Source organism: Scophthalmus maximus, chromosome 17, assembly GCF_022379125.1.
Source record: "Scophthalmus maximus strain ysfricsl-2021 chromosome 17, ASM2237912v1, whole genome shotgun sequence".
Taxonomy (NCBI): domain Eukaryota; kingdom Metazoa; phylum Chordata; class Actinopteri; order Pleuronectiformes; family Scophthalmidae; genus Scophthalmus; species Scophthalmus maximus.
In genome coordinates, this window is record NC_061531.1 from 6792820 (window position 1) to 6914715 (window position 121896).

The window sequence follows — 121896 nt, forward strand, 5'->3', positions numbered from 1 at the left end:
ATATGGATACAGGAGGGAATCGCATCTCCCTTCCAATAAAAAATTTAAGACAGGCCTCCACCGCCATCTCCTGTCCGAACTGTGCAACTGCTGTAAGTTCAAAGTTGGGTTTATGATATCAGACACTCTTGGAGTCGAGCTGTGACTACAAGTCAGAGCAAAGATCAAGAACACTGAAACATGGGTCAGTTATAGAAAGTGGAGATGCATGACCATAAAAAAAAGTCTTTGTGGTCGTCTCCAGCTAATAGACATCCTGTGATCTCATGATCCTGCAAAACAAGAGCATGATCACGAATCTCATGTCATGACAAGACGCCAGAGGATAGCAATCAAAGACTTTCTCAACATTGTGGCACAATTCAGGAGAAACACGATGACGCCGTTGTGACCAAGCATCGAAAAACCACTCAGTTTGTGTATCTGCTGCCTGAATTGGAAATCTATTGATTCCCGATACAGTACCTGTACTTTATAAAATATTATGTAATTTGTCCATGTGTAAATTTACAGCTACATTTCTGACTGCCTCCCAGGTGGGAAGCACACTTCGAGTCATGACACAGCAATTTTTTTTCAGCTAAACTGGAGTTTGTCATGCAGTTTGACTGTAAAAGTGTAATATTAAGTGCTATGAAGTGCTGCAGGGGTTGGCTGTCTTGTTTATGAAACACCCAAATTACTGCCTGGAAGAGTCTCTATACTAGATAACTTTTTACAAGTCAACTTGTGATTAATTTCTCAGTCAAAATGATGCAACTGTTTAGCACTCCATAACTGCAGTGGCCTGTGAAATTCACATCTTTCACGGTGACGAGGTTGACCACAGGTTTGTTAGGAGCGAAAAATAAATGACTGTCCCTTGGGAGTAGTGCACCAAAATGCAGACGTTAGCACAGCATCTTACTTTACACTGAGAGCAAAAATATTATAAACACTTGAGTATGTTAAGGTTTTGTCAGGTATGTGGGTCACTCAAGTTTTCTACAAGGCAAGTTACAGAAAATGGTTAATCTTAAATGTAGATTTAAAACATGAGATCTTGACCAGGAACCAGTCAACTTATAACTCTTCCTGCTGCGCAACCGATTCTCTCGAACACTAAAGAATCTCAACAAAATGAAGCCATTTCCCCATTTTAACCACATCCTTTCATGCTCAACTGTTATTTGAGTCAGAGCGTCACTGATTTCAGGAGCCTAAACATTATTTCAAAAAGATAAGACAAGAGTCAAACTTCATGTCGGAACACATGTGCACTTTATTGGGATTGTTTCGTCAGTGTACAGGTTGGCCCCACCGGTCTGGCACCCCATGTTACCCCATCACTTTGAGACCCCTTGCCCCACCACCCCGGGGATGAAACCTCCAACAGGGGGAAGAAGAGGTCACGATTGGGTTTTTGCATAACAAAAAACAAGAAAATTAACAGGACCAAGATATTTTTAAGGCTGAAAGTACAAAAAACCCCAGACATAATTTACATACAAGCGATACTACAACCATGTTTAAGTATGCGCCAACCACTGGGCAGCCTTCACAGAGGCGAATACGTGTCTGAACAATGCAGTTAACATTTGGAACCATGTGTCTGAACAATGCAGTTAACAAACATTTGGAATGACTTGAAAAAAAACAAAAGAAAAACAAATGTACATTTTTTTAAGTCCCCAGATGCAACTGCAGAACCCTGGGGTGTTTTTCTTTTTTAAACCTAGCCAAACATTACTGTCTCCATCGTTCCAGTTTTAAAATCCTGAGTCAAGCGCCAAAAATAACTGAAGCCATGCCAATGAGTTGGTCATCTAGGCTCTGCGCCTGAGTGTGTATGAGAAATGTGTGGTGTGGTTGTTTTGCACAGAGCTAAAGTTGTTGGGCGTTTGGTTGGGGAGGGGAGGAGGAACAGTCTGTTTAGAAGCATTTGCGGTGGACGATGGAGGGGCCGGACTCATCGTACTCCTGCTTGCTGATCCACATCTGCTGGAAGGTGGACAGGGAAGCCAGGATGGAGCCTCCGATCCAGACAGAGTATTTACGCTCTGGTGGGGCAATGATCTGCAAAGAGACAAAACCATTAGGTTACCAAAGCTCGTTCAAATGTGCATTTACTTAAGCAAGCGGCAACATGCTAATCTGCAACAAGTCAGCTCACCTTGATCTTCATGGTGGATGGGGCCAGGGCTGTGATCTCCTTCTGCATCCTGTCGGCGATGCCGGGGTACATGGTGGTACCTCCAGACAGCACGGTGTTGGCGTACAGGTCCTTACGGATGTCGACGTCACACTTCATGATGCTGTTGTAGGTGGTCTCGTGGATTCCGCAGGACTCCATACCTTAAGGCAGATTAGAAAAATTAACAAATGGAAGAGCAGAATAAAGGCAAAAAGTTTTTCTTAATCATGTAATGCATGTTCGGCTTAAGTTGGGAAACCTACCGAGGAAGGAAGGCTGGAAGAGGGCCTCTGGGCAACGGAACCTCTCATTGCCAATGGTGATGACCTGTCCGTCGGGCAGCTCATAGCTCTTCTCCAGGGAGGAGGAGGAGGCAGCGGTGCCCATCTCCTGCTCGAAGTCCAGGGCGACGTAGCACAGCTTCTCCTTGATGTCACGCACGATTTCCCTCTCAGCAGTGGTGGTGAAGGAGTAGCCACGCTCTGTCAGGATCTTCATGAGGTAGTCTGTGAGGTCGCGGCCAGCCAAGTCCAGACGCAGGATGGCATGGGGCAGGGCGTAACCCTCATAGATGGGCACTGTGTGGGTCACACCATCACCGGAGTCCATGACGATACCAGTGGTACGACCAGAGGCATACAGGGACAGCACAGCTTGGATGGCAACGTACATGGCGGGGGTGTTGAAGGTCTCAAACATGATCTGTAAGGGGAGGAGAACATCATCATTATTATTATTATTATCCAATCACAGAAATGTTATTTATCTTTTGTGGCCACTGCACCCACTACATGCAATAGTGTGAGGCTCAGACTGAAGTTAGTAGAAAACGTGGAGAAAGTCAACATTCCTTCACACTTGTGCATGTCAGATGCCTATTCGATCTACTGGCTCAGATGTACATTAGACAAAAGTGCAGATAAGGCACACAGTCAAGAGAGACCTGTTGATGATAGATCATCTTATAGAGGAAAGGTCCTGGAGGAGAGGGGGAGGAAGGAGCAAGTGAGAATGGAAGAGGAAACAGGAGGAAAAGGCAACTAGGGTTTGAATTCTCATTATGTACTAAACTAAAAATGCTATGTGTGCAAAAGTGTGGGTGTGTACCTGGGTCATCTTCTCCCTGTTGGCTTTGGGGTTCAGGGGGGCCTCTGTGAGCAGGACTGGATGCTCCTCGGGGGCAACTCTCAGCTCATTGTAGAAGGTATGATGCCAGATCTTCTCCATGTCATCCCAGTTGGTCACAATACCGTGCTCGATGGGGTACTTCAGGGTCAGGATACCCCTCTTGCTCTGGGCTTCATCACCTACGTAGCTGTCCTTCTGGCCCATACCCACCATCACTCCCTGGAGGAGAAAACATGAAAAAAAAAAAGTTTAAAAGGGTCTAATTCACAAATACTAGCAAACAACACTACCATTGATGACGCTATAACATTAGACTAATTTACTCAAGTCTTAAGGAAATTTGCATTTGAGTAAATACATTTTAAAATAATTTTAAGTCGCAGATAATTAAATCTATGTGTTATTTGAATCAGGAGTTCGTCTTCATGCTGTGGGCTCACTCACCTGATGCCTGGGGCGACCGACGATAGAAGGGAAGACAGCACGAGGGGCGTCGTCTCCGGCGAATCCGGCTTTGCACATACCGGATCCGTTGTCAACAACCAGTGCGGCGATTTCATCTTCCATGGCTGAACTACAGAGGGAATAAACAACAACAACAACAAAAACGTTAACACTCTTTATATAAAGTCCCGAGTCCACCTCGCGGCAGCGCCGACGACGCCCGACTCTCACTTCCTGTTTGCAACTCGCCGATCTTGCAGTTCACCAGATCGACCGTTGGGTGGCGCCCGCGCGCCACATTCCGACCGCGCCAGACAAAAGGAAGTGGCGCTGCATTCTGTTATTACCATATAAGGACATGGTTCGGTTTTGAGCAGCTTGCGGCTACCGGCGCCATGGCGCGCGGCCAGAGCGGCAGAGCACGGCGAGAATAACGGAACGTTCGAGACGAGACCCGGCGCCGCGCGACCACTCCCTCCGGTTCACTAATGCCCCCACCCCCTCCTTTTTATCCCATCGAAGCTGTTGCTCAATCATAAAGGTTTTGGCGGCCGTCAGAAGCCTTTTGCTTCAGACTCACTGCGTCATCGCCATCCTCCGCCACTCCATTAATCAGACACTGGCCACCTGACACGACTGCAGGCGCCATTACCAACAATCGAATAGTTTTAGCAACTTGTAAAAGCCAAAAGATAATAAAGGGGGGGACACTGACTGTTGAAAGAAATCCAGTTGCGTAATGTACTCGTGTTCATTAATGAATGGATCACAAGCCCTTGACTGATGCTCCACTTCCTGAAAGCCACGCCTTTACTGAAAGGAGGTGATTAGTCATTCGCAATTTCCTCGTGTTTCAATTGGCAATACGGGATTCATGCCAAGACCATTTCACCAGACAGTTATTTCAATTAAAACGTTTTGCAGGCCGTCCTGTTCTTGATTATGTACTATTAGGGGGAAAAAAAAGTATTCTAATGTTTCAGATAATGTACAATTAAACAGGCACAGGAAGTGTACACAAGTGCCGACGAAAAACTATACATATATATATATCTTGATTAAAACCGCCCACTGTTGCAAGTGTGAAGGGCGGTGTTAGCCTGGTGTGGCTAGGCTAGTGTGCTAAAGTAGGTCACACCCCGCCGCATCGGGCGCACAAAGGGAGCAGCCGGGGTCTAGACCACCGACAGTCAAACGTCTCCTTCGAGCTGTCCCGTCGGGGGGAAGAGGGACGAACCGGAACTGGAACGGTGCAAAAAATGTTACACGACTACAGCTGAAAAAGCCCAGTTAGGACCGCGAGGCACAATGAACCATAAGCCGGCTACATCCAAAAGCACCTGTGAGCCGCAGTACAAGAATAACGGTGTCCCGAGTCATCGCTGCCTCATAGGACAAAAAACGACATGAAAATTACACTGGTGTCTTATGATTAACTTTTTCAAATGTCGAAGAGTTAATTAGCGATTCAGTTGGCGTGTGGCAGGACAAAGAGCCTCGTGGTCATCTTCCATCTTTTCAATTTAAAAAACTAAAACACATTTCACATTCAAACGCCACACAGAAACAAAGTCACTCTCCGCCCACTCGGCGAATGTTGTTCTAAAACTACAAACGTTTCGGTCGGATTCGGTCTCCTTACCTTTTGGGTGGGGGGGCTTTTCGCTTTAAGGGAATCGGTTCCAGGCAAATGATATCCCGCACAAGCTGTGTGTGTGACGGCGCTCAGAGTGAATGTGCTGCTTGTGGGCGCGCGCTTTTATACTGCGTCAGCTGCCCGGCTCGAGCCATAAAAGGTAAACTTTCGGAATGGCGCCCTCTGATTGGCCCGGCGTCACACACTGGGGCACGTCGCGTGCACACACACACTGTGGTGCACTGGGCGCTCGCGATGCGAGGGGAGCGAGCGAGCGAGGGGAGAGGGGAGGCGATAATAGCAAAGGATCGGAGAGAATAAAAGGCGAGGGGATTGATGTTGTGAGGCCTAGAAAGCCTAATCTCTTCATATAGTGTTTTATATGCAGGTTGAATTACGTCGAAACTTTCAATAAACGTGAAAGTATCTCCCCTGCACCTGCTCTTAACGGTGGGATAGCACATAATCATATAACTGCAGGAGCTCAGCACCAAGGACTCCTCCCTGTGAAAGCTGCAAAGGCCCTAGACTTCTTTTTTTTTATTATCTCAAGGCTGCCCTCATCCCTCGCTCAGATTCATGACACTATTAGATATGCCAGACAATACAGAGTGCAGGGCGACGCTGATATTGCTGTCCACTGTGAAAAGCAGCTGTATGCTCGGTGGGAGTCGCTGACCTGCATCGGCGGCCAGGTCAAACACATGACACACAACATAACACAGCACAACACGCAGCCGCCCGGCCACAGACTGGGGACCGGCCATCTATTGTATGTGGGACACTTCTTGTCCATACTGCAAATGCTTGCCGTTAATGTTCATGCATCGATCAAGTATCTGTGGTCTTTTGGCCACATGGTCTTGGGCTCCACCCCAAGTCTCCCCTTCTCTCTGTCTCTACCTGAGACAAGAATTTTCCGAAGGTGTGCTGCGCCCACAGGGGAAGTGGCGCGTCAATACGTTCAGAGTTAAATGGTGCTTACATACCACTTAAACCATGCACCTTGTGGAAATTACCCCCGAAATATCATCAAAAATACATGATGAGTGGTGGTTTTATGTCGCTGTTTCCTTCCATTCATGTGGGCTCCACTTCCATTGTACATTTTGATCACTATGAAGCAGGAGGTGCCAGTTTTTACCACTCTTATTGACCTTTATCAGTTACAACGCAGACGCACATGACACTGTTATGGGTGTAAAGGCCAACATTTCTCTGCTGCCTCATTCATATCCTAACGGACGAGGCCCATCTGACACATCCTCAGACTGAAATCTCAGGGCCTTTAATCCTTGCGCCTGCGTCATAGTTTAAATTTTTCCATTCCTGATTCAACAATATTTACACCGGATGCTCCATTTTCTCCTTTCACCTGTGAATTTAATTCTCATTTCCCCCTTCTTTACCTCCACTCTCTCCCCTACCCGCCACATTCCTCTCATCTACTTAATATATAACCCCAGGCATACACTTTTATTCATTTTGTGCTCCTAAACCACAAGTGTGTGTGTTAGCATAACGGCTGGACGGCCTTTGTACCACTCAAAGCTGTAACTGTGGCCGCTGAGACATGCAGCAACTTCTTCTCTTCCTCCTTTACCACTTCCCCTTTCCTCTCTTACTTGTATCAAATCCTTTTTTTGAGACTTTGTTTTCTCTTCCTTGTCCTCATTCATGCTGTTAAATTGGCTTTAAAAAGGACATTATCGTCCTCTCCACATGCCTCATATGACCCTTGTAATAGCTACAACTCTCCAGTGTGAAACAGGGGCCTTTCACTGGTTCTGGGTCTAGGGGCACATTTTTACTTCAAACACATTTTTCTGAGGTCTAGGCCAAAACTAAAACTGTTATTCAGAGGAAAAACATTTAACAAAAGGGAACAATCTGATCTGGACCTGTCGATTCGTCAATGTTGAGTCAGAGTCTCAGTTCTTGTGAAAGACTCACACGGGCGCTGTCAGAGGGTTTACCGATGGAAGTAGGAGCGCTCCAGATGATCAAAGGTCTACACAGTGCACTTATTGATTTACAGGCCTTAAATCCCGTTGTTAATGGTCAGATCTCACACCCAGTTGGCTTTCTGACCCATGTCAGCTGGAAACCAGTGCGTTCAGACACATTTGTTTTGTTGGGGATCATGATGGATTCATGTGATGTGGGTTTGAAGTGAAGGTGGGTCCAGGTGAGGCTGTTATATTTGAACAGAAACTAGCTGAGAGGAGGGTTTCGCCGGGTTAACGCTGTAATGGCACAAAAAGGGATTGGGCTGGGGAATGTTTAATCCAGCCTCAAGGCAGTGTGTGTGCGAAAATGTGTGTGAAAATTTGTTTTCGTATCATTGCGTTAAAATCAGTTGTCAGTCAGAGAGGACTCTGGTTAAGTGGTGTGTTGTCAACACTCATCAGTGGGAATTTCTACTGGCCAAGTGCTTGGAATACTGTCCTGGAAAGACTCCTCTCATGTACCATAACAGCGTGTGTTTGTGTTTATTTATGTCCTGGGTGCCAACAAATAACAGACTTTCTTGAGCTGGCCCTTGCTGCCAAGTTCCTTAGTGCCATAAAGCTACCAAATGATTTTTTGTCTGGATTTCTCCTCCAGACAAGTCTATACACATGCATTTGAGATGTTGTATAAATTGATTATGAGTTGTCTAAATAGACAACTTGTCAAGCTGAGTGGCACTTTGACGACAACAACAACAACAAGAGCTAGCTCTGAGCTTAAATCTGCTCTTTAGATGCAGGGAGTTAGGGAGCGACAGAAAATAACTGTAAAGTATTCTGCGCCTGGCGAAGCTTGGATTCATATCGTATGAGCAGCCTAGATGACAGGATCACATTAATGTTTTGCCTTCATCCTGCTGCAAGTCAGGAATCACCATGGCCATGTGATGAGTCGATATGTAACCCAGTGAACACTGTAACACGTGTGTGTGTGTGTGTGTGTGTGATTCAAAGGTCAAAGAACCTTAAATGACAGCAGCGAATCATAACCAACCGATATGATGACAGAGGAGGTATGTGTGTACGAGTAGGTCAGAGCTCAGTGAGTGCACACACGTGTCTGAGTGTGTGTGTGAGGGTCAGACAACACACTTGACACTTTGCTGACATATCACCACCCAGTGTACTCAGCTGTAAGAAACAGTGTCCCATTTTAATGGCCGAGACACACACACACACACACACACACACACACACAAAAAACACACACACACACACAGACGCGCACGCGCACACACACATACACACACACACATACACACACACAGCCAGCCATACAAAGAATTCACATGTGTGTGCCTCCGAGCATGCATGTGTGCCTGTGTAGTCTCAATGTTTACTGGTGAATTGAAGCGGTTGTGACGCCCTCGTGCTACGTCACCCGCTCAGGGTTTTTCTCTTCAAATAAGGCAACCGGCCAGCCAGCCAGGGGCAGGGCCACAGAAGCAACAGTCTGTTCCGCAGCGTCGCCCCTCCCTGCGTTACTACACCCATCCCTCCATGGCTTCCTGTTCCTCTAATGAGAAAAGATGCCGCAAGTTTCTCTTTTTTCGCTCTCGACCTTAGAAGGCCATCATTGACAAATTCACTCCGCCACCGCCTCTTCCCCTGGCCTCCGTCTACTTTTCTAGTGCCTCCTCTTCTTGCTCTTTTCTTCCACTCTTATCATAAAGAGAATTCTGTGTTTTGTGTACATATGAGCAGCGGTGGATAAAAATCAAGTTCATTTTGGTGTATGTGGCCATAATTTGGGCAGGGGAAGGAAGAGGAACCATGAAACGGCTGTTGCCACTGTGTGAAACCGACCACAGAGGGTGGACATGAATACTGTATCGATTATAACAACACACACAAACAAACATGTTGTCATAGTGGACATTTTTTGGGACATAACTTAGACTTGCATTCATTTCCTGGAGACTTACCCGCAATCTGTACTTACCACACACACATACACACACACACACACACACACTGCGAGACACCAAGACTACAGTTCAATACAAGAAACATTAGTTGCAATTAGCCTTAAGTGAGGTTGAAAGCTAAGGCCTGGAAATGTGGACATCAAAGTGGGCTGGAAAACAATAAGGGTGAGATGAAAATAGGGAGATGAGAGAAGAGGAAGAAGACGAGATATGTCATCTCGGCGAGGCATCACAGTTGTCATCCTCAAGAAGTTTTAAGTATTGCTTCACTGCAATGTGTAACAGCACGTGCGAACAAGCCAGGTCGAACTGAATGCAGCAACGTTGGGGTTTTTCTCTTCTGGCCTAACATCTACGATGCTTAAAGGAATAGTTAAGACACTTGTACTTATTCTGTTTCTTGCGGATGGCCGATGAGAAGATTGATACCGCGTTCATGTAAAACAGTACAAAAGCTGAGGTACCGTAGAGTCAGCAGATGGTTAGCTGATCACAAAGACTGAAAACAAGGGCAACCACCAAGCCGGACCCTGTCCAAAGAACAAACAAAAACTGCCCACTGAGCATTCTATATGCGCCAGCCACTCCAAGCACTTTATATCATAACTTACATTCACCAATATAGTTTCACATGTACCACACAGACAAAGGAGTGGTATTATTCTTAACATTTATCAGCTCATCTAATTGCACAAAGCGAACAAGTGTACTTAAATGTCAAACTTTTGCTTCCAATGCAGTAACTCAAAGTTTTGTCAGTCAGCAGCTTTCTTTCTTTCTCCATTCATCCATCCCCCCATCTTGCTAAGGAGCCATTTCCATCCCTTCTTTCACCCTCGTCTTTGCAGCCCGTTGAAAAGTGACCGGCTAACCAATTGTTTAGCCATCTGTGAGTGGTCATCGTTTCAGAAAGGGAAGCCCAATTCACCCACTCGTCCCTCACCCCCTCCCTCCCTCCCTCCTTCCTCTTCCCCCCCCACCTGATACAGCCAATAGATTGGTTGTCTGCAGCGTCATTGATCCATAGGTCACCGTGGTGATAAGTCTGACTCCAAGGCAGGGCCAGTTACCAGCTGTGTGTGTGTCTTGTCTGCCAGCTGGCCTGTTTGTGCTCCGATTGGATTAGCTTCCCATTTACGGCCCAAATGGATCCTTCGTTTTAACCTCCCCCCACCCCCCACACACACTTCTTACCCCCCCACACACACAGTCTAGTGGCCACGCCCCACCATGGTATCATGAGCATCATATATAATTTTTTGAACTTACAAATATATAAAACTCCTGTGTTAAGCGTTTTTGTGTGCATGGCGCGTTGATCCATGATTCAGATTACAAAGCACTTACTTGTGAGCTTGTGTTTTACAGGCATACTTTTTTTCTTTTCTCTTTTTACAGGCACTTCCTCTTGTGAAATCTGTGTCGCATGATGGTTTCTCTCCAGCTACTTGCGCGGAGCTCTGAATACAAGTGTGAATTGTCAGCGAAGGCCACAAACAAATGTGAAAGGTCTTCAGCTAATAATCGAGCAAAGTCCAAATGCTGCCCTGGAGAACATGCACTTTGGAAATTGTGATTGTCTGATCAAGGGCTTGAAGTGTTTAACCCAGTTTCCAGACTCTTTTTGCTAGACAAAGGGAGCTTCTCTGTAATGACTGGACTGATGTAATAACCACATGCGGTGCTCGAGGCTGAGGGGCTTCTCAGAATTTTTTTTCTTCTTCTGTTCCTCATGAACACACACCCACTGTCCTAACTTCTTCTCGCTCTTCTCCTTCCTGTGCACCAACCTCATTGCTCTCTGTTGTTCTGGCCTCCTATTGGTCCAAGCTGGAGACCGAGGAGCCTTTTAAGGCTGTGAGGTGTAATGCAGGTGTCTCCTCTGTACATTAATGGACAGGTCAGAACATGTGTTCACGATGTATACGACCTGTGCCTGTAAAGACACGCATGCATTCATGGTTCCATGAGTAAAAGGGAACTTAGCCTTACTTTACTTTACTTTTAACAATACATCTTTTTGCATGGAGTTATGCAAAGTGCAATTAACATGTGAAGTTAATCTCTACCTTTACTGCTTAGTCAGGGTAAAAAGCACTGTCTATCACTGTATCTAATTAAACACACATGCAGAAACGCACATGCGAACATGCACACACACATGCACACTCCTTATTCAACCCCTGCATGGTGGACAACCTAGGGAGGCTTATCTATCCTCTGCCATCTGTCTCTGTCCGGTGGGAGGGCTCCTCCTCTCTGATTGGCTCACTTGTCATGCAGCCAGCTTTTCGTTTGGCTCGTCTGGGAACGGCGAGCCCGTCGACTGGCTGCCCTTACTTCCTGATTATCCTTATTCCTCTGCTGCCCCCTCGACGGTGCAGCGAGGGAGGTCAGCCACCTACACACGCCCATGTACTTTGGTCTGCAGTCCTCATGGCAATCGGCTCTGTTTGTGCATTCCTTACATAACCTTAAAGCCTGTCTCTCCTATTTGCTCATTCTTTTTAATCTGTTATTTTTTATCCTTTTTTCTTCATGTTTTCTTTATTCAACTATGAAGTCAGGAGTCAAAACATTAGAGATAAGCACATAAACAGGATTTTCAGCAGGGTGCCGAGTCATACCTCGGTCCAAATCCTCCTCTCAGCTCTAGAAATCTATCTCCTCTCCTCTTCTCTCCTCTCCTCTCCTCTCCTCTGCATAGTAACCAAGCCCACCCTATCTGTTTGCCACCAAAGAACAACTTTATTAATGTGCTGTTGCAGAATGCACCCAGTGCCCCTGAACTGCTGAGTGAAGTTTGCATGCGTTGCTTTGCTTTGTTGTATTGTAACCTCTTTTTTTGTTTCAAGCCAGTAGGCAGATTGTGTGCGTGTGTGTGTGTGTGTGTGTGTGCTACTGGGCTATATTGTTTTGTATGGTGCGGTGCTGTTCATTGCTGTTTGCAGTTCCCACCCTTCTCTTCTCATACACTCGCCGTTTGAATGAGCTGCCTGGCCCACTCTGATTGGCTGCCGACGGCTGCCATATAAGGGCATAGGCAGCAGCAGAGGCAGGAAATGGGGCAAAGAGGAAGTAGCGAGCCGGCTATAGGAGACCGGCAGCAGAGACTTCATAAAAAAACAAAAAAAACTGCCACACCTTTCCTTCAATGCTTCTCCATCGTTTCCTTTCCATTTTTAACACGCTGTCCCTGCACATTTGACACAATCCTCTGCTCTCCTTTTGCTCTACACAAGTCTCATTCATCCTCCACTCTTTTCCTCTCCTCTCCTCATTGTTTTCCTCCTCTCTCTCTCCCCCCCCGACTCTGCATCCTTCCCCCATTAGCACACTAGCACACACAGAAACGTGTGTGGACTCATTGGTAATGCCCGCTGTGGGTAAAAAGTGTGACTGGAAGCCTCTTAATCGCTCATGGCAGCGATCTTTTCGGCTTAGTGCAGCAGAGTAGCTTTACTTCACAGCCAAGGGTCGGGGACAAAGTCCTCCGGGCGCTCTGCAGCAGCAGTACATGGTGTTATCGTGCTGCAGATACAGTACAGAATGATGTAATGTGTCAGCGTGAGACATTCCTGGGAGAGCTCTCTGTCCATCTGCGAGCCCTCAGACTTGCTTTAACTTGCGGGGGATTTTCTGAGAAATTGCTCAAAATCCGCAGATGGATGAACGTGGAAGAAGTAGCCACAAAGTGGCTCATACAGACGGGGAAGGCTCCTGCAGTGGCTGCAGCCTCTTACTTCCTTAATGCATCAGTATGACAAAGGCAAATTAAAAAGCCTATAATTACCATGCATGGCCATAATTACCACTGCAGACAAGGTGAAAATCAAATATCTGCTTACGGTGGAGCTCTTATGAGCAGATTTCAATTTTTTGTACACTCAAGTGTGTATAATTTGTATGCCCTTGGGTCATTAAATAAAGGTTTCTTGCCTTCCCGCCCTAAACTTTTGTTAGTTGATTAAGACGTTTCCCTGTGGAGGAGTTCCACGCACACCCAGCACCAAGGATGGGGGGGGGGGGGGGGGGGGGGGGGGGGGGGGGGTGAGAACCAGAACTCATCTGGCATGGGAACAACTCGGGAGGAAGGATGAGCTAACCTGTCTCCTGCCACCACGAACTCCAAGGGAGAGTTGGGTGTTGCTTTCAGAGAACTAATGACCTCCAGATATTTCATTTCACAGTGGAACCTGGTTCTAATCATAAACCAATAAACTGTGCAAATAACCTTAACAAAGGCAGAGACCTGACAGGAACATTGTCAAATGAATCACTGTTATGAAACATTGTGGTGCCATAACTGGAACAGAGTGTGTCCATCTGTGACATTCATGCTCTCAGCATATTAACATATATTAACATATAGCTTCATAACCGCAGGGACAGCAGAGTTGTATCAATGGCGTTAGTTTAAAAGTGAAACTCTTTCGGCTGTTACAACAGTTGGTCCGACACTCGCAGGCTGTCGGAGCCAAGTGTACCTGTCAGGCGACTTATGGGAGGATGACATCGCCGCCACTCTCATTTTCACAACTCCTTCACCGTTTTAATCTTTCTCTGTGAATTTGTTTGTGTTTGAGTTGCCAGCAGGGTGTGAGGTGTTTTAGTGTGTATTTATGTGCATTCTTCCTTTGTGTGTGTCTGTTTGTTGACTTGGGTGTGTATTAGCGAGGCCACATCCTCCTGTTAACACTGACATCCATAAAAGGAGATCTTTAAGTTTGTCACATGACAACAATCCGAGGAATGCAAGACGGGTCACATGGGATGCCGTCTCAAGGAAATCAGCTTCACCCCCAAAGGACTGTGAAATAATGTGTGTGTGTGTGTGTCTGTCTTTGTGTGTGTGGGTGTGGGCTTGTATCGGCAAGCACCTTCCAATTATGTTTCTTGTATGTGTCTTTTTGAGTCTTTTTGAAGTGTGCATGTGCCTTCCTGTGTGTGTGTGTGTGTGTGTGTGTGTGTGTGTGTGTGTGTGTGTGTGTGTGTGTGTGTGTGCGCGCGCGCACGCATTTGTTTGTGACTATATAGGGGAATTCACAGCTTGAGAGATTTCACTTCTCTTCCAATGATGTTTCAAAAATTGGAAACTGCAGGAGGATGTGAGTGTGCCTTTGTGTGTGTGTGTGTGTGTGTGTGTGTGTGTGTGTGTGTTAGTCAGTCACGCAGGTGTGAAATCAGAGGTGTGTCTTTGAACTATTAAATTACAGGAATTTCACCAAAATCAATGAGTCTAATTTGCGTTGTACTATTTGATAGCCCTGTCCGGTGGTGAAGCGTGAAACATTGCCGAGTAGTTGTGTGTGTGTAGAAATGACAATCATCACCTCAACCACTTCCTAAAGCCGAAGCGGCTGTGTGGGCCGCAGCCTGTGCTGCTCTGTGCTGCCTCCTACAGCTGCCAAACGTCTACTGAAACCACAAGGTTGTCACTTTTTTTTTGTTGTCGCTGCACGCAGAACGGCACTTCCTCTATGTTCACTGTGTCGACCATATAAGGTTAACAACTGACAGGTACAGACGCGGACACCACCGCGACACCAGCTCAGTCCCTGGCATCGGCAGGGGAAGCCATATCTGGGCAAACTGAAACTGTATGAACCGTCTTTCCTTCTATCTGTTGCACTGTCAGTGTGTGCGTGTTAGTCATCGGGACATTTGGGGCAGTTCAGCTGTCATCAGCATACCATTTCTGTTTTTTCTTTTCTTTCCAGACTGGACCAACAGCATGACGACTTCCCCTTTCAGTGTAATTTTAGAATTTCCTGAGTTGAGAATTTTGTTCAGAGCTGCATCATTTTTTGGTTTTAGCTAAGCCATCAGCACGACTCTACCACTTTGATGAACAATCAACTACATGGGTTGATTCTGCAGACATCCATGGTGCCCAGAGGATGAGGCCTACAGACTCTGGTGGTGCCCTGACCACTCCTTCAGAGAGTGAAATGTCTCAACAACTATGAATTAAGGCTCTGTCGCGTCTGACTCCGCCCGCGCGTAGATATCTCGCACGGCCGTAGACTCTTGTTGACTCAGCATTAACCCTCAGAAACATCCAGGATCCTTCTGACTCAGGCCTGCCCTTTCCCATCATCACCCACCATCCTGCTCCTCCTCCCTCACCATGCCAGAGCCTTTAGTACCCGACCACACAGCCGACACACACATCCCAGAGCAAACAGCGGGAGATGAAGAGTAGATTCGATTTCTCCACTTTACTCCCCTTTTTACTCATTTTCTATCGGATGCTCTGCCTTCCATCCATTCATCTACTCTGACTTTGGGATGTTTGGCAGTTAACTGCGCCATCTCTGCCTATTCTCCTTCTGCATTTTTTACTCTGACCATTTGCAAAAAAAGCCGTGGCCTAGTTTCACTCCCGTTTCCCCTCCTCACTGTGTGCACATATTCACTTCCTGTCATGGGGTTTTAAGTGGATGCAGCTGTTTTTAAAGAACGGGCTCGAGGTATCTCTTGTAGGAAGAGGAGACGAGCAGGGACGAAGTTAGAAGAGAAGGAAGCGCAAGCAATAGGGAGAGTGCATTTTTGTGCGTTTGTGTAAATGCGTGACGGCCAATCATGTGGGATTCCCTAAGCGGTAGGACGCAGTCAGACTCTGAAATGTAGGTCAAGAGGCACAGTATTTTCCTTGCACCGTTGCATAACCTGTGCACACACTCACACAAACGCATGGACCGGCGCACTGTTGTGTAGTTAGGCTCCGCACAACCAAAATACACAATGGTAGCTGTCTCTGTCTCGCTGATGTGCAGGGAAGACACCCAGTGTAAGCAACTGTAAAAGTTCCTCTATCAGAAGACTAGAATCCCTATATTGTCATTGTACATTTCGTTGTCATGAAACCTTAAGTTGCAGCTATTGCCCTCCGTCCCTGCACAAAGACCTCTGATATAAAAGTGCTCAGTGTGTGTTGCAGCCCTAGGGTGAGGCTGGTTGGAATTTTGCAGGTAGATAACTCGCTGCACAGTCATTGGTTGAGGGCTGCAGGTAATCACCTGGACTGCATTGCCTTTTAAGGAGACTTCTAAGAGGGGTCACAAACCTGCCATAAATCCCTCATTCAGTCGCTCTGTACGTACTTCGCCTCTCTCTTTCTCCGTCTCGCAAAACAGTCGAATTCACTCTCTTGCCTTCCTTTACGTACAAAAGGCTGATGGTACAATAGAAAGATAATAAAGAAGAAAAAATTGGGAGAAGAAGAAAGCGAGATGGGGGGATAGTGAGAGGGGGAGTTCCGCCTCTTTTGGCTCATCTGATTGTAAGCTGATAACCTGGAACCTACTACCCAGCTGTTACATAAGGGATAGGAGACACTCTGAGACACAGTTTGTGTGTGTGTGTGTGTGTGTGTGTGTGTGTGTGTGTGTGTGTGTGTGTGTGTGTGTGTGTGACACAGTACAAAGAAAGCAACAGTCCCAGTCTTGTTTCTTTGGTAACACATGGAAAACTAGGTTAGTCATGATGAAATATCTTTTTTTTTCCATGTAGAAGAATTTGCTTGTATCTGTGGTTCATTTGTATCTGTGTGTGTGTGTGTGTGTGTGTGTGTGTGAAAAGACCACATTGTTGTAGAGAGGAAGAGGAACATGTTGATTATGTGTCCTGGCTTTAATTCCATCTACATAGACTGACCTAATTTCACAACATATCACCATGTACAAGGTGGTGACTTGCTGACATATATTATATACCATTATGTGACATTCTGGCGTGTGGTAAGAAATCCTAAAAAGCACATTTATTTAATTTTAGAAGAGGGGTAGTTTGCTGGGGATTTCTGCCGTTTGCAGAAATTATTAAAACCAAAACTTGGCAGTGGGAAAATTCCCTGGCCACTATCCTCCCCCTCAGTGTATCACTATGTGTAAGGGGAACGTATATATACACAATAGTTCTTCCATGTCACTGCTATATATGAGTCTGCACTAATGACTCACAATATAGGACTTTTTATTCATTTCTTTGGTGACCTGATTGGAAACTTAGCTTAGCACAAAGACTGGAAACAGAGGGGAACAGTTAGCCATGCTCTGTCCAAAGGAAACACAATCCACCTCACTGATTCACTTGCGACAGTGATATCTTCTTTGTTTAAAATGTTTTAAGAAAAAATGTGTAAATCTAAATAATTTCATGGCCAGGATGTGTTGCCAGGCAACCAGTAAAAAAACTGTACATAAAAAAAACAAAAACGCCCTGTCTCATGTTTACACTTAGAGGTTTTGTATGAAGGGTGGTTGCAGGCTTCATCTAACACCAAGTCAAGGAAGTGTGTGTTGGTAACCAAATAATGTTTGAATTAGATGACTTTTTAATAAAAAATCCCCACATCTGCAGTGAAGACATATCACTTCCTCACTGCCGTGAATAAGGAAGTTGCTCGTAATCGAAGGTACATGATCCGATCAGACCCAAACTTCTCAGCCTCGCCCTCAACACATACATGTCATTATTGACCGAGCGTCACAGCGCCACCTGCTGGGAACAGGAAGTGACGTGTTCTATACCTGCCTTGCAGGTTGACTACAGATCCACCTCAACATTGGCCCCATTTCTCCTTCCATTTTTCAACCTAGAAAACTTCATTCAAAAGTAAGACGATCAACTCAGTTAGGACATTGTATTCAACTTGTATTCATAACTGGGTTTTGCTCCGTTGAAATGAATGGAGGGACTGTTTGAAATTGACAAATTCCCACATGCATTTTCAATTCTTATCTACTCATCCATACTTTCAGCTACAAACTCCATTTAAAATGTTGCCCATCTTTCAGACGTTCAAGGTTTCATTCAACCTTCAAATTCCATTCAGTCTTTTCAAAATATTCAACTGTGTGTGAAGTGAATGCTTTCAGCCCTTCTCACGTAAACATGGGTGTGTGTGTGTGTGTGTGTGTGTGTGGCGGAACGTTCACAGCTCATATTCTCTTATGAGAGTGAGCACAGATCACAGGAGTGTGTGAGAGGATTCACTACCTGTTATATGCGACAAGATCACAGGAGTGTGTGCCTTTGATCCTTTGATCATTGCATCGACGGGGATGATATCACAACTGCATCATAATGCATTTTTAGATTTGATTTTAGTTTTTATCATTTCAGACTTGTGACAAACTTCATCCGATTTACATGAAATTTACGTGGTGCACTCTGCCCCATGACGTAGAATTACTGGGTGCTCTCCAGCGCCACATAGTGGACACAGGAAGTGAAATCCGCGGCACACCCGACGTGCGCATATGTGCAAGGGCCCGATCATTGCTGCTTGCAGCTTTAAATATAATTTTTTCGGACAGTTTTTTCGCCCTCTTCTCCTTCCACATTTTTAACTTAGTAACATCAAAGTGTTCAGCTCAATAAAGACATTCTGGGTTGTATTCAACCATTTCATAACTGTCATACTTATATTCAACTTTTCCTGCAATTTTCACTCCATTGAAATGATTGGACAGAATGTTCAAAATTGACACATTTTCACACTTCATGCATTTTCAATTCTTATCTACTCATTCGTACTTTCAGCTATAAACTCCATTCCTCAAAATGTTGCACATCTTTCAGACATTCAAGGCCTCATTCAACTTTCAAATCCCAGATGAGCTCATTCTAATGGTGTTGCTGGCCTCAGACATACCTCAGAAATAGTGCTCGTCTTCACAGGTGTTGGTCTCGGTCTGGGTTTGTATTTTCAAATGGGGTCAAGTAACTCAGTGTCTCGCCTCTGCTATAATTCAAATAGGATTCTGAGAGGATTCTCTACCTGTTATATGCGACAAGATCACAGGAGTGTGTGCGCCTTTGATCCTTTGATCATTGCATCGAAAGGGATGACGTCACATTTGCATAATTTTGATATAATTTTGACTTGTATTCAACTTTTTCAATACAGTCATGCTTTTTCGAAATATTCAACATTTCCCTTGGTTTTTGCTCCATTGAAATGAATGGAGGGAATAATAAAAAATGACCACATTTCCACACTTTGCATGCATTGTTTTCGATTCTTATTCTTATCTACTCATTCATACTTTCAGCTACAAACTCCATTCAACCCTTAAAATGTTGCACATCTTTCAGACATTCAAGGCATCATTCAACTTTCAAATCCCAGACGAGCTCATTCTAATCGTGTTGTCGGCCTCAAACATACCTCAGGAGCTTGTGCTTGTCTTTCCGGGTGGTGGTCTTGTTCTCAGCGTCTGGCCTCTGTGTCTGCTGTAATTCAAATGGGATTCTGAGAGGACTCACTACCTGTACGCGACCAGATCACAGGAGTGTGTGCGCCGTTGATCCTTTGATCATTGCATCTACGGGGATGACATCACATTTGCATCATGATGAAATTTGCACTAAAGTCTGGAAACAGAACTCGTAAATTTCTCCTCAACTCGCTCTCATCCCCACAATTTTCACTCTTCATACATCATTTTTAACGTGGGGATTTCTGACCATGAAAGCAAACACACAGACACTTTTGGCACTAAAGGTCCTCCACGTGCCAACCAACTATTGCATAATGCCAACATTTTAAGCAGGTAGTCAGAGAAAAGGAATGTTGCTATCACCATGGCGACCTTTCACTGCAGCTTGACACAAACACACTCCAACACAGAAGTTGGACATTTTCATACATCTCCCAAGCAGTTTTCATGTCTTATCATTCATATTTTCACCCTAATACTTCATTGAAACCTTAAAATGGTCCCAGCCTTCATTCGTGGAGTTTTGTTCAACTTTTGAATTCCATTCATACTTATTAGACCCACCCATTTCCCCTCTTATCCAACTCTTCATACTCCTTCAGCTTCTTCATCCAAATTCAGTCCAGTTTAGCGTCAGCCTTTCAGCAGCCAGCATTCACACCACAATGTCTTCCGAAATTTGCCCTTTCCTACTTATTGTTCAGCCTGCTGTTTTGGGCCGTCTTCTTCTTCCACATTTTTTCAACCTAGAAACTTCATTCAAACGTGAAAAACGTTCAACTCATTTCCGAAACATTCAACCTTTTCCCGCGGTTTTGGCTCCATCAAAACGAATGGAGGGAATGTTCAAATTCAAGCCAGCGAGTCAGTTCAGCGTCAGCCTTTCAGCAGCCAGCATTCACACCGCAATCTTTTCAAATCGTGTTGTCGGTAACGTGTCGTCGGCCTCAAACATACCTCAGAAATTGTGCTTGTCTCTCCGGGTGGTGGTCTTGGTCCGGTTTTGTATTGTCTCGCCTCTGTGTCTTCTATAATTCAAATGGGAGAGGATTCACTACCTGTTAGATCACAGGCGTGTGTGTGCCTCTGATGTTTTGTCAGCCCCCCCCCGACACACACACACACACATGGTATTACACCAGGCCAACTGTCTTTGTATATCTGGGATTTTGCCTTTTGTGATTTCTTTTTTTGTTGCCTCGTCACTGATCCAATATCTCTGTGTTTAGGATCCACCAACCTGACCTCAGGTTACCTGGAATCCAGCCTCAGTTTGTCACAGTCACCACGCAAGCTCAGGAACCTGCCTCGGCCCTGCGCACCAGCCACCAGCTCTCGTTGCCTGACAAAAACCTTAACAGCGTAAAACACAGAAGACCAAGGAGGCCGGAGGTTAATTCAGTCCTTCACAACACATGCACTTCTGCACCTCAGCAGGAAGGGGCAGAACGGAGAGCAATCTACTTTAAATTAAAAAAGAGTTGGAAACTTACTCAACCTTTGTGTTAAGTTAGGTCACATTTGGGTTTATTTGGAGCTGTATAGTGGGAAATGAAAGTTGCTCTGGTATCATGAGAAAATGCATATCAGCAAAGTTTTGTTTTGCATCACATGGGTGGTAGACAACACACTGCCCATTTAATATAGGAAAGGTAAATTAATCAGAAGTTCTGCATAATCAAGTAGTGAAGCTTTTTGATCCAGTAGATGATCTCCTAACAGTGAAGTCATATTTATACAACACTTTTCACAGTCACAACTTGCCTTACAGGACCAAAGAAAGTGAAAAACAGAGTTCCATCCATCCATCGTCTGCCGCTTTATCCATTTAAGGGTCACGGGCGAGAGGTATTGGGCGAGAGGTGGGGCTCACCCTGGACAGGTTGGAAGCCTATCGCAGGGCCACATACAGAGACAAACAACCATTCACTCTCACATTCACATCTACGGTCAATTGAGAGTCTCCAATGAACCTAACCCCATTCTGCATGTCTCTGGACTGTGGGAGGAAGCTGGAGAACCGAAGAGAACCCACGCATACACGGGGAGAACATGCAAACTCCATGAAGAATGAACCGGGATTCGAACCCAGGACCTTCTTGCTGTGAGGTGAAAGTGCTAACCAATACGCAGCCCTAAAAACAGAGTTACATAATACAAAAAAACAAACAAAACCCCCCCCAAAAAACAGAATACACACACGCACATGCGCTGAAAAACAAAACAGAGTCCAGTAAAGTGTATAAAAAGACAGACCTGGTATGCATACACCTTAATGCCTGTTTAAACAGGTATGTCTTAAAGGGTATATTTATAAAAATGATTCCACAGATTCAGCATTAACGGTGTAGGTAGGGCGTTCCACAATGTTGGTGTCATTGGCTCAAAAACTCGATCACAAGGTCACAGATTTGAATCGTTGGATCTGAGAGAGTGAGAGTGGAGGAGATCGGTTAGATGTGTAGAGGCTTGATTTGAAGAAACAATGAGTAAATTGCTGCAGCAGCCAAAATCTTTATTGATACTGTATGTATGCCAGTCGTGTGTCCGTACATGAGGCCGGACAGTGTACCCCCCTGGTGTGGCCCACAAAGGTGGCTGGTGTTTAAATGGCCATCTGTGCCAGATGTTAATGATCCCCCCGTGTGTGTGATAGCTTGGTGCGTGCATGTGTGTGTCAGCAGATGGTGTGTGTCTGTCACACACGGTCTCCTCCATTATCACTTCCCAGTCATCAATTATTCACACTGAGAGATTGAAACCAGTGAGGAAAAAAACAAGAACATTATTACAGTGAAATCTGTAAAAATCTGTTACATTTGACTCAAAAAAACATCAAAAAATATGTTTTTTGAGCCGATCAAACTCGGACAGGTTATGCTTGCCTATTTAAAGAAGTGTGTCTGTGTGTGAGTGTGTGCACTTTATGCATGTAAGAGTGTGTGCAAAATGAAAAGAACCAGAGCAACTAAATCTTTTAGGTGATCCTGTGTAATAAGAGGCCAAGGAGAACAGCTGGTGTTTGTGCTTTACGGCATGTGTGTGTGTGCGGGTGCGTGTGTGTGCGTGTGTGTGTGTGTGTGTGTGTGTGTGCGTGTGTGTGTGTCCAAAGGGGCTCTGTAAGGGGGCCTCTGACCCTTTGTTGCAAGAGGGTATGTCATTAGCATCCCAAACTCCTCATTGCCCATGAAGAGAGAGGAAGGGACATGAAAAGCTGCGAGCAGAGGAAACAAGTGAGTGAGACGCGGAGAAGGAGGGAGAGAGAAAGAGAGAAAGAAAGAAAGGGATGGGAGAAGGGAGGGAGAGGAAGAAAGGGACCCAGGGGACACGACAGGAAAGTGGCAGCAATGACCAGCAACACCTGCCAGTTCACCCACACATGAGCCCCCTTTGTGTGTGTGTGTGCGTGTGTGTGTGTGTGTGTGTGTGTGTGTGTGTGTGTGTCCTTTCCTTGTGGATACACATGTGTAAGTCCAAGCACAGATTTGTGGGTGTGTGACCATGAAATGGATTCATACGTGGGCGGAGGCTCTGGACTGGTGTTGTTTGCCGCTTTCCCCAGTAAGTGGCGCAGCAGAGCTCCCTTGGACTCGAGAGTGATGAGGCGGAGGGTAAGTCATTCTGCACAACAGACATACTGTCCATACATGCTCATGTCCTCACACGCTAAGAGGGAAGAAAACAGAAAAAGAACTCGCAGATTATTAAAATGACTAAGAGAGAGAAATTGTATATTTAAAAAAAAGAAGCTAGATTCAGTATGTACACTTAACTAGACTATGCATTATATTATGCCAACGTTTATAGCATTGGATATAATATATATGCAGTATATGTGATACACAAACACTATAAAAATACAATGGAATGGAGAACTATCATGATATTTCCTTTAACATCACGTAAACAGCACATAACAATGACAATATTGTATTATGGCTGACAGTAATGTTGCATGAAATTAGCATGGGTTTTGTACTTAAACTTGACTACTGTACTATTATTTGTGTGTATGCACAGTATGCAGTGTTTATAATAATAATAATAATAATAATAATAATAATAATAATAATACTACATTTCATTAATTGATAAATTGGATGATAAAATAATCATTGGAACATTGGAATGATGGGGTGTGGTATCATGTGTTTCGGGGGGGGTGCACACATGCACTTAAGTTTGCACATTTTCCTTAAATTTGCTGGTGGAGCTGTATGTGAGAACACAAACATCCGCATATGGTGTGAATGCATCTGATTTGGACAAGCTCCTTTATCCATTTGTCATATGTGAAAGACAAATTCTGCACTCGATTTTTGGCACAACATTTCGTGAAAACAGCTCAGGTAACTGTTCACCAACATGTTAGATATACCAGCTTTGTAAGGTGATAATATATCAATATTGTGCTTATGGCTAGCTTAGCTGCCACCATGTCAAAAATCTATGGTCAGTGTACCTTTGAGATATACGAAAATAAGCTGAGAATAATCTGTAGGTGGGCCAGTTTCCTACAAACTGTGATTTTTAGATCGAGAGAAGTTAAGGTAAATACCCTGCAGCTGGTCACTGCCTCTGCGATCAAAGACGTGGCACACGGTGCTAAGAAAAGGACGGAAATTAGCCAGGAAGGCGAGATATTCAGCCTACTGACCGCAGTGTTCATTCATGGGGACAGGATGTGACGTCACGGGCCCCTGCTGAGAGGCAGGAAGGGGTATTTTTAGTGGCGTCCTGATCAAGTTTCCCTGTAGTCAGAGCTGGAGGCGCCAAACAGGCCCCATAATCAATTCACACACACACACACACACACACACACACACACACACAAACACCTTGACCTTGAGAGCGAAATCAGCATCTTATTCCATCCCTGCATGTGTCAGCTGTGGGGGGTGGGGAGGTGAAAATGAGATGATATGACAGTTGCAAAGCTGACTGCCATGCTCTCTCTCTCTCTCTCTCTATCTCTCTCTCTCTATCTCTCTCTCTATCTCTCTCTCTGTCTCTGTCTCTCTCTCTCACACAGACAAATTGAAACTGACGTAAAATTACACAGACAAACACACTCTACAGTGCCACACTCATGCCCCACTGCTGTGTCTCTAGACTGACCTATATCTTTCTGTTGGCTACAGGCATCATACAAACACACACACACACACACACACACACACACACACACACACACACACACACACACACACACACACACACACACACACACACACACACACACTTCATAATGTGTTAAACAGAGGGAGAAGCTATGAAGTTGCTCTGCTGATCTTGCTCTACTGCTTTGCTGTTGCCATGGCAATGAGAGGGTGGGGGAACTGGAGGCAATCCCGAAGCCTGCAAACACACACACACAGACACACACATGCAATGCTGACCTTTGACCCGACTGCTGTGAGGAGAATGGTGGTGAAGGGAGTGTGTGGTGTTCCCCAGTGGCTCCAGCTTCCAGTTCTTTGTTGGTGGAAAGGGGGCCCTTGGTAGTGCTCCAGTTGTGCACACACACACACACACACACACACACACACACACACACACACACACACACACACACACACACACACACACAGACACACACAGACACAGACACACACACACACACACACACACACACACACATTCCTCGTTGATTGCAGGAGACACCAGCACACCAGGCAACTTCACAGAATCTTGTACAATTCTAACTTCAATTGTCAATCGTCAAAGACGTCAATCGGCGTCTTTGGGGCAAGTGTGAAAAGTTCAGTAAAAATGGCTTTATCCTGGAAATATGTCTGAGATGAAGGTAAGGATGTTTTGCTCCCTCTGTGTCGACGAGGGAGGGAGAAAGAGGATCTCACAGGACGTGCGCCATCATGACAGGGATCAATATAATCAATAGAAAGACCAGCTGAAATCAGGGGTTAGAGCAAAAAACTGTCCTGTCATCTGCTGCCCGCACCAGAATCATCCCATTAGGGACCGAGTAGTGACGGGACACGGAGACGTCGTTTGAATTTCATGCTTTCATGGGAAACACTAAGTCGTCTGTTGCTATCTACCTGCCACAGCATCATATCATTTACCACATGACACCGGCGCCAAAGTGGGACAGATCGTTGGGCATCATGATGGCTGAGGTCTTCTCTCACCAAACCTCTCAGCTGCATCCATTCGGTCGGTCAATGTTCACAGTCAAATGTGGGCTAATGCAGGGGCGCTGACGTAGATCTCGCAGATCCCGCATGTTTTTTCATAATCAATCTGACGCTTAATGCCAGCGTGAACCGACCAAAAGCTCCCTGGTCCCGCTTGAACATGTCGGCTTAAATCTGGCACAGGCCCGATGAGCAAGGACACTCTGGACGCTGTCGTACACACACCACGTCTGCTTCATTGTCCAATGGCGTCTGCAAGTGGGACAGACAGACAGAGCAAATACAGGTCGGAGGAGAGATCCCCCTCATTCTCTCCAGTCCACATTCACTCTTCCTTTCTGATTCTGCTCATATACTTCCTTTCTCACCTAGCTGATTGTCTTTCTCTTTGTGAAATGCATCCTGGTTGTAGCTCCTCCAAGTTTGTGAGTCATGACTAAAAGCTGCAACATCTCAACAGCTGCAGCCAACAACAAAGAATGATTCATCTCATTCGCCATTAAAGTAATTGCACTCAGTCTCTTCATTGCAATAAAAACTTCTCTCTCTCAAACCGGCCGGTGATTGGCTACATTCTCCTCACACATCTGGAGAGGTGTTTCCTGATAGGTGGCTATTACAATGCAGGCGGGTAAAAGATGCTCTGATTGGTCCCAGTTCAGAGGTGTGTGCACGAAAAGCACGCTGGTTGGTCAGCTTCGTGTCTGCTGACGCACTGCTGCGCCGTCTGCAGGTGTTGCGGGTCCAGCAAGTGTGTCAGTGTGTCAGTGTGCGCTTGTGCGTTTGTGTGTGTGTGTGTGTGTGTTTGCTGCTCGCTACAGCAGACTGCCTGCCCGTCATCGCCGAGCTGATCTGAGGCTGGTCTCCATAGCAACCATCCTCAAAGCTCGGCTCGAGAACAAAGATACTGTAGCTTTCCCTCGCCCGTGTCCCTCCCTGCAGGCGTGTGAGACTCATGTGGTCGGATCTCTACACTGGTGTGTGTGTGTGTGTGTGTGTGTGTGTGTGTGTTAGTTTGGATGTTAGGATGGGTTGAGTTGTCACCAATCACTGCAAATCGCATCAATCTCAACATATATCTGGGTCATAATCAGAAACACTGAGAGATGGAATGTGTGTGTGTGTGAGTGTGTAAGTGTGTGTGTGTTGGTGTGAGTGTGTGAGCGTCTCCCTCTCAAACACAAATGAAGTTGGATTGCGACAATGGAGGCCCCCATCTGGAGGGGAGAGATAGGCGAAGAATGAGGGTATATGCGCCACACACACACACACACACACACACACACACGAAGACACACACACACGAACACACACACACACACACACACACACACACACACACACACACACGCACACACACACACACACACACATTTGGGCATCTATCCTTGTGGGGATATTGCACTAACTTCCACAGATTGTGGATAGAGGCTCTATGAAGGATCTCTTCCAAAAGGCTGCGGCCACGTGTGAAACACACTCCTCCAGTTCATCATGATGACCAGCAAACACACTCACAGTGTTGACCGCTGTCTGTTAATCCCAAAACAAACCGGAATGAATAATTCATCAAAATCCTCTTAGTTAATGAGTTCTGCAGTTGGCACAGGAAGACGTGAGGGATTTACACTTTGGAGAGAAAGCTGACTGCTGCTGCTGCTGTGCCCGGCCTGGCGATCAATACCAAAGAGATGACTCTCTCCATTTTAGGAACAGGAAGCAGTCATCCTGCAGAGGTCTGCTGCAGAAGTTTCTTATCACTGTCTTTTATCTTATATTTATCTTAAATTTAAGGAACAGTTTGACATTCTGGAAGTGTTTTCTACAAGTGTAAAATTGACAACTTGTCGTTTTACAAGGAGTTACCCACTGGATGAATTTCTTTTCTAAATATCCAGATGAGTTTGCTCTATTCTCTCTCTGACGTGTCATGTTAAAGTAGCCACAGCAGTTCCCCCAACAGGAACATTTCAGAGCAAGTGCCTTTTTGTGAAGCACATGAAAGAATAAAATGAAATGAAATGAAATTTATGAAAGATATTCATGTCTTTCAGCTATATTTTTTAAAGGATTCATGGCTCCTCTATATGCTGCGTTTATCTATTGTGTACTAACTTCAAAATGTTCACCTTAAACCACAGCATTGAAATGTAACACACTGTGAGTAATAATAACAAACCAGGTCCTGTTAAGTTCTTATAGTTGAGTGTGTTATTTTACTGTATTTATGTTTGAAATGCAGATGCATCGATGACTAATATCAGCAGCTTTTACCGAAGCGTCCAACATTTGACGTTGGAGATGAAAACCTCAGCATCACGCCAGATAAAGAACTATCGAGCTTTTTCCTTGCCCAAGCTCTCGACATTCCTGACGGGACCTGAAGGCAGCGTTCACAGCTCTGCAAAGTTCACTCAATAAAATCACTGGCACAGACGCCGTTCGTTTTGATTCTTCTTTTTTTTCCTGTGAAATGTTTCTCTAAAGAAAAGCACTCGACAGTTGGCAGTCTGAACTCAGTTTGACCACAGTTTCGTCCTTCTTAATGCAGCTCCACAGCAGGGTAACAACAGCTCAGCAAACATTCCATTCAATTCTGTTACTCTGGCTATCAAAATCATATATTGCGGGTACATAAGCAGGTCAAAGAATACATCAGAACAAGTCTGGGGATTTTGTTAGATTGTGATTGCGGAGCTGAGATTTGATCTATACATGAAATGTATTCTTATTCTTATTCTTATATGATTGAGGATGTTCTGTCTGGAGATGCAGGAGAGAGAGAGAGAGAGAGAGACAGGGGAGAGATCACCTCTGATTAGATCACAGCTCAGGTTCAGGTTACGTTCTGTTTGCAAACGCACCCGCATGCAGAGATTGAGACATTGGTGTGATGCTCACTGGTTGTGACAGTCAGAATTCATGAATGTTATTTATTTATGAAACATGCAAAAAGGGTTTTTGTCTTTTGGCCACTGATGCTGGTAAAAAATTCAGGAGGGAGAACAGATGTCAGTGTTGAACTGAGTGATTTGGGCGAAGAAGTGGAAAGTGAATCAATATTTCTCATGTGTGGTAAAAGTTGTGGTGATTGAAAAGAGGTGATTTCCCCTGAAATGGCTCGACATGACCCCGGAACATTCTGGTTTGTGCAAATAATTCATTGTTTAAATTTGCTAACTTTGTCTGGAACTTTACTTTTTTTGCTAGTATTTGTTCATTATATAATGAATGTGTTTTTTTTCCTACTGACTGATGAACTTATTTATAGACTCGCACAATTTCAGGTTTTGTTGTAAAAGTTTTTTTAAAGTGGGTCTTGTGATTTTGATCTTTGTAGTAATAAATGGATCTGCCCTATATGAATTTATATTACCATGTAATCCAAGGCCAGCCAATACAATAACAAAAACTTCACTCATTCATACACATTCATTCATCTTTTTTTTATTTTATTGATCATAATAATGTATTTATTTATTTATTTTAACTTATTTACTTTTTGGTATAATTTATTTTGTGTATGAATTTAATCTATTGTTGTTTTTATCTTTTATTTTTATACATGATGTATCATCTTAACTACCCTTCTTTTATTGTTGTCTTTTCAATCATTGATTGTTTTGGTGCATTAGTTTCTAATTCAAAGTAATTCACTTTTAACGTTTTGTCAATCACCTGTAAAGCACTTTTGAATGTCATTTGATCTGTTTGAAAGGAGCTATATCAATAAAGTTTGATTGATTGTTTGATACACAGGCCATGTGAGTGAGAATACAACTCATGGTGTCTGATAATATCTGCCTCATGACTTCCTGTCAGATGAAGCTGATTGTTATAAAGCAAACCACTTTGAGAACTCATCCCCTGTTGATCTCCTTTCACTTGTATATCCAGAGAGGTCAGAGGTCGGGGGGGGAGGCGGTGATGGCAGAGGGGGCCGGGATTTAACGCTTTGCTCACTGACTCTTCAGCAGGGTGGACTGCTGCTGAAGTCTGCTGTGAATCTCAACCTGCAGCTGAACGTGTGCGAACTGGCCTCTAATCTTAAAGATTTGCTCGGCGATGGTGGCAAACGTGTTGTTAATGTGTTAATGTCACAGTCCCGTCGCTCACTTTGCTCACAGTGACAGCCGAGCATCGTCCACGCTGAGAGAGACCCATACTTTGTATAGCCTAGACCCTACGCATGTGTGTGTGTGTGTTTTTGTGCTTGCTCGGGCTCATGCGCTGACTGAGAAGATGCCAGTGGGATCTGTTGACCTCTTTGTGTACGCAGCCGTCCCTCCCTGCCCTCTGATGTGTGTGCCCGGGCCATGAATGGACCTCTGTGTGCGGACGGACGCGCACACCCCGTCCTCATGATTTGAATGCTGAGTCCATCTGATCAAGAGAGAGAGTCATGACAGGGATATGATATCAGCACATGCACAAACACACAGATACCCCACATGTGAATGTGGTGGGTGTAGGGGGGGGGGGGGGGGGGGGGGGGGCACACTTCTTCATCTTCATACACACTCTGTGTGACGTTCAAGGAGCAGGAGAGTTTAAGTACATCAATTTAAAAGCGAGAGGAGACAAATCGAAGTTCACCCCAGCTCCCCGATTCTCTGGGCATGTTGAAGGGGAGGGGGCGTGGCCTGCCGCGCGACGTCACCCGACGCTTATATAGGCTGCAGCTGTGGCGGCGTGCTCGCGCTGCTGAGACAGGCTGAGCACTGAGGACCGGCTGCGCGCGCTCACAGACTCCCACTCAGCCACACACTCCCCAAACAAAGAGAAGCACGCGAGGCAGCGCAGCATCCCACCCGTTCAGCCGCGAGCCCAGAGGCACTTGCAGAACCGCCCCCCCCCCCAACCCCACACCCCACACCCCCCACCGAAAGAAACCGGTCCGGCCCCAGGCTCGAGCGCACAGAAGCGACCATGTCAACCAACGGCGCCACCAACGGAACCAGCGACATGCTGCAGATCCAGTTCGGTCTGATCAACTGCGGGAACAAATACCTCACGGCGGAGACGTTCGGCTTCAAGATCAACGCGTGCGCCACGAGCATGAAGAAGAAGCAGATCTGGACCCTGGAGCAGAGCGGCGACGACTCCACCGGGAACGTGTTCCACCTCAAGTCACACCTGGGCCGGTACATCGCCGCCGACAAGGACGGGAACGTCACCGGGGACAGCGAGACCCCGGGCCCCGAGTGCCGGTTCGTCATCACCGCCCACGACGACGGCCGCTGGTCCCTGCAGTCCGAGCCGCACGGGCGCTACCTGGGCGGCACCGAGGACCGGATCATCTGCTTCGCCCAGACCGCCTCTGTGGCGGAGAAATGGAGCGTGCACATCGCCATGCACCCGCAGGTGAACATCTTCAGCATGACGCGCAAGCGCTACGCGCACCTGAGCGCCAAGGTGGACGAGATCGCCATCGACCGGGACGTCCCGTGGGGGGTGGACTCCATGATCACGCTGGTGTTCCGCGAGCAGCGCTACCACCTGCAGACCTCCGACAACCGCTTCCTGAGGAACGACGGCGCGCTGGTCGCCGCCACGGACAAGAGCACGGGCTACACGCTGGAGTTCCGCTCCGGCAAGGTGGCCTTCAGGGACTGTGGCGGCAAGTACCTCGCGCCCTCCGGGCCCTCCGGCACCATGAAGTCCGGCAAGAGCGCGCGCGTGGGCAAGGACGAGCTGTTCGTGCTGGAGCAGAGCCACCCGCAGGTCGTGCTCACCGCCGCCAACGAGAGGAACGTCTCCACCCGGCAAGGTGGGTGTGGTGGTCCGGGGAGTGCGTGTGTGTGTGTGTGTGTGTGTGTTTGTTTGGTATCCCATGGCAGAGGAAGGGTTAAAGTGATGGAATGTCAGGCTGCATCCCCCCTGAAACACACACACACACACACACACACACACACACACCAAAGTGATGATGGCCTACATACAACAATACAGGCCTGTGAGTTCCCTCCATCCCTCAGTACTCTTTTTTTTTTATCAGTTATCGATTCGATAACCGAGTACCGTCCATGTTTGATGATTTCACAGACCTCTGACGTGAGCAGAGTTTATCATGTGACCGCACATGATACCACCATACAGCTCCATGTGTCTTTGCCATCATTCAAGTGTTAAACGGCCTTAGACTGAACTGGCACCGAGCAGAGCAGCTATGTGGTTAAAGGAGATGGAGGATGCACACGGCAACGTTAAATGCCTGAATCCACAGGCTACTTTGCATCCCTGTGTCCTGATTGTCATCACCATTAACACAAACAGGATCATTTCTATTTTAGTCACACAGCGCCACCCAAACCCCAAACTCCTCCTGAAAATATTCTTTCATTCCAGCTGTCTATTCAACCCAGAATAAAGGCCTTTGCAGGTTCGAAAGCGAACCGACGTCTTCAGACAGATTGGTGGTTCCTCAGAAGTTGACTTGCACACACACGGGTTTTTTGTTGATGCACCAGGGCCAGAAACGTTAACTCCTCCTAACCGCCTCCAGGCGAGCACACTCCTGACTCCAACATTGTTTTTTATTCTGTATTTTAGTCTGATTACATCAGTCGTGTGTGTGTGTGTGTGTGTGTGTGTGTGTGTGTGTGTGTGTGTGTGTGTGTGTGTGTGTGTGTGTGTGTGTGTGTGTGTGTGTGTGTGTGTGTGTGTGTGTGTGTGTGTGTGTGTGTGTGTGTGTGTGTGTGTGTGTGTGTGTGTGTGTGTGTGTGTGAGAGGTAATTGTGTGCATGTGTGCCTGGTTTTCAGCTGTACAAGTGGGCAGAGATACAACTTTGTCCCTCCGCCTTCTTCCTTCCTTCCTTCCCTTTTTTTTAACCCTCACCCCTGCTTCATTTTTTCCACTTCTTTCTCGCGATCACCTCTTTTCACCTCTAACATCTCTCTCTCTCTCTCTCTCTCTCCATTCCCTCATGCGACTTCCCCTCTCCCATCCTCCCTTGTCCTCCTCGGCCTCCCCTCCCCATCCCCCACTCCTCCAGGCCTGGTTGCTGTGTGTCTGAGGTCAGTGTCTTCCCTCACGCTGAACAACGGTGGATAGGTGTCTGAATTAAAGGGACACATTTTTGTCTCTAAGAGGTTGTACAGCCTCAAGAAATCCCAGGATTTGCCAAGCAAGAGGCTGGTTTTAATTGAAACCATAAAAATCATCAGTGTGATTTGGGTAGAGATGTGGAAAATGCCAGCGACAGCCAAGAGACTGTGGCACTGACCTGTCTGTAATGAATGATGGGTACATACTAATTAATGCTCTTTAAATCTATATTTAGTTTCTGGCTTGGGGGGGGAATACAGAGAGAATACTGTGTGGTTTAGTGGTTTTTGTTCCTGTTTTCAGAACGTATGATCGTCCATCCTTTCATTTCCTTCTCCTGTCAGTCTCCTGTCTCTTACACCCCGAGTGTTTGTTCTGTCGACACGCTTTGTTTTACTTGTCTCAGGGATATTTATCCTCTTTTCCGTCTGTCAGGGGTTTAACTCCTTTTCTCTCAGTCCCAGACACAAAATGGAGGCCGGTTTCGAAGGCGCCCGTCGTATAAAGTAATAATATCCGACGATATGAGTAGCTGGAATGTTCAACGCATCCATCGGAATTTGGACGATGATGTCCTTTGCAATGAGAGCGTGAATTGCACTTAGTTAATCTTCAAATTACATTTTGTCAAATCAGATTATGTCGGTGAAACACTATGGCAACGTCCTCATCACACAAGCTCAAGTATGAAATATTAAGACCATGCAGCAGTAAAAATTATATATTTATGGTTTCGGTCTTTTTGTCCACAAGTAAAAATAGAAGGCCTAAGTGCTAACTGGCTTTTAAAACATTTTTATCAAAAATGTATTAAAGTGTTATTGGTTACGGCGGGCTGTTCCTTTATTCCACATCATAATGTTCGGTCATTAATGTTTTGGTTGATTAACTATTAAGAGTCACCCGGTCTAGCCCCTGACACATTATGATACATTATCAATGCAAGTAAAATGATAGTTTAGTTTAGTATTTCTACACTGGGGGGGTCTTACAATGATGAGGTTGCGGCGCCTATACTTATTACTTGTATGTTAATCTGAAGGGGTTTTGGCCGTCACGGGACAGGTGCCCTGTGGGGTTTTTCTTGTAACCAAACAAATGATGTGTTTACGTTCACCCTGACACGCACCGTCTTTCCCTGACATCTGAGAAACACGTAGAACGCGTTTCCTTTCCTCGTGAAACCACCTGCAGAGACGGTTTTACTTTAAAACAAATGTTTAAATTGGGCATCGTTTGCATCCATGGCTTGTGCATACATGTCACGGGGGGCCACTCGTGAAACCATCGTTCAACAGCACTAATAGTGGTCGAGAGTTCCATAGCCTACCTTTTTATTTGAATGGTGTTGCCTTGTCAGTGCGCACCTCCGCAATCTGCTGCATTCATGTGGTGACAGTCGGCCGCTGACCCAGTTTTTTGATCCACGGCGATCATGGCACCATGTTACCTGAAATGATAATGATCTTGAGGTCCAGGTGGTGAGTTATAGATTACTAAATGTGGGGAAGAAAAGAGAGGACTGGAATCAGATTGGTACAGAGGATACCAGTACTTGAGATATTGGAATTGCATGTATCGGTACATCCCTAAACTGAAGTGGTCTAATGCCTTGCTCGAGGACATTTGTGCAGGTTGGATGCTCTCATGGGTGATTGGACAAACGTCCCCCCGGCTCCGTCTGCCACCCTGCAGCTCAAATCTGTCCACGATGAGCAGGCCGTCCGAAGACCCCGATCAAGCCGCCAACGACCGGATCACTGTGATGCGGATAAAAAGTTGAGTGGAATTAAACTGGCTCCAGATGTTTTGTAGAAGCGACAGCTGCCCGCGGCCCCTCTCTGCGGCGGCCGTTCGCCTGGCGGACGTGAGCCAAGATGGTCGGAGTTGGGTTTTCATCAGCGACCTGGAGGTTTTTTTCTGACGTGAGCGAGCGCAAGTGGGTCAGTTCAAAAGCTACTCTGTCCAATCAAAGCTGGCGATTTTGTGACTGGCTTTTAGTCGTTGTTGATGAATTTTGTTTTACTCAGACGCAGTAAATCCACTTTAGACTTCATCCATTAAATGTTCTGTAGAGTTTTTGGGAAATGCGGAGATGTGCTTGGGAGAGAGGTTCCTTACATACTTGTATGTTAATGTACAACTCAGTAATGTACAGTTCTAATTGAATTGCTTATAGTTCTTCATCCTTATTTCTTTTTTAGTTTTGGTGGCCATTTCTGCAAACATTTTTCAAGTGTAGAGATGCAACAGAGCTTCACCACGCAGTGCAAAATGAGCAGTTAAATTATACTGCCGTTTGCTGTTGTGGGTTTCTCTGCATCCTCCACACCTCAACAATGGAGCTGGTTAATAAAATATCTCCCTAAGAGACGTTGATAATAGATAAATCTACAAAAAAACAAGACCCCTGTTGTGCAAAATGGTAGAATTTACTTTGTTCTCTAATTGACTAAGCCAGCCTACCACGTGTTTTCAGATGAGTTCAATTGACCCACATCAGAGTAAATATTGAAACGATGTTAAAACGACAGTGACTCTAATGTTCGAAGCTCGAGTTGTGTGTTGTGATTCCAAAAAGTGCTGCACAGAACTCACGAGGAATCAATTTTAGGACATTAACTGTGACGCTGCCAGAAACCTTCAGCTCGTCAGTGTCATTCTATTTCTTCTTCCGCTGAAATCTATCATCATTGCTTTTTTTTTACTCCTTGATTCGCCATTAACTGAAAATGAGGCCTTTCATTTGGCAGTAAGTGGACTCAAACTAACTGCAGTCCATTAAAAACGTGCACACGCGGCACTATGTGGCTCTGTAATGTAGGGAAGCAGAAACCAATGTCATTTTCTCTCTGACAAATCTAAGATGCCCATTACAGCAGCTCCCTTCTGTCTCTGCCGTTCTCTAATTTGTGCTCGCAGCGCTCGTGGCTGCCATTAGTTTGACCCGGCGCTGTTGCTCGTTTCCTGCTCGGAGACATCCACGCTGCTCATCCCTGCTCCCAAATTCCCCGAGGGACTGTTCAACGGCCCTCGTACGCACCGAGATACGATTAGCGAGTCGTTTAGCCTGGAGCTCAATGGCCCGTTAAGTGGCCTGTTCTGCCCCTAAACTGTGGAGCGAGTGTGGGGTGAAGACTGAGCACCGGTTTGTCTTGAGCTAAATGGATGAGGGTCCATCACATCCTGTGGGCGCCCGGACGGACCACTGCCCTTTGTAGCCGGTGGTCCTCCAGGCCACTGACCGCAGGGGGGCCAGTGGTGAGGTGGCTGACCTGGACCCTCAGGTCCTAGTAGCATGTCTGGAGTGTGACCAGGCTGGTTTCATGTCAGATGGTTACTGCTGGATTCCAGATCTTCTTAAAGGCCATAAAGCAGTGCCCCCACGTTTTCTGTCTTTTAAATGGAAACGGGATTCACAAGACTTCTTGCTCCTGCAAGTCCTATAAGACAAGACCAAAGCCTTGTGAAAAGATTCGAGATCACTCATTTAAAAGAATAATGTGTCACTGTGGGTAATATGCTTATCACCAAGGAAGTTGGATGGTTTCATGGCTGTGAGCAGGATTACTCAAAAACTATGGAAACGATTGCCATTACATTTTTGTGGTGGGTCGGGGCATGACCCACGGAGGAAACATAGCGAGATAGGGCGTTAGGCCCGGTGGAGGTGTGCGCTCTGCGAGCACCTTCTTGTTTGTGTTGTTGCAGGGAGGCTGGATGAGAAGGTTGGTACCATAATCATATCTGTTCAATCAATATAAAATCAATATATAAGCCAGTAACCAGTTAGCTTAGCTCAGCATAAAGACTGGAAATGGTAGGAAACGGCGAGCCTGACTGTACAAAAACCGAAGTGCAGCCACAACAGTTCTGGTTTTGAATGGAGTGGAAAGTGTAAATTATCTAACTATCAGCAAGCGTCTGTCCAAAAATAATAAACAAATCATTTAACAGCTGAAGATTTGTTAGGTTATAGTTGTTAAAACTGCCACGCCGTGTTCAGATCTCCACAGCCAACCAGGTCTGTCAACCTCTCTGTAGTTGTGGTTGGCCTGATTTCTGCTGACTGCAGTGTGAGCTCTCAACAGAGTTGAAAATCCATCATCAGATCAAATCAGAGTTACCATCTGGCTCCAAATCATGTTTTGTGAAGTATGGTGGTTTAAAGAAAATAAAAATCTGGCTCCATGTTGTGTCTGGCCATGATTCAGCCCTGACACCCTTTCTGCATCCTTCACCCCCCCCCCCCCCCAGGAAATGAGACATGAGACACACAACTCCGACCTTGGCTGGTGTGAGCTAATCCCTGCAGGGCGAAATGGTGATGATTTTCTAACTAAACACAACCCACTCACCCCACAGGAGGAAGAAAAAAGAAGGGATGGGAAGCTATCACTTGATCCATCCTTGGTAGTGTCCACTGGCTGTCATTGTGTGTGTGTGTGTGTGTGTGTGTGTGTGTGTGTGTGTGTGTGTGTGTGTGTGTGTGTGTGTGTGTGTGTGTGTGTGTGTGTGTGTGTGTGTGTGTGTGTGTGTGTGTGTGTGTGTGTGTGTGTGTGTGTGTGTGTGTGTGTGTGTGTGTGTGTGTGTGTGTGTGTGTGTGTGTGCGTGCGTGGCGTTCGAGGGGAGCTGCCTCACGTCGGCTGCAGAGCGCCAGGGAGCCTCTCCTCCGTAATGTCGGCTACTTTATTATAGGTTAGGCTTCAGCCGGTCTCCGGTGTGTCACTCTGCTCGGCTCTGGGTGTGACTCCACATCAATGCTCTCTTAACGCGCAGTGCGACCGTACTTCTACGTGAAAACATATTTGCAACACAATCAACACGGAATGGGGCTTGAAATCGATTTACCAAACTATTTGGGACGTCCCCCGGCACAACGATGTCTGACCTCATTTTGAGATTATTCGTTTTTGTTGGACGTGGGGCTATTAATGTGGTGTGCGTGTGTGTGCGCGTGCGTGCGTTCCAGTTTGTGCATACTGTATGAGCAGCGGTGTTTCAGTTGGCATAGTGTGTAGGTTGACTGGTTGAGTGTGTGTGTTTGGATCAGAACAAAGGCCGATCATCTGGCTCCTTGTTTGTGCCCCAGCTGGTCGCCTCCTCAGTTAGGCCTGCTGAACAATGGGACACACACACACACACACACACACACACACACACACACACACACACACACACACTTGCACTTGATACAATTGCGTGCGTTCACAGCAGGCCTCTGGTGCTGGCTCACAGAAACAGAGGGCAACAATCTGTGCCTGCCACCATCAGGCTGAATGTGGTGGGCGGGGTGGACACAAAGATAGACGGGTTGTTTTCGTGTGTGTGTGTGTGTGTGTGTGTGTGTGTGTGTGTGTGTGTGTGTGTGTGTGTGTGTGTGTGTGTGTGTGTGTGTGTGTGTGTGTGTGTGTGTGTGTGTGTGTGTGTGTGTGTGTGTGTGTGTGTGTGTGTGTGTGTGTGTGTGTGTGTGTGTGTGTGTGTGTGTGTGGTGTCACTTCTTTTGGTGTGGCTATAACTGAAGAGGGTCCCTGGGTGTACAGACCCTCTTCCATTAACCTTGTGAGCTTCACAAACTGATCAGAAGAGATGTACGTGAGTATATAATAATAAACTCAGTCACACACACTCCCTCAGAACGACCCTGACATAGCGACCCGGCCTCTTCCTGAGTCACGACTGAAGCTCCACAGGCCTCGGCTCGAGGGCGAGTGTTTTGTCTCTGTCAGTCTTGTTTTTTTTCCACTTTTTTTCTGTGTATCCACCAATGTTGTTCTGTCCTCGTGATAACTCGTGTGAGTGGGTGAAAAGACACTAAGCCTCTGACTACAGCAGACCGTGTCAAGTCAAACATGATCCTATTTCCTATATTCAGGTCTGTAAATGTTATTCACAAGAGTGAAAACCACTTGTATTTAAGAGGACTGTGGCTGTGTTGATATTCTTAGACTGAACATCACAGTATCTGATGCTGAGCATATTCAAATAGATTATTTTTAGAAACAGTGTTTAAAAAAAATTTTTTTGCTTGATGTAAGTGAGATGAAGATTTAGCCACTCTGGTCTGTTTTGTATGAAGCTACTGTACAGCTTGCATCCTCTTAGGTTTGCATAAAGAGACGGGATTTACATGGAGTTGCAAATGGTCCTGGACACAATAGTTTGGTACATAATAACCCCCATAAACTGGGTGATTATTGTCAATTAACACAGATTTTTGCGCATTGTTGTTGAGCCTCCGAGGTCCTGGACATACACCCCCCCCCCCTTCATAATTATTGTACAGACGTGTAAATTTTCTCATTTAACTCGAGGCTTAGAACATGATTTAGCCCATTTCCCCCCAAAATGTCAAAAAAATAGTCTTTTAAAAAAGCAAAGCAACCAAATCACGGCTGACATCATCTGTTAAGTTTGTTTTTGCAGATCTTAGGATCTTTTCAATAGATGTCTCATAAGTGGCACAAGGGCATCTTTGAACAATATGGCACTGCATTTGAAATTTTAATTATGGATACAAAATCAGTGATTTTATCTTGTGCAGGCTCCTATATACCAATACTCAAAATGAACATCAAGAGCAGCAATAATGAGTGTGTGCCATTGATTTTTGTAACGCCAAGTCCTTGATTGACAAACAGGTAGACGGATAATGAATCCAACAGATAATTTCCCCCTCAGACTTTTAGTAATGAGCTGGTTCCTCGTGGGCAGGGGCCTCCAGCAGCAGATGGTTCCTCTCCCTCCGCGCGGCCTCAGTGATAAACGGGCCTCCCTGTGCTACTGTGCCGAGTGTCTGAGTTGGCTGAGCAGGAAGCCGCGAGGATTAGAGGACAAGTTTGCGTCGGCAATCAGTCTTTCCTCCTCATTTCATTTGCTCCCCTTGGCCTCCTCCAGCGTGTTCCGCCGTCAAACCCACTCGTCTGTTGCAGCTGAACTTATATTTCATTTTCTTTGACCCGCCCCCTTCCTTCGCCATGTGGATCCCATTATGGCCAGTTATATTTTCCTTCTCAATCGTGTGTGTGTGCGTGTGCGTGTGCGTGCGCGCACGCTCGTGTGAGTCTCCCCCCACATATTTCTGCAGAAAACCAATCTGTCCGCAGAGGCCAGAGTTCTTCAGTTGATTTTAGCGGGCACACGTGTAATTCTTTTTCCCTCAAACGTAAAGTGTGAGTATGAATTCTCGAGTGACTCACATCTTATGCAATGCTTTGCTGTGCTAAAACAGGCTTGTCGAGGATCTTCGTTATGTTTAATATAAAGTGTATCTTTGGCTTCAGTTGGGGGAAAAGCGCTGTACAGCTTGTAATGAGACACCTCGTGTGAAGGGAAAAGAAACCGCCACGAGTTCTGTTAGGGACTGTACGAAAATGATCAGATTGTGGCAAAAGACCTCCTGCTTGACTTTTTAAACATAAGAATTGTTAATATTTCCTTCAGATCCTCCCTTCTACCAAGGAAAAAAACATCCAACACCGAACATGTCAAAAATATACAATAATACTGAGTATTTCAATGCATTTCAACATAAAGTGTGCATTGTGGGTAATGTAGGCGCCCGTTTTGAGTCCATTGTGAGTCTGACAATGCTACGGATGAGCAATGCTAAAAAGCACAAAAACATTTAAGGTGGTTAGCTCGTTTTATACCACCATATCAAAATAGAATAATAATGTCACAAAGCAACCATATGTACATTGGAAATAATTAAGTGGCAAATGAATGGTTATCATAAGAAAATCATGTGTGAACTGGGACCGATGGGACCGATGTAAATACAAAACCCCCTACCCATAATCATTTTCATACAGTCCCTTTCTAGATTTTTCTCATCAATTTGTGAATTCAGCTGACAAACATCGTGAGCAGAACATGTTGTGACCACAAACACGGTGACATTGATTTTTATCGATAACCTTTTAGGGCAGATTTTCCCTGTTTTTCTGTGTTGTGTGACCAGTGGAGCCGGCGGCGAGGGCTCGAGAAACATGGAAAAAATGAGATGGGGAGGGGGGCTGGGCGTCACACATGAAAGGGGAGACGGACAGGGAGCACATGAGTGTGTCGGTTTGTTTTCTCAAACACATCTTTCTTTCTTTTCCCTCCGTCTGCTTCTCTGTCGCTCCGCACACATTTACACAGTGCCCCGACAGACAGTCCATCTCCCCTCTCTGTCCAGCCCTCTGGCTGTAGGTCCGTCCACGCCATGACTTCATCATATACAATAGCTCACATTGTGCCGTATGAAGAGTGTGTGTGTGTGTGTGTGTGTGTGTGTGTGTGTGTGTGTGTGTGTGTGTGTGTGTGTGTGTGTGTGTGTGTGTGTGTGTGTGTGTGTGTGTGTGTGTGTGTGTGTGTGTGTGTGTGTGTGTGTGTGTGTGTGTGTGTGTGTGTGTGTGTGTGTGTGTGTGAGGGGAGTGGTACACTGGAGGGTTGTGTATGTGTTCCTCCTACAGTTGACTCATGTTTGTTCACCTCTTTGTTGCTTTTAAGAGCCTGAGTGGGGTCGATGTGATTGTAATGAGGTCTGGTGTTCTATATACATATAGTGGTGTGTATTGAGACACGCACGCACGCCGACCGTCTGGATAACTGATTTACTCGGATCAGTATAAAATGTCTGTCAGGCTCCAACAAGCAATCCTTTTCATCATCAACTAATGTTTAGTATATCAAATGTCAGGAAATTGTTAAAATCACTGACAGAGTTGTTCCAGAGCTCAACGAAGTCTACGAACTACTTGTTCGGTTCAAGGGTGAAAGGAGCAAATCCTCACGTGAGACACTTGAACCACACATCATTCACACACGTATGGCCTCCAGGTCTGAATGCTCCTGCTTTTCCAACGATCTCTTACCTTCTCATCTTCCACCTTATTAAAAATTACAAACTTAAATTGTGAGATACTTTGGTGTCTAAGTGCGTTCAATTAGACTGCAGAGAAAAGGAAACCAGGGAACGTTACCTGCAACCCATCATATAAAAATATGACAAACGGCTACAAAGTGAAAGAGATTTTCTTCTAAAAAAACGTGTTTGTACCGCCTGTATTTTACAGTAAGTGGACAATCGAGTGCACTTTCACTTCACTTTTAACAATGTATGAAAGTGTTTGAACGGTTTCAGCTCCAGCTGTTTCCGTCTACAGTCAGGGTTGATCTGATGATTCTTGTGCCTCTGCTCTTTCTTTTCTTTTGAGTGTTTTGTTACGATCCTATATGAAGACTAATCCTTGACAAACTATAGCCGGGTCTACTCTGTCTGGACTGACAGATGTGTGTGCGCGCGCAGAAATCTTGCTCGTGAAATCCGTCACTAATCCAAGCTGTCTGATGTTGCTCATTTAGTACGTCTGATCCCGACCAGAGGGGGGGTGTGGGAGGGGCCTGCGTCTGGCCTGCTGTTTAAAAAAATATATATATATATATATAAATAAATATATAATATATATAATGGTCATCTTCTGTGGCTTTTTGTAGCCTTCACATCGGACTCACATACTCCCCCACCAGTCTGTATTTTAACAACCCCCCCCCCCCCTTCTCCAACTGCCTGACCCCACCCAGGTATGGACCTGTCAGCCAATCAGGATGAGGAAGGCGACCAGGAGGTGTTCCAGGTAGAGATTTGCCGCGAAAACAGGAAATGTGCGTTTCGGACTGCCGCCGGGAAATACTGGACCCTCACTGCAAATGGCGGCCTGCAGTGCACCGCCTCCACCAAGTAAGAACCACACACATTGTGACATTGTCATCTTTCCTCGGTAATATTCCAATATACCAACATCTGTAACTGTACATCTCACCACAACCACACCGGCTCAGTCACCCGTTCTCAAGCAGAGGGAGGCAGAGTGTGGGGGCGTTGATCACAGACAACCTGATGCTGGTCTGTCACAGCTCTACAGTTCTGTAATTTGAGCTGTGACATGACTTAAGAGGTGTGTGTGTGTGTGTGTGTGTGTGTGTGTGTGTGTGTGTGTGTGTGTGTGTGTGTGTGTGTGTGTGTGTGTGTGTGTGTGTGTGTGTGTGTGTGTGTGTGTGTGTGTGTGTGTGTGTGTGTGTGTGTGTGTGTGTGTGTGTGTGTGTGTGTGTGTGTGTGTGTGTGTGGCAGTGGTTCTGCCCAGCCGGAGTGCTGGCCGTTAACCCCTGACCCTTTCACCTTTGACCCGATGAGGCCCCAAACCAATTGAGTTTCAGAAGCAAGTTCAGTTGAGGCCCCTCTTCTAATCCCTGAGTATTAAGTACACTATTCGGATTTTTTTTTTTTCAAAATCTCAGTGCTTCTGATGCCAAGACGAGTATGTTATTTGAAATAAGCTGCAGATGTACAGATATGGAGCAGAATTAGATGCACAGACGTGAAAGAAAGCACAGCAACAATCTGATCCGGACCCTGATTGGTCGGAGGCTCATGTGTCCTCGGTTAACTCTGAGGCTGACACCCCTACATTCTTTAAAGATAAGATGCAGCAGAGACGGTCGTCGACACTGGGGGGGGGGTCACGCTGCAGGGAAGTTCACCGAATTCCTCCATCGCATTCTTGAGCTCCGACTCGGTTCCCTCCTCGCAAGATTGGACCGCAGAAAATGTTTTTCTCTCACCGAGTCCTCTTGTGGTTTCAGGAAAAAAACATTTGATTTGCAGAATGCTGCAGAGCGCGAGTTCTGATACAGGAATGTTAGAGCTACGCCAGAAAATTAAAACCCCTGCTCGGCGGGGAAGGATTCATGAAGCCACGCGATTCGACTTCAACCAAAGACCGGGAGCTTCTCCCTCTACACACCGAGTCTACCTATCCTGTCGCCCAACAGCCGCTCCTCAGACAGCTGGGTGTGGTTCTCTGAACAACAGGGGATCTGAATGTGTGTGTTACACCTGACACTTATGGCACTTAAGGGTGTGACTGGATAAGTAGCATGTAAATTGAATCATCCTCTCTACCTTTTCTCTCTCTCTCTCTCTCCAGGTCAGCTAATTGCTACTTTGACATTGAGTGGCGTGGGAAGAGGCTGACTCTCCAGGCCGCCAATGGGAAATATGTCGCCGCCAAGAAAAACGGCCAGCTGGCAGCCACCATCGACTCTGCAGGTGAGCGTGATTTGCCGACGTGTCGGTTCCGTCTCTGACGGAGGTGATTTACTTTTCCAGCAGCGGCGAGGGCGAAGATCAGTCCAGCAAGAGTAATGGAATCACGGCTGGCCCCTTCCACTTGTTTTCTCGTCTTCAAGGCCTCAGCAATTCCGATGGTCTGTTTTTCCGTAACCGTTGCGCGTAGCTGTTTTGCTCCATTGGGCATTTAGCTTTGTTGCAGATTTTCGGTTTGTTCTCTTGCCGGCGATTGGAAACGTGAGCTGCTTCCGGACATGCACTGAAGTCCGGACATTATCCGGCGTTGCTGAATGTGATGAGCGCAAAAGTCTGCAAAATGTTGCTCTGGACATTTTCCAGAAACTTTTCCTGCAAGCCCCACCCGAATAAAATTTCCGGAAAGTGTCCGAGCAAGCCCATGTGAAACTCTCCTGAAGATGGACTGCTATTGTGAACCCGTCTGACTGCTGCTGCGTTTTTTAAATATTTGAACGGCAAACTCCGGAAACGGCCCAGTTCAATTTCCTGAACATTTTCATGAGTCTGAAAAAAGGCTCTGCTCACCAAAAGCAAACCATATTCCAACGGCCACGGCCATGCACATATAAACTATGTGGTCTTGACCTCGCCCAACATAAAATTTGAAGGTCATCCCATGCAAACAGAAATTGTAACCAATTCTTAATACCGAAAAGAACACTTTTACATATTTGGAAATGAGCTTATTTCTTTGACTTTTAATTGGCTCTGAGCAGTTGCCAGGCAACCAGCAGCCGACACACATTAGTGAATCAAAACTGACAATTTCACTTTGTGCTGCAGTTGCTGACGAGGGGCTGTCGGCTGCCACAGTGCTGAGACGTCTCACACAAGTTGCTTTGCACGCGTTTTTTTTAAATGAGTTGCATGAAAACTCTGCACCCTCGAGCTCAAGAACTGAGACTGAGCTGTGACCAGAGGGACAAGTTGCCCCTGCAGAGCAGTGTTTGAGTTTTTAATTCAGATTTTTTTGCATTTGGATATAGAACCAAAGTCTTGTGTAATAAAATGTATTTGAATCAATCATTTTAACATCACCGTGAAGTACAATGACTGAAACTCTGGTACTTACCGTGGCTCCGGTAAACGTGTCGCATCCTTCGTCCAGGTGAGACGGAGGAGTTCATCATGAAGCTGATCAACCGCCCGATCATCGTGCTGCGCGGCGAGCACGGCTTCATTGGCTGCAGGAAGGTGACGGGGACGCTGGACTCCAACCGCTCCACCTACGACTACTTCACCCTGGAGTTCAGAGACGGCGCCTACAGCCTGCAAGGTGCGTTTCACGTCCAGGCACAGGCTGCCGGAGGACGCTCGCAGAGTTTGATGTACACTTGCACAGATGTGCAGCAGCGTCACGCAGCCAGCACACAGGGGATTTGGAGGATGCGCCTGCAGGCTTACAAGAGATTAAATCATTTATTCTTAAAGGGATTCTCATTATGGATTTACTCATTCATTGCCATTTGTGCCAAAATGAGGGATTTCATGTGGACAGGTTCACTGCCTGTGCGTTATGTAATTCAAACAGCCAAACCTTTTGTTCCCTCCTGTATCGTCACACCCTTCCCCCACCTCCATTGCTCCTCCATCACCCCTTCTCTAATCCTGCCTCATGTCTCCTGTCCTCTCCCCCGCAGACTCAACGGGCAAATACTGGATGATCGGGAACGAGCAGTCGGTGGTGAGCAGCAGCGACACGCCCGTCGACTTCCTCTTCGAGTTCTGCGACTACAACAAGCTGGCCGTCCGCCACGCCCCGGACGGCAAGTACCTCCGCGGCGACCACGCCGGCGTGCTGAAGGCCAACGCCGACGGCCTGGAGACGGCCACGCTCTGGGAGTACTGAGGGGGGTGGGGAAACCGCGGGGATGTGGTCGCCCACTGCTGCGATGCTGATGAATGAAGTGTGGCGACGCAGCACAGCAGCCCCCCCACCTGTCCATACATCTACCTATTCACCCCCTCCCCCTCCCTTTCCCTTCATTCCTTATATCGTGTCCTTTACTTATGACTTTATGTTTTGATAAACTGCACAGGGAGAACGGGAAGGATAGAGGAAGGAAGGAGACGCCTCTCCCTCTCTCATGACTCCTTTCCTTCCTTTTATCCTTCCTCTCTCCATCTCCCAGCTCTGCTCTGCCGACCTGTATCTGTTGCCATAGTTACCGAGGGGCTGTGCACTTTTTCTGCTCCGATCTGGTTCGCTGCTCGACCTGTCACTCCACTCCCTCCTTTGCCTTACGATTGGGCCGTCCCTCTCCCGGAGCAGAGCAGAGTTTAAAGAGCCCCCTCCTCTCTTGAGTTGAGCCCCTCGTCCCTCTACCTGTCTCCGTTGTCTGTGTGAGCGGCGCATGGTGGCAGTATTTATGGTGTCTGACCTGGTCTGGTCGAGGCGTTTCCACCTGATCCAATCTCCCAAAACACACTCGTTCACCTCCTGGATTAAATCTGCTTCCTGTCATCTGGATTGGAAAGATTAAGAAAGTGTGTGAGGGTTGTTTTTCTTTCTCTCTCTGCTGCAGATTGGTTCATGTGGAAACCACCAGACCAAACCAAGTACGTTTGTTTTCATGAGTGTGACGACTGTGATATAACTGGAGTGGATCTTATGATGATAAAAGATATCGAACGCGATGTAACTGACGGGATTAACCGCCCCCCTCTCTCTTCATCTCAACCGTAAAAATATTGAAATGTAAACCAGTTTCCTGTGACGTTCTCTAGCTCTTTGGTCGGCGGGGAGTCGGGTTTCCTGAACCAAACAGGATATAGGAAGTTGTCACTTGTCCTCCTTTTCCCCTTCTCCCTCCACAAGCTAAACTTATTGTCCCAAGAACAGTATAAAGAAAACAAAAAAGTAAAAAAATGTTTACTGCACTCAAAGGTCTTACTGGAAAAACACCGTTGGAATTTTCTTTTTCTATGTCCAAGGCACAGACATTATCATGGTGTAGGGGAACAGTAGGAGTGAAATGATTAATGGAGCCTTTTGAAAGCTGCCTTTTTTTTTTTCAGTCCCTCGACCGAACGTTAAACCTCAGCCTTTATCTAGACCAAACCTTTCAAACTGGATTAACAAGCCGTCATCTCTCACACGACCAACACAACTGGAACCTGGTGCTACTAACGAACTCACAGCGTGTTAAGAAATGTTCCCGTCCTGCCGAGCATCTCGCGCACACTCCGCCCCGAGAGCCTTTGCCATATAACCAAAAATAAATAGTATCATAAATCTGCTTTTTCTTTGATTTTTAATTTCTGTCTGAACATTGACCAGCGTCATGACAGCCTTCACAATGACTATATGACCAAATTTTTATTTGTGTATGTGGGATGTTTTATGTTCCCGACTCGTCGGTGTAGCTGGTGGGAGGGATGAGAAGAAGCTGACTGAATTTATCATTTATTTAACTGAAATGTCCGTTAGCACATCGCACCCACGGGTCCCAACCTCTTCTACTCTCTAGCCTTTGTCGGCCTGCTTTCTCCATAATACATTAAGCAGCAGTGTCGGATTATTATGATTTCTTTTTTTTTTTTTAAAGCTTATTCTGGCACCAGAACTATTGGGCTCCTGCTCCCATTTTCATTTTCATCGTCATAAAACGTTCCTCTGGTAAGGAAATCAGCACGGAAAGCCAATCGCCGCTCTGACCACTTTTGCATGAAGGGTTGAGAATCTCGAGCAAAATAAAAGGACCGCTTATCTCCAAGGTTGTCTCCAAGGTAACCGAGACTGAGGCTTGTGGAAGGGTAAACGTGGTAATGACTGTGCCTTACTCTTGAGTTTTTGGGCAGTATTAAAAAAATAAATAAATAAATAAAAAGATAAAAAATAGAATTGAAGTCCACATCTTTGCTTTGTATAACTGGAATTTCCTTTTGTATTATTTTGTATAATTTTTTTTCTCAATATTGTGGATTAATCTCTTGTGCCATTGGTTCACCTGGAATCCAACGACCAATAAAACTGGGATTTGGAAAACTAAGCGTCTTTGTCGTCGTTTCCTTTTGCCCTTTAGTGAGTTTGACTTGAACACTGATATTTTTAAATATTTACCCATGAAATAAACGATTGTTTTATTGGAGCTCCTCTCTAATACAGAGATACTTGGGTCAGGGGTGGGGAACCCTTTTCCTATGGAGGGACATTAACACAAATATTGCACTAAATTCCCTAATGAGATGACTGAAACTGTTTCTAATGGATGTCAGATGGTAATGATGATGATGATGAGTCTTGTTTGTCTCTAAAGCTGTTCAGTGTTGAACTCCGGAAAATGTCCAGGGAATTGTATCTGGACATTTGTTGGGAGTTTGCCGTTCACATATGATGCCTGCAGCAGGATTCATCATATGTGAGTCAGACGCGCTCACACCAAAAGGAAAATTCCTGTAACATTTTGTGGCGTCTGGGTAAAGCAGCAGGAAGCAGGACGAGGTGATAATCCCACTACGTTTTTGTGCTGTGAGCACATCCCAGCAACCGAGGCCCACTGCTTTGTCCGTTACTTCTTCCATTTCTCCTTGAGAAGCTTGACATTGTGCATCTTTCTTTCCCAGAAAGTCGCCATGATTCTTGTCAGCAATGACATGTCTGTCCCTGGGAGTCGGAGGTAGACGGGGAGCAGGCGTCCAAATTACAGATATTTTGTGCACCGCGGTGCACATTTTCCTTGACTTCGACATGACACTTAAGTACTTGAGACTAAATAAATCTTCAGTCGACTTTCAAATAAATAATAACATCTGCCCAGTTTGTTTAATTTTGCGTGGTCTTGAACCTTCAACCTGGAAATCACAGCCCTCCCCTCCCCTCCCCTCCTCATTTCTCACATAATCACAGCGTTTCGTTCTCTTGGCCCCCTGCCACTTTCTGACCACAGCAGCTCCATGTGCTGTCCCACTTACACACACACACACACACACACACACACACACACACACACTATATGGAAACACACACATTTTTTCCCCTTCTCTCTCCTGAATAGAGGCTTTGTGTTGCAACATTTATTCTAGTGCAGAGAAAGGGCAACCCCCTCCGAAGAGAGAGACACACACACACACACACACACACACACACACACACACACACACACACACACACACACACACACACACACACACACACACACACACACACACACACACACACACACACACACACAGAGTCAGGGTGGTAATGTAATGATGGAGCCTCCAGAGCAGGTCTCTAATCCATTTCCCCCGTCAGGCTCGCAGATCCCAGAGGAACACCCAACATGGCAAAACAAACACACACCACCCCTCTATCTAATCTCCTCCCCTCTGCTGCCTCATCTCCCCCTCCCTCCCTCTCTCTCTCTCTCTCTCTCTCTGCTTTAACCATCTCCTCCCATCAATCCCTCTGTAGCTCGTACATTTTTAGCACCACCTCCTCCTTTCCCACTCTTTTTCTCCATCCCTCACTTTTTCCTGCGCTCCCTCTTCTGAACAATTTCACTCAAAAGATGAGTCACTCAAAATATGACCCACATCCCAGAAATTGGTGCAGTGGTTTATGGGTAAAGTGTCAGGCTGCAGGCGGAGCCGGCTGGTTGGCCCTCTCTCCCTCTCCCTCTCCCTCTTTTGCTGAACACATGAACGAGTGAAGCGCGGGAGGGAGGGAGGGAGGGAGGAGAAGCTGTGTGCGAAATGGCTGCCATCTCCACCCACATCCAAGCCTCGACCAATTGCCTTGTTACTATGGAGACGGCAGCTGCTAGAAGCCGAGAGGTTCTGAATAATAGAGGCGGGCGAGTGTGTGGCAGTGAGAGGCCAGAGACGTCAAAAAACCTTCATTACATCCAAAATGCAGGCTGACGGAGGCCTAGCAGGGCTCGAGTGTGTGGTTTGGGGGGGGGGTGAACAGGGCTCAGAGGATGAGGACCCCAGGGGAGGAGGAGGAGGAGGAGGAGGAAGGGGGTGTCTGCCTTTGATCAGTAAAGAGTTCATCATTAGGGACCAAACTCTGCTGAGCTGAACTGAACGTTATATTGCACTTTTATTCCTCCCATCAACTCAACGGCACTGTGTCTGTGAGTGTGTGTGTGTGTGTGTGTGTGTGCATGTGTGTGTGTGTAAGTACCGTCTCTTTCATCTGTCCGCCTTTGTGCCGAAGCCACGCTCGCTCTAATCAAATCTCCATCCACCGGTGTTTTTCCATCACTCACAAGGCCATGCAGCCAGTCACTGGGTCACTGGGTCGGGCGAGTAATCTCTTTAGGGGACGGGGATGGAGGAGCAACACGGGTCTGTGCGAAATGAATAGCTGTTGACTCACGATGACAGATCAGCCGTAGGAGACAAGAGAGAGGGCGTCTGGCATACCTTCACATTTGCAGCAGCGTTAATCAACTCATCTGTGTCTAAATAAATCACCTGGCAAATGATAGAAATGAGCATTAAACACAAGTCTGCTCTGTGACTAAATGCGAACATCAGCCGGTTGTTTTTGTCACTTAGGCTGTTCCACCGTCTGCCAATTCAATCAGTGGGGCTAGTTACCAGGAGAACACTATTCTCTTCCTTGTTTTGGTCATGCAATGGGTGACGCACTTCCTTTGTGCCGCACATCTAGTCGTCACTCTTCCGTGAAAAAACGCGTCCCGGTCGCCAAGAGACTAACCTGGCGAAAGCGAGGATACAAGTGCACCAGTGTAAGTGCAGATGGTGTCGTTTTCTATCAGCATTACAACGTGCAATCAGTTTAAACATCATAATGACAGGTTTAAGCCAAAAAGTTGACTATTTCCACTTTAAGGGATCAACAAAGTGGTTATAAATCATCCTAAGGGCGGCGATAATGTTTGTTTATCCATCCAGTATAATTTACTATCCACTTTGAGACATTTGATTCAAAACCGCAAATACCTCAAAGGGAAGCCAGAGGAAAAATCAGTAGGAGCCTCTTTGTCCTCACATTTTACTGACAGACAAAACTGTCAGCCTCATGGTGGAGCTGAAGGAATAGTCACAGAGATGAAAAAAACATCTTCCAAACACTGTATAAGCATCTGTGCAGCAGCGAGTGGTACAATGGTAAAAGCACACACTCATTAAATACGGACACACTCATTAGGCATACACACAAAGAATAACATGCACAAACAATGCCAGTGGAGAGAGATCTGCACAATCTATCTGGGGAGCACACGCTGCCAGCCACCAGTGGTCACAGACAGACAGACAGACAGACAGACAGACAGACACACAGACACACACACACACACACACACACACACACACACACACACACACACACACACACACACACACACACACACACACGACTCTGAGGGGGTGAAAGTCGTCTGTGCAGGTCACAGTACAGTTACACAGGAACATGAAGTCAGACTTACAGGAAGCTGCAGCAGAGCTGGTATTCATCCATCTCAGGTGTTTCAGCAGATATGCAGGTCGTGTGCAGTTCACATTTTCAGGAGCGCCGACAGAACAACGCAGCACCAGTCGTATCTAATCAGAACCTATTCACAGCATCAGGTCCACACCAGCTATTCACCGAGCGTTTGTTTTCCGTGGTTTGAATGGGGAACATTTACGCTGTTATTGTGCTACATTTATATGTCAAGGCAGATAAGGGAGAAGGCAGCAAAAATTAAATGACACATTTCAAGCACAAACCTTTACTTGCTGAGGCAAGTACTAACACAATACAATAACACTGAATATAGACAAAAAAATTATAATAAAAGAACATCATTTAGGGAACGGTTAAGTGGATCAAATCTTCTATCGCAGTATTTTACCAACTGGTATATTTAGTACTGTGGAGAGCCGTTATATATGCAAACCTTCAAATGCAACACTTGACAAATCAGTGTACTCGTCACGTTGATGTCAAAGTCATAAAAAATATAAAATAAAGTTATCTTTAAAGTTGTTGAATCGTGTGGGAACCATGAACATGGTACAGTGGTTGCAGTGATGGACTGATGGACATTTATCAAACTTTAGAACAAGCTTTTAAGGTCTGATTGTCTAAGATCATGTGAAGTATTTGTGCTGCAGTAATACTCCCTCTTTGTGTCGGATAACATGATTTGATATTGTAAAATGCAACGTAACAGGATCTCTAAAGAAACCATCTTCTAAATCCATTTCAATATTAATCTCTGAGCGGGTGTTACACCTCCGAGTGTGCATGAGTGACGGCGCCAAATTGCCACAAGTCTCCTTTATTGAGCCTGATCACATTAGTTAAGCCAGCCCTTTGTTCTTTGAATTCAGTGAGTCATTAGCAGATAATACTCTATAATACTATCCAACTGTAATCCGTGACCCACGTGCTCATCTGGCGGGCCCTGCGGCATCTTCGAGGACAATCAAAAGAATCAAAACACAGCAGAATAGGATTTCTTTTGCAGATTCTTCTTCTTCTACTTCGGGGATTCAGGCTTCGGCCCCTTCGCGCCATCAGGACAGCGTCAGGCTGAGGGGGTCACATGTCTGAGGTCAGGGTGATTACACACCCATACAAACTGCATTATGTAAAGCAATGCACATTAAATGGGTCTTAATAGATGCCTTCAAGTCATTTGACACATTAGGATCCATTGTTACCATAATGGGTGACGACTGCTATAGCCAATAAAAACATCAGGCAGTAGGTCGAACAGAATCTGTGGCAACTTTGGAAGAGTTTTGCATAGAAAACTTTAATGGTCTTTGGAGGATCTCAGCTTTTATTCTTCTCTTTGAGTCCTGCAAGCCGCATGGCTCTTGGGATGATAAAGTTGGTCTTTACCAAAACATCTTAACAATGGGACTGTAACGCAATCGGGTAGACATTCATGGTCCCAGGAGGGTGAAGCCCTTTGACATCATCAGGTTGAAGTTGGTGGTTTTGAGTAAACCGTCTCAACAAATATGGTATGGATCACTCCATATGTGCTCAGCCATAGTCTGCCATACCCCCGTGAGCATCTCTGGAAGCCTCCGCATGTCCTCGTGCGTCTTCGTTAGATACAGCACAGATTATTTAATTCATGACGCCGCGGCTGCCGTTAGAAGATGCTGAATCTGATCTAGATTCTGAGTCTAATTCTGGCTCTCATACAAACATGGTCTGTCTCCCGCCACCCATGACTAACACCATTAGGACCCTGGGGCTGAAATGGGGGGGTTTGCGGTGCCACCTTTATAGTCCGAACGGGGGAACAAGAGGCTGCGAGTGTGTGACCGAGCGTCTGTGTGCAGCAAAATGATTTGTCACACACTCGCAGCACACTTGGCCGAACAAAGAAGTCCCCTCTCTCTGATGCATCCCGAAGCCATGCTGTCGCTATGCCGTGATTGGTGGAAAGCACCCTCTCCCTCATGTGATTGGTGCATAGCCCAGGGGCTCAGTTATCATGAGTCAGCCCCTTTTCCTGCATGAGCCGAGGGAGGGGGGAGGGGGAGGGACAGGCTCCACGGTCTGAGAGACAGGCAGTCAAAAAAGGGCAAAATCTTAAAACTCGGATGAAGCAGAATCTCGGGAGAACGTGAACTCAAAACTTTATTAGAAAAATTGTGTCGTCTCACACGTTACACAAAAGGATACTGAAGGGAATGTTAACCGTCATATTTTTCTTTCATCGTGTACTCAAAAATATCTGTATAAACAGGAAATAACTCGACCGTTAATCAGTTCAAGCGGAAATTTAAGCAGAAAAAGAGGAAAGCGGGAGTGCGTCATGTGAGGATCCCCTTCATCGTTGAAGTCTCAAGTTCAGTGGGAAAAAGGCAAAGTGTGTGTGCGCGCACGTGTGTCGTTCTACAGATGCGCTTTTCAGTCATTTCAGTGTGTTTTACCGTCTGAGCCCAAAGAGACGTTTTTGAAAAAACAGATAGAGAGAACGAATAGAAAAAGTAACGCACACAGATCTCACCACTGAGAGGAGAAGTCTAACTGTTAGAAGCGCCTGTAGTAGCGGTGCGGGGGCCCGTAGTGCATGGGCAGGTCCATCATGTCCATGTTGTGGTGATGAGGGTTGATGGGCGGGTTGTTTTGGTGGTGATGGTGGTTGTTGTTGTTGTTGTTGTTATTGTTCAGGGGGGGCATGTGTTGCAGGGGGGGCACGTAGGGTGCCGGGGGCAGCCGAGGCAAGATCACCTGGTGGTACATCCTGCCCGGAGGAGGAGGTGGAGGGTAGCGGGCACGAGGGGGGACGAACAGGGGTGCTTGTACCGCCTGGGGAGGAGGAGGAGGAGGAGGAGGGGCCGGGGGGTTCGGGTAGGGCGGGTTTTCGGGGGGTGGACCCACGCGCGGCCGCTTGGCATCTATGATGGGCTCCGGAGGAGGACCGACCCTCTTCTCTGAATTATCTGAGAGAAGAAGAGCAGAGGGAATGAAGCAGCCATCACCCGTTACCTGGGTAACACACTTTACACAAACACAGGAAACCGCGGCAGCTGCAGCTGGTCGGTGCTGTAAACAGGCAAAATGTCCGGATAAATAATGGTTACAGAAAAAAAAGAGGAAGCAGGCGAGAGGAAGAATAATAATGCTCAGCCAGCAAACATAATTCACCACAGTTCTACAGTACATCCATAACAAAGTGTGAGAAATGCGACACACACTGGGTGATAATCAATGGTTTCAACAGCTCCGACGAAACAGTTTGGTCACAGTTTTCAAACTGAACCTTCGACACCGCGCTGAACTGACCTGCACATTTCTTACTCAGCTCGACCTCGCCTTCCTTCTGGATTTCTTGAATGATCCGCTCATCATCTTGCTGCGGACACACAAAACACAAAGGTTCATGATTAAGTCTTTCCAGTGAGACGGGACAGGTGCACCCCCACCATGCAATCCCACACAACACAACACAAGAGCGGAACTGACTTTATTTATAGCACTGTGGATATTCCTATTGTGGGACTTGTTGGGACTGTTTCAGAGAGAAACAATCTTGTTGTGTTAAAACAGAAGCAGCCCCAGCTGACCAATCGCAGTTCTTGCAGCCCTGATGTGTAGAGGCACATATCAGCTACATCTCAGCCTTGTGACTATAAATAAAGCTTTAACCAACACAGCGCTGGTTTAGCTACAGGATTGTTGTGTCTGAGTCTGGAGGAAACTGTCTGCAGACAGCTCAGAGCTCCTGTGGTGGGAGGAAGTGCAGTTTGTCAGTGCGGTCCGATTCACTTTTGGGTTAAGTGGGTATAAGGACGCATCCACACTTCTACGTTTACATCTGCCGTCCACACTACTCTAAAAAAACAAGTCTCCGGCATTTGCTTCCCGATTGGTTCTTATCAGTCACGTCTCGACTGCCAACGGTGAAGGCGAAACACTGCTGACACTCACGGTCAGTAACAGTTCTGCTTCATAGTCAGACCAAGAACGTAAAACTCTGCTCAAACTTTACACCACTGTTGTTTCTCATTAGCATTTTCTGAAAATAAGCAACCATCTGCAGAGCAGACAATCTGCTTCCTGAGTACTTGAATGGTCATTGGACATGTGTTTTCATGTTTGTTAGTATGGACAGGGATTGTTACCGATACAGTGCTAAAACGCTTGTGTGAACAGAGATCATTTTAGTTTAACGCCGATTTAAGACAATAACGTATTTGTTTGGATTAAGCCTAAAGCTAGTGAGCCTCGTGTTCAGAACTTATTTTTTCACCTCTATGCTGGAAACCTTTAATTTAAGGGTTATGGTAAGAAGGCAGCTGACCACCAGCCCTTCACTGGTACCAGTATTTCTCCATGTCTTGCTTGGCAATGCTTTTAGGACTAGCTTCTTGGCCGCCTCCGGTGCGGCCGAAGAGCCGCTGGAGCAGCTCCAGCTCATTACCTTCTCGGGGACTAATTGTTGCCCCTGGTTGCCAGTGATACTGTGGCCAAGTCCCTGTTGGGCTGCGTGGAGTCAGATGGTCGCGGGCAAAGTGCAGGGAGAGCTAGTGAACATCACTGAGTGTAAAAGAGTGTGTGTGGAGGGGCGCTGTGAGATCTGGGGACTGGACTGAATGACATTACACTTTTAAACTAAACACGATGACAAGTCTTCTCTTACTATAACACCAGTCCTTCACTGACTTCATGCTACAAAACATTTCCATTTATCCTCAAATAGAAAGCACACAGCCCAGAAACATTACAACAAATTACCGTGGGGTCAGTCCAGAGGGAACACTTGCGGCAGTGGCGGCAGGGTGCGCCGGGGGAGCGGGCGTGCTGGCAGAAGTGGTTGTAGCCGGTGATGGGCTCTCGGCAAAGGTAGCACATGAAGCTGCCGCAGCGGCAGGACATCCGGTTGCAGCCCTCCGACTTGACCAGGCCCATCCCGCACTTGACACATTTCCTCACTCGAGCGGCCGTCATACGCTCCTCGCTGCGGCACATGGGACGACAGACAGAGCCAGTCAAACATTTGGAGAAAAGGGGAAGCGAAGGATCGGATTGGAAGAGAAATTCAACAAGAATAAAGAGACAGAAAAAACAAAGAACGTCTTGTAATCTGTGGCTAAAGTCACAGAAACTTTCTGCTGTGCGTCTCACGGACGCAGTTTGTTGTGCATTTTAAACCGTGGTGTCGAATGAGAGATTTTGTCCGCAGCTCAGTTTCATGTCAAGCATTTTCCTGTACTGCTCAACAAGATGAGGTTTTGTTTCAGGGTCAAACACTGTTTCTAAATGAAATATGTTCACATCTTGTCGCTTAATCATACGGTCAACATGACTTTGGGCTACAAGAATAAATTTAACGATCAGCCTGAACTGCCCACTGAAACTAAACAATGCCATGAGTAAATTTGTGCCACAGGGCAGCTGTGGCTCAGGAAGTAGAGTCGTTCGTCCACCAACCCGAAGGTTGGCGGTTCATATGCCGTTGTGTCCTCGGGCAAGACACTTAACCCTAACTTGCCTCTGACGGCTCTTCCGACAGTGCATGAATGAGTATGAATGTGACAGTAAATAGCAGCGCTGTATGAATGTGTGTGAATAGGTGAATGTGACTTTCCTGTAAAGCGCTTTAGTAAAGCAGTAATAAATACAGTCCATTTACCATGAAGACTGTACTGTTTATAACCCTAAAGTAACCAGGGTAACTTGCACCTGCTCAGTAAGTGCTGATGTAATCATCCTGATGATTCTGCGGGTAATGTTGGAGGTTTCCGATTGGCTCTGTAAACCCTGAAACGCTGAACATCGGTACCGAAAAAAGTTCCAGACCGGATTCCTCCTTCGATTCTCAGGGGGGGCTGGATCGGGTTTAAATTGGCCTGAAATTCCTGTAGTCTGAGCCCAGCTTAGGAGGATAAAACTAGGATTAAAAAAATCTGTACTTTATTCAAAGCAGTGATTTGCAATTCAATTAGATTTATTCTAAATATATCAAAAAATATGTCCTCTGAATCGTGATTCTCATCGTTTTGTCCTGCTTTAATAATCAGCTCGGTCCTGACTATAGACTGTCGGACCCTGATCCACTGATCTGTCTACCAGGCCACTTCCTGTTTCTTTCAGCACCAGGAAATAAGAAGATCTGTGCACGGCTCACAACAGGAAGTGCTGCCGGTGGGCCTGCCGGGCCAAAGGAAGCAGCCGGCAGCTCCACGTCCTGGAGGGTTGTACCGGGAAACGGAGCTGTTTACCCAGCATGCACTCTCAGTGAGGAGTCTGGGCGGAGAGTGATCAGGGACAAAAATACTATGTTGATGGTTATAAAACACTGGATGATAAAGAGCACTGCTGCTAAGTGTCTTGCCACTCGGCAGCTATCTTGGCAATTCCTCCAGGGCAGTTATTTGGTGACTCTACCATAATGTAAAGTTTAAAACGCTCCTCACCACCCACAGGTTATACTGATACTACACATGTATGGATATGTTTCCCATTCGGCTTTTATAAAGCAGATGATTGGTTTATTTGGGGGGGGGGGGATACATGTCATACAACGGTCATCTTTGGTGTTCCAGACTTTTCTATTCAAGATTCTTGAATAGTTTTGTCCATCTCTTATTATGTCTGGGGTTTTACTATGTTTCAATTCAAGGTGTCAGTTGAAGAAGTAGCCTTAGAAGCACAAATTGAGTTCTCATTACCAATGTCATTACTTAATATGACTTTGACTCGACCACTCACGCTCAATAAAATAACAGATATGTGAAAAGTAGCAGTTATGGCTCAGGGGTGGAGTCTGGTGTGAGATACTCACAAGAGCACCCTCATGCTGATCTCATCCCTCTCTAGGACCTGCTCACACGTCTTCCCCAAATGCTGCTTCCACTGGACGTGGCACTTCCTGCAGCTCTCCTGCAGAAGAGTGACGAGAAAAGAGTGAGACAAGTGAAGTGAGAGATCATAGAGAAGGACACAGGAGAAGAAACGAGAGACAGAAATCACGAGAAAAGCGAGAGATCTCCTCGTAACATTTATTAACTCAGCATATATCATCAAATATCAAGAGACGCCTCCACCTGTCCCTCCGTCCTCCTCTGACATCGTCACAGTCACTTGTGAATCGGAGCAGCCTGCAGTCAGACTCTTCTTGCTGCTCTATATGCTGCTGGTGCTGCCACTGCAGGAGCTTGGCCTCGCACAGACACGAATGGGTGTGGCCCTTGCTGCAAGTGTGCGTCTGCAGCCAGCCGGAGTGCGTTTTTTTTGCTCCTCGCCGACTTGCTCAGTTGCCTAGAAACAGCAACTCCGTTCTCTCCAACCTCCAGCCTCCTTGGTCGTGTCAGCCCCCGAGACGTGCAGGGCAGACAGCATCACGTACACACACACCAGCTTGGGGTTGCCTTCCTTGCTAACCCTAAGCTAAGTGGTGTCGCCATAAATATTTGAGCCCCTCATGTAATATTGAGGAGTGTGGCATGTGACAGCTGATGTAGCACAAAATGATCCATATCGTCCAGCCTGACGCCCATACCATGGACGCACACACACACAAACAGCCTATATATCTAGTGACCTCCTTTACACATCCTTAAATCACTGTAGGTTTTCTTTTTCTTTGTCTTTCTGCAAACACAGGATTGTTGTTCTCGCAATGTTCACTCAGACAGCTGCGTGTGTGCAAGGTCAGCCAGAGGGCGGAGGACTGATGTGGAGAAGCCAGAGTTTTCATTGGCAGTTTTTGGAGCGGTTTGGATCGCCAAGACGCTTTAAAGACACAAACTGTGGCTCCACAGTTTAGTAGCTTTGAGCGAGGGATCGACTTTTTTCCCTTAGCCACATGAAAAAGATGAAACATAAACCAGCAGTTTTATCATTATTGTGGACTTATAAGGGAGTGTCCGGGCAGAGAGAGAGGCATGAAACATAATCGAGAGACGTAGTGTGTGAGTGTGATTGTGTATGTGTGTGTGCATAATGAGAAAACTATCACTGGTGTATGATTAGTTCTTTAAGGGAGGAGAGGTGTAGAATCGGACTCCAATGGCAGAAAAAGACAGATCACACAAAGAGGAGAAGGGGAGGAGCGCAGGAGGAAGAGCAGTGAAAGATCCCCCCCTAGTGGTAATCTAGAGACCAGGAAGAGGAACAGCATGAGAAACAGAGTGATGATTTGAGTGAGTGTGTGTGTGTGTTCGTGTGTGTCTGGAAGCTGTTTTGCAAAAGCTGCTGAAGAGCAGGAAGAAACATGAGTTCTTATATCGTGTCTAAAAATTAAAGCCGGTGACATTGGAGTCAACTCTTCTAAGAGGTGTGTCATCCCCCGCTCGTGAGTGTCTCATTTAAATACGAGTATCAATAAATTTGACAAAGATCGAAAAACGCACGCACGCACGCACACACAAAGTGCATTTTTAGCTACTTGCCATTCTTTCTCATGCGCTCACTCCTCCCATCCTGTTCTCCTTGTTCTAACTTGTCCACCTCCAGTCACTGGACCCCCTACTCCTGTGTTCTACCCTCCACCCACTCTATTCTTCCTCAGTCTTCAGTCTTACCTCACGTCCCCTCCTCTGGATCCCTCTCTTTTCCTATCTCTTCTTTAGTGCTGCAGGCTGCAGCAGCCCTTATAAGGCAGTGCGGGCTGTCTGCAGTGCTTCGGATTGGGAGGGGGGGTCTTGCATTGAGTATGTGTGTGTGTGTGTGTGTGTGTGTGTGTGTGTGTGTGTACACTGCAGTCTAATCTGAGTGCATATCATAGGGCAGGGTGGCGGAGAGGAGGTGTGTAGCTGACATGACACTGTGACAGAAAATGCTTCTGTGGGGGAACTGCAGGTGAGATGTGCAGCAGATATGATGATGTATGAGATGCCAACTGGAGAAACAAAAACACAACACTCTGTTGCACAGATTCAGCTCTGTTTTGCACTGTGGTGGCCTTCCAGTGGCCTACATGTTACGTTCCTCTGCATTCATGAAGTAATCATAGCCAAGCCAGGATTAAGCCTGCATATGTGCTCATAGCCACATGTGGAATACATTAGCATCAGCTTGTGTGCTTGTGTGCTTGTGTGCATGTGTGTGTGTGTGTGTGTGTGTGTGTGTGTGTGCATGTGTGTGTGTGTGTGTGTGTGTGCATAGGTCAGACAGAGCCAAGATAGAGGAGCGGGAGAAATCTGGGTCAAATTTGATCGGAAACCAACTTTGAAACGTAGGAGGAAGTGTGTCCGACCAGTAAGAGACCAGTACGAGGGGAGTGGGAAGTGTGCCCGGCCAATGAGGCAGCAGCGGGGAAGAAGACGGGTGGGCTCTCAGAAGTGTGTCAGTTACATAATGAGGCCCCTCCCTGTTTGTGGACTGAGCGGGCTAAGGGGCCAACTGTACAACAACCGTCTTCCACCATGCTTGATGATGGGTAGCATGGATCCAGAAAATAAGTAACAGGCAACTTGTGAAAGTTTGTGTAACAAGAACATTATTGTGACAATATCTATGTCTGCGAGGGGACAACACACACCAACGCAGCCACAGACTGACATCCTGATTCTTACACACGTTTTTAAAAAAGAGAAAGCAACTTTACCTAGTACTTACTTTTCTTTTTACCAAAGAAAAGACACAACCACCGTTTCCTTAATAACTGAAAAGTGCCGATTTTAAGAAAATACCATAAATATGAACTACATTTGCAGCAGTTGGTTGCTGTGCTGCAGATGACTAATATTCTGAGAAGGAAAATGCATCTGGAGCATCTTTTTTAATATATGGGTGTGTATGACTGAGGATGTAATGGAGTGCAGATGTACAATTGTGCTGCCAGTCAGCCACTGTGAACCTCTGGCTCCACCTACAGGCAAACGGACAGAACTGCGAGAGAAAGGCGAACAACCATATCTGTTTAACATTTCTATAACCTCAGATTTTTGTATACTTATATTCAGGGCCCTTTGCTTTCCAAAACAATGACTGAAATGACCATGTGCGACCTCAACAAGGCAAACAAGGATATTACTGGGACAACTATGTGCAGCCACGAGTTAGAGGAACGAGTGGAGCGAAGACACAGTCAGCAGTCAGATTATGTGTAATAACACACAAGAGCAACAAGCTTATAATATACAAGAGATGCAGGCAGAATAAGCTGTGGTTGTACAAGAGCACCACAACCGGTTCCATCATGGAACTGGGGCTTTATCATACCAGCTTAACCAAGGACTGGTGGGCAGAGCCATCTTAAGAGGTTTACAGACACGAAATCCAGAAAATCTCAAGCAGAATTTGGACCGTTTCCAGAGCTTGCCATTCACATATGCTGAACGCAGCAGGAGATCGTCTCAGACATTACGTTTACACTATTGAGAAAGCTTTCTTTTTAGGGGAATGAATTGACTATTACTGCTTCAGTACTAGTTGAAAAAGGAACAAGTAAAAGGAAAAAATATAGAAAACAGTGTCAGTTATCAACCTCAGGGCACAGTTACAGGATGGCTTCACTTAATGCCACAGATAGATATTAGTGATACATCGTGTTTATAGACTCAATTTTATTACGGTGGCATTTTGACACAACCCCCCCATTTCGCTCCCTCATTCAGATGGAATGTAGGGATAGGAGGACTGTGTGTGGAGTTATACAGATTGTGGTGTGGCAGGAGTGAGTGTGAGTCAAAAACAAACAGAAAAAAAGAAACATCAGGAGAAAGAGTGAGGAATAAGACGATGTCTGCGTTTGTGTTTCTGCCACATAATAGAGGTTTTCAACTGGAATCCATGTGACAGCCTTGGCAGACACAAAGCAATGCCTCCCCCAGCATTCCTCGGAGAGAGAGGGAGGAGGCCCGGAGATAAACAGAGGAGACGCAGGCGGCGGCCTCGCCAGATGGAAACATTTTATCACCAGAAATTGCTAATCAATCTCTCCTCCCTCACATATTTTGAACTCCTGTCCGACCTGCACAGGATGGGAAGTTATGCTGGAGTGGAGACTGCACACAGAGCTTTCTGGTTTTACTGTCACGACTGACTAAACGACTTCTCTCAAATTCACTGCCCAATCTCTCTTTTGTCGCGAATGATTTAACTCTGATGTAATCACACATGGCTCTTTTGTCAGAGGATGCATATACTGTGCAACAGCCACAATGTTAACCTTAAGTCGCACAGAAACCACAGAGTGTCTATTACACTAAATAAATACAAAGAGTTGGACTGACCTTGCGGCACCGGGGGCTGGGGCAGCTGAACAGAGACATGGCTTTGTCCAACAAGGCTGGGAAGTTGCAAAATGGACACCTGCCAAGGCCAAAGAGGAAGAAGGGTTAATGAATGAAGGCGAGAAAACAAAGATCCATTATTACTGGCCCCTGATGACTGTGTGGACCCTCTCCACACCATGAATTATCTGAGTGTGAGCTGGTGAATAGGAAGTGTAAATATGACTACAATCGTCATCCAAACACTGTGAATAAAACGTCACTACACGCAGGTCTAAGAAGATTTGTAAATCCAGTTGTTATATAAACCTACTGGTCCAAGGACTAAACATTTGCAACCCATCATAAAGGATAAGTGCAACTGCTGATCGTTTGCATTATCGATTCATCTATGGATTACTTTCTCGACTAGTTGCAACCTGCTTTAGTCTGTAAAATGTTGGAAATGATTGAAACATGACTCTAAATTTTGATAGCGTTGATTCACATGTAAGCAGTTCTATAAGCAGTTCTATAAGCAGATGAAGGCAAGATGTGAACAACAACAACACACACACACTTACCGTACTAGTTCATCAGCACAGGTGGCGGCGACCGCCTCCTCCGCCTGCCTCTCATAATATTTACACAGTATGTTTTCTGGTAGGACTTTCTCCAGCTCACACACTGGGTAGGAGCACGTGCAGCCCCCCTCCATGCAGCTCAGCTCCGACTGCAACAAGAGCGCCCAGGTCAACGCACACAAATAATCAGAAGTGCAGTCGCCAGATTATTAGGTACGACGGCGGATATTTTCTGTCCTCCACACACACAAAAACTCAAGAGTAGAAACTAGTCTGCCTTGAAACACAGTCTCATGAACATGAACCAGAAGCAGAGAGAAGATTTACTATGACAGTTTTATTGGATTGCATTAAATTATACAGGCAACGTGTTACGTCTTGTCATGAATTCAAAGCTTCATATTGTTATTTTTGGTTACTTTTTGGGTATGATTTATTACAAATTGTGTGTACGATTTATTACCGCTGTATGTTCCATGACACAGAGATACACGTTGATAAATGGGATTCATTTCACTGCAGAGTGAAAATCTTGTAACCTGGATCGTACTGATCGACTTTTTTCAGACATTATGTCTTCAGCAAGTTTAGTAAAACACATTTATTGATACAAAAATAACAAAGTATAATAAACGTGAATAAAATACAACTGCAGAAAATTAGGTTTAACACAAGTATGGTCCTCTCTGGAAATATGGCTAAATGCTACTTTGCAATCAATTTTTAGTTGCCTGGCTACAATAGCAGGTCAGCCCAACTAACGTTATGAGAGGAAAAACAGTGTATGTGTGTTTGTGGGCCTGTACCTTTCCAGAGCCAAACACTGCCTCCTGAGCGTATTTCACCAGGCACTCTTTACAGAAAAGGTGACCGTCGGAACACTGCGTCATCTTCTCAAACGCAAACTCCCCATAGCAGCAGCCACACTCGATCAGCTGGCCGTCCTGGAGAAGCGATTGTTAACAGTCACATTGTAATATCCCACTGACATGTTCCAACCTTTCTACGAACCTACGGATCATGAATTAACAAAAGTGTCAAGCTGCTTCAGCCATTTCAGATCATACTTGATTATACTGCATAACTACAGGACCTGTTAAAAGATGGGTCTAAAACTTTAAGTTTCTAAGTACAGCCATCATACGACATGTTAAATATACAGAGCATTACGACCTTTAAAACCAAAGTGAAGGTTCCATCAGCTTGGCTGGGGTATGTGTGTATTTCCTACCTTCTTATATTCATCTTCATTGACCTGCAGAGCCAGGAGGAAGTCCTCATGCTGGAGAGAGAAAGAGAGACTGTCAATCATCTCCTGACAGTAGGAAAATTTGACTGATGGAACAACCCCCAGTCACAACTGTGATGACGAGACAAACTAATACAGTGGGACCCAGGAAAATGTTCTCAGACTGATTTGTATGTAAAAAAACAAAAACGTAATGAAAACCACGAGGAGTCGATGATAACAGAGCAGTTGGGTTAGTAACAACATTAAAAGAATCAGCGTATGTGATCACAACCTTGAGCTTTACATAGGAGAGAGTCAGGTGAGGACTGGCAACTGAATCAGCCGAGAGATATGAAAATATGAAAGATTTTCCCGCTCTTGGGGATATAATCTCTGGCAAATGGCAAAGTGACATATATAAAATCTTACATTTGTCTCATTGCAGATTATGTTTTTTTTGAAGATTATATTTTTCTTGGCCTCGGTAGGTGAAACAAAGGCGTTGGAGAAAATGACTAGCAGCTCCCTCCTGTCGCTCGCCTTCATTTACAAATCAAACTGCTCTGAACGTTGTTAGAGAGGATTCTCACCCAGCATCTCCCCTCTTTAATGCTCTCTAAGATTTTGTTCACAGGTTGTTTAGTTTATCGTGGAAAATTTCTGCTATATTGTGTAGTTTATCACATAGTTGCTACACTGTGTTCAACGTACTATTTTTTTACCAATGCAAGTTTCTTGTTCTAATGGCAATAACATAATAAAAGCAGAACAAAAACAATAACACTAATAATAATAAAAATAATAATAATAATAGGAAGAGGTCTACTATACAAACTGACAATATTCTGGTGGAAAGACAGGTGTAGTAGAGCAAAATATTAATTTGAAGTTGAGCAACAACAAAACAATATGAAGTTACGTCTTCAAGTTATGTTATAAAGTCTGTCTGTATGAATAATTAAATATTATGAATAACTCTAAGAGAAAAGTGTGTGTCTTTCTGTGTGTATTTCAGTACCTCTGCCGACTCCTTGGCCTTCTGCTGATAGAATGACAGCTCCTTCTGCACAGAAGCCTCCAGATTGCTGTACGTCCGGTAGTAGCGACGGTCATTCTCCAAGAAATACATCCGCTTGTCGAACTTCACTGAACCTGGGGCACAGAGGGAACAGAGTGAGTGAGAGCTGGATGACATGCAATCCTACATTCAGGACAGTTTAGTCAAAAGATCCAGTGCACCGTAGAAGTGTGTACAAATCAACTGCTCCAACAGTAAACTAAAAACATTGTTAATACAACAGTGATGAAACCCTGGACAAAACAGCAAGCAGTAGCTCTGCAGTCAAACTCATTTACTTACTAATTATTTAAAAAAATATATATATAAATAACTATTCCTTATTCAGACCAAACATGAAGCGAATTTTCAGGAAGTGTTACTAGCGCATGTCTGGCCACGGGATCATCTGTGAAATTCGCGTCATCTGGTTCAAGTGACAAGAAATTTGCATCTACTCGCGTCTTTGCATTGTCTTTGTATGTACCGTTCCGGTCTGCAAAGGGGTCCCTTGGTGGAGGAGGGACCGAATAGTGTTGGGTTGGGGTTGAGGGGGTTCTCCTTTCACCATCCACCTGGTGTGAAACTCTGAGGTGGGAGAAATCTTCTGCCAACACGTCACCAGCACCGGGCGGGTGGAAGTATGTTTGTCTGCAGCCAACAGGGCGCCATGTATATTTAATCTGGTCCGGTGTTGAGCGATATCTCTCTTGCCCACGGTTGTCTGTGTACGGCGGTAGAGGTGGGCATGAAGGTGTCTGCCGTAGGGGAGGTTTGAGTGGGCGTCTAATCTCACGCACAAAATTCTTAAAATGTTGGTGGAGATCGGCGTGGGTTTCTTGAATCTCCTGTAGTGCCTCAACGAGTCCAAGTCTTGGGCTCGTCCGGTGCCTCGAAGCTTGATTCTCCTGGTTGATCTGCTGCCACATAATGGATAGATCTGGCCCCTGGCTGGACGTGTGGTGCAGGTCCGGTTGTGCCTCTGCCTTGAATAAAGCCTCCTCGGCTTATTGAGTGGTCTGGGGAAATTGGGTATGGAACCACTTCTGGGACTGCCGTCCGGTTAGGTCATAGTACGACACGTGGGAGGGGACAGTTGAGGCTCTGCGGAACGCACCATCTGGCTCAGGGTTTTGCATCCACCTCGGAGGACCAATGAAAAATAGTGCACTAGTTGTGTGCTGGTGGACAGTTCGAATCGTTGTGGAGAGTCTGGTGAGGACTCTGGGTTTGCCTTGACAGAGAGTGTTTCCAATAACCAGGCCTTGTTGTGATGAAGAGTTCCTTCCTATTATTCCTTTCGGTGTCTATGTGGTTTCTCAGAAATTGCGCTGGTCTTTCCGGGGCGGTGGTCTCCGTCCGGTTCTGTATTTTCAAATGTACTCAGTGTCCCGCATCTGTGTCTGCTCTAATGCAAAAGGTGGGATTCTAAGAGGATTCACTACCTGTTATATGCAATTCGATCCCAGATCACAGGAGTGTGTGTGTGCGCCTTTGAACCTTTGAATTAACTCAAGTTTAAAGTCTTAACATCTCCCACTCACAACAGACCTGCACCTATCAGTAACAACTTTTACATCCTTTGATCATTGCATCATCAATGTGATAGGATTTCATTTAAGGATTAGCAAGAATTGGAATGAACATTCAAACTGTGCAACATATGATGGTTGCTCACTAATCAACAAGCATTTTATTCACAAGAATGACATAAACAACACAAATCAAGCAATTCTGTATCAGTAAGCATTGAATCACATCATGTAAATAGACGGAAGACAACTCTCCAAAAACCCTTACCGCTAAATAGAAACACTTACAGAGTGTGCATAGAGGCATGGCCTTTTTTCACACTCATCGAGCCAAATCTGCACCATTACACTGGTATGTGTTCCAAATTCACTAAATAATGCACATGCATGTGGGAGCACAGATGGGAGCATGTGGTGTGAGCAGCAGCAGTTTGCGCACGCAGAGAAAGTCAGAATGTTTGCTCACCGCGCTCGAAATGGAAATCAATGTAGCAGCGCTCAGAGGAGGCTCTGCTCCGTCGTCTCTTTCCTGAGGGGTCGCCTGACTCTTGCCATTTCTTCAGAGCTTCACATAAGGCCTGCGAGAGCCGGAGAGAAAGACAGTGAGGAGGTGCTAAAGAGGGAGTTGGAAAAAAGCGTGCACAGGAAAGTAGAGAGGTGTATGAGCGTACTGTGAAACAACAGTTACCTTGCGTGTGATTGCATAGTGTCCCTTCAGAGCGTTGAGGGCCCATTTGATATCCTGACAGCTGAGCATCCTGAAATCGGCCATGAGCAGGTCGGCAGCCTGCATCACGGCCTCCGGGCCCACCGCGCCCAGCTTGGTATAATCAAACAGGTCCTCGCTCACCTGAGAAGACCCATTACACAAGAATGAACATTTAGCCATCGAATTAAAAAACAGACAAAGGGCGCGGTCATCAATACGATGCTGTGTAACTGCGATGTTGACACAAGGCTTCTGTTGTTCTGTGTGAAGTTCAAACCCTGAGGAGGGATTGTTGTTTCTCTCTATATGCTTAGTTAATACAGTTTGTGTGTGTACAGCACTTGCTGAACAGTTACTGTCCACTTTCCACACTCAAATATAGTCTGTATTTTTTTTTAAATCAACTGTTTACAATTCAAGCACAGTAATCAACAAACTCCACCACCGTTGAACACAAATAAAGAGGCATAATGCAGTGACATATGATACGAAAAAGCTCCACTAGGAAAAACATTTGTCTCTTTACGCTTGGTTGTCACGAGTAGAGCCCGATCGACTTATTGGTTGGCCGATAAGCCTTTCGCAGAAATCTTTTGTTGAACCAAATAAACTACGCAGAATAAAAATGTACATTTCTGTTTACATTTTATGTGAAATAAATTATGTTTATTTTCTTAATTCGAGTTCTATATATTTGGTTGTGTTTTCTTTTCTTTTATAGTTATTTATGATAAAGTTTGTGGTAAAACTTAAATCTCAAGCCTCAATTACTTTTCTTTGTCATAAAGGTTTGATAACAACATGTAAGGAATCATTGACAAATGTATATATATACACATATATATACACATGTATACACATGTGTATATATATATATACACATATCGATATCGGCCCCCAAAGATACATATCGGTCACTCTAGTCATGAGAAACAATCTCTCCTTTGTTATTTGTAATGATGCAAGTGCTTATTGTGCAGGTGAGGAGTAAACACTGCTCTGTTCAAGCTTAACTTAAGAAGTGCAACAGTCGGTAACAACGTTTTGAGGTGACACACTCACCTCGGTCTGGGTGTCTCCAGACTCCAGCAGAATGCTGGTGGGAGCTGCAGCGGCTGCTGCTGCTGCAGTCTCCCTCCGTGGATACTCTGGGTTCTCCAACAGCAGGTTACAGATACTGGAAACATCAGCAGAGGGGAGATGCGGGTAAACAGGCTTGCGCACACGCACATTTGCAGATATTTTGTAAATCTTCACGAAACAAATTCAAGTAAACGTTCTGGTCCTGTACCCTACTGGGACTGTTGCAATGAAATGAATATCTAGTTTGTTTCTTTGCAATCGGTGACAAGGAGACAGACATACCTCTAAACAGTTATATTATTCTAGATTATTTTGATAGCTCAATGAAAATGAAAAAAGAATGAGATCTCTATGATAGAGATATAATCCAAGTAAGAAATACAAATTAATCAATATACAAGAGATATTGCAACTCCTTAACCATTTTACAAAGGATGTGGCTGCAAATCTGCTCATGTGCTCAGCCATAGCTTCTAGTTCAAATTACTTGTTTGGCAAAATTTGTACAGTAAAATGTTGGGTCTATAAAACTGTGAAAGACGCCCATAACAGTTTACCAGAGCACAAGCTGACATTTAAATATCTTGTTCTTTGTGACCTTTGGTATTTGCAATAAATAAGCTTACAATCACAGGTGACTCGGGAAACCAACACATTTTAGCTGCTGAAACCAGCTATTTTAAGTATAAAGGCTTAACAACTCTAAAGTCTCAGTCAGATCAAACAAATGGCAAAATCTTGTTAATGTGATGTTAAACAAACATTAAGTAGAGATATACACAACGTAACTACAGATAGTCAAACACCGTAATAGTTTGACCAGTATATATTTGATATATTATGAAGGGCATAACTTAAAGAAAACAACCCAATCATATTTATCAACACTAGACTAGACAAGGGCTGGATAATTCAACAGGTATTCTTTTAAAAGCTTAATCTGCATGAAACACAAGGAAATAATGGCTGGTGTTTTCTTACACATTCATGTCTTTCACATTATTCTTTTGGATCAGTTCTGCTACATAGGCTTCTTGAACATCTGGGAATAGATCCAGCTGTGGAGAAGTGTGGAGGGGAGACAGACAGAGAGTGGAAGCAATGTTAAGCAACTTCTATGAGTCTTTATTTTCAGATACAGGTGTGGGTGTTCATGCCAGAACATGCTCTGAGTATGTGGCACTTACGACAACAGTGATGAGGGTTCTGATTTGGGGATGCTGCTCCGGTATCTCTCGTGGTGCAGACGGACCAGGCCTTGCATCTTCTATTCGGGGAACGTCCTCTGGGGCAGGAGGGACCGAGGCCAGACCAGGGAATGGATTGGCCCTTTCTGGGTTTGGAGCCATGAGGAGACGAGCCTCCCCTCCGTTATGAGGGAGAGTAGCTGGAGGGCCGGGGAGGTTCACATTGGGCACCCAGATGTGGAGGCCGCGGGCTGGTGGACCCGCACTGGAGACGCCAGCTTGTGGTGGAGGATTGGGAACAGCCTCTCCCGGTGCCTGGCTCCCCAGGATGATCCGGTGGCCAGCCTCTGGAGGACCTAGTCTCTCTGGGGCTGCAGCTATTAGCACTGCAGGGCGGATGGCCGGTATCACCTGAGGGGGTTGTGCTGCCTGCACTGGGGGCTGGGCAGGCGCCTGAGCCAAGGATTGTGGCTCAGTCTGAATGAGATTCCCTTGCATTCTGTTGGGTGGTACAGACTGCAGCTGGTCCTGGGTCCTGCGCTGAAGCTGGGTTATTAGAGCAGAGGATTGGAAGCTCTGCCGTTGTGGAAGAACAACACGCTTACCCTTGTTCACCTGTATGAGTCGGGGCTGAAGGGTTGTGGTCCCACAGGACTGGAGCTGTGTGGATGTACCAGGCTGAGGCTGCGTCCGTGAGTGAGACTGTGTCTGTGCAGATGAAGTGCTCGCCTGAGGATTGTCTTCTGAATGAGTACTGCTACCTGCCTCTTCTTCAGTCTTTATAGAAGGATTCAATGCTCTTACCGCAACTGCACAAGAAGAGTTTGTGGCACTGGCAGAGGTACTCGCCTGGGTCTCCACAGGTACATGTGCTGAGGATCCAGCTTGTGGTTGTGCGAGTCCAAATGTGCTGGGCTGAGGCTGAGTAAGAACTCGTATAGGTGCTCTGGATGAGATGGCATAAGCCTTGGCATTCGTGGAGGTAGATGGGTTCTGGAGAGAGGAGACTGCATGGCGCACCACACCTGTATGTGTTGACGTACCGTCCTGTTGCTGTGAATTTGTGCCAGGTTTTGACTGAGTCTGTGTTTGTGAGGAGGAGCCTGGTTGTGGCTGTGTGTTTTCAGAAGTGCCAGACTGCACTGGTGATTGTGTTCGTGTGGCTGGCCTTACTGCGGAGGAGTTGGCGTTAGTATCTCTGGAGGTGGAAGGGGCAGAGCTGGGGTCCCCCGTTGGAACTCCGGGAGTTGCAGTACTATGACCTACAATTTGAATTAGGTTGTGAGAGTGACTCCCACTCCATTTGGCTGCCGGGCGAATCACGTGTCTGCGAGCAGGAGTTAGTGGCTGCAGAAAAACACAGGGGGCAAAAGTGACAAACTGAAAGATCGATGGAAACAAAGTATAAAGTACTTACATTGTAGCTCCTGCAGCTCATAACACTGACAGTGGTTTCTGATACAGTATAACAAAAAACATGTTTATACTTGTCTAATGATTTAAATAACAAGTCTTTGTAAGAACACTGTTTATCAGTCACCTCCAATATGCTGACGTCGTCATCATCTGGGACCAAAACTGGACTACCAGGTACCAGAGTCACAGGCTCCTCGTCCGAGTCATCAGAAATTGTGATGAGCTCCCTCTGACGCGCACGGGAGCCTACAAAGGCACGTACAATTTGTAATTGGCGTTTTCAGCACAGGACAGATCAAATCTAAGTTTTGTAGATTATGTCTCATTTGTGGATGTTATGGTTGCAACGACAGTGAGACTGAAACCTTGACACAATCTGAACCGGCATACACCAACCTCCAACCTGCTGCCACCTTTGCCGTTGCAGATACTAATTAGACAAAAAAAAAAAAAATTCACAATAAACACTAAACCACTTCACAAAAATTATTTTATTCAAAGTTAGGGCAAGCTGTTTATTTTGTTAACATTACAGATTCTTGTGCAACAAGATGGCGCCATGGATGGGTTTCGTCAGTTCTACGCTCTCTCTCTGATAACATTCAGCAGAGAAGAATTATTAAACCTCAAACTATCCCCTGGGCAAACTTTTCTGCCGTTTTTTACTGAACCGGGAAGTTTTACGAAACATTAAGTTGAAGGAGCAGCAGCTCTGTTTGGAACTCGCAGAAGGAAGCATCGGGGGAAGCGCGCAGGAGGGCTCGTTAACCTGCGCCAGTGGGGATTTTTCGCACTGCACTCCCATCAATTCATCTGGCTAGTGTCCGCTCTCTGGCCAACAAGTTGGATGAACTGCATTTCTGAGCAAAAACGGGCTTCTGCAGATCTGCTGCCCTTTCCTTCACTGAAACCTGGCAAGGTGAGCACATCCCTCACAACACACTCGAACTGCCGGGCTTCCTGGTCCGCTCAGAGGACTTGGTGACAAAGAACATATTGGATAAAAACGGTGCGGCGGACTCTGCTTCTACATAAACGAAGGTTGGTGTGCAGATGTCACATTGTTGAAGAAGTCATGCTGCCCTCACGTAGATACTTTTTTCATTGGCTGCAAACCCTTTTATTCACAGCAGGAGTTCTCCTCGTTCATTCTGGTCAGTGTCTACATCCCACCTCAGTGAGGCCTTTCAACACCTGGCTGACCAGAGAACTAACACCCAGACTACCTTCTCGTTGTTCTTGGGGACTTTAAGGAGCTGTTCTCACCTGGCAGTTATATCCAACCTGAGTGATCAGATCACAAGTGGACAGCTCTCAGTACATGTCTACTCTCAGCTGGCAGCAGAATGTGTCTCCACATGCATCTTCAGTGACCACTTCTGATCTGATTTCACTTACCGACTCTGTATGTTAATCAACATGTACATCATTTCCATTTGCAAAAGACCAAATGCGTTGTTGTTTTTAACCGGCGGGAGGCAGCAGTGCCCCTCCCGTGCCTAGTCTGCCAGAAATAACAGAAGAAGAAGAATTGGAAGTAGTAGAAGAAGAAATCAAAACAATACAGACTCTATTCCCTGGCGCGTTCCAGGCAAACCACATCACCGAAGATGTTAGACACATTCGGAATTTAATTCTAGGGGCTTTTGGAAATTTCCAGACAACGTGGACAAAGCCAGCTTACGCGATTTCAAAACCACTTCCGCTCATGCAGAGGGCCTCAGTTGAGTAGGCGGTCCTTAATGTGGCCAAAAGTCACATACCCGTTCTCACTGCTTTTAGAATGTGGACTTATAGAATTTGGTTTTCATCTGTACTTAGAGCTGTCCACTTGTGATCGGATCACTCAGGACGGATGTTACTGTCAGGTGAAAACGGGGTCCAACAGATCAAACCTCCGCCACAAACTACCAAAATTCCAGTGTCCCACCAGGGACAGCAACACACTGGACCACTGCTACACAGTAATAAAGGACGCCTATCGCTCTGTTCCCCGCGCAGCCTTTGGACTCTCTGATCAGTGTCTACAGGCAGAAACTGAGATCTGCTAATGGTCGAGACTGTGAGGAGATGGACATGAGGCAAAGCTGGAGTTACAGGCCTGCTTTGACTGCTGCTGATTCAGACCTGGAAGAACTTGGTGACACTGTGACGTCCTTCATTAGCTTTTGTCAAGATTTGTGTTTGCCGACAAAAACTTCCTGCACATACGACAACAATAAACCCTGGTTCACTGCAAAACTCCGAAAGCTTCGTCGTGCCAAGGAGGAGGCCTACAGGAGAGGGGACAGGATATGAAAAAAGGAGATCAGAGTGGCAAAGCCTAATACACTGATAAGTTGAAGGCCAGGTTTTCAGCCAACGGCCCTGCGTCAGTGTGGAGAGGCCTGCAGGAGATCACCAGCATCGTGAAAGCACCCCCCCTGCCCCCTGCAGAGGACCATCAACACACAATGCGTTCTACTACAGATTTGATAAGCCCACTTTCACACCCCTCACCCACCCCGGCTCCACCACACAATCATCTCCCCACTGACCCCCCACCTGCACTCAGGATCTGTGAAGAGGATGTGAAACAGCTCTTTCACAGACAGAAGACCAGGTAGGTTCCAAGCCCTGACGGCGTGTCCCTTTCCTGCCTGAAAGTCGACCAGCTGACCCCCTATCTTCTCAGGGATCTTCAACAGATCACTGGAGCTGTGTAAGGTACCCTGCTGCTTCAAAAGCTCCACAATCATCCCAGTCCCCAAGAAAGAAAATTCCTAATGGCATGTGTCATTCCATTTATTATTTTGATCTAATCATGATTGAGTGATCAAATCTGAGGTCATAAATACAGCTAGTTCAATTTGCTCAAGATGGATAACAACCCTGAGATTGCAGGTCCCACGGGCAAATTCAAGTCCGCTAGAGCATTTTGGGTTCCTCCCCCCCAGAAAACAAAATAAAAGAAGCCCATGGTATGAACCAGACCATGGATTTGGAGAATGGTTATCACACTAATGGATATTTATGCCTTTAAAGATGCAAAAAGATAAGGAAAAAGAACATGGTTGGCGCCACTGTATTGCATTTTTATCACCAATTTTTTATGTCCATCTCTGTTATAGTACATTAACCCCAGTGAGGAAACCACTGCATTCAACCTGTCCTGACTATTTAGGAGCAGTAGACAGATTCGGAGCAGCACCCAGAGCACAGCTCTGGATCTGAGGCCAGTGTCTTGGTCAAGGGGCAGAGACAAATATCAAATATGTTCAAAAAATCTGATTGTGTACTGTATGTATGTATGAAACTGTTCAATAACAACATCCTTGAAGCAATAAAAGAGGTACAAGTATACTAGTTTTGTACAGATTTTGCAACTTGACTCAAATAATGTTTGTATTTTTGAACAGTTCTAATTACATTTTGCCTATACGATGCGAAGCTGCATTTCTGGTTCCATCAATATAGTGCTCAAATCATTAATTAGAACGAACAAGTTCGATTTTCAGAATATAACAACTCAACGGATATTTCCTAAAATGAAAGTCTCTGTCCCAAATGTCATCTACAATCATGTGAGGCACTGCGAGAAGGAAGTGTGCCGAAGATTTGGTTCAGTCAGTCTCAAATGTCTGTGTGCAAACATCATTTTCGGGTGTCAGACATTTCCACCCCATCAAGTCAAGACTTGGACATTTTACCAGGCACGACAAGCGGACACTAGAATATATATCGCCTTTGATGATTTATCAGACAGATGGACATTAAAGGCACTTGTCAACATGTTTATGAGTTGAGCTGGGGGAACGCATGGAAGTGAGGGCTGTGAGGATGTGGCTCACCTTGACTGCGGTGGACGTTGAAACTTGCCAGGTGAATTACATCGTCGTCACTGCCTCCATCTGCCATGGTGGACATGCACTTACCAGCTCCCTAAAACCCCCTTCACAGAGTCACTGCTCCATCAGTACCATCTACAACACACACACACACACACACACACACACACACACACATTAAAGTCGTGGTAATCCCCTGGAATTCAACAAACGGTTTCCCTCTCCAGCAGACTGCAGAATCGAACAAAAAGGAAGCCTTTGATAAAGCATAACATCCAGCTACAGCAGAAGTAACATTAGCTAGCTAACAAAGTTCATCTTGACAGTGTTGTTCACCCTAATCGCACAATATAACATTTTACCACTCTCTCCATTCACTTTCCCTTTACTTCCTAAACCAGCCCCAGTCGTCCCGGATCAAATTTACAGCAGACATATATCACAGTGCACATTAATATCAATCTTACATGTTGTGCGACAGCAGCGCTTGCACGGTGCCCTTCCGAGAAGCTGGCAGTGTTCAAATAGTAGCTATCAGAAAAATTACGTTGCGCTCGTCACCGTCGCGTCAGCGCCGGGACTTAGATGTTAGCTTGAAGTTTAAGATGCCGTGGTTCGGAAAATAAAACGCGTCAGAGCAGCAGCCGACCATTTCCGCGTACCAGCAGGACGAACCACTGCTGCCAGCTAAGCTACAATCAATTAGCCTGGCTGGTTAGCTAGCAGGGGGAACTAGTTAGCTCACTTCCCCCTGAGGAATCTCTGTCCACAACACTGCTCCGCGGCAAACATGTCTAAGAGCTACGTGCGGGGAAACAAGACATTCAGATATTTACAGTACCGCAGCTTGGCGTTGACGAACCAGTCGGAAACGCCGTCTCGGTGGACTGACTATCCGTGAATATCGAAACAAACTGCCAAAACAAGAGCAACACTGACGTCACACGCACGGTGGGATTAGGCTGCGTAAGCCAGTGGCATTCTGGGAACTGTAGTCTGAAGGGACAAGGGGGCCTTTCCTGGTTGGAATAAGATTCAGTGTTTCTGCTACAGGTTGTTGCAAATGTCAAAATCAAAAAGGGATGAATCATCGCAAGAAACCACAAAGGCGTCTTCATGGAACAAACCAATATAAGATTTGAAATATAATCCATCAAAAATCATGGATTTATATCAACAAAATATAAATACACACATATCTACAGTAGATTGCGGTTGTTTAGCCTGCTGGACAGGTGCACACTGCTCATATTTACAGAATGTAAATCATACCAGGCACGAAAACCTCAATGCTTTCAGGTCTTTACAAATCATTAATATACAGCTAATATTTGTGGTTTCAAGAGCTGCAATGATTCATCACTCCACAGAAAACCAATCAACAGCTATGTTGATTAAATTAAATGTTATTCCCCCCAAAAAATGTATCAAGAAAATACAGAGATAAATCAATATTGAAAATGCTTAGAAGTTGCAGCCCTAACATACATGGACAAAAAAATAATAATAATGCACCATAACACAAGGCATGTACTTTCAATTTAATTTCTTTTAATATAATCTTATTTACATTGTATTTTTCATAAATGTTTAGTACATAGTAAGTTACAATACTCTTGCATCCATTACACAGTGAACTCAGAACCTAAAAAAACCCAGACTGAAATGATACTGCTGAACAGGCTTCACGCTTCAATCTACGACAGATTTCAATGTTTTTCCACACGATGCGCTCAACATTTAGGTTTTTGATTCCATTCACTTCTATGGAGAATTACTGACTGTAAAGAGACTTTGTTCATTCATGATGGTCGTGAAGAGGATGAATGCTTTTCCTAACATTCAGACTACTGACAAAAAGAGAGAAGGGCAGAGAGAAAATCAGGGCCACAAAGAAGCCAAAAAAGGTTGGTGAAATGGATGATGAAACATGTATGAAAGGCTTATGAGATTTTATTATACATGTCACATACAACCGAAGAATTCCTGAAGCCGACTCCTTCTCTCCATCCTCGTGGCTCATTCTGAAAAACATCCAGGCCTTGCCCTCGGGCCCGCTCCTTGACGTCAGCAGAGTTAGATTTTAAAATGAGGGCTGGGAAAGTAACTCCCTTTCACTTCAATAAATGTAACATGGTATTTTCAACACCAAAACACTAACAGTTTCCATACAATGACAAGAGTATTTCACCGCAATAATATGAATGTTAAAAAAAAAAATGTAACGAAATTCAATAAAACCCACTTTGTGGATTACTTGAATTGCAAGTGAATTGACCCTTCGACTCTGGTCGAGGGGGTGATGAAGAGATTAGTGTCTGCTCTTTGTAGAGCACATAGCAGCTTGGTCGGTAATCACTTAGTAATAAATAATAAAATATCAGAGTGGATCAGAGTGGTCGCAGATACAAACAGAGGAGACAAAAATTTACCAGACAAGAGGAGCAGGCTCATTTGATCTTTTTTTTTTTCCTTTTCTTTTTTTTTTTTTAAACTGCGTAACTGGGTGCCATGCCACACACACACACACACACACACACACACACACACACACACACACACACACACACACACACACACACACACACACACACACACACACACACACACACACACACACACACACACACACACACACACACACACACACACACACACACACACACACACACACGACAGTGGTTAAACATGAAGCATGAATATTAGTCGATCAATCAACTTGTCAGACAGTAGGACAATCAGTCTCCACCTTGTTGTTCACACGTCGAATCTCAACATCTCTTGTTCGCAGGCTCATAACATGGTTGTGGCCGATTCTGTCCGGAGACTCAAGCGCGACGGTGGCGGTTAAACATTCTGAAGAATGACATCATAGCTTGTTAAAACTGAAGGATAAAAATGCTTCTTCAAAACATCTGAAAAATTTTAAAATACCCCCCCACCCCATCCCACTCCTACTGTGCTTCCTCGTTTAAACCCCCAACAGTTCGGTGGTGAAGAGGTGGCCAGAGACTGTGTTCTCGGTGATGCTCGGCTGCTCTGTATACTCTTTGTATACTCGATATTCTGTTGATGAGTGTGCACATGTAAAAATGTCAAAGAGTCGTGTGCAAGCACAAGTGTAACTTTGTATGTTGGTTTTGGTCGGGGATCCGTCACTCCACGGCGAAGCCGCAGGTCTCCTCCACAGCCGTCAGCAGTTTCTCATAAAGTTTCTCGTAAGACTCGTAGGGTGGGATGTCTATCCTGTTAAAACTAGAGACAGAGGAAAAAGAGCTAGTGACTACGGGCCTGCCACAAAGGCAGATATATGAAGAGTGTTAATCTTTTCCCTTGTGTTTCCTTACCACGTATGAGCCTTGGGCAGGTTGTCTGTGTTGGCATCTATCAAATGGATGGTAAAGAGCCTTGGTCCTGCAGAACCTGTAGAGCCTTACACACATACATTCTAGTTATCACTGCTCTACTCTGGTACACAGGGCATCACGCAGTATTCAAAAACAACAACACGTCTTAGTTAACTGGTAATGGTAGAATTATCTCTTTTCACTGGCCTGCAAATGTATTTTAAGTAGCTGCAACTGCAAATTGTGTGTTCGAAATGAATGGCAGCATTTTGTTCATGTTGGGGCAGGAAGGGAAGCTGTGAAACTCCTGACCTCAACTACCATTTACAACACTAACGTGCCTCTCTGCTGATGGATACAGACACAATGGGACACTCAACTAAACAAACAACAATCAGACACCATCAAGGAAACTAGTGATCATGCAGAGTATATTTTTTTAACATAGCCTTTCATTACCAACATGTTTTAAACTAATCAGTTTCGCAGAATTTTTCTGTGGGTTAAATGTACAATGTGCAGCTGCAACGTGTGAGTGTAAAACTGTATAAACATTATACAGTCATATAGTTATATATGTATACAGCACATACTCAAAATGACTGACTAGAGTTTGAATTGGGGGTAGAAACACTAATCAGCAAGACCTCTCATAATTAACATAGCTACAACAGTTTAAACTTAACCGATTCAATATTAAGATCAAATTATAAAATTACACTATAACAAATTTGTGTGTTGTGTGTGTGGCCTCTGAGCCAATGCCTGACCCACCCTGCAGTGCTTTGAAACCCTGTAGTGGGACCCTGGTGGAGCCTGTGACAAACTGCAGCAGGCGTCCTCTTCTCTCCTCACTGAAGGCCTCCACCGCCTGCCAGAACCACCGCACCACGTTGCTTTCACTTGTGCAGTGCTTCAGCCGGGTGTTTGTCTTCCAGTCTGCAAGGTCGATCTTCCCCAGGCCACCGATGATCAGCTGGACGAGGGGGGGAGAAGAATAGATGATGAATTAAGACTACATGAACTACAAACCGTTGACACCGTTCTCCTTTGTGTGGCCAAAAATTCAAAATAACAAAGACTGAGATTACCAATATTAACATTAAAATACACAGAATTTCATAATTTCTTGGTTCATTATGATGACTAGCATTGTTCACAGACAGCACGTGTACCTCAAGTTCTTTATGGTCAAAAGGTTTGAGGAGATGCTGGGGGATGAGCTCACTGAATCCCTTCTGGAGAGCCAGAAACTGAGCTTCAATTCCTCTCATAAACCTCCAGTTTACATAAAGTCTGAAAAACAAACACAAATGATGTGAGCCAAACAAATATACTGTAATAAACTGGCCAAAAATATTCTGCGCCATAGCCCTTATGTTGTTTACACTCTGTATCTGGGGCAAAGTTTGGACATCAGCCTGAAAAAAAGAAAGAAGATAAAACACATCTGTCTCATCGCTCTTACCTCACATATTCTTTCTTGTTGTCCTCAGTGACGGAAATATTCCGTCCATTAGGTTTGAGCTCGTGTTGTAAAAACTTTCCAAAGGCATTGTGCTCCACGCAGAATGTGTGGTCGAGGACTGAAGTGATGTCGTTCTCTCTGCGTGAGAAAATATAAGAGTAAATAACACTGAAAGAGTACATCTATCTTTGTCCAAAAGGGGACAGTGAAGAACAGAGATTTGACTTTGTGCAGGTGAATGTGCCCACAATATCCAGACGAGGCTCTTGTGCAGCTCCGGGTCGGTGGTCTCCAGGTCGTTGAGCTGGATGGGTTTGCCTAGCAGCTGTTTGTAGAAAGGCAGCGTGAAGCTCCCGTTGATGTAGTGACCATGGAAAACTGCAAGGCCCATCACACGACCCACAAAGTGGAAATATGAGAGGTGGTCCTGAAAGAAGGGAGACACACAGGCAGACAGAGTCAGAGAGGGTCCCTCTTGTATAGTTCATATGCGTAGTGCTTTGTGTGTATGTGTGAACTCACGGGGTTGATGGAGGAGTCGGGGTTGATCTGAAGTGTGTAGATATTGTCTGTGGAGTACTGGAACAGGCCGTAATAGGGGTTCAACATTTCATGACACAGCAGGTACAGCCACTCCCTACAAACAAACACCACACAATTAACAAATGTTGTCCAAACAGGAAACTGAAATAACATGAGACTATGCCAAGCAGTCTCTGTAACAACTAAAAATTGAAAAAAGCGCAGGGATTAAAGCCCCAATTTTTGTTCTACCTTTTTTCTACCTAGAGCGGCCACTTTTTTCTGCCATGCGCTGGCTTTCCATAGGTTTTAATGTAAAAAAAGGTGGACAGTGTGAACACACCTATGACCCTCAACGCCTGCTAAATAAGTAAAATTATGATATTTCAGCACCACCCCAAACATAACTAATGCTGCTGGACTCTAATGCCTCCGCAAGCGCACTCCAACATCAGGTCCGTCAAGCCCTCGGAACAGGCTGGCGAGGTGCGACGCTTGGAGGGGAGGGGAGGAGGGAGACACCGAGACGTCCAGGCTGCGGACTAGGTGAAAGGGATAAAAGATTGCACCGTTCCGGTTAAACCGCACCAGGGCCACATGGGTGCGACCGAACACAGAGGGCACAGCTCTTTTTCTTTCTTTTTTTTGCTTCTCTGAGACCAGGCATACTAGTCGGGGGATGCAAGACCACCGATAAAGTCAGCAAGTCGTTGTGTAGTGTGAACTTGGCCTTACCCACACAACTTCAGCATCTGAGGGGGCACACTTTGAACACTCAACTCGACCGATGTCGATAAACGCACTTCAAGCCAAACTGAAGCCAAGCTTAAAGAGGCTTGCTTAAAAGATTAATAAATTAAAAGATCAATTCCGTGAGTACTAACCATAGAGCTAGAGTTAAAGATTTACCATCAAAAGTTGCCGTACGTCTGATCTCCCCCCACCCAAACACACTATGGAGGCTCAGCAACAGCTCTGATTATGTCTTACGCAACACTCAAAATTGTGTTCCTCTGTTACTAGAGAAACGTATTCCCTATTTTTCACGAGGAAGTAGGCATTTCCTATTGATGAAATATTTTTGAATTTCACAGAAAACATGGATGATGTGATGGTATTCAACATTTAAGCACATGTATACAAGGATAGAAACTATTTATTTACGGCCCTCATCTGTATCAATATTTAATCTGTTCAGATGTACAGCCAGATCTATGAATGCCATTCAGAGGTGTGAATATGTATTACCTGGCCACCCCACCATAGTCCAGGCCCTCCTCTCCCCTGAACTTCACCATGAGACGCTTCTTCAGGTCTTTGGGCCTCATCTTCATTATCTGCCGATATGACTCCTAAACAAACGCACACACAACATTAACACATATCCGACACACACGCACAGGCAAGAGAAACATTAAGTGATTTCCGACACAGCTCTTCAGATCAGTGATGTTGTGTTCAACTGTTCAGTGCTGCTTTTGTGTGAGAAAAGAACTGAATAAATGGTTTGTTGTGAGTGGAGTGTGATTGTGTATATACACGTATTGATGAAAACTTTTACAGAATCTATCAGCTCTGTAAACTGTCCCATCTGTCTGCATGTGTCAGAGAGTCAGCTGGTTCTTTCACAACCTCTTCATTTTTGTTCCTTTGCGGCTACACCCACCTCGAAGATCTCCTCTCGGGACACCTCTATGCGACAGTGTCCCGCTTGAGGCTGCTGCAAGGACAGTTCATGCCGGAGCAGCTTCAACTTATGGACCAGGTCTCTCTCGTAGCGTGCTGCCACATCGCCATCTCCTCCACCACTGCCGCCGCCGACTCCTCCGCCTCCCCCGTCATCGCCCCCCACATCCATCTGGGTGGTTTGGGAGGATTCCTTTGCTTGGGATTGCTGGCTGGGGGTGGGGAGAAGCATTGGAAGAGACAAGATGAGGAGAAGGAGGAATTAGAGAAAGGTTAAAAGAAAGACAGCAAAGGCAAACTGGATTACACACTGGGCATTTGCCTGGCGCAGCTTAAGCCACTGCAAACCCACATTTCTGTAAATCACACCATTCAGCGACATTAACAGGGCTGATGACTGTTAGCAGGTCAATTTCATATCAAGTCCGAGCCCAGCATTAGCAACAGATTAGTTGAAAGCAAGAAGTAAGTGAAACCACTCTTTGTGTCGGGGATGTCTGACACCCAGTTTGAGTGTCTGCATTCCTATACCTGATAATGGTGTGTAGGCGTGGGTCTGTGAACTGTGTGGTTCGGTTGTTGTGGTCCACAAAGTAGATCCGGCCAGACACAGTGCTTCGGACTTCCCAGCCCACTGGCAATGGACCCAGCTCCTCGCAGCTCACACTGGCCAGGTCCCTGCACCAGTGACAAAAAACAGGACTGAGGCTATAACCACACTTCTCTTTAGCTTTTATAATGCTGTGTCCTTAACCCGTCATACTAACCTAAACCCAGAACAGATATGTCCCTTATTCTGTTGGTTTAAAGCATTTTGACTCAAGGTGATGCTAAGGACACACTTTCATACATTTCTAAATCTACACCTCGACTTATACGTGACAGTTCCCAGTCACAAATATAGAATGATCATTTCAACGACATAGCATGACAAAGATGATACTGTTAATACAGCCTTATCATCTGCTGCTGAAATGACCTAGTTTCTCAGCAGGGTTTATTCTAAGGCCATTTCATTTTGGGTTGTGCTTTGACTAAACGTAGGTGATGTGGGGTGTAGCAGTACCGTGGTATCCGAGGGTCATGCCAGGTGCTGACGCCCGTCTGCGTGTGGAGGAAGTACACCTGGCCCTGCACCGTTGTTCGCTGCTCTGTTTTATTGAGAAAAACAATGAAAGAGGTTACATGACTTTATAAAGTCGACACGGGACATTTAGGTGAGATATCGAGAGCAACAACAAGAGTTGATCAGAAGTGTTAGACGGACCATATCCTTCTGGTAGATCAGGCGGTTGGTGCCCGTGAGGTCTGTTCTGAGGGGTGTGGCCATGGCCTCTGGAGTCCTGCCCTCTGATTCGCTGGGTCTGAAGACGGCTCTCCTGACTGGGCGAGTCAAGCCGGCAGTTGCCACCCCCCGCCGCACCAGTAGGGTCAGAATAGGGCAGTGGCTCCTCACTGAAACATCCCTCAAACACAGGCCTACACACACACGCACACACACGTTGAGCTAAACGTGGTACTATCTTTTCAAAGAATCTTCTTAAACCCTCCCGTGAAAATATCAAGTATTTTGAAATTAGCTGAATTCTATTCTGTTTTCAACCGTTAAAACAAAACTTTATGAAACATATTTAAAAATGTATTATACTGTGACGATAACTAATTGTTTTGTATAACTGCTCCCGTGCACTCACCCATCATTTTCCAGCAGTCCTCTGCAGTCCACCACGGGGCCGCCGCTGCCAATGCGGTCGCGCGTCTGCAAACTCACTGGACACAAGCAGGTGGTAAAGGTCAGGGTGATGACAGTCAGCAGTTGTGTGTGACAGAGAGAGGGGGAGGCACATAAACAGGGCGAGAGTTAAGTGACACGAAGCGGGAGAAAACAGATTGTGTATCTGTGTGTCCGGGCTTACCGACAATCTGCCCCCGCACCGCGTCGCTGTCTGAGGGGTTGAGCTTACATAGATCTAGACGCTGGTCTGGAGAGAGAGAGAGGAAAGGAAATTTATTAAAACAAAGATCTTGCTTTGTTTAATTTCAGACCTGACACAACTTTACTAAATAAATGCTGTAACGGATAAAAATCAGAGGGACAGAAAAAAAAGTTAAGACTTGCATCCTGTGTCTTTTAGCCTGCTGATGGCATTGGAAAGAAGTCGTATGCAGCCCAGGAAGCCTGCCCCCTGTCTTTTATGGATCTTTTTGTGGTTCCATATACTGATGGTGATGGAGTCTGTCTTTCCGATGTAGCTGAAAGAGAGAGACGTCGGCAAGTTTTAATGTCTTCACTTTTAAAATAAAATGCTGAATCAATAAAAAGGAACACTTTTTTGATATGAGCACATCTGTAAACATTGACTTATGTAGAAAATAGAGCTACACATCTGTAACTGTGTGTAACATCTCAAAGAAAACCAACAGTGAACAAGAGACTCACAGGTCATAGTGCTGATTCCATTTGGGATCCAGTGTGCTCTTGACTGTGTCCGTCGAGTGGCATTGACCCGATCCGTCCACCACAACTTTGGCAAATGGATCTGGCAGACCTGTGTGCACACGATTCAATTGTTAGCATGCATGACATAAATCGCAGATAAGGGTGTGGCACGTAACACTCCTCACGACAAAGGCTGACTCTATTACTGCGCACATTCGGATGAATTTGATCATCTTTCTGAGACTGGCCCACACTTTGCAGTACTCTGACCCAGTGATAACACATGAAAATGTGAACAGCGCCCGACGTGCACAGTTTAATCAATGGTGGAAATGAAGACACTGATTCATGTGGGTTTTGGGTGGATCGACAGCCAAATAAAGACGCTTCAGACGCTTTGAGAACGTGAACAAATGTCTGATTGTGTGCCGACCACTGCAGTCTACTCAGGCAGTGCAAGCCAAGTTCTTATTGTGGTGCTATCACAGGTCAACATTTATCCTCCCTGCAGTGAGGGAGCCATGGGAAGGCATAGCACGATCGTAGCACAGCAACTGGCAACACCGATGTCAATTTGTACAGTGTCTCATTTGATGACCCGCACACACGCAAACACAGTATCTCATCACCATTACCAATCATCATAAAGTCAGATTCATGCACATGAAATGAGCACAGCTGAGGTACTTACGAAAGAAGTCTTTCTTTGCAAGGTTCTTGGCACATAGTACTGCAAAACAAAAAAGAAATCATTATGAACAAAATGCCACATACACAAATATGGAAATTATCTCAGTGTGTGTAGGCTGCTGCGAATGGGTGCTGGTGCAGATAAAGAACACATCTGAGGGGGAAGAACGTTGGCTCGGATAATATATGAATGCCAGAGGATGGTAATGAGCAGGGAAACTTATGTGACATGCAGACAGAGTGAGCAGTAAAGTATAGGCTAGTGTCAGAGGACACACACACACACACACACACACACACACACACACACACACACACACACACACACACACACACACACACACACACACACACACACACACACACACACACACACACACACACACACACACACACACACACACACACACACACACACACACACACACACACACACACACACACACACACACAACACACACACACAGTGAGAGTGGCAGATTGCCTTCTCTGCCACATCATCTTTGTGGATTCAGAGAGCAGCTCTGACCAAGAAAATGTGAATTTGTAAGTCTGTGCTAAGTATTTAGTTGTGTGTGTGTGTTTGTGTGTGTGTTTGACAGACAGTCTGTACAGTGCAACAGTGGGGATATGTCACTCTAGGTTAACTCTACTATAACATTAAAAAAAACCACAACAACAGACGGCTGAACCACAATAAGCTAATTTTTTGAAACACACTCATGTCCAGTCTGTCACAACAACAAGTCTTGATTATGGGGCAGAGTGGCCATGGTACAAAAACAAGCTGCTTGTTAGTAATCATGGCTGATGTAATGCACTCAGAGAGCGCGAAGGCGACTACAACAAATGGTGACACAGATCTCACCGGCCAATTCTGGATATTTGCATTCAAGCGCGTTGTTGGAAAACTATATGGTCAAATGTATATGTATGCAAACATGTACCTCTTCTTAAAACAAGAGTCGAGAGGAGATGACAAAGCCCCCTGGCAACCCTAAATATGAAAAGGCAACACTTCAGTGCCTGATTAAAATGATTGCGAGGGCTTCAAGTCCTGCCCGGGGAAACAAAATGATTAGAGATGGAAGCACATGCTGACGACCATGTCTGGGGAATCAAATCAAAGATATTTCTGACTCCGACAGACTGATCTTTAAAGGCTGTTGTGATTTATTGGTCAGTAACTTAAACCCCTTCACCACCAGTCCGCTCTGAGAGGAATCAACTTCCCTTTAAACTATAACAGGTAACATTCATGAACTAGCATTGACTGATAATTAGACATAACTATTATGTTTTGTGAGTGTGATGTTTCCTTCAAAATAAGACAATGAGAGCACATCAGTTCATTGAGGTGGAACATGAACTATATCATGTCAGTCACCTGTATTCAGTGGGATAATTTTTGATGGTTCCGTTCCCTCCTATTAGTATCTAATCAAGTCGCCTAATCAATTTGTCTATTGTTCAAATAATTTGCTCATTTTCAAGCCAAAATGCCAAAACTTGAGCTGGTTCCAGCTTCCTGAAATGTGAGGATTTACTAATTTTCTCTGTTCAGTTATTGCAAATTGAATACGAGTTTTAAACTGATGATTGAATATGATATGATATCTGAATACATCAACCAGGGCTCTGGAAAATTATAATTAGCAGTTTTCTGACATTTTGTAGACAAAATCATTACCAGATTAATCAATAAAGTAATCTTTGGAATTATTAATTAATAATGATATGAACTGTTGATTGCAGCCTTAATTACAACTTATAATAATTGAGCAGGCAGTGTGTTGCTGTCTTGGCTCAGAAGGACAAAAGCAATCTCTCGATCTACACAACCTTAGCACGTAATCACAGCTTTAAGGTCCAATTAAAATCTGGCATGAATCGGTTTGGCCTAGACGCCTAAAGAGGAAGTGAGTCAGTCAGCTGGTGGTTAAGGATGTGGTGACCGTGGTGGTGTATATGTGTCTGGTGTAGCCGGGTCTATTTCCTGTGATTAACCTATGGAGAATGGCTGCAGGATATCCTTCCCTCTTCCTCATCATCCCCTTTGATTCCTCCTCCTCCTCCTCCCGCTCCCCCTGACTCATACATTCCACGGCGAGACCTCATCTTTTCTACACAGACACAATGAAAGAAGCACAGCGACAGGGGGAGAGAATCAAGTTTCCAGCTCGCCCCCTGCCTCCTCTTCCAGACTCGCAGGAGAGGACTTTCTCTGTCACTGTCACTCCGGTGCTCTCCTCCCCTCTCACCCTCCAATCTCTTGCCAGAGACAAGAGACACCCCTACTCTCACCCTCTCTCTTTTTACCGCCTCTTGACCAGCTCTTCTGTGGCATTGAATGTGTGACAGGCCCTTTCTCTGCATCTCAGGAAATTCCTCATTCTGCCAAGGTCATGGCTGGTAAAGGCGCGCACACACACACACACACACACACACACACACACACACACACACACACACACACACACACACACACACACACACACACACACACACACACACACACACACACACACACACACACACACACACACACACACACACACACACACACACACACACACACACACACACACACACACACACACACACACACACACACACACTTCAGCTGGATCTCAATTTCCCCCGCTGCAGCTTTCTTTTTCGGCATTTATGTTCCCTCTAAAAAAAAACGTAAAAAATCTGACAGCTGGGGAGAGGCAGTGCAGGGGACAAATTTTATTCATCCAATCTTGTGTGAACAAGCAGAACAATTCAAGGGAGATAATAATAATATAAAAAACCAAGTTACTTCTGTACCAGGTTCACAGCTCCTCTAGCAATTTGGAGGCACAACATGTTTGTAACACAATTAACCATCTCTCAAAAAAAAGGGTTTGCAGTTTAGCTTTGTCTACATTTTCATCTTAACCAAGGGGGACACTTGATATTCTCCAGGTAAAAGACAAGAACCAATAAACCCCTAGAAGCGTAGAGGTTCATCAAAACTTTTTAAATCAAAGATAATGGTCAAGCGCTTTGGCAAAGAGGCCGAGGTTTTGCACGTTGAGATTGATAATCGTGAAGTCAGATCGAGTAAAACATGAATGCTAAAACCCTCATCGAGCCGACTAACAGATTTACAAGTGAAGTAGACACCCACGTGACATTGACAACAATGCCATTTCCTGTATAACCGTTTCTTTTTCTCTTTCATTCAGTTTTTTTTCTTTAGTTATTCCTCGCTGTCCCACTTCTCTGCCCTCTTTCCAGCTCTCTCTCCCCCTCCCCTCCCTGCTGTCCCGACGTTGCCCTGTGTTGGCGCCTGGACAAGTCGGCGTTCAATCCAACTACCGGGCACAAAAACCTCAAGCCGCACGTGTTGCTTCCATGAGCAAATTAACATAATCCTGGTAAATCACTGATTCTCTCATTCATTCAAATGCAATTTTCACAACAAAGACTATTTATTTTCCAAACACAAATGCCCCCCCCCCCCCCACACTTTTTGACCCACTTGTTTCCTGCATTTTGCATTGTTGTGACCACGTCCCTACACCATGTCATAGAGTACATAAACAGAACTAATACTCTGATTGAACATTCGGTGCCATTATACGTATTTAGATTCATTTCAGGAAGTGATTCCCCATAAAGCCTAATACACATCTCACTTGAGCACATCAGCGAAGGATAATGAGAACCCTTTCTTTTACACAAACTGCCTCGCCTTCAGCTGTTTTCATCTTATCCCCAAGAACTGAGGGCGGAGGCAGAAAGACACAACAAGAACCTCTCAGTTGGCTAAAACACGTCTACACAAACACGAGCCAATCTCTTAAACCTGAACCAATGTCAAACTTGCCTGCTTTTTGTCTCTGTGCCCCCGCCACAGTCACACAAGGCTTTTTCTGATGTAGGCCAAACAACCCCTCTCCTCTGACAGACTAAACAGAGTGCTGGCCAGCCAGGCAGCATTGCACTTCCATTGGCCCACCACACATTCCTTGCCCAATTAGAATTCCACTCATACCTGTGGGGGGGCGGGACAAAGTCACGGGCAATAACCCCTGGTTGTATCCAAGCTGAAATAATGGGTGACTGGTTAAAACACACACACACACACACACATGCACGCACACGCGCGCGCGCGCACACACACGCACGCGCACACACACACACGTTCTAAATGGGGGTTCAACATATTTTCATTGTCCAATTGATGTTTGCTCTACAAAATATGATCAAACGACCACAATCGACACATTCCCACAGGCCAAGGTGACGTCTTAGAATATTTCATGTTTTGTCTAGCCAACAGACCCGAGCACAGACATTTTCAACTTATTAAAAAAAAAACGTACCTAAAACTAAGAAAAACAGAAAATAATTACATTTGAGAAACTGGGTCCAGTCTTTTTTTTGAAGTTTTTCTTTAAGACCTTACTCAACATCAGAGATGTTGGATTCCTTTTCTCTCTTTTTCTAACTCTCAGAGCTTTTGAATCTGTTGCTCCTTGATCTCTCTTTCGAATGTCGCCTCCCGCAGTGTTCTGTTCTTCTGTCCCCTCGCTGTATGTTTCTATCTAACACTATATCTTATTACATTTTTCCAGGGAAGGTTTTCCTTGTCGTATTAAGAGGGCATGAGCTGGGGGCTCAGGAGCCCGTTGCTGCTACGGGCCAATTGAGACACACCGCATGTGATACTTGCCAACACAAGCTCCACATGAACTGAAAATAAGCGAAACGGCGTGATAAGTGAAGAGGTGTGTCGGATCCATGAATCCTTCTTTTGTCAAAGGCTGCGTGTCCTCCGTCGGCTTTCTCGAAAGCGAGTTTCAGATGAGGGGGAAGCAAGAGCGAAAGAATGTGAGAACAACATTTTAGGGACTGCACTTTCACCCCAAAACCATATCCATCCGAATCTTGAACCCGGTTGCGTCTTCCAAACCCCCAGATCCACACGAAACCGAATAAAGTCTGCCAGCAAGCAAAACACAATTGGTGTGTGTGTTTGTGTGTGTGTGTGTGTGTGTGTTTTGCTCAGTTATGAATCTGAAGGACAAGTCGCCAGCCCAGCGGCACTGAGGGGTCATTACCATTTGAATGGAGGCCCCTGGATGCCCAGTGGGGTCACATTAGCTACAGTCAAAACCATTGTTCCAGCTGTGCATGTGAGTCAGATGGTGTGTGTGTGTGTGTGTGTGTGTGTGTGTGTGTGTGCGCGCGCGTGTGCACGAGAGAGAGGAGAGCCGGGGAGGGAGACCCTTCTGTGTCCCGCTGAGCAGCGTCTGACCCCAGAAAACGAACCAAAACGAGGGTAACACTTGTGACCCGGAGAGACGGAGAGCAAACGTGTCGAGCCTCTCCGGGCAAATGGACAAGTTCAGTTCGTCGAGGCAGACGCTCGTCTGGCTGCGGCTGGCACAGCGGCGAAGAGCCAATCGATGCTCGCGGGTAATCTAGGCTAGCATGTCACATCTTCCGATAGATCAATTTCCATCTGCTCCCATCCTTGGTGCAGAGTTCCGAACATTCGGGGTCAGGCGATGTGCTCGGCTGCTGCTGCTGCTGGTGGTGGTCACAACACCCCCACCCACCACACCCCACCCCCCCAACATTTTTTTTTGGGTGTAACGTTAAGCTAGCAGGCGTTAGCGGTCAACGTTAACTACAGTGTTACTGTTAGCTAACAGGGGGCAGAGCGTTAGCATCGGATAAAGTTTGTGAGCGGGGCTCCCGGAGCGTCGGCGCGTCCAGGGGGCTGGGACACCGCCGAGCGGCCGGACACGACCCGCGGGACCCGCGGGGACAGCGGGCTGCTTCTCCGCCGTCGCTTTCGGCGAGTCGGTTAGCGCCTCGGCTAGCAGGCTAGCGCCCGAGCCTCTGTGTGTTTGCCACACAAAAACCGGATGTTTGGGCTAAAGGCAGCGTCGAGACAGACACCAGCCGCTCCGCCGCGGCTCGCTCGGTCTGCTTAGAACACACACACACACACACACACACACACACACACACAAGCCCTTTTACAATGGAAGGAACCGGGCAGGAGAACCCGCCCGAGCTCCGGTTCAAACATGCACCGTAAGCGCTTTCCTTTTTTTTTTTTTTTACCTGTCAGTCGGATTTTGATGCTGGACCCGTTCCTCCTAGTCCCAGGATTCGACATCACTCCGGGAGGAAACGATCACACAAACTTCCCGTCGGAGTCGCCCGCGGACGCAGTTTCACCACTCAACGGGAGCGCGGACGACCGCGGTTCACAACCATGCGCCTCGTCGGTGCCCTCCTCACGCGCGGAAAGGTATTATTTCACGGCAAAGTCCGCCGCTCCTTCGAAACCCAACAACACGGGAGAACATTTTCGGGCAGGCTCAAGCACGTACTGACGTCATGTTCTTAACGCGTGAAAAAAACCCCGCTACGTGCTCGCGTCCGGGAAGCGTGGGCGCGCCCGAGAGGACAGGTTCTTCCGATAAAGCCCCCCAGGCCTCCAGTTTTACTTTTATTTTAGACTCTCCATCCCACTTTCGTGGAAATTCCCCCTTTATTGATCGACCTTATCCATTACGTTATTTTGGGGGATTACACACACGTACAATCGCACTATACTTAACTGTGAAATGCAACAGGATGGAAAAGAAACCCTAACCCATGACCACAATGAAATACATTTTATTTCATGCCAAGTATATTTTTTCCCTCATTCTCCGTTTCAAAAAATTACTACACACTGCCAGCTGTTTAATCTCGTGCCGCTTCCTGTTTTCTGCTTTCTCCTGCAGTCTCCCAGCGACTTCTCTAAAATCATCAGCTCCTGGATATTTACTCTGGAAAAGTCATGCTCCTAAAGATAGGGCTATTCACCTGTCTGACCTCAATCAAAGATTTTCACACTATTACACTATTTATACTATTTTTAATTTTCTCATCCTCACAATTTCCCACAATCAACGAATTCTATTGTGGTGGTTGTCATCAATAATCTCTTGATATTAAAGTGCTTGCTGTTTTTGCATGCACTATCACTTATTATTACGTTTTTCCATTATTTACCTGCTGAAGTCCAAAATATGAATAGTGGTTAAAGCAGAACTGTGGATCCCCCTACACTCTTTCTTCTAATGCACTTCATTATCATGAATTCATTACTGATGCTGCTTGCAGAGTGAATTAATTTGAAAATTCTTCAATTAATGCAGTGAAATGTGTGTCGGAAACAGAGAGAGTGTTTCGTCCAGCAGGGTTTTGCACCTTAAGATCTAAACAGCGTAAAAAAAAAAAAATCAAACAAGACCATGAGGACATTTTATGAACTGCAGGCTCGTGGTGCTGATATGTACAGAGTGATGAAATAAATTAATAATAATTTTACTATTCGGTACTGTAGATTTATCCACAAGTGTGTTTGCTCCAAAATCTCAACTCGTGGGAACAGAGACCGACAGCATGTGGATGACTGGGGAACTCACTGGTTTTGTTTTCACACACAGGGCACAGTTTACTTATCATTACTGTACCATATTTTAATGTAATATATCAGCATCAAATCATTTTCAATGAAAAAGGTCCATCTCATTATCTACATGATGTGCTGTTCTTCTGGACAGTGAGAGAAAGCCACTTCTTCAACTTCAACTTGGATGTCGGTGCTTCCTACGAGCCCTCGACTGCAACGTGATGAAGACTTTGTAGCAGCACTCTGCAGTTTGACCTGCAGAAATCAACTCAAAAATTGCTGGCTCCACGAAACTAAAGTAAATACAGTACTTCATCCAACACGATCTGCCCTTGTCAGAAATGTAAAGTATGGCTAAAACACTGGTGCAGTCCGTTAAAGGCTGGGGGAGAGCTGGGTGGACAGGGATAATGGCTCGAGGGATTTGGCTCTTTGGCTGCACTGGGTTTAGCTGCATGGCTGCAGTATTAGCTGCTGGAACAATGGACTCTCTCAACAGCCTGTTTACAGGGCACAGTAAATCCTCATAAGCGGCGAAAAAGCTTGCAGAACGCTCACTAATACAAACTTTCTCTCGTTCACGGAAACGAGCAGTTTTAACCTTTATATCAATTTTTTTTGTGTCTGTTGATCTGTGTGAAGACGGAAGTGATGACTTCACGAAGCCATTCATCTTTTTGATTGAAGCCGTCCACTCTTCTCCTACTACATGTGTCTAATTCCCACATGGGTTTGTGTACGTTCAGCTCTTTCAACGCTCCACAGGTGGCAGCAATATCAGTCGCACACAAACTCTCGCACACAAATTAGTTGATCCCTCCCGAACGGCCATGTACAGCTGTTGGCATGATGAAGTGATTATGGGTGTGTTTGTATATGTGCACATGTGCATGTGAGTGTGTCTGTGAATGTTGTGTGTGTTTTTCAAAGAGCCCCCTGAGCAGCTGACTGTGTTCACAGCTACTTAGATAATTCCGATCATGGAGACAAACCCAGTCTGGGAACATACACACACGCCTGCACACGCACGCACGCATAAACACACACACCCACACACACATACACACACACACACACACACACACACACAAACACACATACGCACAAACACACATACACAGGTACACACACACACACACACACACACACACACATACACAGGTACACACACGCACATTTACACGTGTGATGTTTTTTTGTCACAAAAATATTTTAAAAAAAGAAGGATACCAAACATAAGGGCTAAGAAGAAATTTCATTAGGCCATGAGAGTGAGAGGAAGACAAATCAAGAAGGCAATATTGAAAGAAAATATTGAAAAAGCACAATTTGCCCTTAGAGTCAGTGGAATGCTAGAAAATTCACGATGAAAATCATTTAAACATACATTATTAATTCTTTGTAAGGCTGGAAAAATATGGGCTTATTATAGACAAACCATTAACTCTCTTGAGGTTGATGTGTGTGTGTGTGTGTGTGTGTGTGTGTGTGTGTGTGTGTGTGTGTGTCAATCTGTGTCTATTAGTGCCCTCTGGGGAACAGCAGTAGCAGCTGTTTTAGTTCTAAAGAACTACATTCGGAATAAGGTCAAGACAGCGGTGGTTAAATGTAGTTAAACACATTTACCCAAGTACTGTAATCTTTACTTGAATATTTCATGCTACTTTAAAATTTACATCACTACATTTCAAAGGCAAATGCAATCCGTTATATTCATTTGGTCCACAGCCTAATTATTTACAGGTTCAAATATTACATACAAAACAACCCAATATATTACAGACCTTTGTTTTCTCTTTTTTCCTGTTGTATTCAACATGGCAGGACACATAAAATTTATCATGTGATCCCTCCATAAGGAACAACTGGACTCATCTAGTGAAATGTATTAAAAACTTCAAACTAGCTCCACCTTGACCAACTGCTACATATAAAATATGGCATACACCTGTATTGATAATACAGGTAATATGTTCAGTAATATGTTTCTGCATAACAAAGACTTTTTATACTTGATGCACTCATCTAATAGTATGTATATACTTTAATTGATAGAGCTTTTTTCTATTAGTTATTTTTGAATGACTTGTAATGAAGCATGTTTACACATTGAACTTGAAATATGTGAAACGAGTTCTGTGAAAGTGGTGGTCTTTGCATTTTACATGTTACCTTCTCACAGCAAACTCAGCTCTGCTTCAGAAATCAACCCTGTTCTGTGCAGTCCACAGGGGATTATATCAAGGAATTTATAGGAATTAATACTTGATGGTAAAACATACTTTTTGGATTGGGATTTTTTTTTCTTTCACAATGATATCTAAACAAAAAGAATAGAGCAAGAGATGAGGATTACTTCAACAGATATTAAGAGGAAGAATTGCCCCACTCCTCTCTGTGGCAATGGTTTTAATTTAAACTGCCTTACTCATCCCAAATCCCATCAGGCACGCACAGAGAGAAAGCAACTGACGGTCAAGAGCAGAGGCACGGTGGGATGAAAATTGAGGTGTGGAAGGGCGTATAGGGATGGAGGAGATAGATCAAGTGATGGGGTGAGGAAAGGAGACGCTTTGAGCCCGGGCAATGGCTTTCCAGGGAAACCCCAAATGGAGGGAGACAGACTGAAGAATTCCCAGATCCTGAGCAGCCAGGCAGATCAGAGGGATGAGACCTCAGGGCGATGGCTGGTTTTAGAGTTGTGACCATATCAGGAAGGAGAAACCCTGATATATAACGACATGACTTCACCTAACACACCCATAGTCCTCCTCAGCGTACCTCTGCCTCCTGCACCGGTGAGTATTGAGATGAACCGACGACCACTGTCTCAGATCTCACTATTTTTTTTATCTTCATGTCCACTTTCTATCCGCCGCCCAGCTTCTCTCTTCAGCAGCCAGTGGGTGAGTGAGCCGGTCAGTTGGTGTGTGTGGTGCAGCAGCAGCAGCAGCAGCAGCAGCAGTAGCCATGCCGGGTGCATATAAAGGGGAGTGCGGGGACAATGTGGACCCCATGCCGTTCCTGGTTCCCACAGAGAAGGAGCGACTGGATGCTATGAATAAACCATACGACATCAAGCGCTCCTGCTGGGTCAAAGACCAGAAGGAGGCTTTCGTTGCTGGGGAGATACAGTCTGAAGATGGGGACAAAGTCACCGTCAAGACCACCAAGAACACCGTAAGGACGAAGAATAAAGCTATGCTTCTTGTCTCAAATATTTACTTAAAGTACAAGCGAATGATGTCGATAATATTGACTCAGTGATTTTTTTTCCTTCTGATCAGACTGTGACTGTGAAGATGGACGATGTTCAGCAGATGAACCCTCCCAAGTTCTACCAGGCCAGCGACATGGCAAACCTCACTTTCCTCAACGAGGCCAGCGTCTTGGAAAACCTGCGCAGCCGCTACGCCAGCATGAGGATCTACGTAAGCCTGCCACTCAACACAGAAGACCACATAGGCCCATCAGAGCCACGTCTTTGAGACAGGACCAGGGTCGTGTTACGGCACTGGAATAAGTGAAGCTACATTGTCTATAGGTTATAAAGGGGCATTCCACCAATTCTACACTTTAGCAGAAATCCTGAGTTGTGTTGTGGGAAATGTAGGTTCCAGTGGTTTCGGAGCTTGACCCATAGTAGGGGCAAAAAGTCATGCAGGATAATTTGGCTTGGATTTTGATCATTCTTTTTAATCCATCTCCTTAACGTCCCCTGATTATATGGAAGAGAATTATTACTAAGGAGTACGAAGTTGGAAGGAATTCTGGGAAACGAAGGACAAAACTAACTGAAGCAGAAGTAAATATTTAGACAAGCTGAGAGTACAGAAAGTAGGTTAACAAAATAAATGATTGCCAACCAAATTGGTTGTATCGAGGGTTACGGATGTGTGCAGTATGTAGTGTAAAGTTTTCTCTTAAAAGCACCAGATCTTTCTTTTTTATATAGACAGTAAAGACAGGATACGCAAGGGGACAGGGGACACTTAAAGTTGCCTATAAACCAGATGCGTGTCCACATTACTGAACGTTTCTCAGCTGTATCATCCTTCGTCCATCTTCCCTCCCACTTCTAGACCTACTCTGGCCTCTTCTGCGTGACCATCAACCCGTACAAGTGGCTGCCCATCTATGGCGCGAAAGTGGCCCAGATGTACAAGGGGAAGAAACGCAACGAAGTTCCTCCTCACCTCTTCTCCATCTCTGACAACGCTTACCACGACATGTTGATGGGTGAGGAGAGGGCCGGTGGCAGGGGATGTCGACAATAAAATGTCGGTCGTGGCTCAATGAGGCGCAATTTTAAGGATTGAGGGGACGGAGGGCATTTTGATCAGTCATAGGTCATTGATGGGTGAGGGGATGGAGCCAAAGTTGGCAAAGAGGAGAGGAAAACATGCAAATGGTATGTGGTGATTCGGGACGTCCCCCTGAGATGAGTTGCCTGTCAGCAATTACGCAGTTATATGTGGAAAGAGGGCGCGGGGCAGTTGCTGCAGGTATGTAATTAGAGCGGCGTGCGATGATTTGTTCGGGGAGTAGAAAAATACTTTGAGGCCATTATGTGGCATCAGGGGAGAGCTGACAGCTGTCTGTGTTGTTCGTTCTGCTGACAGGGAACATGAGCAGTCCTCTGATCTGCTCGGAGGAGAAATCAGCAGCAATTATTCTTGCCTCACTCACGCTGTCCCTCTGTTTCTCTCCTCTCCTAACCCCCCCCCCCCCCGTCATGTCCGGTCATCGCAGAGCATGAGAACCAGTCTATGCTGATCACGTGAGGACACACATTATCTTTTTTTGTATCCAAGTTAGACTCTTGTACAAATGATGGGTGTACCATGTAGTCTGCATGTCTGCATATCATTGACTCCTTATTGGCCTCTTTCCGTCAGTGGAGAATCTGGTGCTGGCAAGACTGAGAACACTAAGAAGGTCATCCAGTACTTTGCCAACGTTGGAGCCTCTGGGAGCAAAGCCTCAGACTCCAAGGTGAGTGCATTTGTGTAGGAGTAGCCGATGCATAGACGTGATTTCAGATGTTGCTTTCTTGCCTGACATAAATCCTCTTCCCTTCTCTTCTCTCCTCTCCACTCAGGGGTCTCTGGAGGACCAGATCATTCAGGCTAACCCAGTGCTGGAGGCATTTGGCAACGCCAAGACCATCAGGAACAACAACTCCTCACGCTTTGTAAGGACACACAAAAAAATCTGTGATCATGTCATACAGCATACAGTTAAAGAACACAATAATTGATAACCGCCCCATGCAGTACAATCATACCATCAGAATTACATTCATGGGTCTGTCTCTGTTTCAGGGAAAGTTCATTCGCATCCACTTTGGGCCAACAGCTAAGCTGGCTGGTGCAGACATTGAGAGTTGTGAGTGGCTTTAAAGGATTTATTCTTTTATTACTTTGGATCAGGCTTCGGATCAGCATCGTTGCAACTTGATAAAACACAAGTAAATGTTGTGTGTTATGTTTCATCAAATATATATCATATATTTTGTAAAATCAACATTAGATGAAAATACTAATGGTCAGTGGATCCTTATGAATTGCATATGTCTGGTTGTCTTTCTGTACTCGTGTGCTTGTGAATCAGATCTGCTAGAGAAGTCGAGAGTGATTTCCCAGCAGGCTGCTGAGAGAGGATACCACATCTTCTACCAGCTCCTCTCTGGAAGAAAGCCCGAATTCATAGGTGAGAGACATGAGGCACACTGTCACCATTTTTATTGAACTAAAGAGAATGTTATAAATATCAATTTAAATAGTTAGTTATTTTCTGGGTGAAAAATGTGTTGAATTGTTTTTTTTCCCCCAGTTTCCCTGATAATTCCCTGAAAATCAGTTTGTTGAAGGACTATTTGCAAGAGACTGAGCAGGGCAATGTTGTATAATATAAAACAGCCTGGTCAAATAAAAGAAAGACACTGCTCCCTGACTGTTCGTTCTTCAATATTAAACCTACAGTCGAATAAAACAGTGTAGATCTGAGAATCCCAACCAGTGGTATTTGTACCTCAGGGGACAGTTCTGCAGCTTCTCCAACTAATTTGAAGAAATACACCCACAGATTTATGTCAACTGTAACACACGAACACCACATGGTGTGATTTACTTGTAGTTATCAGATTCTCAACAGTTCTCAACGGAAAGTAGGGAATAGACAAATAGTTAAATGTAATAAAAGCAGTGGATCAATGATTTAAAAATGTAAGCTAAAAGTATGTAACTAGTTGAACTAACTATTTTGCTAAAAGTATTGCGTTGATGGTTAAACTCGTTTAACACTTCAAGTAGTTGGCTAAGGGCAAGGGATACATGGTGGAACAACTAGTGGATAAGCGTATAATGGTTAGAAGTTGAAATATTAAGCTAAAAGTAATGGATGAGTTGTAAAAAAGATTATTCAATATATGGTTGGAATGGCCAAAAGTAACCTATTAGATATACAGCAGTTGAAATGTATCGCTTCTGTCACCAGTACTAAATTCATCAAAATCACCTTGAAAATGACCAAATACATTTATTTCTTAAATGAAAAATATTGGAGCATATAATCAATTTAAATGACATCCATTTGCAAACCAATTTGAATGAACATATCTGTGACACAGCCGGTGGTGTTGATGAAGGGGTAGTCGGTCTGAATGAAACTTTTCTTTGGTCTATGCTGTGTAGCATCCATTAAACGGCGGGATTTGCTTTCAAGGTGGCAAACGATTATTGCCATATTTATCACGTTAATTACTGTGTTTTCCAGAGGCTCTGCTGCTGAGCCCAGACCCCAAACAGTATGTGTGGGTGTGTCAGGGCGTCACTGTGGTGGACGACATGGACGATGGAGACGAGTTGCTGCTCACCGACGTGAGTCAACGCTTGTTCCCCGTCGTGTTTTGATTCACAGCTTCTCTGTGCACGCTTGGGTTTCCACGCTGGGTGTTGAAAATACTCATGATCGATTAGAAAATCCGACCATACATGATTGATTGGCCTGTCCATGGTGCCGTTGTATCCCGTGCAGCACTAATAAATCTCTTTTCTGTCCTCTCCCTCGCTACACTCCTGTGTCCGCAGGAAGCCTTCGATGTCCTGGGCTTCACTCCCGAGGAGAAGATGAGCGTGTACAAGCTGACTGGAGGCATAATGCACTTCGGCAACATGAAGTTCAAACAGAAACCCAGAGAGGAACAGGCTGAAGTGGATTCCACCGAGGGTATAAAATCCCAACCAATCTCTCTCCGGCCTTTTCTCTCCGCCTATCAACGGGCCTCTCACTCATCAAGCCACCTAGCTCCACCCTGTCCATTTGGCCTAGCTCTCTATCTTTTTCATTCTCTTTTGACATTTCTCCCAAAGTCTTTCATTTCGATGTCCCAGCTTACATGTTTCAAACTCTCTATATATTGTTTCTTCCTTCCATTAATCCCTGTTTTACTTATGTGTTCTTCTTTGTCTGGCTGTGCCGTAAGACGCTGTTGAATGAATTGAATCAATTCCTTGTCCATTCCCTTTTTCCGTTTCTTAAAGTGGCCGACAAAGTCGCTCACCTCATCGCCATCAACTCTGGGGAGCTGCAGAAGGGCATAACGCGCCCCAGGGTCAAGGTTGGCAATGAGTTTGTGACCAAAGGTATTGCGAAGACATTATTAAGATGATGAAATAAGAAACCTGGGACACTGCACTTATCCACGGTCCAATATTTGAACTCAGGTCAGAACCAGGACCAGTGTGTGTACTCCATCGGGGCTCTGGCCAAAGCCATCTACGACCGTATGTTCAAGTGGATGGTGACTCGGATTAACAAGACCCTGGACACCAAGATGCAGCGGCAGTACTTCATAGGAGTGCTGGACATAGCTGGCTTTGAGATCTTTGAGGTGAGATACATGATGCAAGTTGAGTGCATTTAAGGTTAGGCAGTTCGATATCATCCTCTCACCTCTTTCAACTCTTGTCTTTCGCCTCCAGCTCAACAGCTTTGAGCAGCTGTGCATCAACTTCACCAACGAGAAGCTGCAGCAGTTCTTCAACCACCACATGTTTGTCCTGGAGCAAGAGGAGTACAAGAAGGAGGGCATCGACTGGGTCTTCATTGACTTCGGCCTGGACCTGCAGGCCTGTATCGACCTGCTGGAGAGGGTAACGCACTCGCAAATACACAGTAGGCATAAAGTGCTCACACACGGATGTACACAGCATCTTGTATGTTGAATATCTCCTATCTCCCTCTTCTTTGTCTCCTCTCCAGCCCATGGGGATTTTCTCCATCCTAGAGGAGCAGTGTGTGTTTCCCAAGGCGACAGATGCAACCTTCAAAGCAGCTCTGTATGACAACCACCAGGGCAAGTCCTCCAACTTCCTCAAGCCGAAGGGGGGGAAGAAAGGAGCAGAGGCCCACTTTGAGCTGGTGCACTATGCCGGCACTGTGAGTACTGGTGGACCAGTAACATGTAGATAGATGTTATAGTGACAAAGAGCGCCCACAAGGTCATTAACATCTCTGAATTTTATATGAGGAAGTGTTACTTCAGTTAAGCTGTTTGTGCCCTTCGCAGGTCGGTTACAACATCGCCAGCTGGCTACAGAAGAACAAAGACCCCCTGAATGAGACGGTGGTGGGACTCTTCCAGAAGTCCTCCATGCCCCTGATGGCTCTGCTCTTCAAAGAGGAGGAGGCCGCTGCAGCAACCAAGAAGCAGAAGAAAGGGTCTTCCTTCCAAACTGTCTCCAACTTCTACAGGGTAACTCATGTACACCCACACAGTGTATAGACACACGGATGTCAATCTGTTTCTTCATAGTAATCTATCAACACGGCCTCACGAAGCTTAATTTAGACCAACCCAACTCGAGTCCGAAACCTAAATTCAAGCGAGGAACAAGCTAAATATGCACATGCTCCTCACAAACTCACAGGTGTGTGTGTGTCAACTACACGTGTTTATGCTCAACAGGAACAGTTGAACAAGTTGATGAGCACCCTGCGAAGCACTGCTCCGCACTTTGTCCGCTGCATCGTGCCCAATGAGTTCAAGAAGTCAGGTCAGTGGGTGAAGAGTGTGTCTGTGTGCATGTGTATGATGTTTGATCTATTGTTGGGGGACACCATTATATGTTTGTTTGTTTTTTTATGGCACAATACAGCAACACAGAGAAAAGGCTTTCTGTATTCTCTTTGAGCCATTGGTGAAATGTTCACTACCAGCCGGACATGTCTGTGCTCGATAATCACCTTCTCTCTCGTCCGTGTTGCAAAGGCGTGACGGACAACCATCTGATCCTGCACCAGTTAGCCTGCAACGGCGTACTGGAGGGCATCCGCATCTGCAGGAAAGGATTCCCCAATAGACTACAGTACCCAGAGTTCAAACAAAGGTCTGGATCTGCCACTGCCATTAACACAGCATCATCTCCATGTTTGTTTAAGTGCAGTAATGTTAAATATGTACATCTACACATTCTGACCAGTGTGTTTTTATGGCCTTTACATGACGCTCTGTAGGAAAAGTGTTTAATTCTTCATTTGCCTTAAATGCAGAACCTAAACCTAAAATGGAGGGTATTTACTATGGTTGTTAGTTGGATCAAATCGTACCTTTCCCCTCTACTTCCCTCCCCAATTCCTCTGTTCTTGCTCTGCTCCCGCTCCTAATGTCTCCTAGGTACTATATCCTCAACCCCAACGCCATCCCCAAGGGATTCGTTGACAACAAGAAGGCCTCTGAGCTCATCCTCAGCTCTATTGGCCTGGATAATATGGAGTACCGCATCGGCCACAGCAAGGTACGTCAGTTATATTTATACAAATGACTGCACTGCTGCTGACAGTGACGTCAGCGAGTGGAAAGCAACTGAATACATTTACTCAAGTACTGCACCTGAGTACAATTTGGAAATACTGTACCTTGGAGCTACCTTCTAATATGCATTGTGAAAAATTCAATTACCAAACAGCGTATGAAGCTGTTAATATGAGCTGCACCTTGATCCAACTGCAACATTTATATTCTGTTTACATGTTATGTATGAATAATAATGATCCAATTATATACACGCACTGGCAGAGGACATTTTACATCATGAGTAGTTTTACGTCTAATACTTCTGCTACATTTTATTTCTAATGCTTATTTACTTTTACTAAAGTACATCTCTGAATGTAGAACATTTGCTTTTGACTTTGTAAATGGTCCCTCCTAGTGGTATCTACTATAAAGTTACACGTTATACAGTAGTCAACATCAAGGCTTTCTAGAGGGCCAACACACATCATTATCTGCAACATGACTTGAATAAACTTGAATAAACATAAATGAACAATTAATGCAATAAATCAAATCAACATCTCAATTCCTGCAATGACCACTCGTATTACTTATCATGATTCATTGCCTGCAATATTGTCACCTATTGTGTGTAAATGGGGGAATTAAATCAATATGTGATTGAATACCTTACAAGTGCTGATAATAGATTTATTCTTCAATATAGGGGTAAATATATCTGATTTCACTTGAAATTTCCCTTGTAATTATCTTGTGTCATTTGATCATATTATTTAAAACACAGTATATAACCACTCTGGCAAAGGAATCTTACTTAAAGCTCATCAATTAAATTTTTCTTAAAGCAGTGAGCAGGTCAATTATTAATTTGGTCTTAGTTCAACTGTTCAACATGTGTATTATCTTCTGTGAATTGTTTGTGTTGACAAATGAGAACACGCAGCCGATAAATGACTCAAAATCCTCCTCTTTTTCCCTCTTTCCCCCTGTTTCTGTTTTTTCCTCTCCAGGTGTTTTTCCGTGCAGGCGTTCTGGCAAAGCTGGAGGACATGCGCGACGAGCGGCTGGCGAAGATCATAACCATGCTACAAGCTCAACTTAGAGGGGTTCTGATGAGGATTGAGTTCAAGAAGATGGTGGACAGACGGTCAGTGTGTTTCACTGAGGTGTTTTCCTTCGATGGCGACTCATGTTTGTGAGCACTAACAATGTTTCTGCATTCGTGTGTGTGTGTGTGTGTGTGTGTGTGTGTGTGTGTGTGTGTGTGTGATGCAGAATTGCACTGATGGCCATCCAGCGCAACGTGAGGAAGTTCCTTCAGTTACGCTTCTGGGGCTGGTGGAAACTCTACACCAAGGTGACATTTTCCCCACTTGACAAATGATAAATTACCCTCATTATTATCACCTTCATCTTCATTACATGTCCCCCCCACCCCCCGCAGGTGAAGCCCCTGCTGATGGTCGCTCGTCAGGAGGATACCTTCAAGGCCAAGGAGGAGGAGCTGAGGGAGGCAGTGGAGAGGGTCAAGGGGCTGGAGGGCAAGCTCAAAGATCTCGAGGGGAAGATGGCCACTCTGTCACAGGAGAAGAACGACCTGGCTCTGGCACTGGCTGCGGTAAGTGCACGCCTGCACACGGTTCAGTTTACATGGGACTCGGATAATCATGACCTCGGGCCCTGGGCACAAAGTCACCACAGACCCCACCCACACACACACACAGTTACAGGAGGCTACACGCACACTACACACTACTACACAGCATATACTGTATCACTTTGAAATTATATTTGTTATTCTGACTTGTTGAATTACTGCCATTAGTGCCATGTAGTGTCTGTACATCTTTAGGAGTTTTCATAAATGAATATCAAATCTAGTACAGAGCCACATGCAACCACACAAAACTGCAGTGAAAATCCTCCTACCTAAAGCCCTGGCTCTCTTCTGGCCTTCTTTGAAGAAAAGTTATCGATATAGTCGTCAAAGTTCAAATCCCGTACAAGTTCCGACTCAGTGACAGCATGTCCAGCCGTCGCTGGTCTTACATTCATTTTTAATACTGGACATTAGCGAGGAGGATCGCTCTCCCTCACAGTTGCTGACAGGAAGAATCAGATGCGGTTTTAATGCAAAACATTACAAGATTGATTTAATTTACATTAAATATAAAATTAAATATTCAAATCAACCCTTTACATTTAACACATAAAAAAAAGAAAGCCCAATAGGTAGGCCAAGGGCCCCGATGGGCTCCAGGGCCCTGCGTACGTGCTTATATGAATCGCACACGTGTCCCTTGATAAATGCAAACAATCAGCTCCTGTTGTGAGTTGGTGTGCACATATGGCACATAAACGTAGAGACCCACAACATACTCACTTATACTCGTCTCCGCCTGCAGGAGCAGGACACGCTGGGTGATGCGGAGGAGCGCTGTTCCCAGCTGATGCACCAAAAGGTCAGGCTGGAGGAGTCAGTGCAGGTAATTTACCTTTTCTATAACAGTTCCACCAGGGCCTGATTGTGTTCTAATACGGCCACAAACATAAAGAGGGATTGCTACAAAACTGACATGGCACAGTAATTACAAATTGCGTCGCCGACGATGTGGAATATTTACAATCTGTTGCTTACAGTTGATAATATATCAATACTAATGGGGTGATTTGCAGAGGGCCACGGGATCTCAATGAGCATCTGTAATGTGCGAGAATTAAGAGCTTCTGTAGTGTCGTAAAACCAAGATACAGTCCACTGGCTTGCGTTGACTCCAATTGTGCATTTAAGGATCTGCACGAGCGCCTGGAGGAAGAGGAGGGCAACACAGCCTCCCTCCATGGCCAGAGGAGGCAGCTGGAGGGGGAACTGACCGAGCTGAAGAGAGACCTGGAGTCCCTGGAGTCGACACTGGCCAAGACCGAGAAGGAGAAACAGGTAAAGGCGAGGAAGACGCCGCCGAGCAGAGATGATCTCTGATATGATTTATTTTACTAGGGGTATATCTCGGGGTGTGGGGCCGTTATTGGACAGAAAACAAGGATATAATATGTAGTGTTCTTGTTCAATGGTGTGTTCAGGGTCTGGACTTCAAGGTGCGGACCCTGACAGGGGACCTGAGCCAGAGGGATGACCATATCGGCAGGCTGCAGAAGGAAAAGAGAGCTCTGGAGGAACTGCAACAGGTAGACAAACACCTGCACACAGGAAATTAGTGTTTCTTTTACAGTGTACTATTATGTGTATGACTTGAATAGCGCCCAAGATATATGACTATCGTTTATTTTTCTTATTTCAGAAAACTCTGGAGGATCTCCAAACAGAGGAAGACAAAGTTAACCATCTAACGAAGACCAACAGCAAGCTCAACACACAAGTGAATGAGGTACGAGTCTTCACCTTCATGGAGAGACCTGACAGATTGTCTGCAGGACTTTATGATGTTTGTCTGTGTGTGTGTGTGTGTGTGTGTGTGTGTGTGTGTGTGTGTGTGTGTAGCTGGAGGACAGCTGGGAGCAGGAAAAGAGGATCAGGGCAGAGGTGGAGAAAGCGAGGAGGAAGGCAGAGGGAGACCTGAAGATGACCATAGAGAACCTGAATGAGATGGAGAACGCCAAGCTCGAGCTGGAGGAGGTCATCAAGAAGTGAGCGAGAACAGCCTGAACGTCGCCCCCACGCAGAAATACACAGAAGCTGACTTCTTTTGTATTTAAAAGACACTATGAAAACTGTGTGTGTGTGTGTGTGTGTGTGTGTGTGTGTGTGTGTGTGTGTGTCTGTGTGTGTGTTCATCTAGGAGAGACTTTGAGATCAACAACATGAACTCCAAGCTGGAGGACGAACAAGCTCTCTGCTCCATGCTCAGCCGCAAGCTCAAAGAGCACCAGGTGTGTGGTTCGATGGGCCCAGGCAACTGAAGCGCGGGATAAGGAGTCAGCGCAGATGCTATTCCGGCAATCATTGACCTCAATTTGTAATTCTTGTTTGCCACGCTGGCAGCACGGCTCCTGGGATCTGCAGCACTTTACCTGCTAGACATCAACATGTTGGCTCTGCGGACTCTGTTACCTCAAGTGCTCACTTGAATGTAAAAGAAACTCTGCTCTTGCATATGAGGATGAGCGCGAGGCTGGAAAACTTTGGCGTTCTACACGTGTTGTGGTTTAGTAAAATACGAGATGAGATGTGTGATGAACAGAAGAGACAGATAAGTCGAGGCAAATTTATGGTTCGTTGGGGAGAGGGTAGAAGTGAGGACATGAAGAGATAAAAGAGGAAAATTGCAATGACGATTAAAAATATATGTTCTTTGCTGTTTGTACTCAAGCTCACGTTCATCCATGTTGTCTTCTCTTTCTACTTCAGGGCCGCATTGAGGAGCTGGAGGAGGAGCTGGAAGCTGAGCGAGCCATGAGAGCCAAGGTGGAGATTTTTACCCTCATCCGTAGTTTCAGCCATAACAAGCTGCTTTAGTGCAAACCTGTTAAATAGAGTATAAATAGGCTGAAGGGTGGGATATGACATTCTCTCTCTGTTTTCTGATAGGTTGAGAAGCAGAGGACAGAGCTGTCACGAGATCTGGAGGATCTCAGTGACAGGCTGGAGGAGGCGGGTGGAGCCTCGGTCGCCCAGGTGAGCGTGTGTGACAGCCGTCAATCAATCAATCAGAGGTCAGTACTGAACTCCAACATGACACCGCTGTCCTTCTGACACCCTCGGCGCCTCCCCTGCGCTTTGCTGCCACAGATCGATCAGAACAGGAAGCGCGAGGCGGACCTGCTGAAGCTGAGGCGGGAGCTGGAGGAGGCGGCGCTCCAGTCCGAGGCCACGGCGGCGGCGATGAGGAAGAAGCACTCGGACGCGATGGCAGAGCTCGGCGAGCAGCTGGAGAACCTGACCAGGCTGAGGGTCAAACTGGAGAAGGACAAACAGAGCATGAAGGCTGAGATCGAAGACCTCAACGTCTCCATGGAGGCCACTCAGAAAGCCAAAGTACATTATGTGGTTATTTGGAATATCTCCTACGATAACACACATGAATATATAAACTCAAACAAACACATTGCGTTTGTTGTCTTTGTGTATCTGGGTGTTCACATGTGTAGATGAACTCTGAGGCCCACGCACATAAGCTTGAGGACAACCTGGCAGAGGCCAACGCTCGCCTGGCCGAGATGGAGCGCACTCAGACTGAGCTCAACACGGCCAAGATCCACCTGACTGGTGAGAACACACAAACAACAAACACAAACACAAACACAGTTTCTTGGACCTTGTTACAGTCATATATTTTGTGTGTGTGTGTGTGTGTGTAGTGGAGAATAATGATCTCAGTCGAGAGTTGGAAGACATGCAGAGTAAGCTGACGCAGACGACCAGGCTGAAGGCCTCGCTCACCTCGCAGGTGGATGAGCTCAAGAGACAGGTGGATGAGGAGAACAAGGTACAAGTCACCACAAACACGCGCACACACACACACACACACACACACACACACACACAGACGCCCAGTTCTGTCATTTCCTCCGGTGACATTTGGGTCTGAGACTCGAAACACTTTCTCTGACCCTAAGTCGACCCTCTGTCCTCTGAAACATTGAGGCTTTTTGTTTGCCTTTACAACTTGCCTCTAAAATGAGTATCAGACCTGTAATGAAACCGACAACTTCCTCTCTCCCCCTTTTTGTTAGGGTCGTAACACGGCGGTGATGGCCCTGGCCAACGCCCGTCATGACCTCTCCCTGCTGAAGGAGCAGCTGGAGGAGGAGTCGGAAGGCCGCGGGGAGCTGCAGCGCCTCGTGTCCAAGCTCAACGCTGACGTCACCTCCTGGAGGAGCAAGTACGAGACGGATGCCATCCACCGCACCGAGGAGCTGGAGGAGACCAAGTAGGTTAAGGAAAAGCTCAAAGGGAGGCCATGGAGTTTTACTTCAGGTCTATGTGCAAATCAAAACTCCGTCTTTCCTTCCACCCACTCTCCTCCAGGCGCAAACTCGCAGTGCGCCTCCAGGAGGCTGAAGAGGCCGCGGAGGCGGCCCAAGCCAGAGCTGCCAGCTTGGAGAAGGTCAAGCAGAGGCTGCAGGGAGAAGTGGAGGACCTTACCATCGACCTGGAGAAGGTACACACATGAACACACACGCAGACAAACACATGTCTGCAGCTCAGTGTGTGAAACACAGTCATGCTAAAAGTGTACCTCTATCTACGAGAGACTCTTTAAGACTAATCTCATCTGAGTGCACCTCCCCTCCTAACACCTCTCACTGCCTGTAAACTAACTTTACTCTCATATTTATTGAATTGTTCAACTAGTCCAACGCGGCGGCGGCAGCTCTGGATAAGAAGCAGCGAGTTTTCGACAAGCTGGCGGCCGAGTGGAGCCAGAAGAACGAGGAGCTGCAGCTGGAGCTGGAAAACAGCCAGAGGGAGAGTCGCTCCTACATGACAGAGCTCTACAAGCTGAAGACGGCTTACGAGGAGAGCCTGGATCACATGGAGAACTTCCGCAAGGAGAACAAGACCCTCTCAGGTGCCCGCCTCCCTGCCGCAGACACTGCGCTGCAGTAGATCGTAATGTGAAAAGTGTGTGACGTGCGTTGAACACAAACGCATGGTAACGCGTTTCGTCGACTATGTCACCGCCTCTCCTCACAGAGGAGATCAAGGAGTTGGTGGACCAGCTCGGCGAAGGGGGCCGCAGCGTCCACGAGCTGCAGAAGGCCAAGAAGAAACTGGAGGTGGAGAGGGAGGAGCTGCACCTGGCTCTGGGGGAAGCCGAAGCGTCTCTAGAGGTGCAGAGAGCTCTTGTGTTGAGTTCTGACTGTAGAATAATCTCAAGAGTTTATAATGACAGACTGTTTGCGCAGACTTTTATGATGGGATTCAGTCGAGAAAGGGACAAGGGACTTTTGCCCCCAACTCACAGGTCCAGTTGTTGCTGTTTTGTGTGTGTCCAGGTGGAGGAAGGTAAGCTGGTCCGTGTACAGCTGGAGCTGGCTCAAGTCAAGGCCGACATCGACCGCAGAATCCACGAGAAGGAGGAGGAGTTCGAAGTCACCAGGTCAGACATGCTGAGATGTGTTATGGCTGCACTCACTCAAGCACACGCGTTGCAAACCACCTCAGAAAACACAAACAAGGGTGGCGCATCCACGTCTTCGAAATGTGTTTCTAGCACGTCTGCTCCTTCTACGTCCCTGTGCTGTCTAGAAAAAACCACGCGCGTGCAGTCGAGTCGCTGCAGGCCAGCCTGGAGGCAGAGGCCAAAGGTCGTGCCGAGGCTCTGAGGATGAAGAAGAAGATGGAGGGGGACTTGAATGAGATGGAGGTCCAGCTGGAGCACGCCAACAGGAACAACGGCGAGCTGGTCAAAACCCTCAAGAAGCTGCAGCAGCAGATCAAAGTAGGGCTTTTATTCGAGCGCCGGGAGGCAAAATACTGCAGCGTAAAAAAACACTCAACGACGATAACTTATGTGTCCCACCCCCGACCTCCAAACCAGGACCTGCAGGTGCAGATGGATGAGGACGCCCGTCAGCACGACGAGCTGAGGGAGAAGTACAGCCTGCAGGAGCGCCGCCTGTGCCTCATGCAGGGGGAGATGGAGGAGCTGAGAGGAGGCCTGGAGGCGTCCGAGAGGGCCCGCAAACTAATAGAGCAGGAGCTGGTGGACACCACGGAGAGGTTCAGTGAGATCAGCATGCATGTGAGTGGCTGCACGGGAAGGCGGCAGAGCCACACACACATGCATACGATGCGATTTTCAAAATTTGCCCTCCATTTTTTATTATTGTAGGCAGCGTCTTTATTTTCTTGTAGCTGCTGTCATTTTCTCTCCAGTGAGTCGAATCTGATCTGTTTCTCCTCACTCCAGAACCAAAGCCTGACTATCCTGAAAAGAAAACTGGAGGCCGACCTCACCCGACTGTCCAGTGAGAATGAGGAGCTGATATCAGAGTTCCGTGCTGCAGATGAGAGAGCCAAGAAGGCCGTGATTGACGTGAGCAACCTGACTGCACACAAAAATAGAACGCACAGACAAAAAAAGGGTTTTGCTAAAAAACGTAAATATGTGATGGCAATGGCGTGACACTTGGTGTTCGCGCCCGTGTCCAGGCAACGCGACTGTGCGAGGAGCTTCGCCAGGAGCAGGATCGGAGCTCCCACCTGGAGAAGATCAAGAAGAACCAGGAGCAGAACCTCAGAGACCTCACGCTGAAGCTGGAGGAGGCGGAGCAGCAGGCCCTGAAGGCCGGAAAACGCACCATCCAGAAACTGGAAACCAGGGTGAGGGAGCGACACCACACCACACCCCCCTATACAGACACCAGGCCTCTCATCCACTTAATACATCACCTTCCTTCCCCTTCATCATCCTGCCAGATCAAGGAGCTGGAGAACGAGCTGGACCAGGAGCAGAAGCGCCACACGGAGACGGTGAAAAACCTCCGCAAGGGCGAGCGCCGACTCAAGGAGCTGATCTTCCAGACGGAGGAGGACCACAAGACCAATCAGCGCATGCAGGAGCTGGTGGAGAAACTCCAGAACAAGCTCAAGTCCTACAAGCGGCAGATAGAGGACGCCGTGAGTAGAGGAGTGGTGGCTCTGGATTTCAAACTCCAAGAGTATTCCAATAGTATTTCTCAGTATCAATACAGCTCAACAGCACAATGTACTACATCTTCTGAAATAACCACCTAGACCCCCAATCAGCAACCCTCGCGAAAAAACAGATACCACAAGAACTTTACATCTTGAAAAATGTGATTATTAGCTTTCTGGCAGAGCGTTAGAAGAGACGATTGGCACCATTTTCAAGTGTGTTAATGATTGTTTGCCAGAAAGTGAATGAGCAGAAATGTTCCTTTAAATTGTGGCACTTTTAACTCCCCTACTTGGTTCATGAATCCCATCATAAAGCTCTGCGTATTCAAAATGATGTCAGTCAAAAGAATAGGACACCTTAAAGGCCGACATTTGTAGAGAGCATGTGAAAGACGTTTTTCCAAAAACAAATTTATAAAAAAAGTGCGAGCGTTTACTTAATACTAAGACAGATTTCTTGTCCGCGTCGCTGTAGGAGGAGCAGGCCAACAGCAGCCTGTCCAAGTACAGGAAGACGATCCATGAGCTGGATGACGCCGAGGAGCGGGCCGACATGGCCGAGATGGCCCTTAATAAAATGAGGACCCGCAATCGAGCCTCGACCACGAAGGGCTTCACCTCGGTGGAGATTGTCCAGGTCACTAAGCCCACCGGTGGAGGACAGGACGGCTAAAGTGGACACACCCACATACACAAACAAATGAAAAGATTATAGACTACATGACCAAATGCAAACATAGAGTTGTATGTGCATCACAGTTTCTTTGCTCTCCCACAGTGACACACACACAAACTCATTCAGCCCTCCAGAGGATGCTTCATCGAGGAACCGTGAGCACAGGCGTCCCCGAAGCAAGTCTTAAAAAAGCCCAGACAGAGCTCCTTAGAAAGTCTTAAACAATTAAATGAGTCTTTAACATCACCAACAGTCTTAATCAGCGTAGTTACAGGACTGGTTACATAACCTGGTCTAGTCCGTTTTAGTCTGCATGCTGTGTGTCCCTGTTAGTGCTGTACGCCTCGAATGTCCCGGGTTCGTCGGTAGTCCTTGAACGTCCCTGAAGGTGTTTCTGTGTCAGGAATAGAGTTCCAGTTGTGTCCGACCTTTCCCTCTCGTGGCTCTGTAAAGTTGTTCTTCTATGGGTCCCAATATTGTCTCTTAGTATGTGTGAAAATTGCAATTCTTTATTTTTAAAAATGTGTTGAACGTGTCCACGCGCCGTGCATCATCTGAGTGCGCGTCCTCGGACCGGAGGGAGGAGTGGGTGAAGCTGTGTTCTCATGTCAACGACGGAGGGCCCACCTGTGTGCGTGTGTGTGTGTCGCTCTCGCACGTGTGTCAATGAATATGTGCATTGACCTGCTACAAAGTCACAATAAACTACGAGCAATTGACAGCGTCCCTCGTCTTTGTGCAGAGAGGTTTGTGGCCAGGCATCCTAGGAAATTAGATCTAGTGATTTCGATGAACTAGATGAGAGGGGAATCTGAAGAGACAACGCCGAAACAGCAACTGGTGTGTTTGAGGTCTTAGAACTGGATTTGGACCAGACTGCATTGAAGCTGCTCCGATCATCATTTCTGTCTTCGCAAAGGACCAAACGTACACATGTTAACGTAAAAGGAAAGGAAGGCGACAAACCCCAAAAGTTATCATCCGACACGGCAGCACCTCTTAGATCCAGGAGGGGGTTTTAACTTCTTCCAGCTCATTGTTTTGATTTTGTGCATTGAGGGTCTCACATCCGGTTGTTTTTCAGCGAGAAAGGGTTGATGAGCCCACTGACAGCTGACCAGGAGCCAAAAGTCCAATGATAATAATAATTATAATTATAGTGAGAAAATGTTTATAATTTGGGTTGCGGTGAGGCTTCATCAATTTCAAGAAATTAATGTGAGATTATATCTGGGATAAATTAAGATACCATGCTTTTTATACCTCATAGAAGCTGAAATGCAGAATAACATTTTATTCCGCATAAATCTAAAATGCCAGTGCAACAGAGCAAGAACAAAAGCCACCTATCTCATACATCAACATGGAATTTATTTTCATTTTAGTTTCAGATGAACGTTTCACATTTTATACAAAATCGTTACAAAATGCCTGACACTCCCAGATTTCCCGCGGACACTAAAGGATGGATGGGGAGTCATGCAGCGTCCTGGACCAGTTGATGTGGCTCAGCCCTGGGCCCCGGTTCAATCGAACTATAATCCGCAGTCCACTCGATGGCCAAGCGCCCACAAATCCCAGAGTCTTTTTTAAGTCGTAACCTGACAATATGGTACAGTGATATCTTGCCACATCCAGTTATGTACAGAGTATAGGTGCTGCAGGGAGGCGGGTGAGAGGAGACGGTCAGTGACCTGCTAATCACTGACAGCTGATCAACTGATCATCACCACCCGCCGATCTGCGATGTGTGGACACAGTAGCACACCAACACCACTATGCATGTTTTCATACACATGACACATCATTGGTTACGATTGGTTAAGTAGATTTTTTTTTTTTTTTAAAACGGGTCATGAATAGGCCTGAGGAGACGGCCTGAGGAGACAGGAGGGGAGGGAAGGAGGTCCATCGAGCCTCTGTTTGGATGAGCTAAGAGTGAGTGGGGGACATGTGGAGGATAGTTACTCACTGTGTTGCTAATATACATGCCCAGCAAACACATACAAATTAGGTCTCAGTATGAGCGCGCAAACACACTCATATTCACAAAAGAGGGGTCAAATTGAATGATGTCACTCTTCGCAGGAGTGTGACTGCATGTGATAAAGAGAGGAAGGGGGTTAGAAAAGATAGTACACATCCTCGATTAAGATCCAACAACTGAAAATAGATTTTATTGAGCCAATGCGAAAAAAAATAAAAATCCCCCCTCTCCTACAGAAGACACCAGGACTCTGGGGCAGAGAGGCACTTACACAATCACTTTCAATTCACACAGCGCTTGCGTCCCGATGTGTGCGTGTCGGCCACATTGTTTTTTGATCAAATGTCCAAATACGCACGCTCACAGATGCTCCTTTTTTTCCACATCGGCGGAGCACGTTTCAGCGGTTGGCACGTGTACATGCAAAAGCTTCAGTTTGGCCTGCACAGGCAAAACTGAGGGGAAAAGGAAGAACAAAAAGATAGAGATGTATATGAAGAGACAAACGCACAGACAGACAGGCTCTTGAACGCTTTGAGTGTTGAAACCCCCCCTCCTCCCTCGTCTTTGATTCCCCCCCTCGTGTCACATGTTCGTAGCAGCACCAGAGGAGCCCTCTGATTGGTGGGTGCAGCCGTTGGTAAAAGTCAGTCAGTTTCGAGGATGAGTGGCGGCTGCTCGTTCTCTTCCTCCAGGCGCAAGTCGTTGAGGTCGTCTTCCAGGCCCGCCCCTCCCACGGCACCCTGCTCTTCGCAGTAACCTAGGCCACAAAAGTTTAAAGGTCAAAGAGTGAAAACGAAAAAAACAAACACTGTGTACAATTTATAATCTGTAACAAAGTCAAATGGCACTACTTGAAGAAAATACTGCAACTGTTTGATCACAGCCTGAAATTCGAGCCTTGCCACTTACTTTTTTGTTAAGAGATGAGGAAGAAAACATCACTGACCTTTTGTCTCATCGTGATGCCAAAAAACAACAACTCACTAAAAGTATTATTCTTACAATTCCCCATTTGGTACCAAATATAGAAATGACAGAACCTTCCTTCTGGGGACATCCCTCTTGAAAACTCATCATATTCAGTAATTAGTACCACAGAACAATGACATAATGCTCTGTGATAAGAGTCCCAGGGAATTAATGACACATAAATTAAAACTCACAAAGACATGGATGTGTGTGACTTACCTTTAGTGACAGCAGCACTGTAGGTCTGGGCCACAAGTGGGCGATCATGTGACCCCTGCTCGAGGATCTCATTAGATGGTTCGGTGCTGCCATCTAACCTGAGGTCGAGCACAGATTCAGTTTGGGTTTGGCGATAATCTACTGAATATGTATACGATGATGATGTGAACAGTGAAAAATTGTGATGGAGTATCAAGAGTATATCAGTTATAATCATTAACAAAAAAATCATTAGCTTTAGCGATGTTCATTGTGCAGCTGCTGCTTCTCATGTTCGGCTGGTGCTGAGCGTCGCCGTCGTCCGGTCAACACAACAATCATGCTGGTGGTTCGTCATATCAGCTGTAACTGAGTAACCTGATGACAGCCGTTATCAGTGTGTGTGTGTGTGTGTGTGTGTGTGTGTGTGTTTGTCTGTGTGTTACCTGTGCTGCTTCATGAGTGTGCATTCCCCTCCCTCTTGTGGATCCAAGTTGTACAGGTACAGGTAACCGTCAGCTGCTGCGACCAACAACCGGGGAATCTTCTGAATCCTGATTTCAAACGAACAAACAAAAAACTGTAATTTTGGTACTCCCTCTTAATAAATGAATCACAACCAAATTGACCACATACACACATCCGATGCCAGTTGGAAGTACAGTGCAAACATAGATTAAAAAAAGGCGTAACACAAATGTGCATGACCAACATGCGGTGCAGACAGCAGACTGGCACTCACACAGCTAAGGCGCAGATGTTCTTATGTCCGCAGAAGGGCAGGCGTACAGTGGCAAATGCTCGCCCCTGGGTGAACATCTCTGTGACCTGGGAAGGCAGGTAGGTGGTGGATGCCATCAGGACCTTGCCCAGATACCCTCCCCAAGTGGTGGGCTCCTCTGCGGGCCTAAACACAAACACACACACAGAATGTGAGAATCCTGTGTTTCTCTGTTTGACATGAAAAAAATGTATCAGTTAAGCAAACCCAGTCCCGCTGCATCACAAATCATACGTTTATAATCTGCTTTAAAAAAGGTACGTACACATACTTCTCCTTCTGTGTTTCTAATTTGAAGATGTGGACCGTCTCCGTGTTGCTGGAGGCCGACAGGTACAGGCCTTCCATGCTGAACGCCAGTGAACAAATGCTCACACACCTAAGTAAGAGGACAGAGGTTAACGCTCAGGGAAGCGATAGAGAATCACACTCGTCCACCACAGTAAAAAAAACACACTTTGATATCTGAAAAAACTGTAGCCAGTCAGTCGTCAAATGTGCTCTACCTCTTTACCCCTCGCCGAAACTCAAAAAGCTTCTGTCCCTCTGGGATTGAGAAGACACGAATGACTGTGCCCTGGGAGGAAGTGAGAGAAACGAGATGTACACAGAGGATGATCACACTCAAGAAGGAAGCAACAACGGGGAACTGCATGTACTCGGGCGGAAAACAAAAAATCACACAAATAAGCCCCATAGATGACAGGCCTAGCGCACTGGACAGCGACTGTCCTACCTTCTCCGAGGCCGTGGCGAGTTTGGTTCCACTGGCATCGAAAGCCAGGGCGGCTAATGGGCTGTCGTGGGCTGGAATCATATTAGCCGCTCGCTGCAAAACAAAAATCCAGACTCGTTAGGGAGAGAGAGAAACTGAGTAACGATAATCAGCTTTGATTGACAAAGAAAAAGAGAGCAGAGTCGTGATGAGCTAGCTTCAGCTTTAGCTCTTTTCCAACATGAAATACAAAAGACAATGTAAAAAACAATGAGCAGGAGAAACAATGCAACAGGTGTGCGATAGAAAAATGATTAATGAGATAATAGATAAGGAGAGAGACATTGTTCAAAGATAAAATACTGTCACGCAGAGTTCACCTACCAGGTTGACAGTGTCGAACACTTGAACCTCTCCTATCGTAGCACTGCCTGGGTACGCCAGGTAACAGTTATCATTGCTGATGGAAAGGGCACACAGTCCTGGAGCAATATGCACACAAATAGAAGAAAAGTAACTAAAACAGATCAAAGCAGAGACACATTTATATGAACTTGACAGTGTGTAAATGCAAAACTAAGATAATGACTTGTATATCACATAGAAAAGCTGCAATAACCATAAGATTTATTATAGTTCTGTCAGCATTAATGTTTCTCACAGCAGATTGAGTAGATATTATGAAAAGCATCTTGATGGGCGACGCATACCCTGCGCGCACATTGTATACAGGCTATATACACACTACTAGATTTGTACCGCCACAGTTTCATAATGATACAAAAAAATTTTTACACAACATATAAACAATACCTTGCTCCTGGCTATTGATGAACAGGCAGTAAAGCAACAGAGTTAAGTAGAGACAAGATGACAAAAACAAAACAAAAGCCTGAGGAAAGTAACATCCCTGATTACGGTATGAGCACATACAACTGTACTCTTCCCTGGAATGTCAATGTTTTTTTGCCCCGTTACTGTCCTACACCGCATACAGACGTTGAGATAATAACAGTTATGCTTCCAACTCACCCGAGGGGTTGGGGGGAGTCTCTCTGATAGTGTGCAACACTTTCATGTCTCGGATGTTGTGAATATACAGCGACTCCTCCAGACACACGATCAGCCTCTGCAGCAAAAAAAAACCAACAACGTCATAGACACCGGTGAGAAATTTTGCCGCTCTGATTTATCAGCCAACTTTAACGTCCCCCCCAGAAGAAATAAGCCATCGGCTGCTCAGTGAAGACGTGACGATAGTGAGACAGATGGGTATTTCTTCCTACCTGTCTGTTGAGTTTGACAGCCAGTATGGTGTTGGAATAGGAGTAGTTGCAGATCTCAGTTCCCTTCTTGAAGTGACAGACCTTGAGCTTCCTGGGGGCCTTCAGGCTGACGATGGCCACCAGGCTGCTGGAGAACAGACGCTCCACAATGCAGACATCCTCCGTGTCCGCTGCAGACACACAAGAAAATAAAAATCACTTCTTCACTCTGTGTCATCCTCCTATCTTTTATTATCTGCTTTCCTCTGATCCCTGGGGTAGTCACATTTAAACAGTGAAACCATCACATGAGAACGTTTAACAACACATTTAGGACAGTAAGCGGATTCCTTGAGGAATACAATGAACTGTTTTTAAACTTTATGGCGATGCCAAGATTGTTCCCCACTTTAAATAATTGTGTGAGTTTCGTAGCTTCTGTACATACCTGCAAAATCTAGAGCACACTGTCTTTATTCTAAAAATGGATTAAGCAATAGCCTAGTTAGTAACATATGGTTAATAGAACCTATTTGCCAAGAGGACTCCATGTGATATCCTCTGCGTATACTACTTGAGCCTGCTACTACTTGCTTTGCCCCGGTTATTCAAACCAAACAGGATTGTTAGCTCAGCTTAGATGGGTGCATCCAATCATGAATGTGAATCCACTGATGAGGAGAGAGGTTGATGTTTAAGTATGAGATAAAAAGGTTACAAGCGTTATTAATATATAAAGTAAGAGCCGTCCTCTAATGGTACGGCGATTGGTTCCGCCAAGGCAGCGTGCATTACACACAGCAGTCGTTGTAGTGCTCAGTGTACTTGTACTTACGGCATTCATAAATCTGCTCCAGTTTGTCCACGGAGGACAGGGAGAAGAACTTGTATCCTGATTTGGTGCCAACAGCCAAGGACCTGTAAGACATTAAAAGATACAGAGGCAACAGAGGATCGATCAGTCACTGCTTCTGTGAGATATTACACACACACACACACACACCACAGTCATGATTACAACCCACAGAGGAGGAGATTCACACGAGACACTACAGGGACCAGGCTGTTCAAGCTGAGTGTGTGTCACAGGACGCAGAGGTCCGGACTGTGACGTTGGTCGCACGACTGGAGATGTTTTGCAACAGCACCAGGCCTCTGTGGTCAGTGATCTGTAGCAATAACCTGCGCAATATCTGCACGTCCCTGAGATCTGTCCACAAGGGAAAACGCGGCGGCCTGGAACACACTGTGATTCAGTTTGAATGACTAGTGCCCAGGCATTCCAACGCGTCAGTCCTGAGACGTGTCAGTCGTCTAACGGTCGCGTCAAAACCCGCTAACACGCGAACACTGCAGCCGAGTCCACGCTATATGTCCGATAATATGTGAAACCACAGCAATTTTCACCACTGGCTGTCGAGAAAGTTACACGACACCCGACCTGCTACATGTGTATTGCGGCTAAAGTTAGCATCGGACCACACGTTAGCTAGGAACGCTGCGATCGTGACGGGGGAAATATGTGGACATTTTGTTCACTGGCTCACCGCGGCGAGCGTTGGGAGCCTTTTTCTAACGTCTCGCCGTCTGACAGCGCGACCTGTCACCCCGCGAGACGGCCGGACGAGTCCGCACGGGGCCGGCTAGCCGTCAGCTAGCTTGACAGCACAGGCCGTCGGGTCCGCAGACACCCTCTCCCCCCCGGCCCTGCCTTACGTGTTGTCCTGGTTGAAGTTGGCGAAGAGCAGCTGGCTGCCGCCAGCGTCCCCGCTTTGACTGGCCAAGTTCATGGACTCGGCACCGGCGACATATACGGCTCCGGTGGAAATAACAGCGGGTTGGGGAGGGGGGGTTGGGGGTGGTTGTAACTGCGACGTGTGCCGAACGTGTGGAGCTTCACGGGGCCATCTCTCTTCCCTGGCCCTGCCGTGATGATTGTTGTTGTTTTTCACAGGCTACTTGCCTCCCCCCTACTGCGCATGCTCCGATGACGCAGCGCGAGGCACCTTTAAAGGGCCAGGTCACTTTTCCACGCGTGCTGCCTCTAGAGTCAATCAACACTGACATCCACTGACACACGATCTAACTTGAGGGACAATCATTTTTTGTTTCCAATTTCCATGATCCACGAGAGACGGACAGACAGACAGACAGACAGACAGCGGGAGTCAACTTCTGGAAACACTCAGCTGTACAGTTACTATTCACGTTTTGAGCCAACAGCGCCCCCAGCCGTCAATATCTGCAAACAGCACCTCAAATGAATAGGCGACTCATGCGTTGCACTCTGAATTTTAATGCTGAATATATTAGATTATGGACATACACCGGAGAACATACTACATTCATTGCCAGAAGCGGTGAATGAACTTACTATTACCACAATGTCAATTGCAAATTGATGAAGTTGTAAATGTAAACATATGTAAGTGGGCTTACAGCTCGAAAATAAAGTATTTAATGCAAACCAATGGCCACTCCAAGTGTTATATTATCACAAAGTATGTCATTCTATCATTACTACTGATACATTAAATAATATATTAATGACTACCTTCTATTATTGCTATTGGTTTGCTTTTATTAATAACAAAAAGTAAGTATCACCATTATTATCATCATTGTAACAAACAGTCTGTCAGCGCTTGAAAATAAGAGTTCCACTAAATACAAATACAAATACATACTTCTCTCTCTCCTCCCCCTCCTCCCCTCCTCTCTCCCCCATCTCTTTCCTCTCAACCCAACCGGTCGAGGAAGATGGCCTCCAGCCCTGACTCTGGTTCTGTCAGAAGTTTGTCGCCAAGCACTTGTGAGAGCTGTTGGGGTTCTCTCTGTAATATTGTAAGGCCATGACCTTACTCTGTAAAATGTCTGTTATGATTCGACACTGTGTGAATTGATAAATTGTATAAGTCTGTATTTAAACAGTAATTAGGTGCCTATATGAATGCTGTGACATCTTTGATTTGCTGTATTTTAACTCACTGTTTATACTGGCCTTCACCTCCCAATGCACTTTCAATGTAAATGAAAACACAGCTTATTTAGACTAACCATTCATTCAGCATCACATCTTTGTGAATTAAGCATTCAAAACATATATCTTATGAAGCATAAATCTTCTGTGTAAAAATACAGGCCTATATTTCTCAGTATGAGATATCAAATTGTAGATGTAATAATTGTATTTCATTTTAAATATATTTGCAAAACAAAATAAAAATTGCATACTATTACTATTATGACTATGATTACTCATGCACATAGAACATATGAGTCATAAACATGTTAAAATGTGTGTGTGAAATACATATCTATTTAGGTTCCATATTGGGGTGTATGTTACACTGTATAATAAACAATATACCATAATCTCTTTACTCATATGCACCTACTGTATGTCTGAAATAAAGATTATTATTATTATTAGTATTAATAATAATAATAATAATAATAATAATAATAATAATAATACACATGTACCTATAAATATTGTAATATTTGTACAAACCAAATATTTCTGCCATACATATTTTTGATTCATATATTTAGGAGGGAGACTATTGACCATGTTTCAACATTTTCAGTGAGTTACAAATAACTGGTATGGACTAAAACTAGAAACAAAGAAATTAAGGGCAAATAATTACATTTAAATTGCATTTGTTTATATATTTATTTATATTTTATGAACACCATCTATTCGTTGCACCAGCACTATAGTTCAGGGGCCCCATATCGATGAGGTTGCTGACTGGCCCGTCTTGCCACACAAACTGTCTCTGAAAGCAGCACGAGAGCGTGAGAACTCACACAGTAACGACTCTGGCGACTGGAACGACGAGATCTGAGGACCGGGATGAGGAGGAAACAGTGAGTGATGTGATGCGTTTGACTGAAGCGTAATTCGGGCTGTGAGTCACAGATCTTGTCTGCGTGTATTAGGTTCATTACAGTGTCAGTTGTAGGTCCGACCGTGTGACTGATACAAATAATTTGCTGGATTAAACAACACGAAGCGCAGCACTTAAGACGACAGTGACTGAGACCCGGCAGACAGCTGCTGCTCATCCTGTGTGCGGATCTCACAGAACAAAGGAAGGATGTAGAGCAGAAAACACTGTCATTTGGTCGGCACGTATAGAAAGGCAAGAAAAAAACAACAACAAACCTGAGATGAGCCCACCATGACCC

The 121896-nt window shown here is 45.6% G+C and overlaps 6 protein-coding genes across 13 annotated transcripts; 2 read left to right on the forward strand and 4 right to left on the reverse strand.

The window, feature by feature from the left end:
* Positions 1–1237: 1237 nt before the first annotated feature.
* Positions 1238–19566, reverse strand: actb2 (actin, beta 2). 3 transcript variants are annotated; one of them, XM_035614477.2, is made up of 6 exons: positions 19499–19566; positions 3746–3875; positions 3281–3520; positions 2437–2875; positions 2153–2334; positions 1238–2055 (listed from the first exon to the last, which is right to left on the reverse strand). In XM_035614477.2, exons 2-6 carry the CDS (start codon positions 3866–3868, stop codon positions 1912–1914), a joined length of 1128 nt encoding a protein of 375 aa, XP_035470370.1. In that variant the 5' UTR covers positions 3869–3875; positions 19499–19566; the 3' UTR covers positions 1238–1911. The 3 variants fall into 3 exon arrangements, with proteins under 3 accessions (XP_035470370.1, XP_035470372.1, XP_035470369.1); XM_035614479.1 differs by lacking the exon at positions 19499–19566 and adding an exon at positions 18983–19006; XM_035614476.1 differs by lacking the exon at positions 19499–19566 and adding an exon at positions 5388–5544.
* Positions 19567–30401: 10835 nt separating this feature from the next.
* fscn1a (fascin actin-bundling protein 1a) lies at positions 30402–47882 on the forward strand. Its single transcript, XM_035615728.2, has 5 exons — positions 30402–31478; positions 42327–42483; positions 43730–43851; positions 44999–45166; positions 45531–47882. Exons 1-5 carry the CDS (start codon positions 30638–30640, stop codon positions 45737–45739), a joined length of 1497 nt encoding a protein of 498 aa, XP_035471621.1. The 5' UTR covers positions 30402–30637; the 3' UTR covers positions 45740–47882.
* Positions 47883–53416: 5534 nt separating this feature from the next.
* On the reverse strand, positions 53417–76069 carry rnf216 (ring finger protein 216). Of its 3 annotated transcripts, none has more exons than XM_047328315.1 (17): positions 75931–76069; positions 75093–75224; positions 71387–71508; positions 69847–71193; positions 69641–69717; positions 68639–68753; positions 67556–67717; positions 67334–67445; positions 65297–65430; positions 64279–64329; positions 63854–63991; positions 63048–63196; positions 62485–62563; positions 58089–58186; positions 56039–56261; positions 54587–54656; positions 53417–54243 (listed from the first exon to the last, which is right to left on the reverse strand). In XM_047328315.1, the coding sequence occupies exons 2-17, from the start codon at positions 75166–75168 to the stop codon at positions 53831–53833; spliced, it is 3366 nt and encodes a 1121-aa protein (XP_047184271.1). In that variant the 5' UTR covers positions 75169–75224; positions 75931–76069; the 3' UTR covers positions 53417–53830. The 3 variants fall into 3 exon arrangements, with proteins under 3 accessions (XP_047184271.1, XP_047184272.1, XP_035470747.1); XM_047328316.1 differs by having other exon boundaries at positions 75926–76012; XM_035614854.2 differs by lacking the exon at positions 75931–76069 and adding an exon at positions 75557–75870.
* A 551-nt stretch (positions 76070–76620) lies between these two features.
* On the reverse strand, positions 76621–91637 carry smurf1 (SMAD specific E3 ubiquitin protein ligase 1). 2 transcript variants are annotated; one of them, XM_035616011.2, is made up of 18 exons: positions 91354–91637; positions 85244–85282; positions 84553–84661; positions 84232–84365; positions 84029–84094; positions 83807–83882; positions 83380–83591; positions 83179–83263; positions 82644–82790; positions 82093–82324; positions 81675–81778; positions 80427–80541; positions 80153–80331; positions 79905–80042; positions 79612–79732; positions 79211–79412; positions 78437–78512; positions 76621–78344 (listed from the first exon to the last, which is right to left on the reverse strand). In XM_035616011.2, exons 1-18 carry the CDS (start codon positions 91406–91408, stop codon positions 78245–78247), a joined length of 2190 nt encoding a protein of 729 aa, XP_035471904.2. In that variant the 5' UTR covers positions 91409–91637; the 3' UTR covers positions 76621–78244. The 2 variants fall into 2 exon arrangements, with proteins under 2 accessions (XP_035471904.2, XP_035471903.2); XM_035616010.2 differs by having other exon boundaries at positions 78437–78521.
* A 3283-nt stretch (positions 91638–94920) lies between these two features.
* On the forward strand, positions 94921–112500 carry LOC118288838 (myosin-16-like). The gene is made up of 44 exons (XM_047328314.1): positions 94921–95496; positions 95582–95878; positions 95986–96129; positions 96781–96937; positions 97451–97478; positions 97597–97693; positions 97800–97892; positions 98023–98086; positions 98312–98410; positions 99476–99579; positions 99790–99928; positions 100243–100344; positions 100426–100592; positions 100684–100854; positions 100964–101140; positions 101271–101456; positions 101670–101757; positions 101973–102090; positions 102378–102498; positions 103511–103647; positions 103776–103857; positions 103945–104118; positions 104906–104986; positions 105292–105438; positions 105582–105686; positions 105800–105886; positions 106000–106145; positions 106298–106388; positions 106867–106923; positions 107047–107133; positions 107248–107493; positions 107607–107724; positions 107817–107944; positions 108192–108388; positions 108487–108619; positions 108814–109030; positions 109156–109292; positions 109458–109561; positions 109711–109903; positions 110003–110206; positions 110375–110500; positions 110617–110787; positions 110884–111084; positions 111581–112500. Exons 2-44 carry the CDS (start codon positions 95669–95671, stop codon positions 111776–111778), a joined length of 5832 nt encoding a protein of 1943 aa, XP_047184270.1. The 5' UTR covers positions 94921–95496; positions 95582–95668; the 3' UTR covers positions 111779–112500.
* Positions 112501–113130: 630 nt separating this feature from the next.
* wipi2 (WD repeat domain, phosphoinositide interacting 2) lies at positions 113131–119643 on the reverse strand. Of its 3 annotated transcripts, none has more exons than XM_035615355.2 (12): positions 119416–119642; positions 118535–118617; positions 117721–117890; positions 117467–117563; positions 116819–116916; positions 116456–116548; positions 116226–116296; positions 115991–116098; positions 115681–115845; positions 115385–115492; positions 114960–115057; positions 113131–114528 (listed from the first exon to the last, which is right to left on the reverse strand). In XM_035615355.2, the coding sequence occupies exons 1-12, from the start codon at positions 119487–119489 to the stop codon at positions 114416–114418; spliced, it is 1278 nt and encodes a 425-aa protein (XP_035471248.1). In that variant the 5' UTR covers positions 119490–119642; the 3' UTR covers positions 113131–114415. The 3 variants fall into 3 exon arrangements, with proteins under 3 accessions (XP_035471248.1, XP_035471247.1, XP_047184273.1); XM_035615354.2 differs by having other exon boundaries at positions 115985–116098; positions 119416–119640; XM_047328317.1 differs by lacking the exons at positions 113131–114528; positions 114960–115057 and having other exon boundaries at positions 115381–115492; positions 119416–119643.
* Between the last annotated feature and the right edge of the window lie 2253 nt (positions 119644–121896).

What these genes read in the sequence shown, in the direction of transcription:
- actb2 (XM_035614477.2), bottom strand. Translation starts at nt 3,868, where the DNA reads ATGGAAGATGAAATCGCCGCACTGGTTGTTGACAACGGATCCGGTATG. An exon ending in TCGGTCGCCCCAGGCATCAG is followed by an intron (nt 3,521 to 3,745) that starts GTGAGTGAGCCC and finishes TTTCTCCTCCAG; the next exon opens with GGAGTGATGGTGGGTATGGG. An exon ending in CATCCACCATGAAGATCAAG is followed by an intron (nt 2,056 to 2,152) that starts GTGAGCTGACTT and finishes GTCTCTTTGCAG; the next exon opens with ATCATTGCCCCACCAGAGCG.
- fscn1a (XM_035615728.2), top strand. Translation starts at nt 30,638, where the DNA reads ATGTCAACCAACGGCGCCACCAACGGAACCAGCGACATGCTGCAGATC. An exon ending in GAACGTCTCCACCCGGCAAG is followed by an intron (nt 31,479 to 42,326) that starts GTGGGTGTGGTG and finishes GACCCCACCCAG; the next exon opens with GTATGGACCTGTCAGCCAAT. An exon ending in AGCCACCATCGACTCTGCAG is followed by an intron (nt 43,852 to 44,998) that starts GTGAGCGTGATT and finishes TCCTTCGTCCAG; the next exon opens with GTGAGACGGAGGAGTTCATC.
- rnf216 (XM_047328315.1), bottom strand. Translation starts at nt 75,168, where the DNA reads ATGTCCACCATGGCAGATGGAGGCAGTGACGACGATGTAATTCACCTG. An exon ending in GAACCCTCATCACTGTTGTC is followed by an intron (nt 69,718 to 69,846) that starts GTAAGTGCCACA and finishes ACTTCTCCACAG; the next exon opens with CTGGATCTATTCCCAGATGT. An exon ending in ATGAAGATGAATATAAGAAG is followed by an intron (nt 63,992 to 64,278) that starts GTAGGAAATACA and finishes TCGCTTCTCCAG; the next exon opens with GACGGCCAGCTGATCGAGTG.
- smurf1 (XM_035616010.2), bottom strand. Translation starts at nt 91,408, where the DNA reads ATGTCGAATCCTGGGACTAGGAGGAACGGGTCCAGCATCAAAATCCGA. An exon ending in TGGAATCAGCACTATGACCT is followed by an intron (nt 84,366 to 84,552) that starts GTGAGTCTCTTG and finishes TCTCTCTTTCAG; the next exon opens with CTACATCGGAAAGACAGACT. An exon ending in CCGACTCCTCCATCAACCCC is followed by an intron (nt 80,332 to 80,426) that starts GTGAGTTCACAC and finishes CCCTTCTTTCAG; the next exon opens with GACCACCTCTCATATTTCCA.
- LOC118288838 (XM_047328314.1), top strand. Translation starts at nt 95,669, where the DNA reads ATGCCGGGTGCATATAAAGGGGAGTGCGGGGACAATGTGGACCCCATG. An exon ending in TCAGTGAGATCAGCATGCAT is followed by an intron (nt 110,207 to 110,374) that starts GTGAGTGGCTGC and finishes TCCTCACTCCAG; the next exon opens with AACCAAAGCCTGACTATCCT. An exon ending in CCAAGAAGGCCGTGATTGAC is followed by an intron (nt 110,501 to 110,616) that starts GTGAGCAACCTG and finishes GCCCGTGTCCAG; the next exon opens with GCAACGCGACTGTGCGAGGA.
- wipi2 (XM_035615354.2), bottom strand. Translation starts at nt 119,489, where the DNA reads ATGAACTTGGCCAGTCAAAGCGGGGACGCTGGCGGCAGCCAGCTGCTC. An exon ending in AACTTCAACCAGGACAACAC is followed by an intron (nt 118,618 to 119,415) that starts GTAAGGCAGGGC and finishes AATGTCTTACAG; the next exon opens with GTCCTTGGCTGTTGGCACCA. An exon ending in GGAGCAGATTTATGAATGCC is followed by an intron (nt 117,891 to 118,534) that starts GTAAGTACAAGT and finishes GTGTGTCTGCAG; the next exon opens with CGGACACGGAGGATGTCTGC.